The sequence below is a fragment of the Pteronotus mesoamericanus genome, unplaced genomic scaffold (genome assembly GCF_021234165.1).
Source record: "Pteronotus mesoamericanus isolate MK-2021 breed Mesoamerican mustached bat unplaced genomic scaffold, CSHL_Meso_final contig_105, whole genome shotgun sequence".
NCBI classification, from domain to species: domain Eukaryota; kingdom Metazoa; phylum Chordata; class Mammalia; order Chiroptera; family Mormoopidae; genus Pteronotus; species Pteronotus mesoamericanus.
In genome coordinates this window covers 4,572,134-4,688,657 of record NW_026555006.1, presented here as the reverse complement: position 1 = coordinate 4,688,657, position 116,524 = coordinate 4,572,134, and the positions used below count along the sequence as shown (strand labels likewise).

At 39.4% G+C, this 116,524-nt stretch overlaps 1 protein-coding gene, 2 non-coding genes and 2 pseudogenes across 3 annotated transcripts; 3 read left to right on the top strand and 2 right to left on the bottom strand.

The window, feature by feature from the left end:
- Positions 1 to 990: 990 nt before the first annotated feature.
- Positions 991 to 104,019, bottom strand: SCP2 (sterol carrier protein 2). The gene is made up of 16 exons (XM_054573219.1): positions 103,852 to 104,019; positions 100,001 to 100,058; positions 96,044 to 96,115; positions 90,128 to 90,259; positions 88,612 to 88,676; positions 80,969 to 81,095; positions 76,765 to 76,828; positions 58,870 to 58,956; positions 57,513 to 57,663; positions 56,219 to 56,366; positions 51,877 to 51,984; positions 38,158 to 38,311; positions 20,250 to 20,352; positions 14,505 to 14,634; positions 4,715 to 4,794; positions 991 to 1,794 (listed from the first exon to the last, which is right to left on the bottom strand). Exons 1-16 carry the CDS (start codon positions 103,906 to 103,908, stop codon positions 1,699 to 1,701), a joined length of 1,632 nt encoding a protein of 543 aa, XP_054429194.1. The 5' UTR covers positions 103,909 to 104,019; the 3' UTR covers positions 991 to 1,698.
- LOC129071452 (U6 spliceosomal RNA) lies at positions 34,683 to 34,789 on the top strand. Its single transcript, XR_008529243.1, has one exon. It is a non-coding gene; the product is annotated as a U6 spliceosomal RNA (small nuclear RNA).
- Positions 54,074 to 54,957, top strand: LOC129069224 (60S ribosomal protein L5-like; annotated as a pseudogene).
- LOC129069220 (kinesin-like protein KIF2C) lies at positions 63,678 to 66,972 on the top strand (annotated as a pseudogene).
- Positions 95,617 to 95,773, bottom strand: LOC129071544 (U1 spliceosomal RNA). Its single transcript, XR_008529271.1, has one exon. It is a non-coding gene; the product is annotated as a U1 spliceosomal RNA (small nuclear RNA).
- Positions 104,020 to 116,524: the final 12,505 nt, after the last annotated feature.

Sequence of the window (116,524 nt, the reverse complement as noted above, 5' to 3'; positions counted from 1 at the left end):
CAGTCCTGATTTGATTAGCACAGTCTCCAAAGCATCTAACCAAACAAAACCACCTGGCTTTTTGCTTCTGACGATTTTCAGGTAGAGTAACGTGTTTACAATAGGAAGGCAGGGCCTGGATAACTCCCGAACAGTTCTGGGCTCTGAAGAGTCTCACAGAATGAGCAGAACATTAGAAACCTTAGAGACCGTATACTTAACTCCCCTCTTTTAACAGTTGAGCAAATGGGCCAAGCAGGCAGTTACTCGTATTTTGCTCTATGTAATGTGCATCTAATGTGCATGCATGTTTTTTGGCCCAAACTTTCAGGAAAAACATGCCTGGGTTGCGGGCCAGGTCCCCGGTTGGTAATGTGTGAGAGCCAACTGATCAATGTTTCTCTCCCTCTCTTTCTCTCTCCCTAAAACTAAATAAAAATCTTTTTAAAAAAATAAAAAACATTTATACAGATAGATATAGAATTAGTACTACCCATGTATAAAGTGCATACTTATTTTTTCCTCAAATATTTGGGCAAAAAAGTGTGCATTATACACAGCAAAATACAGTACTCATTTGCCTATAAGAAAGACTCCCAGCTCCTAATCAAGTGCTCCTTCCACAACACATAGCCCCCTCCCACAACCAAGAACTGGTGATTATGTCAAAGTAACCGGTAGAGAATCCAATGGGTGACATCTGGATGACACAGGTTGTAAATCCCTCAATGTTTCTCTTTCTCTTAATCTCCTTCATTTAGACAACTCTAAATAAACAGAACAAACACAATAAAAACAAAGGTGATCTGGAAGAGCTATTTTAATTTTCTATTAAACATTCTTCCAAAAGCATTATTTTACCATATATTTTACTAAGTGGTAAGATATAACATTAGTTTTAGAAAAATTAGGAAGAAAGATAAACGTGGATAATTAAACTAAGTATATGAGAAGGAAAATTATAACTAAGGACTGAAAGCTTTATAAACTTAAATTAATATGAAATTATAATTTTAAAACTGTGCATCTCGAAGCAAATTTTATTGTTAAAACTATTTAACACTGATTTTTCAAGAACAAAACCCATTTAAAAATATTTTTTATTTTAAAAATAGGCCTGTGTTCAGCTATAAATTCCCCACCCCTCCAAGCTCTGATCATATTTCTTTTATTTAGATTTGGGAAGAAAATACCATTCTGATGGTGCAAAATGCAAAATTTAAAAAATTTTTTAAATCCCAGTACAGATTTTTGAAAACTATTAATGGAAAATAGATTAAGGTCATTAAGTGCACAAACTAATTACTGGCCAGCTTCTGGTATTTTGTTTCTCCCCTAATTCTCTCAAGAAAAACTTATAATGAATCTTCAGCAGAACAATCCTTAAATATACTTCATAAGCAAAATGAGAGCTTTTGTTTACATAGTTTTTGGATTTTGCTGTTCCTAATTTTATTCTGAAACTCAATTTTACTCCAGACCATAATTACCATATTAACTTTGTAATGCACAGTTGTATGCAATTCAGCAAAGCAGTAGTATACCACCAGGCTCTATTCACCCAAAGCTTAGGAAAAACAGAATTGGTCACACTCATTTAAAAACAAATCCCGTGCTATTGGCCAACACATGGTTTCAGTCTACGTTCTGACAATGAAATATATGGATATATATCTGTAAGTCTCATCTTGATTTTCAAAGGTAGGCACAGAAAGATCTTCACAGCTTAGCTTTGCCAGGCTGGAGCTGAAGATTTTGTAGCTTCATAGCCAGACCCATGTTGCCAGTGACTTTCAATTTGCCTTGAAAGAAGGCCTGTAAGAAGAAAGAAAATTTATTACTTGGTGTTTTCCATTTTGAGACTGCTGATATTTCTAGACTGTCCAGCCCTGAGATCACTTATTCATCAAGCCTCTTATACCTCTGTCAAAATATAAAATTCAGCTTTCTGGAACAGATTTAGAACCAGATTCTTCAAAAGGAAGGAACTGTAAAAGCTATGCTTTACACAGAGCAATCAAAAGGCACATCTTTCCCAAGCGTCTTCTCTTAGAAATTGAATCTGCCTCTACCTGCCTTCCCCAATGGTGGTACATTAAATATTAGGCCAAGAGGGTTCACGCTAGAATGCTTTTGTTTAAAAGAATTACATGTGGACCAGGAATATGAACTAAAATTTTCAGAAGTCTGTCGAGAAAAACAGCACATGCATAACACACTTAGAAACTCTTGGAATACAATATGGATGAAATATCACCAATTTTTTTTCTCTTTGGTCTTCACAATAAAGGGCTTCTCCCCACAGAGGGAGGCCAGGCGGTCTGCTGAAACTGAGGTGCTCGTGTTAATCTTTGGCTCAGTAAGAAGAATCAAACCAATCCGAAATGCAGAACCACAATTTGTTCCATTTAACAACTGCCTGGGATTAGATCACATGATGCTTGCTAAATTTATCATGTAACAAAATCCCAGGAAAACTGGAGAAATAGCAAAATTGGGAACATGGCCAGATTTCTCTGCTATGATCTGTCTTTTAACTGAATTCTAAAATAAGGGCTAGGTGAAAAAGTTTCTGGTAGTCTTAGCTTTTTAACAAGTACATTAAGAAGTCAACAGGTAAGCTCAGTTAGTTAATTGTCCCTGATATGCCATGGTTGCGGATTCAAACCCCAGTTAAGGCACATACAATAATCAACCAATGAATGCATAAAATAAATGGAACAAATCGATGTCTGTCTCTGTCTCTTTCAATCAATTTTTAAAAAATAAAAGAAGTTAGGACCTCTTTGCTTCATTGATGGGAATGCACAGAGCCCTGCTTTTTCTACACCTTCTAGTAAGGGTGACTAATTTTTTTTTTCCCCTCCTCTGTCTGGACAAACTAAATATTTCCTTCCTATATGGCACAGTGCCTTCTGTCTGATGACTTAAAGGTCAGGTGTCTCAGAATACAATATATTTAACATATGTCCCTTTAAAATATGGACCAGTGGTACTTAGAAGAGAAATTCACCATCTTCCCTTTTTTAAATTAAAAGAGAAAAATGACTTTTTATTTACTAATTATTATAGAGAACACACAAATCTTCACTCTTTAGGGAAGAGCCATTTTAATCTGGCCCCTAGGTGTTCTTCATATGTGCTTGGTGATGGAGAGCACATTGCTTTGTTTCAACTGTAGCCAAACACTGAAATTATAATTTCCACTGCATTTAATGGTTTCCAGTCAAATCCTCTACTGAGCATAAGGGAAGGCACAGAAAGGAAGGCCATTGGCACATTAATAGAAAGGTCTGTCACTTTTATCTTTAATTTCTTTGTGTGCTAACAGGTGCCCAAGAAAAACAAGCTGATACTTCACTCCCCAAAATGGGTGGTAAACAGATAAATGGAGAGAACTGAGGGTGGCTGATGTGTGAAGTCTGATCACGTTGCCAAGGAAGTGCATGGAGTGAGTGCACAGCGGAATGAGGAACAGTGGGTGGGAAGAAGGATGACAGCCAGCTCCTATAGTGGTGGCCTCTGTTCTGTCCAGATTTTTGGAATGAGCTCAGTGGGTGGAAATATCAGTGCCAATGGTGTGTATTCAGCTGAAACGTCAGAGATGCATGGCTCTTGCCTGTCAGCTTATTAACTGAAATATTCTCAGTTGCTTAAAAAAATCATTTTTAAAAGGAATACAAGTGGGAGTCAGATTTAGTTGTTATATCCAATCTCTAGCCTTACCAGGGGACAGCAAGAATAAGACCTAAAACAAATCAGGCTGAGGCAAAAAGTAAAAGTAAAAATAAAAAAATAAGGTTACAATGGAAGGAAGCACCTTAGTTTCCTTGTTATTATCTATGGCTGATGGAAAGCTCAGTATACTGTCGTCTGTTCGCCACTATGCAACTAGAGAGTACAAGAAGACCCTTGACAATCTGGGCAATTCAGACAAATATAATCCTGCAACTATAAAAATTTAAAAAAGGTCAGGCATCATGCTATGCTCTGGAGACAAGAAGACAAGAATGACGTGGTTTGTTCCTTTAAGATAACCACAATCTAATTTGGAAGATAAGCACATTAGGACACATATCAATCATGTGACAAGTGCTGACCTAGCAGCCCAGGAGGTGGAACAGGACACAGACGGGCTATAGCTCCCCAACAGCTTGGAAGAAGGCCTTTGAAGACGCCATCCGAGCTTAATTTGAGAGACAAGGAGTTTACAGGGCAAGACAGCTCAGGCAACAGCATGGGCAAAGACACAAAATGTAAAAGGTCGCATCTTCGTTCACACCTCTCCCTTCTTCCACCTGGATTGTTCCTACTCCCCCTCTGTGCACCGCTCACTTCTGAGCCCCTAGAACTCAGCTTCAGTGTCCCCTCCTCTATGAGCCTTTCTCTCAAGGCCCAGAAAGTCATGGCTGTGCCTTCCCCCACCCTCCCAGACCACACACAAGGTGTGGTCTGCACTGACAGATATTGGCTGCACTTACTCTTGCAGATCTGTCTTGTACCAAATCGGGGGTGCCCTGAGCATGGGTACTATGTCTTATTCATCTGGGCATTTCCAGCACACGGGACAGTGTCTGGCACATAGCTTGCTCCACAAATGTTTGTCATTTGACAGACGAACACTGACTTTTGTATGTTTGACCACTTTGCACCTTGTGAGGCTGAGGCAGGAGATAAAGTGGAATGGGCCAGAAGATCCCACCTACTGGAAGGATGTAAAGGCCATTATACTTACCGTCTGAGGATTCATTTTACCAGTCATTAAAGCCATTAAGTCTGAGTCAGCCATCGTGATTGTACAGTCAGCTTTCTTATCTAAAATGAGATGTACAGGAGAAGGAAAGAGAAAAGGGGAGTATTCAGTTTTCTGTATACATTTTAGTCAATAGCCACTGACTGCAACAGAATCATATCCAGTACCCAAGCTGTGTGGGGAGGTGGGCACTCAATGGCAGCCAGGAAAGTGTGGCATAAATTACAAGCAACCTCAGCATTTAACAAGAGAGAAATTAAATGATGGTAGTGTAAACAATCATTTATTCAACAGAAATTTTAAAAGCATCTACACCTGCTAAGTATTTTTTAAAGATTTTATTTATTTTTAGAGAGAGGGGAAGGGAGGGAGACTTTTCATAGTGTAACCTTTTGTATCTTTTAATTTTTTAATCACGAAAATGTATTACCTATTCTAAAAACAAATAGAAATTTAAAAAATAATCATTTAAAGCCACTTATTTATTTTACAAGTAAAACCATGTTTTACAAGAAAGAATGACTTTATCAATATTCCTAACTTTAAAGCTTTGTAGTCTTTTATTCTTTTTCTAAAAATTTTGTTTGTTTGTTTATAGAGAGGGGAAGGGAGGGAGAGAAGGCGAGAAACATTGATATAAGAGAGAAACATCTATCAGCTGCTTCTCAGCACAGCCCCATCTGGGGACCTAGCCCATGACCCAGGCATGTTCCCTGACCCTGATCAGGAACTGAACCAGTGACCTTTCAGTTTGCGGAACAGCGCCCAACCCACTTAGCCACACCAGTCAGGGCTAAGTTTTGGGGTTTTTTATCCTCACCCAAGGACATTTTCATTTGCTTCCCCCCGCCCCCACTGCCCCGAGACAGAGAAGCAGGGAGAGAAGAAGGGGGAGAGAAAAACATCAGTCAGTTATCTCCATATACACCCAGACCCTGGATCCACACTGGGACCAGGAATCCTACACATCCCAACCATGGGTCACACGCGCCAGCACCCAGACCGGCAATGAACCCGCCACCTTTCGGTCACTGGACAACACTCCAACCAACTGAGCCACACTGGCCAGGGCAGGGATAAGGTGTTTTTTTGTTGTTGTTTTTATTCTGAGGACTTTTAATGGATAGTCTACTGACATTCTCAAGAATACTAAAAGCAGAAAGTGGTTTTCTGCTAATATCATTGAAAGTTTCATCTCTTAGGTTTTTCCTAGTTTCCTATGAACTGGTAAACATCTAAGAGTCTTTATTTGTAATAAATATTTTAAACATCTCAAGTTAAATTCAGTATTTCATATTATACTCTGCCCTATACTCTTGATATCCCTTTCTCTGTTCTACTTTTAATTGTTTAAATAAAAAAGTGTGTTTATATGTGTGTGTGTGTGTGTGTGTGTGTATTATATGGCTGATGGATATGTGTGTGTGTGTATTATATACACACATTATATAAGTGCTATATAATGTGTGTATACACACGCACATTAGTATATAAATGCTATATTCGTTTAATGGGATACAATACAGCCATTATATGATATGTATATACATTTATTGGCCTGAAAAAATGTTAATGGTATACTGTTCATGATACTGTTATATAACCCAGTTACAAAACAAATTGTAAGCATGATCCCATTTTTGCATAAAAACAGATATTCAATTACATATGCTTATATGAAAAACATCTGTAAACTTAGACATCAATATGTTAGTAACAGTTATTGTGGGTACTGACTCTAAGGTGACCCCCATGATCCCCGCCTCCTGGTGTTCATGCCTTTGCATAAATAACCCTTTACCCTTGAGTGTGGGCATGAGCTGTGACTTGCTTCTAGACAACAAATGTAGCAAAAGCAATGGGCTATCTTCCCTGCGGTTCTGTAATGTTATATAAGACTGTCTTGCTAGCAGACTCACTCTTACTCTCCTTCTGGCCTTGGAGAAGCTAGTTGTGCTGTGAACTGCGTATGGAGAGAGCCACACAGCAGGTTACCTACCTTTAGGAGCTGAGGGCAGACTCTGGCCTGCAGCTAGTAAAAAACTATAGCTGTCATTCACACAGCTGCAAGAAAATGATTTCTACCAGCAACATGCATAAGCTTAGACATGGGCCCTTCCCCAGTCAAGTCTTCAGATGACAACACAGCCCTGGCCAGCACCTTCACTGCAGCCTGTGAGACCTTATGCAGAGGACCCAGCTAAGCTGTCCTCAGCAAACTTAACCATGGAAACTGTCAGGTGGTAAATATGTGTGTTGTTTCAAGCCACTAAGTTTGTGGTAATTTGATATGCAGTAATAGAAAATGAACACAGTCATCTACATCAGATTTAACAAACTTCAGTAAAGAATCAGACACTAAATAGCTTATAGGCTTAGATCTCTGTTGTAACTGCTCAACTCTGTGCCCGTATCTCAAAAGCAGCCACAGATAAAACAAATGAACATGTCTGTGCTGCAATAAAACTACAGGGTAAGCCCTGGCTGGTGTGGCTCAGTGGATAGAGTGCTGGCCTGTGAATCAAAGGGTCTCCAGTTCGATTCCCAGTCAGGGCACATGCCAGAGTTATAGGCCAGGTCCCTGGTAGGGGGCGCCCGAGATGCAACCACACATTGATGTTTCTCTCCCTCTCTTTCTCCCTCCCTTCCCCTCTTTAAAAATAAATAAAATAAATCTTTAAAAAGATACTATAGTGTGGGGCAAAAGTACATATGGGAAATGAATAAGAAGAAGAATAGACTCTCTGTTTCGCCTACTTACAATTGTAAACCTACTTTTGCCCCACGTATTTTCAAAATAGGTAGCATACCCAAAGGGATATTTAAAATTCATATATCTAACAAAGAACTTGTATCCAGATATATTTTAAAAACCCCTACTACTCAACTAGAAAAGGTTAGATAATCCAATAAAAAAATGCGCAAATAAACATAAACAGGCACTGTACAAAAGAGGATCTCCAAATGGCAAAAAAAAGCACATGAAAGTGTTCAACTTTATTAGTTATCAGGAAAATGCAAGTTAAAAGCATGGATGAGATACTACTACATAACAGCTAGAATGAAGGGCTTAAAAAAAAGACAGTATCCAGTGCTGGAGGGGATGAGGAACAACTGACAAATCAGTGCTGGAGGGCCTGTAAAATGGTACAGCCACTTTAGAAAACAAGCTGGAAATTTCTTATAAAGCTAACCATACACACGCCAAATGACCTAGCAGTCCCACTTTTAGATTATTTACTCAAAAGAAATGAAAACATGTCCACACAAAAATCTGTATATGACTGCTGTTAGTGGCTTTATTCAAATTGCCAAAAGCTGGAAGAAAACCCAAATGTGCACTAACTGGTAAATGGATAAACTACTTGGCCACAAAAAGGAACAAACTACTGATGATACATGAATAAATCTCAGTGAAAAAAAAGCAGGCTCAAAAAGCTGCATACCATCTGATTCCATTTGTAAGACGTTCTGGGAAAAGTAAAACTACAGGGACAGGAGTTAGACTGGCGGTAGCCAGGGCCTGCGTGCGGGAGGAAAGGGTTGACTACGAAGAGACATGAAGACACCTTCTGGGGTGATGGAAATATTTTATATCTTGTTTGTTGGTGGTAGTTACAAAACTATGCATTTGTCTAAATTCAAAGAATTTTACTATATCTAAAAGGGTAAATTTTATTATGTGTATATTATACCTCAATAAACCTCACTAAAAAGAAAACTGACAGTACCATGTACTGTCAAAAATGTAGAGCAAATGAAACCCTCATATAATGTGGAAGTGAATGTAAAACAGTATATTCACATTAAAAAAAACACTATTTCGCTATATTATACCTTATGATTTAGTATTTCCACTCCTGGTTATATGTCAAATGGAATGAGTATATATGTCCACTAAAAGACACATATGAGAATGCTCATAACAGCTTTATTCATAAGGCCCCAAAATACAGAGATACATCAACTATGGAATGAATCAAATTCTGGTGCATTCACATAGTAAAAATGAACTACCACTACATGCAACAATATTAACAAATCTTACAATGCTGAGCAAAAAGAAGGCAGACCTAAAAGAGTAAATATTGCATGGTTCCTTTATATGAATTTCCAAAATAAATAAAGTCAATCTGTGGTGGTATAATTTGGAATAGTGGCTCCTTTTGGAGTGGGCAGTGAAAGACAGAGGTATGAGGTGTGAGGGAGGTTTCTGGAGTGCTGGCAACATTCTGCATCTTGATCTGGGAGATACGTTCATTTGTTAACATTTATCAAGTTGTATACTGAGATCTATGCCCTTTGTTATGGGCTCGACTTCATATACAAAATTTTACACAAAACAAAAAAACAGGTATTGGGTTGGATTTGGCCCACAGGACATAGTTTTACAACCCCTGAAGTAAAATGGTCGGATTACAGGAGAGTAATTTTTCATTTTCTTTTTTCTTATTTTTTTTTTACACTGAGTATATATTACTTATATAATACAAAGTTTTTAAAATGTTAATTTTAATACCATCAAGGTATAACTTTAAAAAAAGGCTGTACTACAAAGACTCTACTATCTCATTGCTAAATCAGTCATGTCTACCTTGGACAAATGAGAGGTTTCAAGTGCAAAAGGAAAAATTCTCCAAGAAACCAAACTCATCAGCAGTGTTTTAGGCGATCAATATAACAATAGTACTCTAGCAGCTGGCTGGCTCCTCCTCAAATTAAAGTTGGCCTCTTCCAGACACCAAGTCACTTTATATCTCACTATTGCTTTATTTTCTTCATTGCACTTATCTCAAACTACCTTAAGTTCCTGTATATGTGTTTTCTGTCTGCATTTGTCCACTAGAATGAAAACTTTGTAAAAACAGAGCTCTTGTCAGTTTGTTCATTGCTATATCCCCAGGCCCTTGAAGAAAGCTTGATACGAAAGGCAATCGATAAATTCTTATTGATAAAATTATTTATAATTCAAAAGATTATCAAATTATGGCCCAATAAGTAACCAGCTAATCTATGTCTTAATAAAAGAGAAAGGGGCTGCTACATTCTCAACGTTTGTCTCCCCCTCCAAAACTCGTATTTCCGAACCCTAATGTCTGATGCTATTAGTAGGTAAGGCCTTCAGGGGGTCATGAGGGTGGAGCCCTACGGAAGAGATTAGTGCCTTATGAAAGACTCCAAAGACACCACTGGCCCCTTTGCGGGCCCCTGTGAGCCCGCAGCAAGAGGGCACTAGCTAGAAATCAGGCAGAGGGCCCTCACCAAGACGTGACTTTGATCTTGATCTTGTACTTCCGGCCTTCAAAACTGTAAGAAATAAATTTCTCTTGTTTCTAAGCCACCCAGTCTGCAGTACCTTTGTTATAGTAGCCCAAATGGATGAAGACAGGAGTAAAATGTTATAGTATGCCCATATTATTAAATAACTACAAGACTGAAAATTTAAAAAAAATTTATTATACATCTTACAACTCAGAGATAGCCCCTAAAGAGAATGGGATTCAATGGCCACTCAATCTTTGTCCCTAACAAAATTTTCTCTTATTACAGGAAAAAATGTATGAAGCCTTAAAAATAAAAATTTACAAATCTAGAAAATCCAGTTCTCTTGTAGATACATATAACATCAAAGAACAGGGAGGAAAAGCAAGCTAGCAAATTGAGACAGTCGGACTTAGTTTATAGTTGGACGTGACCCTAACATTACAAGAAAGGACTCAGTCATTGAAAGGTGGCTTTAGGAAGTGAAGTCTGCTGTGTGTGCTGCTATTGTTGCTGATGTAATATCAGCATTTATTGAGCACTCGCTATGCCAACCACTTCACGTAAATAACTTGTTTGTTATAACTCTGTGAGGGTCAGAGAATTCCTACAGCTAAAGGCCACACTCCCAACTCTTAGGCTTTATGGCTTCCCTGAATAAGAAGGATACAGACCCATTCAACAGCTCAGCTCAGTTTTAATTGGGCCTTCACAATTCATCAGCATCTGATGAATCCCAGATGCATTCTCAGATCCCCCCATCCGCTTGAGGAGTCTTAGACAAGTCTAACGTGTTCAAGCAAAATAAATGTTTAATATATGGGTTGGGAAGAAAACAATGACTTATGAAGCACTTACTATGCTAAGGTGCTTTATGTACTTTATCTCATTTAATCCCCACAACAGCTCCATGAATAGAAATTGTTTTTACCATTTTCTGGACAAGACAACTGGACTCAGGGAAGATACACACCTAGTAAATGATAGAGCCAAGACCCAAACCCAGGTTTGGGTGTCTCCAAAGGCTATGCTCTTTCTACTGTACCTTGGGGATCAGAGACGCTGGGGTTTTCTGTATCACGTTCCCCACAAAAGAGCAGGATTGAAAACTCAAGTGAGTGGGGTGAGAGGATAAAATAAAAGAATAAAAGAATAATGTGTCATGTCAGATTAATTAAAGTTGGTTTCCTGGAGATATGCTATGTGAGTTGTCTCAAAGGAGAGGAGAGGGGCAGACTTCATGGAGAAGGTACTAAAAGGCACCTAGGCAGGAAAAAAAAGATGGAAAATGCACAAATTTTCAAGTATAATCATTACCCTACTCTTAGAATATAAGCAAATGAAATACATTTAAGTAAATCTTACTTCATTAAAAGTAAGTAAATCTCTCAACACTACGTACATGCCAAAAGAACCAGCAATTCTCTAAGATGCCAGTTCAAACTAGGACAGGTTATTGATGCTTTAACTTAGCTGATCTCTAACAAATGGCCATTTGTTGGCTGATGTAAAAGGAGCTGGCAATTTCCAGTGATGGCTTTTACTGGGTAAGCCTGTATTTCAGCACCACTCCTGGCTGCCAACACGTGTCAGTTTCAGCAGAAATTACCTTGCCCCAGGGTAAAATCTGTTCAGGTCTGGGACGGGGCACCTAATGAGGGGAGAGCTCAGTGCCAGGATCCATATGCAGGGAATAAAAGCTTTCCATAAGCATATTATCTTTCATGACAAACAAACACCCATAACAAAACAGAAAAAAATTCTTAAATCATCTTAACATCTGCCTGTGCATATCAGAATATAATCCTGAAGTATCTACAACCCTTCAATAATTAAAAAAAATTGGCATTATATCCCAAAAGTTCTTTTTATTTCTAAAAGCTAGAATCTAGATGAAGCAGCTCATACAAGTCAAACATATAGTTCTTCTGTCCATTCATTTTGAGAAAGAAAAAAAAGACTACATATAATTCAGGAGCTTTTCACAACAGTGCCATCCCGTCTACACCAGATGGAGGCCCTTACTACTGCTCAGCTTTTTCTTCATTAATCTCCAGTTGATTCCTTATTTAGCAGTGCTTATAACACTGCTACTAACATTTCCTCCTATCTCCAAGCTCTCCTCTATTCCAGATGCTCTGCCAGCCTCTTCTTTACTTCAGAATGCCCCTGAATATTTATCTACCCTCTCAGAGAAAAAAGCCTCCATCCCTCCTTGCTAACTAAGGCTAATCTTCCTTCTACCTGTGCTCCTGATGTCAACCTCTCCTCCAGGAGCACCTTCCAAAATGTATCAACAATGAACTCTACCATCTTCAATAAACCTCCTTCTCCAACACAGCTTCCAGGTCGCATCAACTTCTCCCAGATATCCTTGGCAATGACCCTGTAACAACATCCTTTTTTCTCACTGCCATCATTTCTGCTCATTCTGATGGTGTCAACATCCATCCTCCTAACTGCTCTCTCTGCCTCTGATTTCTCCCTTCCCGATTCATCTAGTCTATTGCAGTAGCTTCATCCTCTACAACACAGTTCTGACTTTTACTTCTCTATTTTAAAAAAGCTTTAATGGCTTGATTATACAACAAATCACTTTCAAAGTCCAAAGCATGGTATTTTACACCTTCCAAAAGGCTGGTTCTCATCCATCATATTTCTTAGTTGCACCAGGCTCTCTCCAATAGGAGAAACATAACATACAAAAGAGATACCACTTATTGAATGCTTATTAAGCATCACTCACTCATTCTGCTGTCCATTTTTAAATGACTTATTTTACTGAACATCTAACATTTGTCAGTAATTATTCTAATAGTTAGATTCATCTAACTATTCTAGGCACTTGCGACTGCAGCAGTGAACCTATCAGGGAAGAAGCTCTACCTTCATGCAGCTTACATTTCAAGTGAGTGGAGGGATGAGTGATAAGCAAATAAGTAAAAAATTATACAGTAAATCAAATGGTGATAAATACCGTAAAGAAAAATAAGGAATGATAATGGAGGTGTGATTTTAAAAGTATGGTTAGAAAAAAGCTTCCTGAGGTGACATTTGGACAAAGATCCAAAGGAAATGAGGGAACAAGCCATGAGGGTATCTGAGAGAAGACAATTCCAGGCAGAGGGAACAAAGTAGAGATCTCCTAATCTGGGAACCCCCCGTGTTCAAGCAGATGCAAGGAGGTGGTGTCACTGGAGCAAAATGAGGGAGAGTGTGGTAAGACAGAGAAAACTGGGGCCAGATCATGTGGTTCTAGCAACTCTGGCTTTTACTCTGAACAAGCGGAAAGCCACTGGGTCACACTGTGACCTTGAGCTGTAAAACGATCACTCTGGCTAATGTGTGGTGAAGAAATCTGTAGGGACAAATCTGTAGGCAACAAAATGATGGAAGCTTAGACCAAGGTGGCAGTAGTCAGGGAAGACACAGTTGGCTGATGGATTAGGCTGTGGAGTGTGAGAAAAAGAGGAGCCAATGATGATGTCAAAGTTTTTAGACTGAGGAACTGGTAGGTTAGATCAACAATTGACCAAGATGGGGAAGACAGTGGAGGGGTACATAAAGGGGAGTGGGAGGAAGGTCAGGAGTTCATTTTTATACATGCTCGTTTTGGGGTGCGGATTAAATATCCAGCTAAAGTTGTCAATTAAGCAGCTGGATATACACCTTGGAGTTCAGTGGCTGGGTCCACACTGATGATATCTGGGAATCCTCAGTGTAGATAAGGTTTTATAACCATGAGACTAAATGAGATCCCCAGTAGACAGAACTGAGCCTTGGAGCACTCCAATGTTTAGAAATTTGGAGATGAGGAGAAAACAGGAAGAGAAGCCAAGAAGGAAGCAGCCAGGAGGTAAGTGGAAAGTGTGAAAAAATATCATGAGGTCTGGGAATTTAGCAACATGATGGTCACTGGTGACCTTGACAAGAATCCCTGGGGGATAGTGATGAAAACAAAAGCTCACGAGAGTGAGTTCAAGAAAGACTGGGATGAAAGAGATGGAGAGCGATAGAATAAATGGTTAACATTAAATGGGGAAAAAAAGAAAGACTGGGATGAGAGGAAGCAGAGATAGTCAGTAGAGACAGGTCTTTCAAGCCATATAACTGTACACTGGACCATGTACTTTACAGATTAATTACGAGCCAATTCTCTTAAACCTCCCACTATACTTGTGAAATAGGTAGCACTTATTATTCTCATGTACCGATCACAAAAACTTGAGGCTCAGGGAAGTTAAAGAACTTATTCAAGGTCAAAACCTGTGAGTGGCAAGGCCAGGACCCTAAGCCAAGTTTGTCTAACTCCAAAGCCTCAAACCAGTAACTCTGTGATAGTGTCTCCCAATCTTTGGGAGGAGGCAGCTGCGATCTACTCCTATTTCCAAGGATTCACTAGTTTAATAGGGTCTTAAAGCCAGCCCTTTTGGGGAACACCAAAGCAGACTCCCATTTTCCTCCGTGAACTCGTCAGTGTCCCTATAAATGGGGCCATTCCTGCACTGACCTGAGTTAGGAAGCACTGATCCTCTGCCATTCTTCACATCCACCACCCAGGTGGCTTCTTTACCCCCAGGGCCATCCTTCACCTTGAAGGCAAAAATACCGCCGATTTTCTTCACAAACTGTTCCCCTTCCTGGAAAGAAGAACAACACTGGGAATTATATTAAGCTCAGTTCTCTGGCCTCATCCCAAATCAAATTAAACGTTTCAATAGATACTTGACATGAGCAGCTGGGCCAGGAGGGGCAGGCCCCAAGCTCCCTTCCGATCTTTTACCCAGAAAAGTCGGAAAGGCAACCAGGCAACAACTCCCTCATCTGCCAAGTCTTTTGTTAAAAACGGCTTTCTGGATATAACTGGTAGAAGGAAAAGGAGGATGGGGGGAGGTTGGCATGACAGCATTTTCTCCTGAAATGGCCTTCATTTACCTCAAGAATTTCTGAAAGGTTCACTCTGGTGTCTCTGAATGTATGAACTCCCACTCCCTTTTTTTTTTGCAGGTAAATTCCTTTACATACATTTTTGGTTTCCCACAATTGAAGATGAGTGGTTCTGAGGTCAAAGTCTTTTTGGTGGGGAGGGGGGCGGTTAACCCATGTTCTGGATTAGTATAAAGAATTATGCAAGTAATGTACTATTTACAACTACAACTTACTTTTGGATCTTGAAGAATGAAGCTGGAAAAATAACCTCAGGTACATATCTCTGTAGATTGGGTTCTATGCCCCTCTCTCTCCCCTTCATTCCTACTCTGCTTCATCTTCCCTGTCTGCAATGTTTACTGACTGAAACAATGATTGGCAGTAGACACTGTTCTGGGCACCAAGAATACGGAAGGAGGAGTTGGAGGGATACGCGATAATACACTATGACAATTATGACAGCATATTGGGATAAAGGGAGACACAGGGGGCTACAGAGGACAGCGCTAACCGCCCCACACATCTTTTTTAAAAAAAAAGAAACAAAAACAAAAGTCATTTTATTGTAATTCTTTTTCTTTAGAGAGAAAACACATTTTACTGTGGAAAAATTAGAAAATATCAATAAGCAAAAAAAAAAAAAGGAAAGAAAATATAAATAATTCATAATTTCATCACCTAAGAGAAAATATTTTAGTATATGGGGTCTTATTGTATATACTGTTTTATAATCCACTTTTCTGTTTAATATTTATCCTCATTACTGTGTCATTAAATACTCTTCTATGCAATTCAAATGACCACATATAGTCTTTAATTGTAGAATTGTACTATATTTAACCAATACTGTTGCTCGATATTTACATTAGTTCTAACTTCTGGCTCATAATTATAGCAATGCTGTGAATAACATTTGTATATCTAAATATTTTTACATAGCCTCACTGACTTAAGATTAAATTCCTAGAATTAAATTTTGCTAATGAAGAACACTAAATCTGGAATGAGCATAGGTTTAAATTCTCCACAGCCTCACCACTTTGATCTACCTTTTTTTATTTTAGTCACCTAGTGGGTGTGTCAATCTTTTTCTTATATACCTGAGCCTATCTAGAATCAACCAGCGGTCTTAGGACTTCAAAGAAGCTATTCTAAAAATATTCAGTCTAGGCCTATTTATTTCAAAAGTCATGCAGGAATTTCTTACATATGGGTGTCCTAATATCAACTACCAATATTTCCTAGTTATATCAAGAAACCAAAATGACTGTCAGATTTTTTAAGTCAAAGGGAAATTCTCTTATTTTGACTTCTCTTAAAAGATCTCACTCAAATTATTTTAAGTTAACTTGAGGAAAAATTATTAACAACAATAACAATCTTTGGAGGCCTATAAAGTTTAAGTGCTTTTATATACATTTTTTATTTAATCTCCACAAAACCCTGTAAGTAGTTGGACAGGTATTAATATTAGCATTGAGCTGAAAAAACAGTTGAGGCTCATAAAGGTTAAGAACCCTTCAGACTATTCTCTATCCTGCGGCCAAGTAATCTGTCTAACATAACCCACCTAACACTTTCAGGTTTGGATTTTTTAAATGGCTCCCCACAAAATATAGGATGAAGTCTGCCTTTTTATATCATTGAAGATTCTTTGTGATCTGAAGGATAGTTACTGTTATCTTCAGATACTTTTTAATCTTTCTCAGGCTTTATGTTCTAACCACACTAACCATTCTGAATTCCAGGAATACACGTGTCTCCATGCCCTGTTGCGGGGCACACACTTCCTCCTGTTCTTGATTCGTGCCCCCATCTCACCAAGTCTCAGCTCACATGAAACTCTCTGGGAAGGCTTTTCTGTCTCTACTGCATACTTCAAAAGCCCTTTGTACATGCACCCGGGTTTCTTGTTAAAGTAGTTATTTTTTTTCTGGGAAATTTTTTCCATGTCTCTCTTTCCACTAAACTCTATGTTCCCTCAGGGGCCGGGACATATGACTAGTAAGTAGTACAACCAGAACTCAATCCTAGTTTGGTTTAACTCCAAATTCCATGTTCTTTCCATTTGACCATACCATACTGCAAGGCAGACTACATCAATAGTTCCAAACTTTACATTATGAAAGCAGTTTGTCATCATAAGTGAATTTTTAAAAAGTTCAAAGTCTTCTCCATATTCCTTAAAATATTTTATCCCTCAAGGTTCTGGGGAGACAATCTGGAAGAGTGGGTTAACAATGCTCGTATATTGGGCCACCCAAGAGCCAGGCTTTCTTTGGGGCTAGTGGCTCCTGAATGACTATTTCCAGGTACCTCCATGTCATCTGTTTGCACCATGCCTCAGGAAAACAGCTATGACAGACATCCACAAGTCAAAGCAGGAAGACACCAGCAAACATTTAGAAATTCTACCTACATACTTGGAGAGAAATTCCTCCCGCCTCCTTAAGATAGGGGTAGGTTAATTTTGCACTTGCTGTTAATTTTGAGAACCATCTAATCATCTTACAAAATCACATCCTTTGGTCAATAAAGCATTTTTAATTGAAGAAGGAGGGAGAGAGTTAAAGGGGGAAAGCAAATTCACATTTATTGTGAAACTAGAGTTCATTAATACTAAGTGATTTCTAAGTGTCTCCTTCCCTGAAGAAAAGTACTTCTTTCTGAGTAGGTAAAAGGTCAAGGAGTAGGTCCTGTGTAAACATAATCAGAACAAAAAAATTAACAGAATTCAAAGAAGGGCAATAGGATATTGCTAACAAAGACAAAAGTGGAAATAAAATATCTTGCCAGGCTTCCTTTGCTAAGGCAGAAAATGCATGAATTGACAAAAGATTCCAAGACTTTCTTTCACTTTCTAGTCCTGCAAACATTTAGGAAACTGACAATCGTGGGAAGGAGGAAAAAAAACAAGGGGACAAGGTACATGCAAGTGAGGTTATGGAAGGAGGAAAAACGAATTAAAATGGGAGCAGGAGGCATCATTTGCAAAGCTAAAAGAAGACTGTGAAATAAAAACAGCACCGCTTTGTTAATCCCAATAATGAGGTATTCAATGGCTGACATCTAGCCATACCAGATGCTCTCCTAACTAATTATTTTATTTGATTTTTTAACAGAATAAAGTTGAAAAAATGGAGCAACTTGGCAGAAGCAACTACACTATTGGTTACTCTGTAGGCAAATATTGCTGGCATGAAAGGAAGTTTTTTAAATGAGATAGTTTTTCCTACTAGATTGGCAAAGATGTTTCTTTTAACCAGCCAACATAGCACTGAAAAAGGTCTGAAGAAAAAAAACAGTCACTTTCATGAATTATTATTAAATTTGTAAAGCAGTGTTCTCTTTTTTGTGGATAATTTGGCAATATGTATCAAAATGCAAAACACACATACCCAACTATCCCACAATTTCCCCCTTTAATTATTTATGATTAGGTAATCATGGCATTAAGTGTTTAAAGATGAGTGCAAAAGGAAATTTATTAAACCACTGCTTTACTTAAGAAATTTAAACACAACCTGAGGTTCATCAGAGGAGGCTAGTTAGATTATGGTACACACATTCAAACCAGTACAATGAGGTCATTAAGACTGATGGTAAGGATTTATATTTAAGGGCACAGAATATACTGTCAAAAGGAAAAAGTAGGTTATAAAATAAAAAGTATAGCACGCAGTCTCACGTAAGTGTATTCCCACACGATGGTGGCGGGACAGGTCTGCAGCAGGTGGACCATCACCCACCTGCCCAGCACTGTCAGCCCTGGTCCTCTCTACCTCAGAGAGGCTGTTGATCCCTATGAAAATCCTAGAAATGCAGGGTCCTTTGTCAAGACACATCGGTCACCTTAGCTATCTCCTCCCCGCCAAATACATTCAATGCAATCACCTTAGATGTTATGAAGTCTTTTGTGCTACAATAAGGGAGTTACAAGATACGCAAAATGTTTGCCATCCACACTGCGGCTCTAACACAGTGAAATGCACAGCTCAAGTGTTCTGAGCCCTTTTCTTTATTTCAGCCCACTTTGGTCAGCTTAGTAGATATGCGACTGGGATTGTGTGACTCTGGCTGTGACTGCCTTGTAAGTCTCAAAATTGAAATCAATAATAAAATCCCAAGGTGCTTTTAGGTTTTAAAACAATGAAATAAATATCTCATTTTGCCTGAAAATAACTCTTCTTGGAGAAAGAGTTACTGTTAGATTGCCGAGTAGGATCTATCAAGAACTAATTATTGTACATAAAAACATCTGTACATACAGTAATATTTTAAAAACTCAACATGTATTGTACGATCCTAGTTATATAAAACTGTACGTTCATACACACAAAGAGATGTCTGAAAGAATTCCAACAATTGTTAACATGTTAGTGAACGCTAACATTTCAGGAAATTTTTTTAAAAATTTTTTGTAAGAGTTTGAGTCATATTGATGACATATGACAGGGAGTAAGATCTCAAATGTTCCCATTTCAGGAGATTTAAAATTTTTCTGTCTTATATGTTTCTGTATCGTGGAACTACTTTAAAATTAGCATCTTAAAACAAACTTTTTTTATCCTCACCCAAGGACACTTTTTCATTGCTTTTAGAGAAAGAGGAAAGGAGACAGAGAAATACCAATGCCAGAGAGAAACATCGATTAGTTGCCTACCACAAGAACCCAGACTGGGGATTGAACCCGCAACCCAGGTATGTGCCCTGACTGGGAACTGAACCCACAACTTTTTGGGGACTGGATGATGTTCCAACCAACTGAGTCACACCACCAGGGCAAAATATAGCATCATTTTCACAATAAGAAAAAATAAATTAAAAACTACTTTGAAATAAATCAAGCACAAAAGATTTCTTTTTAAAAAGAGTTTTGATATTAGGTAGCTTTAAAGGTTCACTTTAAATAGTCATTTGAACAGTTCCATGTAAGATCTTTTTAATTCAGAATAAAATTGCACCAAAATAAATGACAACCCCTTTACATATAAACTCTGTCCATAATTATTATCTCCCTGACAAAGAGAAGATGGAGAAAAGAGTGGTAAGTGTTAGCCTTTCCTCTGAAGTTAAGGTTTTAACAGCAATTTACCATAGTTCTTTATATAACTCAAATCTGGAGATTTATACATCTCTGAAATGCACTCTTACCAGATTTACAAGGAAACCATAATAGACACTCAGATATCTAAAATACACTCAATACTTGATAACATGATATAAATTTTCAACTTGTACCACTTCATGGCAACATCTGAAATCTAGATGCGCTTTCTCTAGCCTCCAGGTCCTCTTGGTAGTATTTTATATAAATATTACTTACCTCTTCAAGTTTCTTCTCAATCTCTTTAAAGATAAGATTTGCTTTAAATCCTTCAACTGCAGAGTTGGTCGGAACAGCCTCAATCTGACGAGTTCTAAATGAACTGGGGAAAAGACTCAGTTTCAATCATGGAATCAGTATAGGTACTAGGTTGACATTTACACAGTAGTAATTTTCAAAAACCCTAAAAACAGAGATGTTATGACTCTTATCTAAATAAAATTGTTACTAAATCCATAAAACAAGTTTTATTTCCCTTTTTTTTCCCAACAAATATGAGTGCTCCTTAGGTGCTAGGCACCATCCTTGAAAATATGGTTAATTCAAAGAACCTACCCTCATGAAGCTCATATACTAGTGGGGGAGAGGGTCAATGAACAAGCAAAAAAATAAAGAATATCGCTATGAAGAAAATAAGGCAGGTTAATGGGATATAGAGAAAGTTTATTTATTTGTGTTGGGTGTTCTATTTTAGATAGCCTGGTCAGATAGGCCAATCTGAGGAGGTGATACTTAAATTATGTCCATGAGCCATCCATGTAAAGATTTAGGTGGGGAAGCTAGTTTTATAAAGAACTTGAGGTAGAAAATAGCTTGCCAGTTAAAGGAACTATAAGACGACCAGTATGGCTAGAGCAAAGCAGAGCAGAAGGATCTAAGGTCAGAGAAACATGCAGACAAGATAACAACGGGCTTTACAGGTCATGATTAGGAGTCTGGGTTTTATTTTAAGCATAATGAGTACAAACTGGAAAGTAGCACAATCCAATTTATAGATTTTAAAAAACAAACCTGACTGCCAGTCGGAAAATGGACTGTTAGGAGGCAAATGGGGAGGCAGGGAGACTGGTTAAGAGGCTACTGCCCCAGTCCAGGCGAAAGATGATGGTGATAAGGAGAAGGTTATAAGGAAGAGGCTGGACTTGAGATTCATGATCTACAGCTGATACACATATGAAAAGTAACCACAGGATGATCTGACCAAATTCCGAAATGGGCAAGTCACGGTGGGTAGTCCTGCCCCAGGCATGTAACTTTTTATCAATAGTAAAAGGTTTATCTTTGCCTTAAGCAAACTCTGTCCATTGTTTCTGTATAACTAGGTTAATCACCACCCTCAAGAAAGCAAATAATCTTGCCTTGCTTTCTCCCACCCTCATGTAATCTTCCTTACACTCCCTCCTCAGTTTCAGAGCATAAACAAAACTGCAAAACTGCATTCTCTGGAGCATTTGAGGTCTTGCTCCCTGGCATATATCATCAGTGTTGGCTCAAGTAACTTTTTAAAAAAGATTTTATTTACTTTTTAGAGAGAGGGGAGGTGAGGGAGAAAGAAATGGAGGGAGATGTCAATGTGCAGCAGAAACATCGACCAGCTGCCTCTCACACACCTTCAAATGGGGACCTGGCCTGCAACCCAGGCACATGCCCTAACCAGGAATCGAACTGGCAACCCTTCATTTCACAGGCCAGCGCTCAATCCACTAAGCCACACCAGCCAGGGCATCAGATAAACTTTAATAAAAATTCTCTACAGGTTTGGACATTTCTTGTTGACAGATTAATAACCACCTGCCTATTGATTGTTTGATATTTAGGGAACCACTATACATACCTCATGGGGTGGAAGGAACAGTCTTTATAGTCACAAAGGCTTGGGTTGGAATACTAAGGGCTTTCTGCACTCACTAGCTATATGATTATGAGCCAGATACTTCTCTGTGTATCTCTGGTGAGGAGGCAGGGAAGAAGGTGGACAATGCCAATGACTTTCCAGAATTAAATGGAATCCAGTGTGTAAAGCACCAAGCAGATATCCTGGCTCATGGTAAAAAAATGATAGACAGGACTCTTACGGGCTCCAGAGCCTCAAGTGTTTCATACAGACTGTTAGATACAGAGAGAAACTTGAGGGGTCTGTGAAAGATGAGGGCACCTTAGGGTGTTACATAATTCCTCTGACAAACTGCAAGCACGCTGGTGGTGGCTGGGATCGAGACAGGAACAACACTAGAAGGATACAGGAGTCCAGAATGCAGCAGCTACTCAGTAAGCATTTCTTTCTCTTTCTCTCCCTTCCTTTTCCTCCCTCCCTCCCTCCCTCCCTCCCTCCCTCCCTCCTTCCTTCCTTCCTCCCTCCCTCCATCCCTCACCATTTCCCTTTTCTTTCTTTCCTCTCTCTCTATCTATCCCCCTTCTCCTTCTGCATTTTTTCTCTCTCCCCACCTACCTCACCCATTTCACTTTGCCCTTCCTTTTCCTTCTATCATTTCATAAAATATTTAATGAGTGCTTGCTATATGCCAAACACTGTTGTAGGTACTATAAGAGTAAACAAGTCAGACCCAATCCCTCTTTTCACTGTTTACATTTTTTTGGTGGAGAAGAAAACAAAGTAAACAGACAAAATAATTGCAAGTATTAGGAAGCAAACAAAAAGAGGAAGAACCTACTTTCGGTAGGGCAGTCAAGGAATGAAATCTTTGAGCAAAGGAATGTAAGCTAAGACCCAATTAAAAAAACAAAAAGAGCTGGCCTTTCAAAGAGGAAACTGCCAGGTCCCTGAGAAAAGAGTGTGGTATGTTGCAAGAAAGTAAAACATAACCAGTGTCACTAGAGCACAGTAACTCAGTATGGGGGGCGGGGGGCGGGGGTAAGTGGGTAGCGGGGAAGGCCAGTGACATGAAATGAAATGGGAGAACCAGGCATGGACCAGATCATGCACACCAAGGTAGGAAATCTGGGAAGACCCTGAAATGATTAAACAGGGAAGTGAAATAGATTGATTTGTGAATATCCTTACAACAGTATGCAGAATGAACTGGGGAAGAGGGAGCAAGAACAGAGGTGGGGAGAGAGGAGGCTGCTAGAGTAGTCCAACTAAGAAATGATGGTGGCCTGGACTACAGTGGAGGCAGTCAGCCAGCGGAGATGGAGAAAAGGAAGTGGGTTCAAAATAAATTTTGGAGATAGACTCCATAGAATCCAGATAGAACGAAGGAGATTTAAGTGGGCAGGGAAAGGGCAAGGATGATTCAAGAACAGTAGTGTCATTTACTGATAAAAAGAATGCAAGTGGGAGTAGAGGGGATCAAGTTCCATTTTAGGCACATTAAGTATGAGAAGTTTCTGAGATAAGCAGGCAGTTGGGAGTCTGAAGCTCAAAGGAGAGGTCCCCACTGGAGATAAAATGCAGATAATTATCTGCATAACAGGAAGGTATTTAAATCCATGGGAACTGATAAGCTCACCTTGCGAGAACAATAGAGAGAGAGAGAGCCCAAGACAACACGCCAGGGAACTCCATTATTTAGAGGTCTGGGAGAGAAGGGGAAGCAGCAGCCAGTGAGTGAATCAAGAGGAAGCCAGGAGAGCACAGTGTTACAAACTGAAGGGCAGAAAGAATCTGGAGGGAGGAGTGGGCTGTGTGAAGTACCTGCTGGATTTGGCAACATGGAGAGGGCAGGTGACTTTGACAAAAGCAATTTTAAGGGAGCGGGGGAAGGTAGAAGTCAGAGTATAGTGAAATTATATAAGGGAACAATGCAATGGAGTGGTCTTTGGAGAGGAGTGCAGTATCAAGAAAAGTTTGTTTTTAAGACTGACATATTGAGCATGTTTGCCTGATGACGGTAATGAACCAGGGGAAAGGAGATACAAGGAGAGAAGTCTTAAGGTGACAGGTGATGAGATCTAGTGGCCTGCGATAGGGAGAGGAGACTTAAGGAAAGAAGGATCAGATGTGTGTGGTACTAGATGGCGTTATAGGTCTTGGGAAAGAAGATGGAGTTTAGGTCTAATGGCTTCCAATTTTTCAACGAAGTAATCAGCTGAGAATGAGGAGGAAAGGGTGGGTACGGGGAGGCTAAGAAGTTGAAAGTGTGCCTACCAGAGAAACCATATTAATATCATGGACGTCAGGCATGGAACCTAAGCTCCTGCCACGCTGAAATATGTGCAGGTCTCAGGGCATGGGAGTCCGCTCGGGGCTCGCATGCCTGTGCCAGTGCTGCTCCCTCTGTACTTCTGTCTCAGCAAACTCCATTTTACCCTTCAAGAGCCAGTCTAAAAAATTCCTTTTCTGTGAAACACTACAAATGTCAGCTTAAAAGCAGATACCACATCTTTTTTTTTTTTTAAATTCTTTATATCCCCAGTTCTCAGCACGACAGGTGTATTCAATAAACAGTGAATAAATGGAACAGAAATTATGATGAATTCTCCTAATTTTTTCTTAAATTATGCTAAATCCTAATTTTTTCTGTTCCATGTAGAGCAGAATTACCTAGGGTCCCCTTTTCCCCTGTCAAAAGTCTGAATGAGCGACCTAAAATCAAGTCCTCCACAGGCCAATTTCATTTTATCAATTCAACTCTTCAGCTTTTCATCATCACTGTGCCCTTCCCCAAGCCTGCCATTTCCTAACTGTACATGATAAATTATTAACTGATACTAGGAAATGTCTTGATTCTTTGTGGGGCGGAATCCAGACAAGTTCCCACAGGTCACAGATCTCTCTTCATCTTGCTTGTTTTGAAAAGCTCATCAAACTAATGATCAACCAACTTTTCATCCAGATTAGGAAAAAAGTTAATATATACTTTACAATTTATTTGATATGTGCCCTGTTCTAGGGAAACTGAATATAACAACTTCAGCAAACTTAGAAAAGAGATTACTCACATTACGCAAGGATGTTCGTCATGATTTCATTATTTACAAAGTTCTTGTCACAGCTAAATTCTGACCCTATTTTAACTTGGTTTATACACAAATCTCCTGAAATAGATATCTTATAGATACATAAAATATTTGAAGGGGTTTTGACAATTAATTTTTTCGTGTATGAATTCTCTCTTTGCTACCTGGAAATGTTCATTCTAAGGCCTAGAACATGGGCACTGCTTCAACAACATGAAAGATCAGCAGCAGGGTAGTCAACAAAACAGGAACTTTCAGCTTATATGAGGTTAGAATCTTGATGGCTAGCACTTAAAACTCTCTTTAGATAAGTTGTTTTAACTCTGATCATGAATCTCCTCATATGTAAACAGGGCAGAACACGTACCATTTGTGGCTTTTATGAGAATTAAATAAAGGAATACATCTGAAGCACCTACCACGGTCCTGGCACTCACTAGGCCATCAAAAAGTGGTTGTTATAAGAACCATTACAAGTGAATAATAAAAAGACAAATAACCCAATTTTAAAGTGACCAAAAGATCTGGATAGGTATTTCTCCAAAGAAAATACAAATGTCAAGTAAGCGCATAAAAAACATGCTCAAAATCAGTAGCCATTAGGAGAATGCAAATTAGAACCACAAGGAGATAACACTTTGTACCCACTTAGAAACAAAAATAAAAAAGGCAGATAATAACAAGTGTTAGTGAGGATGTGGAGAAATTAGAATCCTCATAATAAAATATTAGCCCCGGCTGGTGAGGCTCGGTGGATTGAGTGCCGGCCTGCAAACCAAGGCGTCACTCGTTTGATTCCCAGTCAGGGCACTTGTCAGGGTTGCAGGCCAGGTCCCTAATGGGGGACATGCAAGAGGCAACCACACACTGATGTTTCTCTCCCTCTCTTTCTCCCTCCCTACCCCTCTCTCTAAACATAAATAAATAAATCTTTTTTTAAAAATAAAATATTATTCAGCTTTGCCCTGGCGAGAAAGCTCAGTTGGTTAGTATCGTCTCCACACGCCAAGGTTGCAGGTCTGATCCCGGGTGAGGTGACATATAAGAATCAACCAATGAATGCATGGATAGGTAGAACAACAAATCTGTGCTCCTCTTTCTTTTTCTCTCTTTCCCCCTTCCTCTCTCTAAAATCAATAAATAAAAATTAAAATAAAATTATTCAGCTTAAAAGAATGAAGTACAAGCATATCACATTTCACTGAATTTTGCTTTATTGAACTTCACAGTTAACTGTAATTTTTTTTTAAACAAACTGAAGGTTTTTTGGAAACCCTGTGTCAAGCAAGTCTACCAGCACCATTTTCCCAACAGCATTTGTTCACTTTGTGTTTCTTCTATGTCACATTTTAGTAATTCTTAAAATATTTCAAACTTTTTCATTACTATTATATTCATTATGGTGATCTGTTATCAGTGATCTTTGACATTACTATTGTAACTGTTTTGGGGCACCATAAACTGCATCTGTGTAAGAGAGTGAACTTAATTGATAAATGTTGTGTGTGTTCTGACTACCCCACTGACCAGCCATTCCCCTGTCTCTCTCCCTCTACAGGGGCCTCCCTATTTCCTGAGACACAACAATATTGAAATTAGGCCAATTAATAGCCCTACAATGGCCTCTAAGTGTTCAAGTGAAAGGAAGAGACGCACATCTCTCACTTTAAATCAAAAGCTAGAAATGATTAAGCTTCGTGAAGAAAGCACATTAAAAGCCAAGATGGGCTAAATGACAGGCCTCTTGCGCCATACAGCCAAGTTGTGAATGCAAAAGGAGAAGTTCTTGAAGGAAATTAAAAGTGCTACTCCAGTGAACACAAATGATAAGAAAGCGCAATAACCTTATTGCTGATACTGAGAAAGATTTAATGGTCTGGATAGAATACCAAACCAGCTATACTATTCCCTTAAGCCAAAGTCTAATCCAGAGCAAGGCCCCAACTCTTCAATTCTATGAATGCTGAGAGAGGTGAGGAAGCTGCAGAAGAAAAATCGGAAGTTAACAGAAGTTGATTCATAAGGTTTAAGGCAAGAAGGCATGTCCATAACATAATTGTGCAAGGTGACGCAGCAAGTGCTAATACAGAAGCTACAGCAAGTTATCCAGAATGTCAAGATAATTAGTGAAGGTTGCTGCACGAAATAACAGATTATCAATGTAGACAAAACAGCCTTCTATTGGAAGAAAATGCCATTTAGGGCTTTCATAGCTAGAGAAGAAGTCAATGCGCGGCTTCAAAGGACAGGCTGACTCTCCTGTTATGGGCTAATGCAGCTGGTGACTTTCAGTTCAAGCCAAAGCTCATTTACTATTTTGAAAATCCTAGGGCCCTTAAGAATTATGCTACATCTACTCTGCCTGTACTCTATAGAGGGAACAACAAAGTCTGGATGACAGCACTTCTCTTTAGAACATGGTTTACTGAATGTTTTAAGCCCACTGTTGAGACATACTGCTCAGGAAAAAAAATTCTTTCAGAATATTCTGTTCATTAACAATACACCTGGTCACCCAAGAGCTCTGATGGAGATGTATAATAAGATTAATGTTTTTACCCCTTCTAACGCAACATCCATCCTGTAGCCCATGGATAAAGATGCAATTTTGACTTTCAAGCCTTATTATTTAAAAAAGACAAGATCTGTCCAGAAAAAGTCTAGCCATCGTTAATATAACAAGAACAGTTTGTGCAACATTGATGTAACCTGGCAGCCAAGGAGAGTGGATTGGGATGCACATGCGTGAACAAAGATGACTTCATTGTACTAGTCAGTGAGGGTGGTCGACGCCACTGAGTGAGCATGTATACTGTGCAGCCATCAAATTCAAAATGACTAAGCAAGTAGAGCAACAAATCCACATCAAGTTTTGCTTTAACTTTGAACATTCCTCTGCATTAACTATTCAGAGGATTCAGAAGGCTTGCCGGGACAATGCATGAGTGCAGTGCAAATGAATGCATGGCACAAATGCCTCAAAGATGGTCAAGAATCTGTTGAAACTGATTCACATTCTGGAAGGCCTGCAATAAGAAGAAGACCTGAGAATGCTGGACGTGTATGGGCTACAATCAACAAAGATTGGTGATTGACAGTATGAGAACTAGAAGCTGATCTGGGGATTCCAAAACCTACTGTGTCCAAGAGCAGAAGGAACATCGTGCTACAGTTGCTAATGACTTCATTCAAACTGTGATTCCAATAAAGGATTTTGCAGAGTTTTAAACCGTGGAGGAGATGCTGGGAGAACTGTGTGAGGTCCCAAGGTGCCTACTTCGAAGGGGACTGAGGTGTCATTTTCCTATGTACAATGTTTCTTGTATCTTGTATCTTCTTCAATAAACGTCTCTTTTTCTTAGTACATGGCTGGACACTTTCTGGACAGACCTCATCTTCTGCAAGGTTATGGCTGGCATGATTCCTTTAACGGATCTGGGCAAAGGAAATTGAAAACCCTCTGGGAAGGATTCACTATTTTAGATGCCATTAAGGACATTTGTGATTCATGGAAACAGGTCAAAATATCTACATTAACAGATTAACAGGAGTTGAGAAGTTCATTCAAACCCTCATGGATGACTTTGAGGAGTTCAAGAGTTCAGTGGAGGAAGTAACTGCAGATGTGATGGAAATGGCAAAGGACCTAGAATTAGAAGTAGAAGCTGAAACTTGTGACAGAAGTACTACAATTTCATGATAAAATTTTAATAGAGGAGTTGCTTCTTAGGAATAAGCAAAGAAAGTGGTTCCTTGATATGGAATCTATTCCTGGTGAAGATGCTGTGAAGACTGTTGAAACGACAAGAAAGGATTTAGAGTATTTCATATACTTAGTTGATAAAGCAATGGCAGGGTTTGCAGAGCTGACTCCAATTTTGAAAGAAATTCTACTGCGGGTAAAATACTATCAAACAGCATCTCATGCTACTGAGAAATCATTTGTGAGAGGAAGGTCAATCTATGTGGCAAACTTCATTGTTGTCTTATTTTGAGAAACTGCCACAGTGACCAATCTTCAGCAGCCACCAAGCTGCTGAGTCAGCAGCCATCAACACTGAGGCCATGCCTTACTCCAGCAAAAAGATCACAACTGACTGAGGGCTCATTTGATAGCATTTTTTAGCAGAAAAGTATTTTTTAATTAATATATGTATATTTTTAGGCATAATGCTACTTACACTTAATAGACTACAGAATAGAGTATTTTTAATTAAGGTATGTACATTTTTTTTTTAGGCATAATGCTATTGCACACTTATACTACAGTATAGTGTAAACATAACTTTTATATGCACTGGGAAACCAAAAAATTCTGTGCTTTATTGTGATATTCACTTTATTGTGGAGCTCTAGAACTAACCCCACAATACCTCTGAGGTATGCCTATACTACATTCAATACTTAACATAGATGAACTTTGAATACATTATGCATTAAGCAGTCACAAAAGACCACATATCATATGATTTCATTTATATGAAATGTCCAGAATAGGCAAATCCATAGAGACAGAACTTAGATTAGCTGTTGCCAGAGCCTGCAAGGACGGGGGCTGGGGAGTGACTGCTAGTGGGTACATGGGGTTCTTTCTGGGGTGATGAAAACATTCTAAAATTGATTGTGGTGATTATTGTACAACTCTGTGATATACTAAAAACCACTGAATGTATACTTAGAATGGATGAATTGTGTGGCATATGAACTATGTCTCAATAAAGATGTTTAAAGGTTTTTTTAAGTGGTTATTATGAATGCTTAGGAAGAATATAGAATCCTACATTTTAATCACATCTCCATCTCTAAATCTCACATTTTACCAGTAATCAGTTTGTTCTAATTAGAGATGATTGTGCAATGCACATAAGGTCTACGGAGTAAGGTTCATATGCAATCAGCAACTCCCCTTGACCTCAGAGGAGGCACATGCTCCCATAACAAACAGAAATCCTGCCCTAGGTGGTATTTATAATTTAATAATAAAACAATTTTCAACCATTTGACCAGTGACAAAAGCTAGAGAAACAGAAAGGAAAAAAAGGAAAATGCACAGGGAGATCATCAGAAATCAACACTTAACTGAGCAACTACAATGGGTGGCAGGTTGTTCTTTCTTTTTTTTAATTAATTTTAGAGAAAAAGAGGAAGAGGGATAGAGAAACATCAACCTGCTGTTCCACTCATTTAGGCATTCACTGGTTGATTCTTGTATGTGCCCTGACCTGGGATTGAACTCGCAACCTCAGGGTTCAATATTGGTAACTAACTGAGCTACCCAGCCAGGGCCTAGCAGGTGTTTTTTTATGTGTTTTATAATCCCTGAAGTAAGTATTTTCACTCTTTTCTAACTGAGGAAAAGGGTAAGTTAACATGCCCAAAGCAGGTAGTATGAAGGAAAGTTGGCAGGATGCTCTTTGCACCAATCACCACTGCCTTTCTGATAATTTCAGTCTATAAAGTTTTAAAAGCTACTACAGACAGGTGACATTTAAGTAGTTTAATAATTTCTTCATTCTAACTGTTAACTAACTGGTGGCTACATTACTATGGAAACATATAAATCACGTAAGATTTTTACATGTGGTCCTTAAATATCTCTTTAAAATGAAATTAAATTGTGTGTGTGTGAGAGTGTGTGTGTGTGTGTGTGTGTGTGTGTGTGTCCCCACTGTGTCCTCTGAGAAAGCCTACAAGTAATAAAAACAAGCACTCAGCTAGCAGCTACATTGTCATTTTGAAACACCATTCCCCACTAAAAGGAATCTGGGATCCTTGCAAAAATGGCTAATCCTGGGGCTGGGGCACAGAAAGTACAGGATGAGCTAGAAAGAAACTACCAAAAGGAATCATGAGACAATATGAGTCAGCTAGAAGGAAATCCCACTGGCCAAAGCAGAGGCATTTCAAGTATCAAAAGAAATTATAATAAATTATAATCCACTGAATGAAATAAGAATTCATGAGTTATACTGATATATTTATCAATACATAGATAAATATAGACAGAAATAAATGTTAAAATGGTAGAGAAGAGAAACTCTTCCTTACAGCAAAATGCTACTTAATAAATATATGGAACGATGACATGAGGAAAAAAAATCATCAATGGATGCTAAAATGAATGGGTAAGGGGTAGAAGGTTGAAGAGGAATAGGGTATTTATATATCTCAAGCATCTCAACACAAATTACTTAGAAACTAAAAAAAAAGTAACTTTTCAGAGGAAAACATGGTAGACACCACCTTAACCAAGTGATCAAAGTTAAAATCACCAATATGAGACACCCAGTATCATATGTAGAGGCAAATCATGTGCCTTTACATACGATATGCTAAGAAAGACACAACTTCAGTGGTATTCCTGCAAAAAATGCATAACTTCAATCTAATTATGAGGAAATAGCAAATAAATGCAAATCGAGGGGCACTGTATTCTTAAAGAATGTACTTATTTTTTAAAAAGTCAAGATCAAGAAATATAAAGAAAGGCTGAGAGATTGTTTCAATTAAAGGAATCTAGAGAGGCAAGACAGATAAATACATTCAGAATCCTGGAATGGATTCTGAACACAGAGGATAAAAAGGAAGATTATGGTACCTTTTATGAAGATATTATTGGGACAGCAGTCGAACTGTGAATATGTTCTTTGGATTAGGTAATATTGTATAAATGTTAAATTTCCTAATTTTTTTTTAACTATACTGTGGTTAAGTATTAGAATGTCCTTGTTTTTAGAAATGTGCACTGAAGTATTTACAGATGAGGAGCATGTGTCCAATTTTCTATCAAATATTTCAAAAAAATATGCATATGTCTATACATATATGTAGAGAAAAAGTGATAGAACAAAGGGGGCAAAATATAAACAACTGGTGAATCTGACTACAAGGTATATGGGAGTTCCTTGTATTCTAATTTTTCCTATATGAAGTTATGATAAAAAAAAAAAGGGGTTCTAGTTAAAATAGAAATTTAGAAAATTAAGAAGCCAATCACCTACAATCTAACAATTCCAACAAGTTTCTTATATTCATTTTTTTCATATTACTCTTCTAAGTCCTTATTTATGAACACACATACATTTATACTCATGACATGGACACAAATTTTCTTTCTAATTTTAACTTCTTATATCCCTTAGGCTTTTTATCTGTTGAGTTAAACTTCCAAGCTAATTAGTAAATTTTCCATTAAAAAAATAAAAACAGAGCAATCCATATATGCCTCACCTGAGGAATGAACAAACCGTGGTACATCCATATAATGGAATGCCACTCAACTATAAAAAGAAACAATTTAATGATACACACAATAACATGGATGAATCTTAAGTGTAATATGTTAAGTAAAAGAAAGGCCTTTTGATTCTATTCACGTGGTATTCTGGAAAGGGGAAACTATTTGAGCAGAAAACAGATCAGTTGTTGCCAGAGACTGGAATGTAGGGAGAAAGGTTGGCTACTAAGGTTAATAAGGAATTTTGATGGGAGATGAAATTATTTTGTATCTTGATTATGGTGGTAGTGATATGACTGTATATTTGTCAAAATTTGCAGAGCTTTGTACTAAAAAGGATGACTCCTACTGTATGTAAATTACACCTTAATTTAGAAATGGACACCCTGGCCGGTGTGGCTCAGTGGATTGAGTGCCGGCCTGCAAACCAAGGGGTCGCCAGTTTAATACCCAGTCAGGACACATGCCTGGGTTGCAGGCCAGGTCCCCAGTAGGGGGCACTTGAGAGGTAACCACACATTGATGTTTCTCTCCCTCTTTCTCCCTCCCTTCCTCTCTCTAAAAATAAATAAAATCTTTTAAAATGGAAAAAACAAAACAAAACAAAGCTGGATTTTTAAAAATAAGTTTCACTTAACAGATTACAGAATGCAAGTCTAGCATCTGTATCATAGAAGCTCCCCACTTACATAAAAAAAAATAGGATGTTATAATACAAACTCAATATGCATATTCAAAATTGGTGTAAATTAAAGACTTTAATTGTAAATCAAGTGCAGTTGATCATCGTTCTTAACCATGACCTCTCCACTTCACTTTCACGGGTACTGTCACAGCACTAAGCATGTTTTATCCACAGCGCTACAACTGCCTTCTAAGGCTCTCTGGCCTCTACTGTCTCTAACATTCAACTCAAAATAATGTCAGACTGATCTACATAAAGCACAATATAATCACATGAGCTCTTGCTAAAACTTGTATTCTGAAGGATAAGCTCCAAACTCCTGGGCATAGCATTTGAATCGTTTTAAAATCATCATCCAATCTGTGGTTACGTACATATCTCTGACCCTTTAGCCAACCATACACAAAAGAGTCTACTCTCTACCCACACAGCACAGCCACTCACTAAACCTTTTACTTTCATATCTCTCTACCTGTTTTCAAATCTCAGTACAGGCCTGAAATGCCCTTCCTTTATCCTTCTGCTGGGCCATACGAGTCATCCTGGTTCAAATTTACATTCTTCAACATAACTTCTTCCTCTGGGCTTCTACAGCATTTTGGGGAAAAGTACGAGTATGTCTGCCTTCCCCACATACTCAGAGGACCTTACTTGGGGGTCCCTAAGCATGTAGCAGTTGCTCCATCAAAATTAGCTAAATGAGAAACTAAGAAAATCAGATCATGTACAATGGATACCTTAACATTATTTTACATTAACATTATTAACAAGGTGGGGGCTGACCTTGGACTGCACCACCCAGGAAACCCCAGGGTGAGCACACCCAATGCACAGCTACAGGCTACTTTGGAGCAACACCCTGCCCCTGCACAGCTGATCCTCCACGGAGAGCAGAGGTTGATGGTCAATGGTCACAGCCAGCCCTTGCAGCTGACTGGGCTGGGTAAGTCCCTCCCACTGATCTGCCAACAGCAACCAAGGCTCAACTACAAGAGGAGGGTGTACTCAGCCCACATGAAAGGCATGCCTTGAACGCCCAGCTTGGATGATAGGGGAGGCTATGCAACTGGACCCTACAGGACACCTGCTACGTTAGGCCACACTACCAAGACAGGGAGTCAAAGCAGCTCTACCTAATACATAGAAACAAACACAGGGAGGCTGCCAAAATAAGGAGAAAAAGAAGTGGCTCAAATGAAAGAACAGATTAAAACTCCAGAAAAAGAGCTAAATGAAATGAAGATAAGCAGTCTGTTGAATGCAAAGTTCAAAACACTGTTTATAAGAATGCTTAAAGAGCCCTGGCTGGTGTGGCTCAGTGGATTGACTGCTGGCCTGTGAACCAAAGTCCCAGTCAGGGCACATGCCTGGGCTGCACGCCAAGTCCCTGGTAGAAGGAGTGCAAGAGGCAACCACACACTGATGTTTTTCTCCTCTTTCTCCCTCCTTTCTATCTCTAAAAATAAATAAATAGAATCCTTAAAAATAAAAATAAAAAAAGAATGCTCAGGAACTTAGTGAGGACCTCAGCAGCATAAAAAAAAATCCAGTCAGAAACAAAGGATCACTAATTGGAATAAAGAACAACTTACAGGGAAATAACAGTTGAGTAGATGAAGCCAAGAATCAAATCAATAATTGGGAACATAAGGAAGCAAAAAAACCAATCAGAAGAAGAAGAAAAGAATCCAAAAAAACGAGGGTAGTATAAGCAGCCTCTGGGACCACATCAAGAGGTCCAATACTCGTATCATAGGGATGCCAGAAGAGGAAAAGCAAGAAATTGGAAATCTATTTGAAAAAATAATGAGTGCTCGCTTCGGCAGCACATATACTAAAATTGGAACGATACAGAGAAGATTAGCATGGCCCCTGCGCAAGGATGACATGCAAATTCGTGAAGCGTTCAATATTAAAAAAAAAAAAGAAAAAGAAAAAATAATGAAAGAAAACTTCCTTAATTAGGTGAAGGAAATAGACATGCAAGTCTAGGAGGCGCAGAGTCCCAATCAAGTTGGATCCAAAGAGGACCACACCAAGACACATCACAATTAAAATGCCAAGGATTAAAGATAAAGAGAATCTTACAAGTAGCAAGAGAAAAGCACACAGTTAGCTACAAAAGAGTTCCCATAAGATTGTCAACTGATTTTGCAAAAGAAACCCTAAAGGCAAGAAGGGGCTGACAAGAAGTATTCAAAGTCATGACAGGCAAGGACCATCAACCTAGATTACTCTATCCAGCAAAGCTATCATTTAGAATTGAAAGGCAGATAAAGTGCTTCCCAGACAAGGTAAAGCTGAAGGAATTCATCATCACCAAGCCATTATTACAGGAAATGTTAAAGGGGTTTATTTAAGAAAAAAGATCAAAACCATGAACATTAAAAGGGCAACAAATTCACAACTATCGACAACTGAATCTAAAAAATAAAAACAGAAACAGACTAAGCAAACAACCAGAACAGGAACACAATCATAGGTATGGGGATCATTTGGAGGGTTATCAGCTGGGAGGAGAAAGGAGAGAAAGGGGGAAATGGTGCAGGGATGAAGACGCATAAATGGTGGGGAAAAAATAGATAGGGGGATGTAAAGAATAGTGTAGGAAAAGTAGAAGCCAAAGAACTTATACACACGACCCATGGCCATGAACTAAGGGAGGAGGGGGGTTGTTGAAGGGGAAGGGGAGTGGAAGGCAGAGGGGGGCCAAAAAAATTAGGACAACTGTAAAAGCATAATCAATAAAATATACAAAAAAATTACAATAAAAAATCAGTGATTACCTTAGGAAAAAAATTTTTTTTAACTATTAATATCTTTAAATATTTCAAACTAATTTTTGTCATTAATATATTGTCTGGAATTTTTGTACTTTTGTCTTCCCAGAAATATCAACCGTGGTTGCTGTGAATGATTCTACATCAAGTAGTTTCCTGAAAATAAAAGAACTACAAGAATTCCATGTTTAAAATATAATTTATTGCCCAAAATTCATAACCTTCTCTTTTAAGCAAATTTGATAGCTGCCTTAATATTCTGACTCTGGTAGCTCTTTATAGTTTGGCTTTCACTGAGGGTTTTCAACTCCAAATATGAACTGGATGGAATTCCAAAGGGCAGTGCAGAACAAATGAATCAGATTTAGAAGGAAACTTAAAATTCAACCTCTTAACATCTTATTTGATTTAATTCAAAAAACATTTAGCCACGATGAGATCCTCAGAAGGGTGGGGAGAAGTCAGTGACAGTCTTAGGCCTCAAGGATCTCATATAACAAAGGAGATTAAAAACAAATTAAATATACTGCAACTGAACGAAAACTGGATAGCAACCAAAGAGGTGCAGCGTGCTGAGGATATTTAAAGGGAGACAGTACCTGTAATGGGCCTTAATAGAATTTTCACAACAGAAATGGTATTCCAGGCAGAGAAAGAAGAGTGCAATAACAGAGAGAATACACTGAAGAACTTGCAAAACATCAGAATAATAAAGTGTGTTGCATGTCCTTATGGAATCAAAGTGTGGATAAATAATTACCAAGAATTTCAGGAAAATAAAAAGGAGCCAATTAGTGTTGAAAGCTATAGTAGGATTAACGAGAATTAAGTATGAAAAATAAAGACAAGGACATGTCACAGTTTCATAATCAGATCATTGGTAGCCTTACCTAACCTCAGTGATGAGATCAGAAACTAGTGTAAGATATTTCAGCATGGAAAAACAAAGGTGGCGCAATATAAAAGGCTCATCATGAAAAAAAATAATTATGGCAAGGAGAAAAACAGACTTTTTTAGAATACAAAAGACCTCAACATGTTTGCTCAGAGGGGAAAGGAATCAATGGAAAGACAAAAATGGAAAGATTCAAAAGGGAGAGGGTATAGTTTTTGCAACAAAGTTACAGAAAGCTGTTGGAAAGAAAAGCATGCAAAGAGGAAAGCTGGGTCTTGGAAAGGAAAAGGGACTTTTTCCTCTAGGAAGGAGGAGTACTTCTCAGAGAGAAGAGCAAATTAGGAGGGAATCCTGAAAGGGTTGGGGGGGGCGAAAGTGCTTAGAGGAGCACAGGAATTTAACAAGGACAGGAAGAAAATCAGCAAGAGACAAAAAAAATTCCAGCAGCCGTGAGACTTCCATTAAGAAATAAACTTGGCAGAGGTCCAAACAACATCAGAGGACTGGGAAGCTATGAGGAGAAAGCAAATTGCGGGAAAGGAAACCAAAAAGTGACTCACCTAAATTAAAATCACTCAGGTTGGCAGGGCTGAGACAAGTCCCCAGCCAACTCTGGCTTCCTCGTTCAGCACTCTCTTTTGACTATTCTGCTTCCTTTTTTAACGAAATTGATTGGGGGAGGGGGGACTCAAATATTGGAAAAATTTTAGTTTCGGGTAATAGCTTAAAAGCTTAGTAATCAATGTATATAAAAAGCTATTGTTTCAGGAATTAAGGGTATGACCCACCTTGGCTCCAGGAGACTATAAGCAGTTCCACCTTTGTGCCTCAGGAGGACTGCATGCAATCAAGATGGTATCTGGGCTATTGTACTCCACAGGTGACACTGCCCAGGACACCAATAAAGACCACCGCCAAGGCACACATAGAAACCATCACCCAGCCCTGGCTGGTGCGGCTCAGTGTATTGAGCACAGGCCTGAGAACCAAAGGGTTTCTGGTTCATATCCCAGTCAGAACATATGCCTGGGTTGCCGGCCAGGTCCCTGGTGAGGGGTGCACAAAAGGCAACCACACATTGATGTTTCTCTCCCCCTCTTTCTCCCTCCCTTCTCCTCTCTAAATATAAATAAATATCATCTTCTTAAAAAACAAAAGACCAGCGCCCAGGGCACAGATGAAAGGATGCTGCAGCTTTTATCTGAATAACTTTTCCCCTGGATTCCAAACCCCTAACCCACACTATTCTTCTCCTTATAAAATGGAATTTAAAATGGTCTGTTAGTGTACAAACCTGCCGTCTTGTCAGATCACCGACCATCGGAATAAAGCACCCAAAGATTTAATCCCTGTCTCTGCTTATTGGGTCTGGTAGGTAACAGGCAGCACTACCACCGGCTTTTCCGGTTTCAAAATTTTCCTAAGCCTGGTTAAGTTTAAAGATAATGGCCAGTTTTAAAGTTTTCAAGCTGTGCTATTAAAGCAGTGTAATGAGATACTCATTTTTTGAGTTCTAAGACAATAAAACTAGGACTTTTTACATGTAAAACGTCATCGGCTGTGAAAAGTCAGAGAATTCATTGTCACACAAATCCCAGAAGGATACTCACCTGGCAGCTTCGGGAAAACCCATCTTGTAGATTGTGACAACTACAGCTCCTCCAAGGCCTAAATTATGCTGCAGAGCAACCTTTGCACCAGGAACTTGTCTTTTTCCAGCTTCCCCTCTCAGCTGCCAGCAGAGTTCCACGCACTGAGCCAGACCTAACAAATCGAACACAGAGCAGTCAGAGCCTGTTGCTTTAGAAAAGCTGCACCAACAGCTAGCTTGCTTAAACCAGGTAAGGGCTGGCTAATGTTCAGCTGTGACTTTTAATTAAAGCATTTAATTAAGCTGAGACGACCTTTGCTTAAATAACTTCTCTTAAAAACACTAATAGTTTTGCACCTAGTTTTCTTTAGTAATCTCTGTATTTAGACAATATGCAGGCCTAAGAAATTCTCTGCACTCTTTAAATTTATCCAACCTGTTTTCTGGCCAGTTTAAAAGAGAAAGCACTGAGTATAAAGTTCCCTGACCCAGGCAAAACAGCATAAAAATAATTTAACTAATTTTACCATTTTTATGTATCAAAAGGAAAAAAATCTAGGATTTGGGAGTTAATGTTACCTAAAAAATTTAGCTGGTATGGGGAATTTTCCTACTATTTTCCCCAAATAGTTCACAACAAAAATGAATTGTTTTCCAAACCTATACGTAGCTATAGGCGATTTTGTACCCTGGATAATAAAACCAAAGATTTTTAGAACTGAGAAGAACTTAATCATATAAGTACTGAGAAATTGGAAGATTAAGTAATTCGTGAACAGGTACAAAGCAGGCTAATTCCAGAGTTGAGATTAGAAGCCAAGTCTCCTTATTTCCATTTGTTTATCATTCTACCAGACCAGCTATTGGAGGATAGCTGCGATAAGAATGTTCTGTCCTGATAGACTGGTTTCCTCCTCCTGGAGGCGGAGCTTCACTGGTCTACTTACAATGCCTGTTCTTCCACCCACACCTCCATGGCAATGTCTGACTCCTGAATATCTGTGACCACGTCCTATACAAGCCCCATCTTCCTCAAGAAATTTAAATGCCACTTCTCATTTCCAAACAGTGTCTATATATTTACAGAATATATATCTTAAACACTGTTTAAAAATAGGGAACTCCACACTCTGTAATAATTTTTTCAATTGTGAACATTTTGAATATTAATTAGGAAGATCAAAGTGAATGATTTTACTAATATAACCAAACTTTGGGTCAATCAGTTTACTAGAAATCTGCCAAATAAAAAGCTTAAAGAGTTAATAAATATATAAGACAAAAAAACGTATTCAAACTGGTCTTGTGACTCACCAGTGGGTAAATACTGCCAGCTTTCTTCACGAAAGAATATATATACATCGTTCACAAATATTTGAGAAATATTCAACCTCACCTCGATCAAATCAAACAGAACGATACCAATCAAATTGGTAAGGATGTTTAAAAATGAGACTAATCATTCTGGGGAGCCTATGGCAACACAGCCACTTCCAGAAAATGTGAGTGAAAGTTCCAATCAGTACAACCTTTTTGGAAAGCAATGTACAAAATTACTAAGAGCCTTTAAAATGTCTTGAAAACCATTATATGGATATAATCAAGTGTAGGGGTTCAGAGCAGGCCTCCCCAAAATATGCTACTCTGATATGTGAATTATTTTAAGCTGAAAGCAATCAAAACCCTATAGGCTCATGAAAAACTTTAACCTCTCCCTTAAAGAATTTAAATTAGGGGCCTTTCCCATAAAAAGAGTTATCATCAGACATAATTTTTTTTAGCTATCTATCTTTCAGGGCAAACTACTGTACTAATTACTGAACAATCTGCTCTTCTTATTGGCCTGCAATGACCTTCCTCCCCTCTGAAGCACCAAGGCACCTTATCCCATTCCTTATCTCAGAATATCACATATACCTTATTTTCCCTTTCTGGCTCTGAACCTCTCATTTATGTGGGGGCTGTGACTCTCTCATGTATATAGGGGGTTCCCATGCATATGTATGTAATTAAGTTTGGTCATTTTCTCTTGTTAATCTGTCTCATGTAGATTTAATTATTACACCAGCCAAAAGAACCTTGAGGGTAGAAGGGAGTTTCTTCCTCCCCAACACAATCATAGGCAAAGTTTAACAAAACTATCTGTTTATTACATTGTTATAACAGTAAAAAAATAGATAATCTGGAAGTGAAGTAATTGGGAAATGGTTATATAAATTAAGAGCTATATGACAAATTACTATGTTCCTATTTAAAATGATATTTATTTAGGAAAATTTTTTTAACAATTTAGGAAAATGCTTATGATATCTTAGTAAAAAATGCAATGAACCAATTAGATAGCCATCTATCCATCCATCCAACAAATACTTATTAAATGTCTATTTTGTACCAGACACTGCACAAGGCTCAGAACCTCCAGAAATAAACAAGACTGACATGGTCTTTTCCCTTATGAAACTGATAGTCTTGAAATATAAAAATGCAGGCTTTTACAATACGGTCTGATAATGCTACCACAGGCATTAGCACAGGTGCTACAAGTACACAGAGGAAGAATGTCTCACATAGCTTGGTAGGTCAGGGAATGAGTACAACATGATTGGACATCTAAACTGAGATCCTATGAATAAAAAGGAGCTAGCTAGGCAAAAAGAAAGAATGCTTCGTGAAGAGCTATGAGCATGTGCAAAGAAGGAAAATGGCCTGCTTAAGGAATAGAAATTTAAGTGAGACTAAAGAGTGCTCAAGACAGCCAACATGAAGAATGCGAGACAGGGGACTGGGAGGGAGGGAGGAAGGGAGGGCGGGGGAGGGAGAGAGATGGGGGAGGGAGAGAGATGGGAGAGGAAGGGGGGGGAAGCAGAGATGGGGAGAGGAGGAGGGAGAAGAGAGACAGGGATGAGGGAGAGGGGAGGGTGGCAGGCAAAGAAGGGGAGAGGGAGGGAAGGAAGGAGGGAGAGAATATGCATAAGTACTAGAAACATTTACAGATTTTGCAGTGATTTCAATTGCACCATACAACTGACATTGTAGAAGATGTGGAACCCTGAGATAAATCTCTACTTATGATTTGCCTAACTCATATATAGCAAAGAAAAAAAAAAAAGAAGGGATGGAGAAAATGAACATCTATATTATCAACTAATTTCCCTGTAATTTATTTGCTTTTGACAAAACATGAGTGTCTGAGAGAAAATACACCAGTTATTTGAGCTTTCTGGTTGTCTACCTTCAGAATAAACTGGTGATTCTTATATTTCTACACTTGATCTTGGCCAAAAGGCCAAGAAGCAATTGTGTATGTCTAAAACCTAGACATACACAATCTAGATCTATGAGGGGTGAAAGTCAAAGTTGGCCTCAGAAATCCACTTGCCAAGAAGTCATGTTATAAAAGCATAAATTATTTGAGCATATTTTTAAAAAAATTTCCCCCCTTAGATAACTTCTGGCACTAAACCATAATATTCCCTCTGCTTGGAAAAAAATAAACTATCAAACATGGATGTGTTTAAAAATTGTGGATGGGCATAGGAATAGGCATCCTGTCAAAGTAGTATATTCAAACAGTAATGCCTGTCTTACAGTCTCTTATAAAGGGGAATAAAAATTTTAATCTGATTATTCATTTTACTACCATATTGCTGCAAAAAACAAAAACAAAACAAAACAAAAAGAAACCCAAGATAGGCAATCTTGCCCTGGCTGTTGTGGCTCAGTGGATTGAGCACCAGCCTGCAAACCAGGGGGTCGCTGGTTCGATTCCCGGTGTAGGGCACATGCCTGGGTGGCAGGCCGGAGCTCCAGCAGGGTGCACACAAGAGGCAACCACACACTGATGTTTCTCTCCCTTTCTTTCTTACTCCCTTCCCCTCTAAAAATAAATAAATAAACTCTTTAAAAAGAAATTAGTCTAGGATTCAGCTACATAGATATATCATTTAGTTTTTACTGAAAATAAACAATTCAAACATGTATCAAGCACTCCACTAAGTACTGAAGATACAAAGAATTCACAGTGTAATATAGAGGGTTAATAAAGTAATAAGTACTATGAAAAACCACAGAATGGAAACAGTACAACATCTATTACATGAAGTCTTTTCTTCCTCCTGCCTCCTTGAACCCATCACTCTTCCTATACTATCAAGACAGCAAAATATAAAGAAGTAAAAATCCAGCTTTAGTTTTAAATTAGATATTAAAAGGCCTTAGCATACACTATATTAAAAAGCATGGTATTCTATTATTGAAGGCTGGCTTTATGAAAAAGGAAAGGTTTGTTGAGTTTCAGAAGACAAAAAGCTTTAATGGACTCAGCATACAATGAATAATGTGTATTTTATACAACAGCAGCTTTTTCCTCTGAAAGTTATAAAATTATCAACCTAGAATGTTACCAAATGTAAAATACCATGCAAAAACAAAAGTAATATAAATACATTTTAGACATAAAAGCTGAAAGAATTTGTCACCATACAACAATATCCACACTGAAAGAAATGCTAAAAGAAGTTCTTCAGGAAGAAGAAAAATGATAGCAGACACAAATACAGATTTACACAAAGGAATGGAGAGCCCTAGAAGGGGTAAGTAACTATGTCAGTAAATACATCAACTTTTTTTCTTATTGTTTCTCTCTCTTTCTCTCTTTCTCCCCCGCTACCCCTTCTTCTCTCCCCTCTTCCTCTCTCTCCCCCTTCCTCTCTCTAAAATTAGTAAATTTTTAAAAAATCAAAAAGATTAACCATACCAACTGCTGATAAGGATGTGGAGGAACTAGAACTGTCATACACTGCCGATGGGAATGTGAAATGATATGACTAGTTTGGAAATCAGTTTGACAGCTTCTTAAAAGTTACACATACATCTAGCATATGATCCAGTCATTCTACTCCTGGGTGTATGCTCAAGAGAAAACATAATATATGTTTGTACGAAGGTTTGTGCATGAATGTTCACAGTAGCTTTATTTGTAATAGCCAAAAGGTGGAAACAACCCAAATATCCATCAACAATAAATCATGGTATAGCCATACAATGGAATACTACACAGCAATAAAAGAGAATGAACTACTGATACATGCAATAACATGGATGAATCTTATGCAAACAAACAAAAAAAAGTACATATTTTAAAGATACAATTTATATAAAACTCTAGAAAATGCAAATTAATCTATAGTGACAAAAAAGCAGATCAGTGGCTGCTTCAAGATGAGTGGTAGGAGGGATTACCAAAAAGTAATATATGAGGAAACTTTTGAGGTCAATGAATATGCGCACTATCTTGACTATGGCGACAGTTTCCCAGGTGTATAGACATGTCAAAAGTTTTACATTGTACAATTCAAATATTGGCAATATGCTAATTTTACCTTGGTAAAGCTGTTAAAGTAATAAAATAAAATATGAAATATATAGGCACAATCATCCTCTCTCTTCCTTCTATTTGACAAGAGCAATAAAAGCCAGAACCTGCTCCTAGCTAGCTGGCAATAGATATTAAGAGTAAAAACTCTCTCTTGGGCTCCATTAATCCTGGCACTGGGGAATGTTGATTAGAACCTAACGAGAAAACTTACTTCCCCTTACATCACAGTGGTAAAAATGCAAATTCTGGGCAATAGGAATGATGATAAGTGGCCTGTAGGATACAATGATAGGTGAAATAGATGCTTTGGTAAAAAGCTATCAGGCCTTTCAGACTTACTGACTCTTCTGAATAAGTACTGGATTTAGGTCTTGCCACAACCCTTTGGCCTAAGAGGTTGTTGTTGTTGTTGTTGTTGTTTAGGTGACCTCTTGTAGAGCAGAAGAGCCAAGCCATCATTTGAGTATGCTAGATCCCTTGGCTAAAAGTTCATTTACTCACATTTCATTTTCACCCAAATCCTTAAAACCTAAGTTTATAATTACCTTTAAAAATATTAAAACATGTAAGCAAAAATCACATGAGAGAATAATAAATGTACCATTAAAAATTATGTGAACTCACAGGAGAAAGAATCACATCTCAATGGGGAATCAGAATATCTTAGAATTAGAAAAGATCAAGAGTTCATCAAATCCAAGACTCCAACAGATGGGCAAATCCCCTTACAACATTCCCATTACGTTCTTACTTGTATTTCCCACGCACAGCCTCTGTGAAAGGCATGCTCTCAGAAAGCAACCTATTCCACGTTTGAGAAGCCATGTCAGAATGTTCTTCCCAGTATCAGCCCAAAATTTTTCTTCCCATGATTTCTTCCCAATGATCCTAATTCTTCTCACACTAAACAAGTTTATTCTTTCCACCCCTAGAACTTTTCAGATGTTGAAGGAGCATTAAGTTACTCAACCATCCCCTTCACATATGCAGTCTTATACGGGGCATTGTTCAGGGTACAGAGACAAATGATATTTAAATCCTGCCTTCCCAAGCTCTTAGTCAAATCAGGAGAGATTTTTTTAAAGCCATAATTAATTATAATATGTATTACAAACATAAATGTCAAAGAGAAATACTGAGAAAGTACAGTAAGACTTCAGAAAAGGGAAAGATTAATTCAATCTATGGAAGAGATCAAGAAATCAGGAAAAGCTTCGTAAGTGTTACCTAACACTTGAGATGGACCTTGAAAATGGGCATTTCCACTGGGCAAAGGGCACTGAAGTAGAGTCTAGTGGTTAAGAATTTGGACTCTAAAATTACACTGCCTGGACTTGAGCCCTAGCTTTGCCACTTCCTAGCTTCGTGACTTTGGGTGATTTACTCTGTGCCTCTATTTTCCCCTTTTATAAACTATAAAAATAGATATAAGAATTAAATGCATTTATCCATGAAAAATACTGAAAGTAGTATTTAGCACTTATCATTTTGTAAGTGTTTCTGTTGTTATTATTGAGAAAACAGCAAAGACAGAGTTTGTAGAGGTGAGAAGGAACTAAACCTGTCTTGGTAAAAGCAAATAGTCCAGTTCATTTTAAACATGCTTCTTCCTCTTTCTGCATTTCCATCCCCGAAACCTAACTAGGTATAAATGTTAGCACAGAACCTGGCATGTGGTGGGTATTTAATAAATCTTCACCCTTGCTATTCCCTTTTCCCTTTTTCTTCCCTTCATAGTTCTGGTTAGCACTTTGCCTAAGGCAGTTATATTCTGCCTTGCATTATAATTATTTGTGTTATTACATTATCTGCCTCTTGTATGATTTCTGAGGGCAATGCTTATCTTGTATATCACAGCTCTGGTTCCCAAATCTGGCTGTACACAAGAAGTTCTTAGCAGAACATTAAAAATACATAAGCTGTTAGGATCCACCAGACCTAGAAATCAGAATTTCCAAGGGTATTTTCAAGGGCAGGAATGTATATATTTAAAAGCTACAGGAAATTCTTAATCAGCCCATCAGTAAACTCCATATTTGAGAGCCAGTTACCTACAGCACCTAATGATAAAGTAGGCACGCAATACCTTAATGGACTAAACAATAGAAGATTAGGACCTAAAACTAGGTTGAAGCCCTCCTGGAAAGTACTAAATGTCAGGCTGAATTAGTACACTACAACTTCGGACTTCAAAGCAACAATCCCTTATGAGGAGTTTATCTCAAAGGCACTTTCATGATGCCTTTGCAGTAGACATTAATATGCATTTTTAAAAATCAAAGGTAGGTAAAAACACAGTAAAGTCAAATTTTACATATTCATTTTAAACAAGTGTTCAGTGTTACATAATACGTGTGAAAACTTGGCAATAAAATATGATTATATTATTTGGGTACTAATTTGTTTTTTGTCATATGACCATTGCAAAGTAAAGCAAAAAACAAAAACAAACTCAGGCTTAATGTGATCTTCCTAATTGAAAAATCCAAAAGGACTTCATATTTTTAAACTGACAGTGAACCAAAGAATATTCAATTCAAATGCTTAAATCTATTTTCCCTTATGGGTATTGCTATAGCAGCTAGAAGCTTTTTTCCATGCAGATCTGAACGAGTTAAAATCAGAAACTAGTATCATAGAGCCTTCATTTTAAAGCTAATTCTCCAATACTGAGTTCCCACCAAAGTAGCAATGTACTACAGTTAAACTAATACCATTTATAGGAGATAACTTTATACCCTCACCACCCCATCTTAATTCGGCATGTTTTGGAAGCACTCACTTGATTTTCTTAAGATCCTATTGCTGTTTGTTATCCAAGTAACCAAGTGAAAGTATTTAAACTACTCAGAGCTGTCATTCCGAAATATTTTCCAGGAGTCTGAATTATTTCTTGGGCTACAGCTAATGGCCATGTGTCAAATTTATTTGAAATATATCCAAATCACAATATGTAATAAGTAAACATTTACTCTTTAATAATTCCTCATCCTTATTCAGACTACCAATCAAATCATCAAGACTTATAAGTTCTTCCCCTAAAATGCTATGCTACCACTAAACACTATCCCTCAAAGACTGATAATAAGAGGAAACTTTGACCAACAGTATAAACTCAAATAAATATTGCAAAGGGTTTTCAAAAGATATGTGAAGATGGTAGGAGTCTCTCTTTAAGTATTTAAAAAGTGGATAACTGCTATTTTCCTGGGGTGTTTTAGGTTAGCTTTTTAGTGCCCGAGAGGGGAAAAAAATGGATAAGCAGCCAAGATTGGCAAAATTATTTACATTTGATAAAAATAAAATCCAATGTTGCCCTGCCCAGTGTGGCTACATTTGTTGGGCATCGTTCTGTAAAACAAAAGGTCACCAGTTCAATTCCCAGTCAGGGCACAAGCCTGGGTTGCAGGTTCAGTCCCCAGTCAGGGTGCGTATGAAAAGCAACCAATTGATGTCTCCCTCTCACATCAATGATTCTCTACCTCTCTTTCTCCCTCCCTTCCCCTCTCTTTCTCTAAAAATAAATAAATTTAATTAAATCTAATATTGACAAGATTGCAGAAAAAGCAGCAGTCTCCTGTTGCTGGGAATAGACACTGGTAGGCCCTCTTTTGAAGAAAATTTGGCAAGAGCTACCAATTTTTAAATATATACTCACCTTTGACATAGAGTTCACTGGAATTTACTTGCAAAAACACGCAGTGACACAAAAATGCTTGCTGCAGCATTCTTTGGATAACAAACTTCACAGAATTTATATGTCTACCAATAAATGAATAACTAGGTAAATTTCTTACAATGAGAATACTACACAGGCATTAAAAAAATAAAGAATATCTATAAGTGATAATATAAGATTTTAAAGATGTAAGTTAAAAAAAGCTACAATGTGATAAATACACACATATACACACATAAATACAGAAAGATTGTATAAACACACAAACATATGTATTTGTATAAGCATAACATTTTGGAAAAATACAAAAGAAATATTAAAGGGGGTTGACTCTGAGGAATACAACTAAGAGTAAGGAAAAAGAGAAAGACTTGTTAAATGCTAAAATTTGCCATCCAGCTATAATATTAAAAAGCGTATGGCCCTGGCTGGTGTGGCTCAGTGGATTGAGTGCCAGCCTGCAAACCACAGGGTCACTGGTTTGATTCCCAGTCAGGGCACATGTCTGGGTTGCAGGCCAGGTCCCCAGTAGGGGGCGCGTGAGAGGTAACCACGCATTGATGTTTCTCTTCCCCTTCCTCCCTTCCCCTCTCTCTAAAAATAAATAAATAAAATCTTTAAAAATCTTTTAAAAAAAGTGTATGATAACACCTTAGAGAAATATTTGGCAGATTATTATAACGTTAAACATACATCTGCCCTATGACCCAGCAATTCCACTCCAAGTGATTAACCAAGGAGAAATGAAAAAGGTATGTCCACAAATAGACTTGTACAAAAATGTTCACAGCAGCATTATGATAGCCCCAAACAAGAAAAAACTCAAATGTCCATCAACAGGAGAGAATGGATAAACAAACTGGTGAATTTAAACAATGGAATATTACTTAGTAACAAAAAAAGAATAAACTACTGATACAAGAAAAATTAGATGAATCTTATAGACATTCTACTGAGTGAAAGAAGCCAGGCACAAAAGAGTGTATGTATATATGTGTGTGTGTATACACACACACATATATATATACACACTATTTGATCCCATTTGTATGAAATTCTAGGAGCAGCCAAACTGTCTTATGATGACAGACATAAAAAAGTCTTAGCCTGGATAGGGGGAGGAGGTTGGAGAGTGGAGGAGAGGTGTCTGAGGGAAGCCAAGGGATTTAGCGGAAATAGACACAACAGAACTTTTTGGAATGATGAAAATGTTCTATATCTTGTTTTAGCTGGTAATAACATGGATGTATACAATTGTCAAAACCAATCACCCATTTAAAGCTTACAATTAAATGGTTTTTAGTATCCTCACAGATAGGTGCAACCGTAACCACAATCAGTTTTAGACCATATTTATTACCTCAAAAAGAAATCCCACTCTTTCACTATCACTCTCTCCCCTCCCCTCCCTCCCTGTCCCAACTACTAACCCACTTCCTGTCTTTATATTTGCCTATTCTGGACATTTCATATAAATGGAATCATGTATGTGGTCTTTGCTGACTGCTTTATTTCACTTAGCAAAATATTTTCAAGGTTCACCTATGTTGTAGAATGGCTGAGTACTTTCATTTCTTTTATGGCCAAAGAATATTCCATCGTATGAATATACCACATTTTGTTTACCTATTCATCAGTAGATGACAGATATCTGGGATTTTTCAACTTTTTGGCTATCGTGAATGATGCTGCTAAAAACAATTGTGTTGTGGAGAGAACTGGGCACTTTATTATATGAAAATCATATAGCTCGATTTTAAGAAAGAATATGGATATGAAAAATACTGTTTCTACAAAACATGATTTCTGAGTATTTCAAGTGGGTGGCAGGAGAAAAATATGTCAGATTGGAAAGCCAATTATAATAAAAACCATATTCTTTCACAGGAGAAAAAAAGTTGTGTGTCAATAAAAACTTAACAAGTAACTGAAATGTCACATTCATCTCCTCACGAAACAGAAGTTTCCTGTATGAGAGTGAGGAAGCTGTCTGAAAGGAGAATGTAAATCACTGTCCTCAAATGCAAACTGTAACACTTCGGGCTTCAATGACCATACCATGGAAATATTTATTATCATCCTCACTTCTTTACATCCCATTAGCAACAAAAACAACCACCTAATTCTTATGATGGCTAAAAGAAACAGTTTAGTCTATTTACCAAAAGTAGAAAAAATAGTTAAAAAAATAATGTCTGGGTAGTATTAGGCACAATATTTACATAGAGATATTGATGCTTTGTGGCTGCCATACCAGAAGGAAAATTATGTTCTCTACAAATTAAAGAATGTTCTTTTCCTGGAAGGGTTATAAATTACTCTCCATACTCTGATACAAACAAGGGATTAATTACTAGCAGCAAACATTATGGAATCCATTTGTAGAAATAAATGGTAGGAAGAGTACTAGTAATTACTCTGTTCTTACTCTGTTTCGGTAACTCTGCTACACACTTTACATACACATATTTCCTAATTTAATCCACACAACAACCCTACAAAGTAGATTTTATTCCCATTTCACAAATAAAAAAATGAGGATCAACAAAGCTACATATAATGAAAAAGGTAAAAAGGCTAAGATCAAACGTAAGACTTCGTTCACAAAGAACACATACCTGCAGTTGAGGTACACTCCCTTACATATGCCTTTCCATTCACAGCCACTATTCCTAAAAGCTTATCTACATGATTGTTGCTACTTTCTCATTTCTAATTCTGCCCAAATTTCCATGTGCTTCCATGCAAAACATTTCCCTAAAATTGCTCCAAGACTGCCAGTGACCTGATAATAGCCAAAGCCAAAGGCCACCTCTCACTCTTTACTGAGTTAACTTTTCTGGCCTGGCCTCTTACTTTTGAAACACTTGGATAACTGACCATTTCTTCTCATTATTCTTAAATGTCCCTTCTTCTCTACCTACACCTTTAACTGTTATATCCTCTAGGGTTTTATTCTTGATGTTTGTGCTAGGTTTGCCAACACAGTATGCCACATAGTATTTCCTCTAATTGGGTAGATCATTTAATAGCCTCAATGAATGAAATTCATTCATTGTCCAGGAACGGACTCTTGCTTACAGCATTTACTGGGTTTACGTGGACTCTATCACCCTAAAGCCGTTGGGCTGACAGAATAATGTAAAGGCCTTTTGCAGACTCTGTAATGGTGCCAGCAACACTTTGCAGGGCTAGGGTAATGGTCTCCAAAACAGGAACATACTCTGAATCAATGATGCTGTTTCACCACAGTCAGGATACACAAGTCTCCTGGGAATCAAAGGATGGGAAAGGGAGTGGCTCCTCTCACTATTATCCCTACTGAACTGCTAGCAAAATTTTTACCTGCCATTCCTGAAACATGTATTACAGTAACAGCACAAAGGATAAGAGCGGGTAAATGGAACTACTCTTGTAAAATTCCCTTGTGTGGAGTAGTATAACATTATTTGAAGGTAGACTGTAATAAAGATCATGCTGTAAATCCTAGAGAAACCACTAAAGAATAAGAAAAAGAGCCCTGCCTGAGTGGCTCAGTTGGTTGGAATATGGTTCCGTACACCAAAATGTTGCAGGTTCGATCCCCAGTCAGAGCACATACCTAGGTTGCAGGTTCGATCTTCAGTTGGGGTGCATACAAGAGACAACCAACTGATGTTTCTCTCTCTCTCTTCCCTCCCACTCCCTTCCTCTCTCTAAAAACCAATAAATATGTCCTCAGGTGAAGACTTAAAAATAAATAAATAATCCAAAAGAAGAAAGAAAAGAAAATACTAAAAATTACCCAATTAATAAAAAGATAGCATGAAAAAGATAAAGGAACCAAAGGACAAGACAGAAAACAAATAGCAAGGTGGCACCTTATATTGCAGCTACCTGTGTGTACGTATCTTACTATCTTTCTCTCTTACTCCCCATCTATGTACATTTTCTCTACTAAATTATCAGCTTACTAAATTTGAGTGATAAACAGAAATAAACCAAAATTAACTGCTATAATGAATACAGTATTAATTCTAACGCCTTTATTTTAGAATCTGTGAGAATTTATAAAATTGTACTTAATTCATACATAAGACAATATGGAAAAATATAAAACTCACCTATCCATAAGTCCCAGAATTTTAGTGCTATATTAGTTTAGAAATTTCTTTGTATAATTTCTTCATTTTATAATTAAGGAAACTAAGAATCAAAGTGAGTAACTGAACAATGAAACTAATCACATGGCCAGTCAGCAGTACACTCATAATAAAATTTTTATTTTATAACTTCTAATTAAGTTGTCTCAAAAAAAAATTTCCTTGAAACACTAACCACATATACAGCTATATATAATTAATATGTTCATTTTAAATGATTCATATCTAGCAGGTCTAGCCAGGTCTCTACTTGGAAACATCCTGTTAGTTAAATTGTACACCTATTTGAAAATAGTCAAACTTTAAAAAATATAAATTGTTGAATTTAGAATATCAACTAATTCAAATACTCATCAATTAATCAAGATCACTGAAGTATACAGTACATAAAGGAAAATAAAACACACTGTGTCTAAACAATCGTTTAAAGCACTGGCTACCAAATTCAAAGAACACAATCTTTCATTCAAATCAATGATTAATCATTCACATTATGCCAAATGATAATAAAAAATGTGTGAACTCTCTGTGCAGTATTACCTGTAGCTCCAAGCGGGTGTCCCTTTGAAATCAATCCACCACTAGGATTTATGACCCACTTTCCTCCATACGTATTATCTCCTCTATCAACCAGTTTTCCACCTTCCCCTATAGAAGAAAAAATATATTTACAAACGTTAAAAATAACATTGGAACAAATGATGTGTTTTTAAAGATTTGATATAGCCAAGAATGTTTTACAGCAGACATTTCTTAACAGCTCAAACTAGCATCAAACTGATATAAGTACATCTAAAAGTTAGGTAATAAATGTTGAGTAATAAAGGCTGGTATTTTCAGAACATTTCCTATATGACACAATGCACCTATTAATTCCTAAGAGCTCTCTGGTTTCCAAAACTGCTACAAACATAATAGAGATTCAGAGAAACAAAAGAAAAGAACTGGAATGAATATAATACTATAACTAAATTATATCAGCTTTCAAAAATCGTGATTTTGCCAAAATGTATTAATTTCCCTACATTTTCAACTGTATTCATACACTATATAAATGTTCTTAATAAACAGGGAAGAGGGAGGGATAGACAGGAAAAAAAGGACACTTTATGAAATGAAGGAAAATGGCTGAAAATACTGTTAAGCTATAAATGTAAGCTCAAAAGAAAAAATTACATCACATGCTTAGCCACTTCAATATTCCTATAAATTCCCATGACATTCTTTCAGGTGGTAAAGAAGTAAATAAAAATACATGGCACTGTATATAATATTCTTCCAAATGACATTTCTGATAAAGCAATGAGAGGTAAATCTCGAAATAATGATGATAATGGTTGTTGCCAGAGGCAGCTCATCGCTTTTAAGCACTCATTCTGTCTTGCCTTTTTCTAATTATTTTACATGTATTTACATAATTTAATTCTCAAACCTATAAGATATAATTAATATGTAACATTAGTTTCAGATGTACAACGTAATGATTGCAAAATAAGTCTAGTTAATATCCATTTCCAAATGTAGTTATGAAATTTACTTTTTAAGGTCTATACACTTAGCAACTTTAAAATATACTATACAGTATTATTAACTATAGTCACTATGTAATGTAGTTGTACATTACACTTCATGACTTATTTATTTTATAACTGGAAGTTCATACATATTTCATCCATTTTGTCCAACCCCCTACCCCTCCCCTCTGGCAACCATCAATGTGTTCTGTGCATATATGAGCTTGGAGTTTTGTTCCTTTTTCTTTTTTTTCAGATTCCATAAACTGAGATCTCATATAAGTGGGATCACATGGTATTTGTCTTTCTCTGATTTATTTCACCTAGAATAATGCCCTCAAGGTCCATCTGCAAATGGCAAGATTTTCATTCTTTTTTATGGCTGAATAATATTCCATTTTATTTTTTTTATATATAAAGGACATTTTCTTTATTCATCCATCTGTCAATAGACATTTAGATTGTTTCCATATTTTAGCTGTATAAATAGTGCTGTAATGAACATGGAGAAGCATATATCATTTTGTTAGTGTTTCCATTCTCTTCAGTGTATAGAACAGTACCTCTAACAAAAAGGGGAAGCTAAATAAATGGAAACATATACCATCTAATGGATTGGAAGATTCAACATTGCTAAGATGTCAATTGTCTCTAAATGCGTCTACTGATTCAATGAAATCCCAATGAAAATTCTAGTCAGGGGAGTTTTCACTGTATTTTTGTAGCAATTGACACTACTTCTAATAAATACACAAAGATGAAGATGTATATGGCCTAAAATAATCAAAGTGATTTTTCACAAGAACAAAGTTGGAGAACTTAACCCTATTTGATTTCAAGACTTGTTATACACTCTAGTACTACATAGTGTTAGTACAATGGCCAAGATAATTTTGTTTAGTGAAAAGATAAGAATGTAGATCGAAAAAGTCAAGAACTGGATCCTCATATATATATATGGACAATTGATTTTGCACAAAGGTGCCAATGTAATTCAATGGGAGGAGAAAAGTCTTTTCAGCAAATGGTGCTGGATATGTGTATGAAATAAAAAATGATTAATACCAACCTTTATGTTACACCATACACAAAAACTTACTCAAAATAGATTATATACTTGAATATAAATTCTAAATCTACATCCACCCACTCCCCCAACCCACTCCGACCACTGCCTGGAGCTGTGCTGGGCCTGCAGGTCTATGGCGAGCCACAGACGTGGGTGTCTCTTCTGCAGAATGGGATTTGTTAAAGTTGTCAAAAATAAGACCTACTTCAAGAGACAGCAACTGAAATTTTGAAGACAAGAAGAAGATAAAACCGATTACTGTGCCCAGAAACACTTGGTCACCAGGGATAAAAATAAGTACAACATACCCAAATACAGAATGAGAGTCTGCATAACTAACAGAGATGACACTTGTCAGATGCTTATGCCCATAAAGATATAGAAAGAGATATGATAGTCTGTATAGTTTATGCTCATGAATTCCCCAAGTATGGTGTGAAGGTTGGCCTGACAAAATATGCTGCAGCACATTGTAGCGGCCTGCTGCTGGCCCGCAGACTCCACAATAGGTTTAGCATGGACAAGATCTAGGAAAGCCAAATGGAGATGACTAGGGATGGGAATACAATGTGGAAAGCATCAATGGTCAACTGGGTGCCTTCACCTGCTACTTGGATACAGAGCTTGCCAGAAGTACTACACGAAATGAAGATTTGGGGGCATTAAGGGTACCAGTTCCCTGGTTATGATTCAGAAAGCAAGGAACTCAGTGCAGAAGTACATTGGAAACACACCGGGGGTTAAAACATTGTAGATTATGTGTGTTACCTAAGGGAAGAAGATAAAGATGCTTACAAGAAACAATTCTCCCAGTACATAGAGAATAATGTAACTCCGAACATGAAGGAGGATATGTAGAAGAAAGTTCATGCTGCTGCTACCTGAGATAATCCAGTGTATGAGAAGAATCCTATGAAAGAACTTAAAAAGAAGAGGTAGAACCATCACAAAATGTCTCTTACCCAGAAGAAATATCAGGTAGCTCAGAAGAAGGCAAGCTTCCTCAGAGCTCAGGAATGGGCTGCTAAGAGCCAATAAACCAGCCAATAATTTTCTATGACAATTTTTCAGATAAAGACAATAATAAACTTATTGGCCAAGCAGCTAAAAAATATAATCTAAATCTGTAGAATTAGAATAAAAATAGAAAAAATCTTTATGACCTTTAGATAGGCAGAAGTTTCTTAGAATGCAAAAAACATGAACCATTAAAAATACTGATACTTTATATTTCATCAAAATTTCAAAAATTTATTGTTCAAGTTATACCATTAATAAAACAAAAAGGCAAGCCACAGCCTGGGAAATAATGTTCACAACATACACATACCAAATGACTTGTATCCAGAATTCATATATTCTTATGACTCAATAAAGAAGGCAAATAACCCAGTAATCAAAGGGCAAAAGTTCTGAAACAGACACTTCGCAAAAGAAGATATACAAATGACCAACACGTGCATGCAAAGATGCTTACATCATTAGTTATCATAGATATGCAAATTAAAATGAAAATAAGACACACCACATACTCTTTAGAATGGCTAAAATTTTTTAAATTGACCCTATCACGTACTGGTAAGGATGTGAAGCAACTAAAACTCTCATACACTGCTGGTACAACCACTTTAGAGATGAAGAAAAAAGAAAAATTCCTCCAGATCCCATAAACTAGTTTTTCCATTTTCCTTTCTGAAAGTCTTTATTCAAACACAATTTGAAATAGTTGGAATTACAAATGTAATTTAATGACAGCATGGATGGACTTGGAGAACGTTATGCTAAGTGAAATAAACCAGTCAGGGAAAGACAAATACCATATGATTTCACTCATATGTGGAATCTAGTGAACAAACTGAACTAACAAGAAAAATGGTGACAGACTCATAGATGGAGAGCAAGATGACAGCTAGTGGGGAGTGGGAGGAAGGTTAAGGGGTAGAAGGATGGAGCAAAAAGGAAAAAGGACTCATGGACATGGACAACAGTGTCGTAATTACTGGAAGGGAGGCGGGTATAAGGGGACTAAATGGTAATGGAAAAAATACAATAAAGATTAAAATAGCCCTGGCTGGTATGGCTCAGTGGACTAGGTGCCAGCCTGAGAACTGAAAGGTCACTGGTTCAATTCCCCATCAGGGCACAAGCCTGGGTTGCAGGTCAGGTTCCCAGTTGGGGGCATGTGAAAGGCAACTGATCAATGTATCTTTTGCACATCAATGTTTCTCTCCCTCTTTCTCCCTCCCTTCTCCTCTCTCTAAAAATAAATAAATAAAATATTTTTTAAAAAAGATATTACCTTCTGGACAGAGTCCCAATGCTTCATAAGTAATGAGTTCATTAACAGAAAAGCAATCATGAAGTTCTATTATATTAATATCACTTGGTCTCAGGCCAGATTTCTCATAGCACTTTCTGGCAGCTTCTTTAGTCATATCAAAGCCAACCTAAAACCAAAATCACAAATAAATAAATTAAGGGCAGCAAAACTGGGACTTTTATATAAGGATTATAAGGGATTAATATGTCTAAACCTAACAGCTGAGAAATGACCACATGTATTGAAATATCTGTTGATTCTATATTATTCAAAAGTCCAAATAAAAGGATATCCAGGAGGAAAAATATACATATTAAATCTGATACCATAAAGGGCAGAATTTTAAGTAAGATACGTAAAAAGGACTTATAATTCTTCACGCCGTATCTTACGTTAAATTACAAAAACTTATCAATCCACAATGTATAGTTGTGGTAAATAGGAAGAAGAGGTTTATCAACAGATCATTATGACACACTGAGAAATAAAAGTGTAATTTTTATATGAAAATAAACAATCTTCTTTTAGAAGATCATATGGGATTCAAAACATTTTTCCAAAATCTATGCTTTTAACACCTCTTTGGTCTCGATAATAACATGCAAATTAAACTATGCTACAGAGAATAAAACTGTAGCATAGTGGAAAATGAACTGTAAACAAAAAACCTAAATATAAGTTGTACTTCTACCACACCCCAGTGCCCTAGCTTTGAGATATTGGGCAAGTTACCGGGACACTCAAATTCAGAGGATTGTTGTAAAAATCACTTACTAAACTGTAGTGCAGCGTATGTTTATATATGTGTGTGTATTTACATATGTCTATATTTTATACATGTATGTATGTATATATCTTCAAATATTCAACTAACACTAGGTCTGAATCTCTTTTCTTCCTCCATTTTGTACTTAATCTTCAATCAGAATTTTTTTAAGCATCATGAAAGTTCCCTAAAAACATTTTTGCGTATTTAGCCAATACAACATAAAAAAAAAAAAAATAGCAAGTCTAGTTAGTTCAAAGTTATCATATAATGATGTATGGCTCTATCACAGGAAGCATACGTTCTCATCAGTTATCTTCCCCTAACGGGTTCTTAAGAATGAATTATACTATTGGATTTTCTAGAGAACTTCTCGAGTATATTATATACGGAGCCAATAACAGCATCATGTCACCTTGAAATTTTTAAGTGAAATCTCTTGGTTTAATAAATAAACCAAGTTTATAAAGTTCTTGTTTAATAAATAAAACAGAACTTCAGACAAACCATTTTAATAATGCTGTTTTCTTCAAATGTGCTTGGAAAATCAGTCACCATCTCCTGAGCCAGAATTTCCACAGCTTTGGAATGAAGGTTATGCTTCCACACAAAATCTTCATCGGCCAAAACTGCTGCTGCAGCGCCATCTGAAGTAGGACTAAGGGGAGGTAAAAATAATTATTTACACCTGATCCACCTCAATCCTAAGATTTCAGACTAGAAGTTCTTTCTGGAATGAAAGGTCGAGTGTGCCTGATGGTCCCTTAGTCTTCTGTGTGATATCTACAGTTAAAATTTACACATGCTTCCCCACTGCGGACTGAACTTCTAACAAGAATTTAAAGGCTGCCAGTCACTACTTGGTCTCTAAGAATCTTTCCCAAGAAGTTATTATGGCAAAGAATCCTGGATTCGCTTCTATAGGTATATAAAGCATCTTTTGGTGACTTCTGAAAAGTACACAAGGTCATTCCTACCCCAATACAATAAAGATTCTACAATAGGCTTAACTAGCTCCAACTCCACTATGTCCCCAATAACTCAGTCTTGGAATCCTTTTGTAAACTGAAAAAGGATGGAACAGAAGATACCAAAAAGCCCATGGTTTGGTTAAGACTCTTGATATCTCCTCAAAATAGATCTTTTCCTTAGAGTAGGCTGTGAAGGAAGGTGGCAAACACTGAAGCCTTCTGCGAGTTCAGGTGGACTTCATAAATAGGCTGACCTTCATACTGCAACAGATAAAAGCTGACCCCACTTGTTCCCAGGCATCCAGCCAGTAGCTCCAGGTCACAGCCAGGTGAAAACCAGGCACAGGAAGGGCCTATGCAATACTAATGCAATATTCTAGGAGATAAATATTGTTAAGCAATTTTCAAGCTGCAACTATTATTATTAGAGCTATGATTTTTTTTTTGTTTTATGTTTACCCTTAGCCACTAAAATAGAGTAAAATTTCCTACAGTAGAAGTGTACAGCAGAGAATACAAAATGTTCAAGGTAAAAATCTTGGGACTCCACTGGCTTCCTAATTAACATTTCAATAAATAAATACACTTAAAACAAAGTAGGTAGAAGTCAAGAGAGAAGGAAATAAACTATATAATTTTCCAAGAGAAGAGAGCATCTATCTTTAGGCAGGAGAAGGAAGTAAGGGTACTCATTCCAGAGAGTGCTGAAAGAGAGAGAGAGAGAGAGAGAGAAAGAGAGAGAGAGAGAGAGAGAGAGAACGAATTACGTTGGTAGTTCTTTAGAAGCAGATACAGGTACAGTAAAGATACACCCAGGTATAAAGCCTAAGGTTTGCCCAAGGGGTAAAAAGGGGAGCAATTCCTTCTGTGAAATATTAAAATGTTTTTCTTACCAACATTGTAAGAGAGTCAGAAAATCAAAAACTTTTCGAGATGTCATCACTTCATCTAAACTGTATTCTTTTTGGAACTGGGAATACCTAAATGCAAAATAAGTAGGTACAGATTATTAGGTAGCAATTTTAATTTTTTGTTGAAGGTTTTCTGGTCCAGGAATTAAAGAGAGAATAATATATAAGTATTCTTTTCACAACCAAAAGACAAACTTTCATATTTTCAACCTTTAATAAATAAGTCATTTGAATTGAATTTTTAAAAGCCTTAACTTAAAATACTATACACTGCATAATAAAAAATTTGACTAATCTTTGTCCTGGGTTCTTGTCGTGGATCTTCTAAAACCCTGGAATTTCCTGAGTGATAAAAGTGTCTTTGTTATGCTAATAAGGTGACGCTTGGTGGGCCTCCTGTTGGCAGGTAGTGGCACAGGAGGTTGCTCACTATCAAGAGAAAGAACTTAACCAAGTGCTTGCAGGGTTGGGGCTTTTCAGCCAGTTTGACCCCAGGAAGAAGAGGGGAGCTGGAGATTGAGCTCAGTCATGTGGCCAGCTACTTAATTGAGCATGCCTGCATAATGAAGCACCCATAAAAACTATGGAGACTGAACTTGGTGGAGTTTCCCAGTTGCTGAGCACCTTGGCATGCTGGGATGGTGATATGCCCTGACTCCGTGGGGGAGAGGGTGCAGAAGCCCTTCTTTAGGAACCCTCCCAGACCTCACCCTATGTGCCTCTTTATCTGGCTGTTCCTGAGTTGTAACCTTTACCTAATAATAATACAGATGCTCCTCAGCTTACAATGGGGTTACACTCCAATAAACTCATTGTGAGTTGAAAATATTGAGGCAGGAGATAGTCAGGAAGGAGGAAACTCCAGAGGTACCCCAGGGCCAAGATAAAGAACACAAAGGATGAAAACCCTGTTCTAACACTGGCAGTTCCTGCTTTCTGGAAAAGCACTGAATCTTAGTGAATCAGAAATGCATGTGCGCAGAAGATGCTACCTGACTCCTGCTTCATTATAATATCATTTTACAATAAATTAGCGTTGTGGGACCTCCCTTCCCAGTGGCCAATCAAGGAAATCATGGGAGACCACATGTGCAGTAACTTTAAAGTAATATAACTACTTGTACATGCACAATAAAAGCCCGCGCTAAGAGTAAAAGCCCTCTAGCCCCTGAGGTCAGGCCCTGCTAGGCTCTACTCTGCTCTGCGTTGGCCTGCTCCCATGTTCCGTGTGGTTTAATAAATCTTCTTTCTCTCACTTTCTGCTATAAACTCTGTGTGTTCAGTTCAATTATCTGTCCACAATCACCAAGAACCTGGTTACCTGTGCCCATCTGTGACAATATCATACATCAAAAATGCATTTAACCTACTGAACAAAATAACTTAGCCTAGCCGTCTTCTACAGAAGGCATATCTCTTGTGTACCACAGTAAAGTCAAAAACGTCCTAAGTCAAACAATCATAATTTGGGGACCATCTGTACTATAATCATAAATGCAGCACTTTCCTGAGTTCTATGAGTCAGTCTAGTGAATTACTGAACCTGATAGGGTCATGGGAACCCCTGAATTTATAGCCAGTTGGTCAAAAGTACAGATGGTCCACAGACCCTACTCACAGCTGGTATCTGACCTGAGAAGGCGGTCTTGTAGAGGACTGAGTCCTTAATTCATGTTTGCATTACTCCAGGTGGTTAGTGCCACAACTGAACTACAGTGCACCCAGATGGTGTCAGACCAGCTGGAGGTTAAAACGGAATACCATTTCTTTTTCCTAAATAATTATAAAATGCTACTTCCTCAAAAGCAAAATGAAATGATTTGCAATTCAGCCAACTTTGTGGTGATGATATTATGCAACTACATTCAATGAAGGCTAATGGAATTCTTAAATAAATATACAAAACCTACAATAAACTATCTGCATTCTTTAAAACACATTTCCTTTCTGATTGTTGAATAAAAGAAATTTACTTCTCTCCCTTTTGGCTCCTCTGAGAAAATAATCTGATGGTTTCAGATACTGCTCTGGTGAAAACAGCAGCAACAGACACCATAAGGGAGTTTCTAAAAGTAAACTTCAACTGGTGTGGAAATTAACAAGCCACTCAAATGTTTAGAAATAAAGCCCTTTCCACTCACATCTACATATGTGTCTGCATCTTTGCCTCCGAGGTTAACTTCGACCACCACCACCTTTCAAAAAATACTTTCTTTGTGACAGATCCTGTGCTAGGCATTGGGGACATAGACACAGTCACTACTAAGTAACTCAGTCCGAATCCATGAAAAATAAATATAATATAATATGATAAATGCCACGACAGAAATGTTATACAGGGTGCCATGGGAGCTCACAGGATGTACATCAAACCCAGACACAAGAGGGAACTTCATCCCAAAGACTAGGCAAATAAGAGGAAGAGAGAATTCCTGACAAAAGGATCAGCACATGCAAAGCCTCTTGAGGTGAGACAGTTCACTGAAGTTAGGGCATGAAGTTTGGGAGGGAATGTGGAGGCAAGGTGAGAAGATAGGGAAGGAGAAATGAATGAGGATCAAATCATGAGAGGACAGTATGTGGTGTTTACATTTTATACTGAAACAATGAGGAACTATTAAAGGATATCAAGCTATGAAGTAACATGATCAGATGGGTATCTCAGCAAGAAAACTGCACTTTTGAAAATGGATAATAAAGAGGCATTACCAAAAAGCAAGAACACCAACTAAGAACTGGACATTAATTACAAAAAGTAATGATAAGAACCTAAAGTATAGAATTAGAAGGGAAAGATGGGAGAAGTGATAAAGTCAAAAGATAGTATGGAGGCAGGATTCTGTATATTCCCAAATCATCTGCAACTCACACGGACACTGAGGAACAAGGCAGAGTCATGGATGACTTCTAGTTTTCTATCTTGAATAGTTAGGTATTGCTATATGTTCTGCCATTCACCATAATGAAGAATGCTGAAAGGAAAACCAGGTTGAGGGGAAATGATATATTTTCTATGACCATGTTGACTCTGAGGCACCTGTGGGACATCAAAGTGATGACAAATAGTAAAGTTATAGACACAGGTTTGAAGACCCAAGTGACATAGGCTATCATTAATAATATACTACTTATCACAGATTCTCATTGCCTTTAATTATTCTTATAATTCATGAGCATGCACTTGAGAATAGTTTCATAATTCAACCTTCTTAGAAATACGTAACAGGTATCTCTGATGACTGGTCAGCAAACACAGAATTCTCTTTCTTTGTTAGCCAAACAAAGCCTAATACAAGAATTTAACACCTGAAATTTCTGAGTCAAACCTAGAAATTCCTCACTGTTTCAAAGAGTTTTAAATGATGATACTGACATCCAGAAATGACATTTGCCTACTCAACATAATTGGGAACTTATAAAATGTAATGGAAGATGACGCAAACAAGGAATTTATTATCTTATTCATTGTTGCATCACTAGCAGCTAAAGCAATGTCTTGCAGATGGTAGACTACTGCATATATAGTGCCGAGTGAATGATATTCCCTTAAAAGAATGCTGTAATGAGTGGATAAGCGAGTGCTTAGTTGGATACCAGGTTAAATTAGAGAAAGACCTGGAGGCTTTGATTCTCTGGAGAAAGTCAAGAACTGCTGTTTGGAGCCTCAAAATCAGGAGACTGCACTGCTGTCAATTCCTCAGTATGTTGGTACAGTTCCTTACTAGTTTCAGAAAATCCCGAGGATTTTTAATGGTTCTCCAAGTTCTATGGACAAGGAAATCAACTCTAGACCATCTTTGTTGACTTAAGACTGCTTATCCTAACTCTACTATTCATTAAGAGCAAAGCTTTACTGAGCATATATTATGCTCCAATACCTTGCTGAATACTAAAGATAAAAGATGAGAGAATCTCAATCTCCAGTCAAGATGGAGGCATAGGTAGGCACTCTTTGCCTTCATGTACAACCATGAGAAGGATCACAACCAATTTCAAAACAAAAAACACCAAGAACTGCCAGAAAATTGCACTGTACAGAAGTCCAAAAACCAAGGATTTAAAGAAGCTATATTCATCCAGATGGGTAGAAGGGGTGGAGACAGGGGGCCAGGGTAGAGAGGAGACACCATGTGATGGTGGTGAGCTGGTGGCAGCCAGTGAAATGGGTGGCCCCACATTTATGTGTGGTGGTAAAAAATCAAGGGGACAAAAAAAATCAGGGGAATGCCTTGTGAGCGAGCGATCTCAGTCTCAAGCCAGACCACACAACCCCAGTTCCAGCACCAGAAAATATAAAGCCTCATGACTTCTGGCTATAAACACCAGTGGGGGTTGGGGCTGCAGAAGAAACTGCCAGTTTCTCAGGAGAGCCCAGAACGCATGCAAACCCACACACTCTGTGAACCACAACCAGGGCAGCATCTGGAGGGTCACCAGTCCCATGGGGAAGTGGGTGAAGTGACTGGAAAAGGGGCAAGTCAGAAATCAGCCAGCAGCAGCACTGTCCCCTCTTCGAATCCTTCCCCACACATGGAGCCACAAAGAGGTGAAGCAGGCTGCCAGCACTGGTGAATACCCAAGGCTCTGCCCCAAACAAAACTTAACAGGTACACTAAGACAGGGAGTCAAAGCAGCTCTACCTACTACACAGACACAGAGAGGCTGCCAAATTGAGGAGACAAAGAAATATGGCCCAAATGAAGGACTAGAACAGAACCCCAGAAAAAGAACTAAGCAATGCAGAGATAGAAAACCTATCAGGTGCAGAGTTCAAAACACTGGGGATCAGAATGCTCAGAAATCTCATTGAGTATGGCAAAAGCGTAAGGGAAGAAATAAAGTCTACACTAAGTGAAATAAAGAAAAACCTATAGGAAACCAACGTTGAAGGGGAAGAAGCCAGGACTCAAATCAATAATTTGTAGAATTATGAAGAAATAAACATTCAGCCAGAACAGAATGAAGAAACAAGAATTCAAAAAAATGAGGACAGTTTAAGAAGACTCTGGGACATCTCCAAAAGGGCCTACATCTGACTCATAAGGATGCCAGAAGGAGAAGAGGAAGAGCAAGAAATTGAAAACTTATCTGAAAAAATAATGAAAGAAAATTTCTCCAATTTGGTGAAGGAAATAGATATACAAATCTAGAAAGCACAGAGAGTCCCAAACAAGCTGGACTAAAAGAGGACCACACCAAGACACATCATAATTAAAATGCCAAAGATTAAATATAAAGAACGAATCTTAAAAGCAGCAAGAGAAAGGCAGAGTTACCTACAAAGGAGTTCCCATAAGACTATCAGCTGATTTCTCAAAAGAAAGTTTGCAGGCAAGAAGAGACTGGCAAGAAACATGCAAAGTGATGAAAAGCAAGGACCTACAACCCAGATTACTCTATCCAGCAAAGCTATCATTTAGCATGGAAGGGCAGATAAAATGCTTCCCAGACAAGGTAAAGCTAAAGTTCATCATCATGAAGCCCTATTATATGAAATGTTAAAGGGTCTTATTTAAGAAAAAGAGGAAGATCAAAACTATGAACATTAAAATGACAACAAACTCACAGCTATCAACAACTGAATCTAAAAAATAAAAATAAAAACAAAACCAAACTAAGCAAACAACTAGAACAGGAACAGACTCATAGATATGGAGATCATTTGGAGGGTTATCAACTGGGAGGATGAAAGGGGAGAATGGGGGAAAAGGTACAGGAATTTAGAAGCATAATTGTGTAAGTACAAAATAGACAGGGGGATGTTAAGAACAGGATAGGAAATGAAGAAGCCGAAGAACTTATATGCACGACCCATGGACATGAACTAAGGAGAGGGGATCACTGGAGGGAAGGGAAACTGGGAGGTTTACACAGTGTCAAAACTTCGTAGGTTTAGTAGAGTTGTTGATTCTTGCCATTTGGTGTTTTTTTTCTGGCACTTCTCCGTACTGCTCAAAGGACTCGTCACTTCAGACCCGCTTGTTCCCTGTCTCAACACTACGATCCAATGCAGTAATGGCTTAACTCACAGTGCCAATGTAAGGATTGTGGACTTGGAGAAAGGCTGTGTTTCAGTGGAATGGACAGAAGGAGGTGCCACAAAGAGCAAAGAGACTTATTTTGATGATATGGCCACAATAAACCCAGAGCTCTTACAGCTTCTTCCCTTATACCCGAAGGAAAACCTGCCCCTGCAGGTGAATATAATGAGACAAAAACGCAGACCAGACAATTCCAAGATTCCCGCTCCAAAGGAAGGTCTCCGAAGCCATTCCACTCGCATGTCCACTCTCTGAGGTTCTCATCCCAACTCAAGAGAACGATATAGAGGTGGAGCTGCCTGCACCTGCAAATCCCTACAAGCACATTTCAGTTCCTATGGACCCCCAGCCTAGGGACACCTGCCCTGAAGTGGCTGAATTACTATTTTCGATGGTCAGCGAGGAAGTGGAAGAGCAAGTCCATTCCATCCAAGGCAGCTCTGCTACAAACCCTGTGAACTCAGTTCAGAGGAACTCATGTACTGTGAAGGAAATGGAAAAAATGAAGAACAAACGAGAAGAGGACCCAGAACTCTGACATGAGAATAAATTGAGTTCAGGGATATGACAACAGCTTTCAAACTGTGAATTTGCCCAGATGATTACAGAATTTCAGGCTAGTTTAGACCATCATCCACTTACTATGACTGAGACTATCAAAGAGCACAGGATATGAGTATGTGTTAGGAAACGCTCACTGAATACACAATTGGCCTAGAAATAAATAGATGTGATTTCTGTTCCTAGCAAGTGTCTGCTCTTCATACATGAGCCCAAGTTAAAAGTGGACTTAACAGTATCTGGAGAACCAGGCATTCTGCTTTTGCTTTGCATTTGATGAAACAGCTTCAAATGAAGTCGTCTGCAGGTCACAGCAAGGCCACTAGTACACACAGTTTTCCAAGGTGAAAAGCAACCTGTTTTGCGTATGGTCAGACAGGAAGTGGTAAGACACATACTATGAGCAGAAACCTCTCTGGGAAAGCCCAGAATGCTTCCAAAGGGATCTATACGATGACCTCCCATGACATCTTACTCCTGAAGAATCAGCTCCATTACTAGAACCTGGGCCTGGAAGTCTATGTGACATTCTTTGAGATTTATAATGGGAAGCTGTTTGACCTGCTCAACAAGAAGGCCAAGCTGCGTGTTCAGGAAGCGGCACGTGCACGGGCTGGGACTGCAGCAGCACCTGGTTAACTGTGCTAACGATGTCATCGTGATGATCAACGTAGGAAGTGCCTGCAGGACCTCTGGGCAGACATTTGCCAACTGCAGCTCTCCCTGCTCCCGTGCCTGCTTCCAGGTTCTTTTTTGAGCCAAAGGGAGAGTGCATGGCAAGTTCTCTTTGGTGGATCTGGCAGAGAACGAATGAGGTGTGGACACTTCCAGTTCTGACCAGCAGACCCACATGGAAGGCACAGAAATGAACAAAAGTCTCTGGCTCTGAAGGAGTGCATCAGGGCCCTAGGATAGAACAAGGCTCACACCCCATTCTGCAAGAGCAAGCTGACACAAGTGCTACGGGACTCCTTTATTGGGGAGAACTCAAGGACCTGTATGATTGCCATGATCTCACAAGGCATAAGCTGTGAATATACTTTAAACACACTAAGACAGGGTCAAGGAGCTGAGCCCCTACAGTAGGCCCAGTGGGGAGCAGCCAACTCAGATGGAAATACAAGAGACAGAAGCCAGCTCTAATGGATCCCTGACTGTAGACAATTTTTCCAAGGAAGAGGAACTGTCTTCCCAGATGTCAAGCTTTTATGAAGCCATGACCCAGATCAGGGAGCTGGAGGAGAGGGCCATAGAAGAGTTGAAGGAGATTATACAGCAAGGCCCAGGCTGGCTTCAAGTCTCTGAGATGACTGAATAGCCAGACTCGGACCTGGAGACCTTTGTGAACAAGGCAGAGTCTGCCCTGACCCAGAAAGCCAAGCACTTCTCAGCCCTGCAAGATATCATCAAGACCTTGCTCCTGGCCATGCAGCTGGAAGAGCAGGCCAGCAAACAAATAAGCAGCAAGAAATGGCCCCAGTGACGATGGCAAATAAAAATGTTTGGTTTCACACCAGCCTTTTCACCACCTAACCCCTCCCCAGTGAATTTTGGACTCACGTTCTGAGCTGGAACAGGTTTTAATAAATGCCAAGCATTGGGGCATCAGCGCCAGGGCAGATGGGGAGGGTATCAGAGTGACAGGGACACTCCTTTTCCTCAATTGTAGCCTTGAAGGGAGCAAGGATGGGAGAATGGGACTTTTAGCTATCCTGCATGGCTCTTCTCTCCCAGTGGGGTAGCCTTGTTTGCATAGAGTTTCCCCTTGGTCAGCATTCTGCCTGTGTGGACTGGCTGCAGGTAGAGGGCTGCTGGGGTTGTCCTGGCTCTGGGGACGGGGAAGAAGCCTTTAGTCCAGCTCTGTTTGCTGTAGCCTGCCACCCACACCCTTGGTCTGGCCACTAATGTCTTGTACTTTGTTTTTTGAGGTCCAAGAAGATCCCTGCTGTTTTCTGTTTTGTGTTTATCCGTTGTGTCTAACAATAAAGAAAGGGGAAAAATTTTAAAAAAAAAAAATGGGAATTCACTAAAACTCTCCCAATACCATTATATATTTCACAAACTACCCTTAGATCTAGAGCATAGAATTCGGTATTCAGTATTAATTAGGTATGCTCCAAATTAAAACATCAATACAAAATTAGAATAAGAACTAGCAGCAGCACGAAGTACTAGAAATATGTAGTAATAATCTACTTATGGTATAAAATGCTCCTTGTCATGGTCTTATGTTTATTAAATATGGCAAAATTTGTTTAATAATTCAGAAACAATTTACTAAGCAGCTGTTATGTTCCAAGCTCTGTGGTAAGCATTAAAGATAACGGATGACTCTTTTACTCAGATATTATAACCTAGGAGAAGGAAAAATATAAACATTATTTTGCCACTGATCCTGAGCAAATTACCTAATTTCTGTAAGCCTCGTTTTCTTTATCTATGAGAATAAAAATATCTATTTTATAGGGTCCTTGAGAGGATTAAATGAATATGTACATAAAAGCACCAAGCAGTGACACAGGGTTGGCATTTAATAAAGCTAGCTTTTCTTCTTTTATTGGCTGGTGGTATTGCCTAGTTATGTGACACTAATTCAATTGTCAGTGAACCAATTTTATTTGGCAACCATTAAGTACATGCTATGCACCAGACACTGTGCTAGGCTCTTGAGAATTCAAAGATTAATGATCTGTAACACACATGATGTAATTTTACTTCAGATTATTTTTTAGGATATAAATAACCATATTACTTAACCAGAGTAAAAGTTAATGACACTAGCATAATTAAAATGCATTATTAAAATAATGTAGTTAATTTCATATAAAATAATTTAAATGCTACTAATACGCATTTTACAAATATTTTAGTTGCTCAAAACAAACTAAGAAAAGTTTTAAGGAATGGCTTAAAATAGTGACTGGTTATTTCCAACTAAAATTATTACAATAAATTTTATTTACTAGAGGGGCAATGTATAACCAAGTACATCTTTTAATACCAACCACTAACATTCTTTCTTAAAAGAGTCATTAAGCTTAAGTGGTCTTCTAAATACAAACTGACCAAAAACTAAAATAAAAAGAAGTCAGCCCTGGCTGGTGTGGCTCAGTGGACTGAGTGCTGGCCTGCAAACTAAAAAGTCACTGGTTTGATTCCCAGTCAGGGCACATGTCTGGGTTGCAGGCCAGATCCCCAGTTGGGAGCGTGGGAGAGGTAACCAATATATCTCTCAAACACTGATGTTTCTCTTCCTCTGTTTTTTCCTTCCTTTCCCTCTCTCTAAAAGTAAATAAATAAAATCTTTTCAAAAATCAACCAAATGTATTAAGGTGTGGAAATGCTAAATAAACACACTTAAAAAAAAAAGAAGTCAAAAGGGTTCAAGTGTTTAATAAGAAAAAGAATACATAGGGAATACAGTCAATAATATTGTAATAACTATGTATGGTGCCAGGTAGGTACTTGAAATACTGGGAAATCACTTTTCCTCTCCTCCTGTAGAGAGGCTATGATTGTATAGCCTCTATGCTGAACACCTGAAACTAATACAAAATAATACTGAATGTAAACAGCAATTGAAAAATAACATTAAAAAGTAAAAAATTTTGCTTAATATCTTTGAGGTCTTGCATTAGCTATTTTTTTTTTTTAAGATCTTTATTTATTTTTAGAGAGACAGGAAGGAAGGGAGAAAGAGAGAGGGAGAAACATTGATGTGTGGTTGCCTCTCACACACCTCCAACAGGGGACCTGGCCCGCAACCCAGGCATGTGCTCTGATTGGGATCCAACCAGCAACCCTTGGTTTGCAGGCCAGCACGCAATCCATTGAAGCATACCGCCAGGGCAACTTTTTTAAAAAAATTATTGTTTATGCTGTTACAGTTGTTCCCGATTTTTCTCCCTTTTCCCACCTCCTCCCAACCCCACCCTTTCCCCTGTCCAAGTCAGTCCCCATATTGTCGCCTGTATCCATGGGTTGTGCATGTATGTTCTTTGGTTAATCCCTCCACCATCTCTCATCCCGTCTAACCCCACCCTACCTCCTTTCCAGCAGCTGTCAGTCTGTTTAATATATCTAAGCATCTGTTACTATTTTGTTGATTAGTTTATTGTGTTCATTAGATTCCACATATAAGTGAGATCATGTGGTATTTTTCTTTCACTAATTGGCTTAATTCACTTAGCATAGTTTTCCCCAGGTCCATTCCATGCTGTTGCAAAATGGAAGTTTCTTCTTTTTTCACTGCTGCGTAATATTTCATTGTGTAAATGTACCACAGCTTTTTAATCCACTCATTATATTAGCTTTTCTTTTTTTTTAATTAATTTATTTACTTTTTAAATACATTTGTCTCTGCCTTCCCCCCACCTCTTTCCCTTGCCCCCTCCCACGTCCCCTCCCTCAGCTCTTCCCCTTTCGTTTTGTCCATGAGTCCTTGCTATCTGTTCCTTGACTTTCCCCTTCCCTTCCCTTTCCCTGCATCCCCCTTCCCCCTTGTCTCTGTTGATTTCTTTTCCTTTCAGTGTTGCTGGTCATATTTTCCTTGCTTCTTTGCATTGTTGGTTAGGTTCCGCTTATAGGTGAGATCATATGGTATTTGTCTTTCGCCCCCTGGCTTATTTCGCTTAGCATGATGCTCTCCAGTTCCATCCATGCTGTCGCAAAGTTTAGTACTTCTTTTTTTCTTTCTGCTGCGTAGTATTCCATTGTGTATATGTACCATCATTTTTTGATCCAGTCATCTACTGATGGGCATTTAGGTTGCTTCCAACACTTGGCTATTGTAAATTGTGCTGCTATGAACATTGGAGTGCATAGGTTCTTTTGTATTGGCGTTTTGGTGTTCTCAGGGTATAGTCCCAGCAGGGGAATCGCTGGATCAAAAGGCAGTTCCATTTTCAGCTTTCTGAGGAAATTCCACACTGCTTTCCATAGTGGCTGCACCAGTCTGCATTCCCACCAACAGTGGACTAGAGTTCCCTTTTCTCCACAGCCTCGCCAGCACCTGTTGTTTGTGGATCTGTTTATGATGGCCATTCTGACCGGTGTGAGGTGATACCTCATGGTGGTTTTGATCTGCATTTCTCTGATGGCTAGTGATGCAGAGCATCCTTTCAAATGCTTCTGGGCCCTCTGTATCTCCTCCTTAGAAAAGCATCTGCCCAGGTCCTTTGCCCATTTTTTGATTGGATCGTTTGTCTTCTTGGAGTGGAGTCGAGTGAGTTCTTTGTATATCTTGGAGATCAAACCTCTATCTGATGTATCATTAGCAAATATATTTTCCCAAATGGTTGGCTCCCTTTTCATTTTGCTGATGTTTTTTTTAGCCGTGCAGAAGCTTCTTATTTTAATGAGGTCCCACTTGTTTATTCTTTCCTTTATGTCCCTTGCTTTAGGAGACATATCAGTGAAAAAATTGCTGCGTGGGATATCTGAGAGTTTCCTGCCAATGTTCTCCTCTAGGACTTTGATGGTGTTGCGACTTATATTTAAGTCTTTTATCCATCTTGAGTTTATTTTTGTGTATGGTGTCAGCTGATGATCCAATTTCAATTTTTTGCATGTAGCCATCCAGCTCTCCCAACACCATTTGTTGAAGAGGCTGTTATTGCCCCATTTTATGCTTCTGCCCCCTTTGTCGAATATTAGATGTCCATAGAGACCTGGGCTTATTTCTGGGCTTTCTATTCTGTTCCACTGGTCTATGGGTCTGTTCTTGTGCCAGTACCAGATTGTTTTGAGTATAGTGGCTTTGTAGTAGAGTTTGATGTCCGGTATTGTGATCCCTCCTACTTTGTGTTTCTTTCTCAAAATTCCTGCGGCTATTCGAGGTCGTTTATGGTTCCATATAAATTTTTGAAATGTCTGTTCTATTTCTGTGAAATACGTCATTGGTATCTCAATAGGGATTGCGTTGAATCTATAAATTGCTTTTGGTAGTATGGACATTTTAAGGATATTAATTCTTCCAATCCATGTGCACGGTATATGCTTCCATTTATTTGTGTCTTCCTTAATTTCTTTTTTCAATGTTGTATAGTTTCATGCATACAGGTCTTTTGTGTCTTTGGTTAAATTTATCCCTAGGTACTTTATCTTTTTTCGTGCTATATCGAATGGTATATTTTTCCTGATTTCTTCTTCTTCTATTGCATTGCTGGTGTACAAAAACGCCTTTGATTTCTGAATGTTGACTTTGTATCCTGCTGTTTTGCCAAATTCACTTATTAGGTTGAGGAGTTTTTTGGTAGAGTCTACAGGGTTCTCTATGTACACTATCATGTCATCTGCAAACAATGATAGTTTTACTTCCTCCTTTCCTATTTGGATGCCTTTTATCTCTTTCTCTTCTCTGACCGCTGTGGCTAGGACTTCCAATACGATGTTGAAAAGAAGCGGTGAGAGCGGACATCCTTGTCGTGTTCCCAATCTTAGTGGGAAAGCTTTCAGTTTTTGCCCGTTGAGTATGATATTGGCTGTAGGTTTTTCATATATGGCCTTTATTACGTTGAGGAATGCCCCATTTATTCCCATTTTGCTGAGTGTTTTGATCATAAATGGGTGCTGTACCTTGTCAAATGCTTTTTCTGCATCTATCGAGATGATCATGTGGTTTTTGTCTTTTCTTTGATTTATGTGGTGTATCACGTTTACTGATTTGAGTATATTGAACCATCCCTGCAGCCCTGGGATGAATCCCACTTGATCGTGATGGATAATCTTTTTAATGTATTGCTGGATGCGGTTTGCCAATATTTTGTTGAGGATTTTAGCATCTATGTTCATCAGCGAAATTGGCCTGTAGTTTTCTTTCTTTGTAGGGTCTTTATCTGGTTTTGGGATCAGGGTGATGCTGGCCTCATAGAAGGAGTCTGGCAGTCTTCCCTCCTCTTGGATTTTTTGGAATGGTCTGAGAAGGACAGGGGTTAGCTCTTCCTTAAATGTTTTGTAAAATTCTCCTGGGAAACCGTCTGGCCCTGGGCTTTTGTGTGCTGGGAGTTTCTTGATGACTGCTTCAATTTCCCCAACTGTTATCGGTCTGTTCAAGCTTTCTGTTTCTTCCTCCTTCAGTGTTGGAAGATTATACTTTTCTAAAAATTTGTCCATTTCATCAAGATTTTCAAATTTCTTGGCATATAATTGTTCATAATAGTTTCTGATAATCATTTGTATTTCTGTGGTATCAGTTGTTATTTCTCCTCTTTCATTTCTGATATTATTAATTTGGGTCCTCTCCCTTTTTTCTTGATGAGTCTGCTTAAAGGTTTGTCAACTTTATGAATCTTTTCAAAGAACCAGCTTCTGGATTGGTTGATCCTCTGAATTGTTCTTTTTGTCTCTATGTCATTCAGTTCTGCTCTAATCTTGACTATTTCCTTCCTTCTACTTGCTCTGGGATTTATTTGTTGTTGTTTCTCCAGTTCTTCAAGTTGTAGTGTTAGGTCTTTTATTTGAAATGTTTCTATCTTTTTAAGGTAAGCCTGTATTGCTATGAACTTCCCTCTCAGGACCGCCTTTGCTGTGTCCCATAGGTTTTGGACAGTTGTCTGTTCATTTTCATTTGTTTCCAGAAATTTTTTGATTTCTTCTCTTATCTCATTATTGACCCATTCATTGTTTAATAGTGTACTGTTCAGTCTCCATGAGTTTCCAAGTTTTTGAAGTTTCTCTTTGAGTTTGATTTCGAGTTTCAAGGCCTTGTGGTCTGAGAAAAAGTTTGGTATTATTTCAATTTTCCTGAATTTACTGAGGCTTGCTTTGTGTCCTATCATGTGGTCTATCTTTGAAAAACTGCCATGAGCATTTGAAAAGAATGTGTATTTTTCTTCTTTGGGATGTAAGATTCTATATATGTCAGTTAAGTCTCTTTGATTCAGTGTTTCATTCAGCGCCACGATATGTTTATTAATGTTTTGTTTGGAAGATCTGTCCATTTTTGACAGTGGGGTGTTGAAATCCCCTACTATCAGTGTGTTGCTATCTATATCTTTTTTGAAGTCATCCAACAATTTCCTTATAAACTTGGGGGCTCCTATATTGGGAGCATATAAGTTTACAATGTTGATGTCTTCTTGATAGATTCTTCCTTTAAGTATGATAAAGTGCCCCTCTGGGTCTCTCTTTATGGCCTTTGCTTTGAAATCTACTTTGTCTGATACAAGTATGGCAACGCCAGCCTTTTTCTCATGTCCATTTGCTTGGAATATTATTTTCCATCCCTTTACTTTCAATCTGTGTAGGTCTTTTGCTCTGAGGTGGGTCTCTTGTAGGCAGCATATGTGTGGGTCATGTTTTCTTATCCATTCAGCTACCCTGTGTCTTTTGATTGGGGCATTTAGTCCATTCACATTGAGAGATATTACTGATAGAAACTTACTCATCTTTTCTCTTTGTACTTGTGTTCCTCTCTGTCTCATTCTTTTCCTTCATCTGCTTAAACCAGTCCCCTTAGCATATCTTGGAGTGCTGGTTTGGTAGAGATGTATTCTTTTAGCTTTCTTTTGTCTGGGAAACTCCGTATTTCTCCTTCTATTTTAATGGAGAGCCTAGCTGGGTAGAGCAGCCTTGGCTGTAGGCCCTTGCTTTTCATGGCTTGGAATATTTGTTGCCATTCCCTTCTGGCTTGTAGTGTTTCTGTTGAGAAGTCAGCTCCTAGGCGTATCGGGGCCCCCTTGTATGTTACTTTCTCCTTCTCCCTTGCTGCCTTGAGGATTCTCTCTTTGTCTTTGACATTTGCCATTTTAATGATGATGTGTCTTGGAGTGGACCTCCTTGGGTCCTTCTTGAGTGGGGTCCTCTGTGCCTCCTGGATCCATGAGAGCCTTTCTCTCCTCAAATTAGGGAAATTTTCCATCATTACTTTTTCGAGGAGGTTCTCTATTCCTTGCTCCTCTTCTTCTCCTTCTGGTATCCCTATTATACGGATATTATTGCGTTTCAGGTTGCCCTGCATTTCCCTAAATGCTTCTTCATTCTTTTTGAGCCGTTTTTCCATTTCTTGTTCTTTCTGGGAGCTTTTTTCTACCTTGTCCTCCATCTCACTGATTCGATCCTCAGCTTCATCCAGCCTGCTTTGGATTCCTTCTACTGTGTTCTTCAATTCAGAAATGGTATTCTTCATATCCTCTTGTGTCTTCTTGATAGTTTCTATGTCCTTTTCCAGGCTGATATAGTTTGCTGTAAGATCCTGATAGTTTCTCTGCAGTTTCTCATAGTTATCTTTGAGCTGGCTGAGCTCATTGAGCTTCTTTAGAACCATTGTTTTAAATTCCATATCTGATAGTTCCCTTGCCTCTATTTCATTTAGCTCTCTGTGTGGGGAGTCCCCTTTTCCACTCATTTGGGGGGAACGTCTTTTTCTTCCCATTTTTGTGAGAGTCTGTTAAGTATTTTTGTCCTTTACTTTTCTTTCTGGGCTTGCCTCTGATGATGTCAGTTGTTGACCCTATAGGGCCTTGGGTTGTTTGTTTGAGCCTTTCAGGAGTCTAATGCCTGTGTCTGACTCCTGCTTGGAGCAGCTCTGTGACCCCTTCGATCAGGGCTGGGCTATTTTTGGGGATCTCTCTGCGCTCTCAGGAGAGCTCCTTGAGCGCGTTCCCAGTGCGGCAGGGTCCCCCACCTGCCTGGGCTCGCATCTGTTTGCCCCAGACCAGGGGGCTTATTCGCGACCTCCCGTGCTCATCTGGCCTCCCTGGCACGCGAGCTTCGTGGCACTGGTCAGTTTAGGGTCTTCTATTGTGTGTTTTCCCCGCTTTTGGCTCTTTGGGTGCGTTGCTTGCCCTCGCCAAATGGGGACTACGGAAATGGGAGGAAATCAGCTCTAGGACTCTCCGGTTAATCCTGTTTCTGGTCTCTCCTCCAGGGACTCTGGGCAGCTCTACTTATTTTGTGGGCAGCTCTACTTATTTTGTGGGCTGCTCCGCAATCGCGGCGGGTAGGTCAATTTATGCCTGCCCTTGCCCCTCTGTGCAATCCCTCGCAGGCCGTATGGGTGCCAGTCTGTGTGAGGCCTTGCCGGCAGGTGCAAGCGTTCGCCAGCCCGCGTGGGTCACACACACACTCGCCAACCCTCGCCAGTCACTGGGCGCAAGTGTGCGCGCCTGCTCTGGGTGTTTTGGGGGTGTCTATGTTTGCTTTTCGGCTTTTGGCTCTTTGGGGGTGTGGCCTCTTCCCGTGCAATGGAGACTTCGGCAAGGAGAAGGAGTCAGGACTCCCCGGTTCCTCCTCCCGTTCTTTCCCCAATGCCTCCGTTTCTAGTCTCCCCTCAGGGGCCTCTGGGCAGTTCTGTGACCCCTTCAGCCGAGGATCCAACCCCTGTGCGGACTGCGTTTCAATCGCAGGCAGTCTGGTTGATGCGCGCCCCGCTTCTGCCTCTTTGGGGTCGCGCCTTTCCAGCCCACAATGGAGACTACCGAACGTGGAGGGAGTCGGGACTCCCCGGTTCCTCCTCCCGTTCTTTCCCCAATGCCTCCGTCTCCAGTCTCTCCTCAAGGCTCTCCCAGCCAGTCTGCACTCAGCCCAGTAGCTCACAGGCGTACAAGCTGTGTGCGGAGCGCACAAAAGGCAGGTTAATTGATTCCCTTATGCCTGAGCGAGATGGTAGCTGCAGAGTGGGAAGTGCGTTATCACCCGGGCTCCACCGGCCGCAGTGTCAGTTCTCTTCACAAAGTTTTCCTCACCAGTCTTTTCCCAGGCACCAGCCCACCCTGCTGCCGCCTCTACCCAGCGATCAAGGAGGGTGGCTGCCACTGCCACTTTTGCGTTTGCCCTTTAGATGTCTTTTTGCATCCCCAGCCACCTGTCTCTGGCAGAGAGCGCCCCTAAGCTTTTTGGGGTTGCGTTTTGTCTGTATTTTCTCGGCTTTAGCTGCTGTAGTTTAGGGGTTCCTGTTTATGATTCAGACCCCGTTCTTCTCGGGGGACGCTAACTGGCCGTTTCAATGTCCCTCTGGTGCCAGTGCCCGTGCGCACCCAGCCCACCCTCTCGAGCCTCCACCGCAATTCTCACCCGTTGGGATGTGTGAGAGTCGAATCCACTGTCCGCGGCACCAAGGCTCCTCTCCCACTATCGCTCCACTGCTTTCCAGGTGATTACTCCATTATTTAGTTGCAATTCCAGTTTGGTTTTGGGAGGAGGTCAGCATGACTCCCTTTCACTCCTCCGCCATTTTTTTCTATCTCCCCTATATTAGCTTTTCAAGTATTCAAGATGCATCATATAAAGCAGGATAGCCCACACCTTCACTATTTCATAGATCTGAAATACTTACGGGTTATTAATCGAATGTTTATGATTTTTCCATCCAATTTTTGCGAAGTGTTCAACTTTTGTTCCTGTAGAGAAAGGAAATATCTATTCATGAGTTAATGTTTTTTGGCTGCTTGTTAACAAATATTGCAATGGTACTCAGTGTTCTACTACATATTTCCACATTTTCCCTTGCACAGATATCAGTACTGAAGATGTCAACATTGATCCTTCAACAAATATTTGTTAATTATTAAACCTGGGTATATTTACTGAATTGAATCAACTAATAGGCATACAGGGTGGGGCAAAAGTAGGTTTACAGTTGTTTGTATGGAAAACAATACAATAGTTAATAAATAATAATACAAGAATAAATTCTATGTTTTGTGTACTCAAAATTGTAAACCTACTTTTGCCCCATCCTGTATAATATGAAAATAGTTCAAACTGGCCAATTCTACCTAATAGAACTAGGATCCAACTTCAAAAACTAGGAAATATAGACTGGGACCACAGTGATTCTAAGGCAAGAAAAAAACTGCCAGCAATTCTTGAAGAAGTCTGCCAAAACATCCTCATGCCCCTTGAGTAAGGGAATAAGGTAGACTGCATCCACAGTGGTGATCTCGTATCAGTAAGAGTGGTGATCAGAAGGCAGCCAATATGGGTTCACAAACAAGCCACACCATGTTAATATTTTTTATTAGACCGATTGGAAGATAAAATGAAATATGGTATCTGGATACCAGCAAGAAAATGAAATTTTCAGGACATCTTTTGGGACAAGGTAAGGAAATACTGTAGTGCGGATTTTGGTTTTTTCTTTTATTTTTTCAGGGGTTTTTTTGGTATTGCTGAAAATACAAGGGGTCTTCCGTAAAGCTGAGATAATACTGGATTAATCAAAATTTAACAGATGTCTTCACAGCAAGACACTCAGAGACTCTACTATTGCATATGTATTATGACTGTCCAATAGGGAGTTAAAGTACAATATGAAGCATTTCCCAACTTAACTGACTCACATTATAGAGCATCTTATAAGCTTAATGTCCCATGGAACACACACAATAGGTTGTTGTTGACTAATGCATTAACCTAGAAAAAAATATCTAGCGCTAACTAACCTTTAAGCTGATACAATAAGTGGATAAATGAGTGTCTGGTTAGATACCATGTTAAAGAAGAGAAAGACTTAGAAGCTTTGATTCTTTGGGGAAAACCAAGAGCTTCTCTGGTTAACATTTCTATCAAAAACTGGATTAGAAAACAAAGGCACTCTCACCAAACCTGAAGGTGGGAGGGGCTGCTATAATGTTGGATCCAAATAGTCTTCAACAAAGTTAATCAATGCAATGAATCAGAATATAATTAATTAAACACCCAATTTTATTCATGGATGCCACTCCCCAAAAAAAATCTGGAAAAAGTAGCAACAGCTATGAGAAAGGCTCAGAGGTTCTGCTTGATCACAAGCTCAACAGTTTAACAGTGTGATGTAACAACCAAAAAAACTTACATGCAATCACAGCACAGTAAATCAGACTGTTGACAATGGGTTATAAAATAAGTCTATTAAGAAATATTTAACGAGAACTTCCAGCCAAGATGGAGGCAAAGGTAGATACACCTTTGTCTCCTCTCACAACCAAAAGAAGGATAACAACAAATTTAAAAACAAAAAATAACCAGACTGCCAGAAAATCGAACTGTATGGAAGTCCGACAACCAAGGAGCTAAACAAGAAACATTCACCCAGACTGGTAGGAGGGGAGGAGACAAGCAGCCTGCGGGGAGAGGACACGCAGCAAGGTAAAGGCAAGATAAATGTGGCAGTCCCACATTTGCATGCGCATAAACTGGGAGAAACAGCTGGGGGGCAAGACAGACCATGCAATCCATGGTTCCAGTATGAGAAAAGAAAAAAGGGGAGGTTAAAAATAGTATAGGAAATGGAGAAGCCAAAAAACTTACATGTATGACCCATGGACATGAACTAAAGGGGGGAGGGGGAACAGTGGTGGGATAGGGGGTGCAGGGTGGAGCGGAATAAAGCGGAGGAAAAAAATGGGACAACTGTAATAGCATAATCAATTAAATATGTATTTTTTTAAAAATTGAAAAAGAAATCTTTAAAGAGAAATTAAGCACAGGCTGACTTCAGATATTTGAAGGGCTATACGGTGAAAGAGACTTGTTCTGTGAGTCTCAGAAGAGAAAAACAAGACTATGGATGGAAACCATAGGGAAAGAGATTTTAATTCTATTAGAATATTTACAAGTAATTCATTCATGGATTGGTAGGAAAGCGGGCAGCTAAATTATTCAGGGTGTGGCAAGAGTAGGTTTGCAGTTTCCTATCAGAAAAGTGAAGTATATTTCCCTGTCCCTTGATTCCAACTTTGCCATGTGACTTGCTTTAGTCAACAACTTAAGTCTCAAAAGGACTTGCATGTGCAAATTACTCTCCTGTGCTTCTGCTTTCAACATGAAAAGTTTATGTCAGGGCTGGCATTCTGGTCCCCAGGAGTAGGATGAGAGACAGATGACTCAGTCTAAGAAGACTAGAACAGAGCCTCCAACCAGCCTACAGTCATATGATTAAGCCAGGCAAGAAGAGCTGAGCTCAGCTTAGTTCAGCTGGTTCCCAGTCTATCTACAAACTTATAAACTATAATTATAAATGCTTAAAATCATTCTGTTTTGGAATGGTTTATTACACAGCAATAGTTGTATTCCAATGTCTGGAATATAATGAGAGCTCAATAATGTTGGGTTTTATTTAAAAAAGATTTTATTTATTTACTTTTAGAGAGAGGGGAAGGGAGGGAGAGAAACACTGATAGGTTGGCACTCACATGCTCCCGATGTGGGGCCCAGCCCAAAACCCAAGACATGTGCTCCAACCAGGAATTGAACCAGTGACCTTCCAGCCTGCAGGCTGGTGCCCAATCCACTAAGCCACACCAGCCAGGGCAATGTTTTAAATACATTATTTAATTGAAAAAGAAATGGCCCTGGCTGGTGTGGCTCAGTGGATTGAGCACCAGCCTGCAAGCCAGCAGGTCGCTGTGTAGATTCCCAGTCGGGGCACATGCCTGGTTTGTAGCCCAGGTCCCCAGTTGGGGGCGTGAGAGAAGAAACAGAATGTTTCTCTCACTCAGCGATATTTCTCTCCCTCTCTTTCTCCCTCCCTTCTCCTTGCTCTAAAAAATAATAAAATTTTTTTAAAAAAGTAAAAGCTTTAAAAAGAAAAAGAAATGGACAATAGCCAAAGATCTAAGAAAAACCAGAAGAATGTGGTGTCAGAGAGGCCAAGAGAAGAGAATGTTTCAAAAAAAAAAAGTGATCAAAAGGGATTAATGCTGCTGTGGTCTATTAAATTAGGTCTGAAAAGTATTTAGTGCATATGGCAACATGGTGATCAGTGGTAGCCTTGAGAAAGTAAAGGCAGATTGGAATAGACTGAGTTAAAAATGGTAAAAAATAGGTACAAGAAAGAAAATTTCCATAGCCCAAGACTGGCAGTGCTCCATTATACGATCACACCATTATGCCTTTAAGATTTTTTTGCTTTCTGATTATGTGATTTTGGCTCTCAAACTTGGGATATTTCTCCTATAAAGAGCAGGAAAGCTAAGCTTTCAAGCATGAAAATTTTCTTTCTCATCTCACAGTACACAACAAGGCACTGGTTCAGAGTCATACAGTGAAAAATAAAAATCCTGTCTGCACTATCCCCTGCTTTAACAGGCTAAGGCCAATCATTGATATTTATAAAATATATATCAACCATGAAATGTAAATCTCATAAAACACTATAGAATGACAGGTGATGATGTACTGACTACTCGGAATAAAATTTGACTACGTAAACCTATTACCAAGACCAAGCTTTAAGGCTCATTATAATATTCAGGGCTAATGAACCTCAATTTACAGTCCATAATTAAAGGATACAAGATTTATGTTATTTTTCCTATTTCAATTTCTGGCTCTAGAGCATTCTAGGCACTTCCAATATGATGTCATACATATAAATACATTCTCTACAACTAAATCTACACAAGTTCTTCAAATTAATGCAAAAACCATTTTATATCTTATATATCCTGGCATCCTCCACTGTTCCTTAATAAATATGTGCTGCTTCTTATCATATTTATATAACATGTATATAATATGTATTAACCAATAAGCCTTAAAGTTTTTTTTTAACATACCATATTTTTCCATGTGCTCTTTTCCAGCACACCCAAATATCTGAGGAGTAACTGATTGGGGAGACAATCCATACTTATTTATCAGGACTTCAATATGTTTATCCATTGGAGAAGTCCTGTTTGGAGACTAAGAGAGGAAAAAACTAAATTTAGTAAGCATTTGACATGACAGTGTCTTTCCAATACTACAGTGTTACTAAGAAATTTGCCCATTCTAAACACAGTGTAAACCAAAACTGGACAATGTGAACAATATCAGTCAGGAAATGCTTTGCACAAAAACGTGGCAAGGAAAACAATCAAATAAACAAAAGGTACAATTCTTTCAAGAAACTTTTATAAAATAAAAAAAAGAGATAAAGAAAAGAATATTTTATTTTAAAAAATCCCATATGGACCAAAAACTACTCAAGGTGAATAAAACAGATAAAGTCTTTGCTCATCTGACATTTACATTTGAGGAGAGGGGAAGACTGGAAGGTTAAAAGGACAAAAGTAAATATAAATATAAATAATAATCCTACAAATAATAAATCCAAGACTCATTGAGAGAGGTAGGGGCTCAAATAAAATCAAAAATGAAAAAAAAGTTACAACTGATACAACAGAAATACAAAAGATCATAAGAGATTACTATGAACAATTTTATGCCAACAAATTGGACAATCTATAAAAATGGATAATTTCCTAGAAACATACAATCTTCCAAGACTGAACTATGAAGAAATTGTAAATTTGAATAGACAAATTACTAGTAAGGAGACTGAATCGGGAATTTAAAAAAAAACCAAAAAACTCTCAGGAAACGAAAGTTCAGAACCAGATGACTTCACGGGTAAATTCTACCAAATGTTCAAAGAAGACTAAAAACATATCCTTCTCAAACTCTTCCAAAAAACTAAAGAAGAGAGAATACTTCCAAAGTCATTTTACAACTCCAGCATTACCCTTATAACAAAACAAAAGGAAACTACAGGCTGATATCCTTGATGCAAAAATCCTCAAAAAATATTAGCAAATGGAATTCAACAATACATAAAGGTTCGTATATCATGTTCAAGTGCAATTCATCCTAAGGATGCAAGAATGATTCAACATCTGCAAATCAATCACTGTGATATACAACATTAATAAAATAAAGAATAAAATCATATTATCATCTCAACAGATGCAGAAAAAAAATTTGACAAAAATTTGGCATCCATTTATGATAAAAACTCTCAACAAAGTAGATATAGAGGGGACATACCTTGATATAATAAATGCCATGTATAAGAAATCCACAGCTAATATCATACTCAACAGTGAAAAGCTAAAGGCTTTCCTCTAAAAGCAAGAACAAGAAGACCCACTCCATCACGTTTTTTAAACATAGTATTGGAAGTCCTCACCACAGCAATCAAACAAGAGATAAAAATTATCCAAATTAGAAAGAAATAAAACTGTCACTATTTGCAAATGGCATAATACTATCCATAAAAAAACCTAAAGACTACACACACACACACACACACACACACACACACACACACACAGTTTGAACTAATAAATGAATTCAGTAAAGTTGCAGGATAAAAAAATATCATACAGAAAACTGGTATTGATATATACAAATAATGAACTATCAGATAAATTAAGAAAACAATCTCATTTATAATTGTGTCAAAAATAATAAAATACATAGGAATAAATTTAACCAGGGAAGTAAAAGACCTGTACACTGAAAACTATCAGGCATTGCTGAAAGAAATTGGAGACACAAATAAATGGGAAGACATTCCACATTCATGGATTGAAAGAATTAAGATGATTAAAATGTTCATACCACCTAAAGCAATGTACAGATTCAATGTAATCCCATTCAAAATTCCAATAACATATTTCAGAGAACTAGAACAAGTATTATTCTAACATTTGTATGAAATCACAAAAGACTCTAAGTAGCCAAAACAACCTTGATAAAGAACAAATTTAGAGGTATCACTTTTCCTATCAAACTATACTACAAAGCTATAATAATAAAAACAGTATAGCGGCATAAAAACAGACACACAGATCAATGGAACAGAATAAGGAACTCAGAAATAAAGCTGCACATATGTGGATAATTTACAACAAAGGAGCCAAGAACATAAAATGGGAAAGAACAACCTTCACTAAATGGAGATGGGAAAGCTGGACGGCCACATGCAAAAGAATAATATTAGATCACTGTCTTACACCACAAAAGTTAACTCAAAATGGATTAATCACTTGAACATAAGACCTGAAACCATAAAACTTCTAGAAGAAATTACAGGTGATAAAGTCCTTCACATAAGTTGTAATGATATTTCTTTGGACATGACTGCAAATGCAAGGGAAACAAGAGCAAACATTAAAAAAAAGAAAAGAGACAGAAAAAATGAAAAAGAGAAAAAAAGAAACAAAAACAAAAATAAACAAATGGGACTACATCAAATGCTTCTGCAAAGGGAAGGTAACCATCAACAAAATGAGGACTTCCAACCAAGATGAAGGTATAGGTAGATACACTTTGCCTCCTCACACAACCAAAAGAAGGACAACAACAAATTTAAAAACAAAAAATAATCAGAACTGCCAGAAAATCAAACAGTGTAGATGTCTGACAACAAAGGAGCTAAAGAAGAAACATTCACTCAGACCAGTAGGAGGGGTGGAGATGGGCAGCCAGAGCAGAAAGGACACATAGCAAGGCAGCAGCTGGAGGGCAAGGCAGCAGCTGGAGGGCCAGGTAGGCGAGATGGCAGCTGGTGGCCCAGGCAGTCCCACATCTGTGTGCACATAAACTGGAAGGAACAGCTGGGGACCAAGACATACCACGCAATCCACAGTTCCAGTGTGGAAAAAGAAATCCTCAAAACCTCTGGATATAAAAATCTGTGGGGATTACAGCAGCGGGAGAAACTCCCGGCCTCACAGGAGAGTTCACTGGAGAGACCCACAGGGTCCTAGAACATTCACAAACCCACCCACCCAGGAATCAGCACCAGAAGGGCCCAATTTGCTTGTGGGCACCAAAAGAAGTGACTGAAAACAAGCTAAGAGCCAAGCAAGCAGCATTGTTTCCTCTCTGACCCCTCCCCAACAAACGGCACCACTACACAGCGACCTGGGTTGCCCCGCCCTGGCGAATACCTAAGGCTCTGCCCCTCCAAATGCAACAGGCGCCCTGAGACAAAGGAATATGGCCCAAATGAAAGAAGAGATCAAAGCTCCAAAAATTGAACTAAGCGATGAACAGACAGCCAACCTATCAGATGCAGTTCAAAACACTGGTAATCAGGATGCTCACTGAATTGATTGAGTGTGGTGGCAAAAAGGAGGAAGAAATGAAGGCTACGCAAAGTGAAATAAAGAAAAATATACAGGGAACCATCAGTAAAGGAATGGAAACCGGAACTCACATCAATGATTGGGAGCTGGAGGAAGAGATAAACATTCAACCTGAACAGAATGAAGAAACAAGAATTCAAAAAAAATGAGGAGAGGCTTGTGAACCTCTGGAACAACTTTAAATGTTCCAACACCCAAATCACAGGGGTGCCAGAAGGAGAAAAGGAAGACCAAGAAACTGAAAACTTATTTGAAAAAATAATGAAGGAGAACTTCCCCAATCTGGCCAAGGAAATAGACTTCCAGGAGATCCAGGAAGCTCAGACAGTCTCAAAGAAGTTGGACCCAAGGAAGCACACACCAAGGCACATCATAATTATATTACTCAAGATTAAAGATAAGGAGAGAATCTTAAAAGCAGCAAGAGAAAAGGAGACGGTTCCCTACAAAGGGCTTCCCATAAGACTACTAGCTGATTTCCCAAAAGAAACCTTGCAGGTGAGAAGGGGCTGGAAAGAAGTATTCAAAGTCATGAAAGGCAAGGACCTTCATCCAAGATTACTGTATCCAGCAAATCTATCAGTTAGAATGGAAGGGCAGATAAAGTGCTTCCCAGATAAGGTCAAGTTAAAGGACTTCATCATCACCAAGTCCTTATTATATGAAATGTTAAAAGGACTTATCTAAGAAAAAGATGATGATCAGAAACTATGAGTAGTAAAATGAAAACAAACTCACAACTATCAACAACTGAACCTAAAATCAAAACTAAAAACAAAAACAAACTAAGCAAAGAACTAGAACAGGAATAGAAACATAGAAATGGAGATCAAAGGGAAGGGGGAGGTGGGAGAATGGGGGAAATGGTACAGGGAATAAGCAGCATAAATAGTAGGTACAAAATAGGCAAGGGGAGGTTAAGAATAGTATAGGAGATGGAGAAGCCAATGAACTTATATGAACGACCCATGGACATGAACTAAGGGGGAGGACTGCTGGGGGGAGGGGCAATCCAGTGGGGGAGGAGAATAAAGGGGAGAAAAAATATGGGACAAGTGTAACAGCATAATCAAATAAATATCTATTTAAAAAATGAAAAAGCAACCTACTAGATGAGAGAAGATATTTACAAAACATACATCAATAAGGGATTATCCAAAATATATAAAGAGCTCACACAGCTCAACAGCATGAAAACAAACAACCGAATTTAGCAATTGGCAGAGGATCTGAATAGAAAGTTTTCCAAAGACATACAGATGACCCAATAGGCACATGAAAAGATGTTCGCTAATTATCAAAAAAACGTAAATCGAAACCACATAAGATATTACCTCACACCTAGAATGGCCACTACCAAAAAGATAAGAAATAATAAACACTGGACAGAATGTAGAGAAAAGGAAATCCTTGAATACGGTCGTTGGGAATGTAAACTGAGGCTGCCACTATAAAAAAAAACTGCATGGCAAGAACACAAAAAAAGAAAACTACAAACCAGTATTTCTGATGAATACAGATGCAAAACTCCTAAAAAAAATACTAGCAAATCAAATACATTAAAGAATAATATATCACATATCAATTAAAAGTGAAGAAATGATAAAAGATATTTGATGCAAACAGAAACCAAAAGGAAGCTGAAGGAACTATACTTACATCAGACAAAATAGACTTTAAAACAAAGACTGTAATAAGAGACAAAGAAGGTCACTATATAATGATAAAGGGGTCACTCTAAGAAGAGGATATAACAAACACATATTTGTAAATATTTATGCATCCAATACAGACAAGAGAGAACTATACAGCAATACAATAACAGAGAACTTTAGTACCCCATTTTCATCAATGGATAGGTCATTCAGACAAAAAAAAAAAAAAAATCAATAAAGAAACACTGGCCTTAAACACCACATTAGATCAGACATGCTTAACTGACATATACAGAACATTCCATCCAAAAGCAACAGATTATACATTCTTCTGAACTGCACAGGAAACATTCTCCAGGATAGATCATATATTAGGTCACAAAACAAGTATTAATAAATTTAAGAAGACTGAAATCATATCAAGCAACTTTCCCAACCACAACAGTAGGAAGCTAGAGATCAATTACAAGAAGAAAACTGGAAAATTCACAAATACTGTATGTGGAGATTAATATGCTACACAACAACCAATGGGTCAAAGAAGAAATCAAATGAGAAATAAAAAAATATCTTGAGACAAATGATGCAGCAAAAGCAGTTCTAAGAGAAAAGTTCACAGGAATAAAAGCCTACATTAAGAAATAAGAATGATCTCAAATAAGCAACCCAACTTTACCAGGCATGTTCGACCTTTAGGTGTCTCTGGGCCACACTGGAAGAAGAAAAGTTGTCTTGAGACACAAGTTAAATAGATTGCAACACATAATCACAAAAAAATCTCAGAATGTTTTAAGTAAATTTATGATTTTGTGTTGGACCACATTCATAGCCATCCTGGGCTGCATGCAGCCTGTGGGCCACACGTTGGACATCCCTGCATACCTTTAAGAACTAGAAAAAGAAGCCCAAAGTTAGTAGAAGGAAGGAATTAACAAAGATCAAACCGGAAATAAATAAAATAGAGAATAAAAGACATTAGAAAAGATCAATTTTAAAAAATCAATGAAGAGCTATTTTTCTGAAAATATAAACAAAATGTATATACTCTTCTCTCTCACCACTTCTTCATTAATTCCAATTAACCATTTACTATACCTTAGCACATTATTCTCAACATATCTTTACTTCCTGCCAATTCTCCATCTTTTTCCTCTCTACAGTATATTCTCAATAATTACTTCTAATCTAGTCCAGTTTCACTAATTCTTTTTTTAGTCATGTATAATATCTGCTATCAAACCTACCTTTTGATTTTTATAATTATTTCATTTTTCTTTTCTATAAATTCTTTTTTTTTTCAGGCCTGGAGTGTCTCTTTTTGCAGTTTCCTACACCCTTAATACATTTCCAAGCTAGTCTTTTATTTCTTTAAACACAGTAACCATGCTTAAATGTGCGTCCAGTAAATCCAGTTTTTGAAGTCTTCACAGACCACTTTTCACTGTGCCTCCTTCTCCTGGTTCTAAATTATGGTGCCTTGTTTTCTTAATGCTTGATTTTCCTTGACTGCATGTCCTTGAAAACTTAATTGAAAAGTCCTTAAAACCTAGAATGAAGATGCTTTCCTCCAAAAGAAAATTTACATTTGCTTCTGTTAAGTGTCTAGGTTACTACTATTCTGGAATCACTTTTGATTCGATTACATGGTTTGAGGTTTCTTCGATCACCCAGGTAACAAAAATTTTTGTAGTAATCCTTCATAAAGGATAGCCTATGGTTATCCTTTTAATTCTCAGTAAAAAGTTCTTCTGAGGATTTTTCCCCTTTCTCCTTTTCCTCCCATTGTTCTACTCAGTGCCAAGCATTTTTCAAGGTAATCTCATGAAAGTGGGGATAAGAAGTAGAGAAGGGGAGCAGTTTTAATTGGGTTCATCCTCACCCAAAGAGTTTACCTCTACAGAGCTCTAATTTAATGTCGACAGTGGATATTAAAATTCTGACATTGGGAGGACCTGAGCTTTGACTACTTTCCCCTTTATTCTAAAAGCCATTGAGATTGAGGCTCACAGCTTCCTGATCAGCAAAGACCTTCAAGGCAAAAGCACCTTCAAATGCTGATCTTTATTATCTGGCATTCACCTGCGATTCCTCCCTCTTATTAGGTCTTTGATGCTTTAGGATATTTTGTTTATATTCTATCCAAACATTCTGTGACTACTGTCAGTAGAACTAGTTCAAAAAATTTGGCAGAGATAAATGTATTTGAAAAATAAATTAAAATAAAATTTTAAAAAAAAATTTGGCTTGCTATTATCACAAACAGAAGTCCCACATGTTACTAGTTATCTTCAATTTGTTGAATGAAATTAATTTTTGAATGAATGAATAAATGACTTTTAAATTAGATAAATCAACCTCAAATTTAATAATCTGAGCTTTCTAAACATCAGTTTCATCATTCACAAAATAAAGAAGTCAAACTAAATTATCTCTCTCTTTACTGTTCTAAAATACCAGAATCTATGCATTCATATATAATGTCACCTTTCAGCTTTTGGGTTATATCAACTTATTTAATAACTATGCCAAAGTATGTTTTATATTGCTTATTAATAGGCACTATTGATGGTAGTCCAATGGGCAGTTTTCTCACAGTGTCATAACTCCAAAATAACAATAAATGGGACTCACTGTTGCTTCAATGGCTCCCTTTTCCATCTTCTCAAACCCAAGAGCCAAGACACAGTCTGCCACACCTTGAAAGAAGATGTAATTGTTTTGAAAATTTTAATTTCCAGACACCCCCCAAAAATATATTAAATATTTCAATTTAAATATGTTGATTTATATAAAATGAAAAAACATTATAATCATATAAAAATTTTAATAAGTGAAAAATAAGAGAAAATTCTTATATGCAACCAGATAAGGGGAAAAAGTCAAGAAACTCTTTCTTTGAATCTCAATGTTAATAAAACTTTTGATTAATGTGGAAATATGTTTCAGTCAAGAATAAATAATTTTGAATTTTAAAACATTAAATAAATTTATTTTTTAAAGAATCCTGATCAAAATCTCAAGAGAATAATTTTTGGAGAGCGGGCATATCTAAAAAATGATGTTAAAGTTCAACTGAAAAGCAAAACAAGACAGAATTGACAATACCTGTCTTTAAAAAAAAGAAAGAAAAATAAAAAGGTACAGCACAAAGGGACACTAACATTATCAAACAGTATGACATTAAAAAGCTCCAAAAATTAAAACACTGAGTAGTGGACCAATAATCCACAATCAATAGAACAGAATAAAAGGCCTAATAAAAGACCCTAGAATATTTGGAAATATAAAGATGATATATACCCAAGAGAACAAAAATCACAAAAAAAAGTTTACAAATATTTATAGTAGTATTATTCACAATAGTCAAAAAATTAAGACAACCAAATATTGATCAACTGATAAATGAGTAAACAAAATATTGTACATCCTATACAATGGAATCTTTTCTTTTTTAAAGATTTTTATATTTATTCATTTTCAGAGAGAGGGGAAGGAGAGAGAGGGAGATAAACATCAGTGTGGTTGCCTCTCATGCGCCCTCTACTGGGGACCTAGCTCACAATCCAGGCATGTGCCCTGACTGGAAATCGAACCAGCAACCCTCTAATTCTCAGGCTGGCACTCAATCCACTTAACGACACCAGCCAGAGCCATACAACGGAATTTTATTTGGCCATTAAAAGAAATGAAGTACTGGTAAACATACCACAGCATGGATAAACTATGAAAACATAATGGTAAGTGAAAGCCACAAAAGTCCATATACTATATGATTCCATTTATATAATGTTCAGAATAGGTAAATCCACAGAGACAGAAAGTAGATAAGTGGTTGCAAAGAGCCGAGGGGAGGAGGAAAGGGGGAATGGCTGCTAATGGGTACAAGGTTTCTTTTTGATGTAACGAAAAAGTTCTAAAGTTTGGTAGTGGTGATGGTTGCATAAACCTGTGAACATATTTAAAAATACTGAATTGTGTACTTTAACAGAGTAAATTTTATGATCTAAATCACACCTCCCTAAAACTATTTTTTTTAAAGAAATATATTATAAAGCCATCCCTCTGACAATTGCATGGAAAAATAATGGAAGGCGGGGCAATAACCCCACATCTATTTAAGTACACTAGACTAATGAGCACTACTCACCACCCTGAATCAGCTGCCGGGCCACAAACAGAGCAGTAGAACCAGTAGAACAGTTGTTGTTAACATTGATTATAGGAATTCCAGTCAGTCCCAAACTGTGATAGATCGCCCTCTGCCCACTGGTAGAGTCACCTGTAGAGAAAACAAAATTAAAATTTATTATATGCAGCATGGCAAATACGGAACTGCAACACAATATAGTACCACATTATGATTTTTCAGTATTATGCATTTGCCTAGCATACAACATGAACAGAAAAACAAACACACTATTAACATCTTACTCAGAAAGTTTTAGCATTAAGCATCATTTACTCTGCAAATATAAAAAATTCTCAAAACACAGGCCCCGCCTGCGTAGGTCAGTTGGCTAGAGCACTGTCCTGATACACCAAGGTTGTGGGTTCAATCCCCAGTTGGGGCACATACAAGAAGCAACCAATGAATGTATAAGTAAGTTGAACAACAAATCGATATTTCTGTCTCCCTCTGCGCCCCTCCTTCCTTCTCTAAAATCAATAAAAAAATTGTTTTTAATTCTGAAAACACAGAATGTATGTGTACTTTCTTTACACAATACAGAGATTGGGAAGTAAAGAAATGACCAAGTAATAGCAAACAATTCAATATGACTCTAGGGTTACATGATTAAGGGAGCAATTTAAAACTATTAAAACAATCTTTAAAACTACACCAACTGATAAAGAAAAAGCTGTAATTTTCTCTTCATATAAAAGTTCCACAACTTCAAAAAGTTTAGAAGCTCCTGAGTGCCACGGAAGTCCAGAAAAATAGTGATCCAAGGTAAATACATCGGACGTCCTTTCCCAAGGAGCACGGCCCCGAAGCAGACAAGCTGGAGCAATGTGATGGGAACATCTGAAGGTCCAGGCTCTCCAGCAGTCCTCAGGGAAATCAGCAACGTACAGGACCTCCTTTTCAGTAAATACACTGCATCTAACTGAACTAATAAATTTCCGTTTAAGAATTTTCTTGATATCTTGAAATCTCAAGGAAATAAAAGATATGCACAAAGATTCATCTACAGTGTTGCCTTTTACAATATCTAGAAATTAGAAATAATTTTAAATGTCCAAGAACAGGTTATCATTACTAATACTAAGCAAACTGTAGTAAATCCCCCAGACTAGAATATCATGCAATCATTAAAAATGCTGAAAAGAGATTGGAACGTCCTAAATGACCATTAAAAGGGGGTAGATTAAATAAATTATGATATATCTATTCTATGAAACACTCTGCCACCATAAATAAAGACCAAGGATGCTCTTTATGATATAATTTGGAATAGTTACCAAGAACTACTAAACAAAAAAAAAAAGCTACAAAATGGTGTATGCATTATGCTACCATCAGTGTAACAAAAGAAAGGGGAAAAGGGAATTTACACAGTCATGCATACTTGTTTGAATATACATAAATTAGTCTAAGGCCATACCACCCTGAACGCGCCCGATCTCGTCTGAATATACATAAATTACCTCTAGAAAGACACACTAGAAATTAGTGAAATTGGTGGTCTAAGGGAAGGGAACCATGAGACAGGGAGACAGTAATAAGAGTGAGACTTTTCACTATATAACCATCCACCTTTTCTATTTTGGTACCATGTAAATATTTAATCTGTTCCAGAAAAAAAAAAACGTAATTGCAAAATGTTAATAATGGTATAAAAGAAGACTTAATGACATGGGAAATACTGAATATAATAAAATGAAAAAAGCAAGTCATCAAAAATTATATATACTAGGACCTTATTTGAAGAGAAAATTGTATGTGCATGTGTATTCACAAACATTCATACTCATTGAAGGATAAATACCAAAATTATTGGTAATAATTTCTAGAAAACGGGATGACAGGTGGCTTTATTGTATTAATTTTATTGAAGTGACATCAGTTAATAAAATTATATAGGTTTCAAGTGTACAGTTCTATAATACATTATCTATATATTGCATTGTGTGTTCATCACCCAAAATCAAATTGATACATAAATATTGTATCCTGCAACCTGACTGTATTCGTTCATTGTTTCTAATAGTTTTTTTAGTGGAGTGTTTAGTTTTCTATATAACCATGCCATCTGCAAAAAGTGACAATTTTACTTCTTCATTCCCAATTTGAATGCCTTTTATTTTTTTCTCTTGCCTGATTACTCCAGCTAGGACTTCCAGTTTGATGTTGAGTAACAGTGGAAGAGTGGGCATCCTTATCTGTTTCCTGTATTGTCCCCTTTATCATTATAAAATACCCATCTTTGCCTCATTACCTTTTTATCTTGAATTCTATTTGTCAGATATAAGAATGACTACACCTGCTCTTCTCTGGATGCTCTTTGTTTTGGAATATCATTTCCCCCCCTACCACTTTGAATCTATGTCATTGTAGCATTTGGTTGGGTTTTGGTTTTTTATCCCGTTCACTACCCTGTGCCTTTTTATTTACATTTAGGGTGATTAGTGACTTCTGAGGATTTCCTACAGCCGTTTTATCTTTTGTTTTCTGATAGCTCTGTGTCTCCCTTGTTTCTTTTCCCTTGTGTTTCAAGCTGTTCTTTAGTTTGGTGATATTATATGATATTTTCCCCACGGTTTTACCTTTTTTATGTTGTCTTAGTTCCAGATTTTTTTGTGTGAATACCACTAGGTTTTCCAAAAGAAAGTTTCAGACATACAGTAGTCCTTTTGCTTCTGAATACATCTTATCTCCATTCCCCTTTTCAAATTCAGACCTTTACCCTCTCCCCTTTTATGTTTTTTTGTCACAAGTTATGCTTTTTTATGTTATGAGTTCATTTCCAAATTGCAGTAGCTATTGTCTTCTGTTTTTTAAATGTTTTTACCTCCTTTAAGTTTTACGTTATATTTAAGTGTATAATATCCTATTTTGAATAAGGGCTGCAATTTCCTGCTTCTGCCTGTCCATTAGTCATCTTACTCACAGTTATATATCTTTTTTAAAACAAGATTGTATTTATTTACTTTTAGAGAGAAGGGAAGGGAAAGAAAGAAACATCGATGTGCAAGAGAAACATCAATAGGTTGCCTTTCGCACGTCCTCAACTGGGGACCCAGCCTGCAACCCAGGCATGTTCCTTGTCTGGGAATAGAACCAGCAACTTTTTGGTTCGCAGGCCAGCACTCAATTCACTGAGCCACACCAGCCAAGGCTCATAGTTATATATCTTTTTGCCTTTTTCAGTTAGAATAACTCCCTTCAGTATTTCCTGTAATGCAGGTCTTGTGGTAAATTCCCTCAGCTTCTGTATGTCTAGAAAAGTCTTTGTTTCCCCTTCATATCTAAAATCTAAAGGATAACTTTGCTGGATATATTATTCTCGGCTGGTAATTTCTCTCTTTCAGTAGTTTGAACATTTGATTCCACTCTCTCCTAGCGTGTAGGTTTTCTGCTGAAAAACTGATTATAATATAATGACATTTCCTTTAAAAGGTTACCCCAGCTGCCTTGAGAATTCTTTCTTTGTCATTAATTTTTGACAGTTTTAATACAATATGCCTTGGAGAAAGCCTTCTCTGGATTGAGATAATTAGGTGTTCTGTTTGCTTTTTGGATTCAAGGATCCAGCTCTTGTCATAGGTTTGCATTCTCATCAACTGTTTGAACAGGCTCTTTGCCATTCTCCCTCACTTCTCCTTCTGGTAAACCCATTATTCCTATTATCGCTCTTTCTGATGAAGTCTGATAGTTCTCATAGAGTTCTTTCATTTATTTTTACTCCTAAGTCTCTATCTTAAATATTACTAATTCTTTCCTCCATCTGGTCAGCTCTATTTCTAAGCTCACTAGTTCATTCTTCATCTTTCTTACTGAGTTCTTCAGCTCCAGAATTTCTATTGGTTATTTTTTAAAGTGTCAATCTCTTTGGTAAAGTACTCCATTTATTCACTGATTTTATTTGAGTTCATTAAACTGCCTATATGAGTTTTCTTGTATCTTTTTGAGTTTTTTTTTAAGAACTGCAATCTTGAATTCCCTGTTATTTAAATCATATATTTCCATGTTCTTGAGTTTATTTTCTGGAGATTTTTCATTTTCTTTCTCGGCTGCCTTGTTACCTTGGTTATTCATGGTTTTTGATGGGTTACTTCTCTGCCCAGGCATTTATGGCAATGAAATCTGCTCTTTTATTTTTAAGAGGAACAATTTTCTATTTAGGTCGATGAGAGGTCTTTCTTTGTTTTCTAGTAGGTGGTGTGGAAGCAGAAGTTTTTATTTTCTCTGACACAGCTCTGGCTCCTGGAATATCTGCAGGCCTGGTGGAAAAATGCCCTGTATTCCCTGGGGAGGTGGGCCTCTTCTCTGTGACCAGGTCTCCTCTGCAACCAGGTCACCTCAGTCTCAAACCACCGTGTTGGGGGAATGTGCAGGATGATGGGGTTCTGAGCCCACGAAATCCCAGTGCTGCCCCCTGTAACCAGATGCTGCTGGGCAGTGTCCCAGGGTACCCATCCTCCGCTCCCCACCCCCCCGCACCCCCAGTTCAGCTGTAATGAGCAGGCGGTGGGGTGGGCTGGCAGAGGCTAGCTGTGCCTCTGTGGCTTTGTTCTCTTCCCAGCAATGGCAACGGCCAGCTCTCAGCTGCCACACCTCTGTATGTCCACCACACCTACTCTTCACTGGGACTAGCCACAGCATGAGCGCACTGTTCAGGCAGGAACTCATCTGCCTTTCCTCCAGTTCTCAGGGTTGTAAATAATGTGCTCTGCAACCCAAGACTCACTGCCACAGCTTCTACTGGCGCCCACTGCTACCTCTGGAAGGGTGAGGAAAGGTGACCAGACTTCAAGGTTTTGTTTTCTGTCTGGCAATGATTTCTGCTAGGTCATGGGTGCCACACCTCTGTGTTCTGTCTCTGCTCCAGTCACCAGGTTCAGCCACAGCATGTGCTGACCACTCAGGCAGGAATGTTGATTCTATCTCTCTCTTCTTCAGGACTGCAGAGTACACACTGCAACCTGATTCTTCTCTTTTCCCAAGACTCACAGTGAGTTCCAGACTGCATCTCTTGCACCCATCTCTGCTCTTCTTCTTTCCCTCCTCCCTGCTCGCTCCAAGTGGGCCACATTCTAAATTTCAAGGCGTGGCTCTCTCAGATGTGTTTGTGTGTTCAATTATGGCTATTCAACTTGTAACTTCAAGAGAAGAGACCAGGAGGACCTCTCACACTGCCATGCCTCTGACGTTACTTCAACAGTTGACTTCTTTGTGCATTTGTCTCCCTTTTTTTTTTTACAATAAAATTAGTACATATCATTTTTTAATCAGAAAAAGCTTAATGAAAAAATTTTATTAAATACAAAAATGTCAATAAATACAAATTTAAGACAACAAGAATTACCTTTTTTCCTTTCTTTTTTTTCTTTTTTTCTAGGGGAGAGAGCAAACACAGTCCCCCCCCCTTCTCAACAGTAATTGCCTTTCTTTTTTTCTTTTTCTTTTTTTCAGGGGAGAACACAGTCTCCCACTTCCACAAATTATGCAGCTGAGTTTCCCACACTTGGGGAAATCACAGGGGTCAGCACATCCAGAGAGCAATGGATAAGCTTCGCCCTAGGAAAGCCACCTTTGTGATCATGCTATCTGCCCTGCCAGGTTAAGTATCAACAGTAATTATCTTTATATGGTACAACTATGGGTAACGTTTTCTTCATTAAAGATAAAAAATATTTTTAAATTTATCTCCTCTATTGACTATAAGAACTGCAAAAATATGTTAAACTAGGCCAACACACAAGAGAAAGGTAGGAGTGATGGGTTAAACTCTGAATTCTGAGTTTTGAAAGTTAAAATTCACAAATAACCCCATATTGTTTATGTGGCTGCTGCTAGATTTAGGTGAATAATTTTTAGAATATGTAGTTTAATACATACCATAAACGTAGCCAATACATGCCTGTTTCACTGCTGAATAGGGAATCTGTGCGTCAGCTAAAGCCTTCTGACCTATAAAAACAAAAGGGTTTTATGAAATAGTGCTTTAAGTATTTGCTTTAGGTGTTACAGTTTTCCCAGAGTAGTAAATTTAGTTTTCCCAGAGTAGTAAACCTAGTTTTCCCAGAGTAGTAAATCTACTTCTATGTAGCCTAGGTTCAAGTGAACACTAAATCATCTCAGATCTCTCCTTGCAGAAGCAATCATTTCTTCCTGTAAGCTACTGCCTCACCTTTTCATATTTTCTTTATGATACTTAACATTTTCTATTATAACTGTATATCTAAGTATAAATATATTAAATCCCAAGAGTCTTAAAGATCCTTAATGGGAAGGTCCTTGCCTTAATCATCTCTGTGGCTCCACCGCACATCTAGTGAGCAAAATTGGATAGAATGTCAATACTAGGTATGGAGAGGGATGGAAGCACTTGCGTGGTCATCTTACAAAGTCAGGATCAAGAGATGATGTTCTGTATGGAATAATAAATGGAGCTTTAAGGATGCTATTTAAAGTTACAAAAATGACCGATGGGGGAACTGAAAAAATATATAAAAGTAAACTGGGAAGAAGAGAGTGGAGGTTGGAGAGAAGGTGTGAGCTAAATCCTTATCTATCACAGTGAGAAGCAAACATAGATCTAAAATCGGTAAACCAAAGACTGGAATAAGCATGGTAGAATAAACATTTAGAGATATGGAAATAACCACTACAAGAACTAAAGCCAAACAGTTAAAGAAATTGCCCCCTGAGGAACAGGCCTGGGAATTCTAAGCTATTTTGTGGTGGTGGTGTTTTTTTTTAAACCATATGAATGTATTACTTCAAATTATTTTTACTGATTTTGGAGAGAGAACAGCAGAGATAAATATCGATTTTGGTGTTCCACTTACTTATGCATTCATTGGTTGATTCTTGTACAATGTCTGTACTCTGACCAGGGATCAAACCTGCAACCTTGGCATATCAAGATGACACTCTAACCAGCCAGGGCCTACTTTGAAATTTTTTAACTAAGAAGACATATAATTAATTATGTGATTAGTCAGACCAGTTATCTCTTCCTGCTTAGTATATGAGCAAAAATATTTCATGTGTTAGTTATAATAATGCTGGCAAGATTATATTAAGAAGGGCATTCTCATGTACTGCTAGTGAGACTAATAATGTAGACAGTCTGAAAAATAATTTGGCAAGAGCCTTAAAATGGTCATATATTCACTGTTCCAATGAGTCTACTTCCAGGCTGTCCTCAAAAGTAACTAGAGATGAGATGAAATATTTATTTAGTGAGATGTTCACTATAATTCTTCTAAAATATCAAAAAGTTGCAAACCTAAATGTCCAAAAAAAAAAAATCGTAGCATAACTATATCATGAAATACAAAAAAATTAAATTTTTTCAAATAATTTTAAGCAATAGAATTCTCATGCAAAATAAATTTTAAAATTCAGGATACAAAATTACATAGCATATTATCCCATACAGCCATATGAAAAAATACTATTGTAAAACAGAATACACTAAGATATTAATAATGATAGGCATGGGTCACAAAATTTCGTTTTCATTAAAATATAATTGTGTCCCAATAAAACATATGCATTGTTCTTATAATCAGTGGGACTGAGTCCCAAAAAGGTATAAGGTTTAGCCTGTGCTTTGTGCCTCCTCTAAATGCCAACAGCATGTTGTACTTAGCATGGGCTACTTACCACCTGTGTAAACTTGCCTTATTTTTCCTATCAAATGGGAAAAGGCTTGAGATCTGTATCCCACCCTACCCTGAATCCTTCCTGGTCCCCAAGATGCACTCACTAATATTTGTTGAACATTTCTTCCTAATATAAGGTTTTCTATGTATACTTTCAGATTCAAGTAACTGTTAAATTAAAATGTTTTAAATGGATGAAAAGACAAAGAAAGCACAGAAGTTAAGTATCTGAAAGAGTTACACAATGTTGCTATTCCACTCAAATGAGTGTATTTAGGTGCAAAGGAATCCTAACCTGTCTCTGAGGAAAAGGAGGATGAGGAATGCGCAAAGAGCAGAATTCTCTAAATACTGGAAGTTGACAGAATACACCTCCACTGGTTGTGCTCTTCTTCATTCTATGCATTTGGGAAATTATAGGAAAGAAAAATGGTAGCAGACCCCCCTCCTAAAACCAGTGTGGAGAATTAGAGGGTAAGATTTCTGGATCTACTAGTCCATGAAACCCATCCCCAGCCTCATCACCAGTCCATAAATAAGTCCAGAAAGAGTAGAGTGTAAAATCATTTATCGAATCTTAGGAGTTTTTTCCCCAAGCTGTGCTTGAATATACATTAACTAATACACTAAACGTGACTGAAGTAGTCTGAAGGTACATGTATCTTACCTAAGACTATGTCAGATATGTGAGTGGAATCATCCTTCTGTACTTCTCATTTCCCTAAATACTTAGAATGAAGGGGTATTTTTAAAAGCAAAGCTAAGTTTTAAAAGCTTATTCTACATTAAAGTTCCTTTATTAAGCGAAGTTTATTTTCTGGATTACACTAACAAAAGCAGAGAATTTTAAGCAGTAAGCAAAGTCGATCAGGCTAAATTTCTTGTTAACAATTGATCCCCACAGTTAGTTTCAAACTTCAAAACTTCACCTCAACATTACCATTTTATAATCAAAATATTATATTCACATATTACTAAGGTAACCAAAAAATTATTAATTAAATAAAAGAAGTGGAGCAAAAACATATGGAAAGAACTGTCTAAAGCATTTCCCACTTCAGAGAAAGGCAGAAGCTATTTGGAGATATCAGTCAAGAGAATGTTGAACAACATAAAAGATAAACATTAAATGAATGGTGTCCACCCAGAAGATCAACATCAATCAAATCTCATGAACCTTCCTTTTGGGGAGCAGAGATACTCTGATTTCATGTACACTAATAACTAAATACTGAATTAAATAATAGAGTTGAAACAAAATCCAAACATACAGGCACTAGGTACTAGGTACTAATGGAGACATGGGGGAATATTTAAGGAATAACCACAGTAACTCTTTTTGGGTTGCTTGGCAACAAGCTAGCAGGAATAGAATGGGTCCAGGAGATTTCCCAGGGAGAAGGACTAGACCTAACAACTTCATGGGGCCAAGGAGCTTCCAAGGTCTCCTCGTACTGGGAAGCTGGTATTTTCCAGCACTCCTAAACACCTGACACCTGAGTCTAAAATCTTTCTTTCCACCATGCAGAGAAGATATTGTGCTTGTCCTCCTTTTTCTTACGAGAGAACAACGAAATTCGGATCCATAGTTAAGCCTGCAGCCTGGCCCAAGCCTGTGTCTCCGAAGACTGCCTACAGAGCATGGACCACATACCTGTGGACCTTCTCTCTTTGAGTTCCTAATCACTATTACTCACCCAAGCCCTCTGCTTAACACTCACTAGAATAAACATTAACAAACTTCATCACCTCATTTAGTCAAACACTAGCCTAGCGATAGAAAAAGAATTCTCTACATTGGCTCAGTTAAGTGAAGAGAGGAAAACTGCCATACAGGTATTTAATCCATTTTGAATGTGATTATCCCTTTTCTAGGAAAGGAAGACACTAATTTTGTCACATCTGCTAGAATCAAGTTATCCCTTTTAATGAACCTACTTTTCTCTCCCACATGGCCCTCTGCTATCCCAACAAACAGCTGGGGAGCACATACAACCACTGGCCACTATCTGCTCTGGCTATCTAGCTAAGAATGCCTTTCTCCTTTCTAGTGAGCCACTAGGCAATTGCTTGTATAGGTTTTTTTTTTTTTTTTTTTTTTTTTGGTCAGGAGGCTGCTCCACAATCAAGACAGATCACACAATAAATTATAATGTTCAAAGATCTAAATGTTCTATATTACCTGCCTCTTTTGCCAAGTCAGGGTAGTCTCTTGAATTCCCAAGGTCAGGCTTCATGAACTAGAGGTATAGAAGGAGATAATAAATAGAAATAAGTTTAATTATATATCCTCACAACAGAGCATCACAGAAATTCATTCATTTAAATAAAAACATATTGAACACCTGGTATGTTCCTGGATTCTGATAATGGATATATGTTATCATTCATTTGTCCAAACACCACCAACAAGAGTGAACTCTGATGTATAAAAACTGTGGATTTTGAGTGATAATGATGTGTGAATGTAGTTTGGTTGTAACAAAGGTACAGAGTAGTTCTGGTGCAGATTAGTGATAGCAGATGAGGTTCTGCATGTGTGGGGGTCAGGGAGCATATGGAAACCATTTTTTACTCAATTTTCATGTGAACATAAAACTGCCTTGAAAAATAAAGCCCTATTTTTAAAAGAGAGAAGGAGAATGGGATGAGAACACTTACTTGCTTTTCAGCTCATTCTAGATACAATGTGGAGAAATAAATAAAGCGAGCAAGACTAGAGGCAGTGAGACCAAATGGCATGATTCTGAATAGTCCAAGTGAGAGTTCACTAACATAGCAGCACAGAGGATGAAAAGGAGATAGCCTTAAGAAATACAGAATAAAATCTACCAAACTTGGTGACTGAATAGATAAAGTGGAGTGGTTTCCTGGTCAGTGTTTGTGATAAGGAGAAATGACTTTCAAAAATTTCTGACTGCAAACCACAGTAAGATACATATTATAACACAACCCAGCAAACACAAGGGATTGGTTCTGAAAACCCCTCACAGATAGCAAAATCCATGGATGTTTAAGTCCCTTACATAAAATAGTGTTGTATTTGCATATAACCTATGCATATCCTCTTGTATACTTTAAATCATCTGTAGATTACTTATAATACCTAACACAACATAAATACTAGGAAAATAGTTGTTCTGCTGTCTTGTTTAGGGAATAATGACAAAAAAAAAATCTGTACGGGTTTAAGTACAGACACACCCTTCATAACCATCACAGACCTAACTACACAGTATACATCAACTACAATGTAACATCTTAGGGAGAATATTTTTGACCTGCAGAACCTGCAGATGTGGAGAACCAACTGTATATTCATATATAATTAAAGCAAAAATTTCATGAAATACTTATCCTTGTTATACTGGTACAATATTTTTCTACTTTTAACTTTTTTAATGCTAGGGGCAAACTTCTAAACTGATTTCATGACCTCCACTTTGTAACACTGTGTAGATACTTAAATGTCACACTTCACTGCAGTGCCAAAATGCATCTGTTAAACTGAACCAAACCAAAATATTTAACATTTATTCCTGTCTCTGACCCATCCCAATCCTTCATAATTTCCTAATTCAGCATCCGAAAGTTGCCTATTCTCCTTCTACTTATTCTCCAGTTCACTAGTCACAATCAGAGCATTTACAGAGAGTACTTACCATGAAAAGTACTCTGCTAGGCTCTAACAAGTATTATCCATCAAAGATTAAATTATCAGCCATTTAGTAAAATAACACCACATTCCCATTTCTAACTGAAATCAAGGTAATTTTTTTAAAAATTAGGCAGCAGAAGTCAGATTCAAAATTTGGAGAGGGATATGACGCAAAAGAAAGTTCTCCACTGCTGACCTGGAGGGTCCATGGGACAAGGACATGACACCATCCTCTAGGAGCTAAGGGTGACCCCAGACCAACTGCAAGCAAGAAAATGGAAACTTCATCCTCCAGTAAAAAAAAACAAAACAGTCATTTGCAAAGAAATCAATTTTGCCAGTAAAAGGAACAAGCTTGGAAAAGAAGCCCAAGCTCCAGATGAGAATGCAGCTGAGCAAAACCTTGACTGCAGGCTGGGGAAACCCTGAGCAGAGAACCTAGTCACATCACACCCCATATAGCTAATCCATAAAACCGCAAGATATAAATGGATGGTGTTTTAAGCTACTAAAGTTGCAGTAATTTGTTATAGATCAACATAAAACTAATGTGTTTATTGACTAAAAAAAAGTAGGCAAATTTAACACATGCATACCTCCTTCAAAATTACAAGCATGTTTAGGTGGAAACTACCAAATGTCAATTAACAGAAAACTGGATAAATTGTGGTACATTGACGAGATGGACATTATATCAATGAGAATGAACAACTTATTAACTACACGTAAAATTATGGATGAGTCTCACAAACATAATGTTGAACAAAAAAAAAAACAGAACTAATCTAGGGAATGGAAGGTCAGAAGTCAGGATAACGGCAAGCGTTTGCTGGCAAGGAGTCAGTGACTGGATGAGGGCAGAAGGGGAATTTCTGGGGTGCTGGTAATGTTCTGTTTTCTTTTGTTTTTATTTTTTTTAAGCAAAGAAATGCCAAAAGTATCATAAGGCTTATAATAAAAACAGCAATCTTGTCTCATTACTCCCCACCCACTGGTCTTACTCGCTCCGAAAAATACCCACTTTCAATTCTTTAAGCTATTTCTTTTTTCTTTTTTTTAAGGAGGAAAGAGAGGGAGAGACATCAGTATGTGGTTGCCTCTCGCACACCCCGTTAGTGGGGACCTGGCCTACAACCCAGGCATAGGTCCTGACCTGGAATCAAACCGGCAACACTTTGCAGGCCGGCACTCAGTCCACTAAGCTGCACCAGCCAGGGCTCTTTTAGCTACTTCTTCCTCTATAAAATGCCATGTTTCTAAATATCCTTATACTATTACTTCTTTACCAATTTAAGAAATTATATAATGATATCCAGTAAGGAACCCAACCAGTCAAGACCTGCAATAGTTTAAACTTTTATCTAGCAAATTTCTCCCTCTTCATCAAACCCTACCCAAAGTTCCAAAAATATCAAACCCAAAGGCAAGTACATTGGCCTAATAAAAACAACAATAAAGCTGCTTTCCATGTTCCCAATTTCTTTCCTCAGGAGTGTAACTAACACCTCCCACACCTCCACCTCCCAACTTGAGAAAATAGAAATAGACCCACTTCCCAAAGGGTTAGAAAGTTCTTTCTGGGTGCTTTCCTATATATAACCAATATAATCAAACATTCAACAGCCAATAAAGGAATAAAGGAACTGACTGCATTGATGCCAAAATGTAGGCGGTTTTATTGCTACCTTTATTAGAAGTCCCTTCTCTCATGAAACAATAGAATAATCTCCAAATATGTTTTATAATGTATTAGTTGATACACACACACGCTTTGATTGAATTGTGATCTTAGCCCAGTGGTAAGATAATGAAAATGTTAAGGGTATTTTCTCAGAAAAAGAACTCTCCCTAGGAGCTCTCTTTCACAACGCATATCCATTTAGTATTGTTCAACTAACATTCATTGAAACTTTTCAGGAACCACTACTTTCAGCGTATAGCCATGAATTAAACACGGTACTCCCCTTGGAGGAGCTTACGTGCTAAAGAAGAATATAGTCATATACACAGAATTTCAGTAAAACAGAGTAAGATAGAGTAAGTACAGGGGCTCTTAAGGTCAGGAGATTCAAAGGCTTCTTCTTGTAGAAGATCTGAACAGATCTCTGAAAAATGTCATTAAGTTAACCAAATGAAGACAAATGGTTCAAGCAGTGAGAACAACAGAAGCAAAGTTAACAGAGGCATAAAACAGAGTGCACAGTGAAACGAAAAGCAGTTTGGCATTACGAGAACATAAGGGTGGTGAATGTGTCAAGAAAGAAGACTGTAGGACCCTCCTGGCCCCCTAGTACCCAGCAGGGTCCCTTAAGGAACAGAAATGAAGTTGAAAGATCCAGAAAAATGGTCGCCTTGGGGCGACCGCTGCTGTTTACCTTGGTCATCCCAACCCCCACCACGAACACCCGGCGCTTGTGGGAGATAGGAATCATGGCTCCGACTGTGCTGGTTGGGTCAACGCGGTGCAGCGGACACTGGCGCGGTCAGGACTGCAGCAGAGACACGGTCACCCAAGCTCACTCAGAGCTGAAGGCGCTGTGGGTGGAAGCTTCCGGGGATGGGGCGGGGAACCGGGGTGAATGCGGCTGCGCGGATGTCCAGACGAGAACGCGCGCTGACTGTTGCGTAGCTCTTTTCTGCTTTGTTTGTTGTTTGTTTTGTTGTGTTTGTTTAGTAGAGAGAGACAGAGGGAATGTGTTAAAGTTGGAGAGAGTGACACAAGGTTTGGCGTAAGATAGAAAAAGCAAAAGAAGAGAGCCTAGATGGGGCTGCTTTGGCTCTCTACAAATGCTGAAAGAAATGCGCCTAGGAGGGGCTGCCGTGCCTGGAAAGTGGCAGAGAAAAGGGGGCCTTGGAGAAAGATTCCCCAGAAGAGCTGCCACTGCCTTTGCTCCCCCTGGTTGCAGGTCTCCATGGGTTACTCCGGGGTAATTAGAGTTTAGGAGACACATGCCTGAGAGGAAAGAGAGCGCTGTTAGGTAGCTCTTTGTAGACAGATAATGCTTAATTTTATCTCATCTTTCAAATATCTTTTCATTTCATTTGGCATTGTCTACATTCATGGACTTTACTTCCTCACCTCACATATACACCTCAACTCATCTCAATTTTATGCACAATAACTGGATTGCAAAAATATCTGTGAATGTGAATCCCTTGTGTGGAGGAAAATGGGGCCACATACTGAAACTGACAAGATCAGGGGAGGCCTCCATGGCGGGCCTTACTAACTCAAGAGACAGCAACCACATGAGATAGTCTGAATATAAAAATTTCTAACTAAAAGTGGGTCCTGCTCTGGCTGTTGTGGCTCAGTGGATTGAGCACTAGCCTGTCAACCAAAAAGGTCACCAGTTTGATTCCCCATCAGAGCACATGCCTGTGTTGCAGTTCAGGTCTCCAGTTCAGGGAGTGAGAGAGACAACTGAGCAATGTATCTCTCATACATGTATCTCTCACACATTGATGTTTCTCTCCATTGCTCCCTCTCTTCCCATCTTTCTAAAATAAATAAATAAAATCTTTAAATAAATAAGTAAATAAATAAAAGTGGGTCCTAGTGGGTAGTCATGTCCTAGGCCAGTATCTTTCTTGACAAAAGTCAATCTTTACCTTAACAGTGCCAGCCTATTGTCTTCTTTTTAAATTTATAATAATATACCTTTGGAATGTCAGAGTAATCTCCTTTTCTCCAGACCCCTCAGGGCACAAACTCCCACCAGTGCATGAGACTAGGGCCTAAACCCCTCATTGTTTTTTTCTTGCCCAAATACCATCTCTGTGTGCTGTAAATGTTAGTTGTTAACTATTTTGTACCCACTGCAATGTTAGAAATATCCAAGCCTGTAAAGAATTTATATGCGTTTATTTGAGCCAAACAGACAATAATTGCTGAGAAGAAAAATCTCAACAGATAGAGAAAATGCTTCAGAGAATGGCAGTTTTACTGCTTACGTGTATACATCAGAATCAAAGGTGAAGACATGAAATCTATTAGTGGTAGATTTAGGGGGATGGTAGAAAACAAAGTGAGGAAGTCTTTGAGATTGGATAAAAAGTGAAACGGAAAGACACATACTTCTTTTACAGTGGTGGGTACAGGATAGCTGACAACATTTACAGCACACAGAGATGGTATTTGCTCAGCAAGATAACAGTGAGGAGTTCTGGGATCTCAGGCTCTGGTGGAAGTCTGTGCCCTGAGGTTGTCTGGAGAAAGGGAGATTACTCTGACAATCCGAAGGTATATTATTGTAGATTAAAAAAAAAAAAAGAAAAAGACAATAGACAGTCTGGCTCATGAAAAGTAAAGATGGACCTTTGTCAAGGAAAATACTGGCCTAGGACATGACTACCCGCCATGATTCGCTTTTAGTTAGGAATTTTTATCTTCAGACCATCCAACGTGGTTATTTTCTGTCTTTTGAGTTTGTAATGCCTGCCGTGGAAGCCTCCCTGAGCTTGTCAATTTTAGTATGTGGCCCCATTTTCCACCCACACCACCAGTGTAGAAGTTTCTCCATTTTACTTTTTGTCCAATATCAGAGATTTTCTCACTTTACTTTCTCCGGCCTCCCTAATCTACCACTAATGGATTTCATCGTATCTTTGTTACGGAAAGCCAGACTCAAGACACGATTCAGGGAACGGAGTAAGCCTTTATTCACACGCGCGGGCTCAGAGGAGGCAGTCTCCAAATTCTGAGCCCCGAATCGGGGTTAGATAGGGGTTTATAAGCCCTAGCATTCCGGCGGGAAACGGATGGGCTTCCCAGGTGGGGGGAAGGGATTAGCATTCAGTTGGGAGATTGATGAGATTGATGTGCTACCCAGGCAGGGGAAGGGATGTGAAAACGGGCTACAGGAACAGATAAGCAATGATTAACAGTTAACCTGGGAGGGGTCTCTGGCTAGGCTGCTCCTCCCAAGTCTTCTTGCCCTTATCATCTTTATGTCTTCTCCTTTGATTCTGATGTATAACAAGCAGTAAAACTGCCATTCTCTAGAGCATTTTCTCAATCCATTGAGATTTTGCTTCCCAGCAACTGTCGTTGATAAGGGCAAGATGACTTAAGAGGAGCAGCCTAGCCAGAGACCCCTCCCAGGTTAACTGTTAATCATTGCTTATCTGTTCCTGTAGCCCGTTTTCACATCCCTTCCCCCGCCTGGGTAGCACATCAATCTCATCAATCTCCCACCTGAATGCTAATCCCTTCCCCCACCTGGGAAGCCCATCCGTTTCCCGCCGGAATGCTAGGGCTTATAAACCCCTATCTAACCCCGATTCGGGGCTCAGAATTTGGAGACTGCCTCCTCTGAGCCCGCGCGTGTGAATAAAGGCTTACTCCGTTCCCTGAATCGTGTCTTGAGTCTGGCTTTCCGTAACATTTGGTTCCCTGACCGGGAAACGACTCACACGAGCAGGCCGTTTGGCTGGGGTCGGCCGGGCGAGCCCGGACTCCAGAGGGAAGCACGTGCCCCGGTGATTTCGGGTCCCGAGGGGCTGGGCTCCCCTTGGCCCCGACCTCGGGCCGTTCCATAACCCGGGCACTCGGGGAGCGGACCCAAGCCTACCTGAAGGCGCCAGATTGGTAAGTGCCCCGGGGGACCAGACCTGAATCAGACCCACCTATAAGTGGTGGAAGAAGAGGCTGATCACCTCTCAGGCCGACCGGCCTCTGGCACGGTTTCCCTGTCGGGAGGGAAAGTGTTCACCTCTGTGTGATTGAGTGAGTGACTGATTGTGTGGCTCCACAGGCCGCGGTGTTTCCCCGAGCCTAGGAGTCTGAGTGAGCCCTAACCTGCGGGTCCTCGGTCTGTCATACGGCATAACGGCTGGGAAGCTAACCCGGACTCTACTCGGGCAGCCTTAGCTAAGACAGACCCAAGTCCCTCGCGAGAGGAGAGGCCAGGCGGGCGAAAGTGAAAGTATCCCTGCTGCCCCCGTTTGTCTGCGCCGTTTCGGGAGGGATCATGGGGGGCAGAGTCTACTGTCTTAGATTGCATGTTAAGGAATTTCGACCGGTTCCGGGGCCAGCAGCCCGATATGGATCCGGGGCAATTAGAAATTTTCTGTTCCGCTGAGTGGCCCAGGTTCGGGGTAGGCTGGCCTCCTGAAGGAACCCTTGACCTAGACATAATTAGGGCTGTCCATCTCATAGTCACAGGAAGTCCAGGACACCCAAACCAATTCCTCTACATAGAAAAGTGGCAGGAGCTAGCGCAAGAGATGCCCGACTGGCTCCGGAAAGGTGCGGGGGTCAAACCTCGTCACCTAGGCGCTACGGGAGGGCGAGCCAGGGGAGCCCGGAACTGTTGCTCCCGATCAAAGGAAAGGGATGTAACCCGCATCCTAGTTGCCAAACCAGTGGCGAGACCCCCCTATCTATCAAGGCCCGCCAGAGGAAGACCCCCCGGTGCAGCCTCCCCCTTACCCAGCTAGGAACTTGGGAGGTCAGGCAGAGGCGCCTGAAACACCGCCCCCTTCAGTCTCGCCCCCGCAGCCCGAGGCAACAGCACCCCCAGAAATCCTATCGCCTCCCGCTTAAGACACCACCAGTCCCTCCAGATGCCACTGCGGGAGACCCAGGGCCCGCCACGAACGGGGCCTGATGGGACCTTATACCCGGGACCGGTCGTGTTTTACTATCAGCCCTTTACCACGACTGACCTCTTGAACTGGAAACACCACACACCCTCATATTCGGAGAAGCCCCAGGCACTCGTAGACCTAATGGAGTCCATTATGCAAACTCACCGGCCAACGTGGTACGATTGCCGCCAATTGCTCCTAACCCTTTTTAATACGGAAGAGAGGCGCAGAGTCTTCCAGGAGGCCCAGAGATATCTAGAAGCTAACGCTCCAGTGGGCACAATAGACCCAGCCCAGTACGCTCGGGTGGCAGCCCCAGAGACCCAACCCGACTGGGATCACAACACCGAACAGGGAAGAGCAGCCCTGGACCGGTACAGGGAAGCCATCCTCCAGGGGGTCAGAGCTGGGGCCAGAAAACCGACCAATATGTCAAAGGTGGCCAGTGTTGTCCAACGGCCAGATGAATGTCCCGGGGACTTCTTAGAAAGGCTCCTAGAGGCCTACCGGATATACACCCCCTTCAACCCAGAAAGCCCAGATACACGGCTAATGGTAAACACTGCTTTTGTCTCCCAATCGGCCCCTGACATCCGCAAAAAGCTCCAGAAGCTAGAGGGCTTTGCAGGCATGAACATCAGTCAGCTGGTTGAGGTAGCAAATAAAGTCTACAATAACCGGGAGGAGGCCGCTGAGAAGGCAGCCCAGAAAAGATTAGAGAAAAAGGCCGCACTGCTAGCAGCCGCCCTCAGTCAGCCGGCAGCAAAAGGCAAAGGGGGACCGAAAGACCAGAAAGGGCACGCCAAGGTAGAGAGAGACCAATGTGCCTATTGTAAGGAAAGAGGACATTGGAAAAGAGAATGCCCGCACCGGAAAAAGAAGGCTGGTCTGGCGCCCTCTGAGCGGCGCCCACCATCCTTAGCCTGGCGGGCCTAGACTCAGAATGAGGAAGACCGGGCTCCCTGAATCTAGGCCCCCATGAGCCCATGGTCGAAGCGATTGTTGGGGGCCAGACTCTCTCTTTCTTGGTAGATACCGGGGCAGAGCACTCGGTCGTCACCACCCCTGTAGCTCCCCCATCCGGACGAGAAGTCACCATCGTAGGGGCCACTGGTCAGCCAAGTAGCCCAAAACGCTTCTGCCAGGCCCGAATTGTTGATCTGGGAGGCCACCGGATTAGACATGAGTTCTTATACCTACCTGAATGCCCTGTCCCACTGTTAGGGCGAGACCTCTTATCAAAGCTGGGAGCTCGAATCACCTTCCAGCAGTCAGGGGAGGGCTCGCTGCAAGTGGACAGCCCTAGGCTCATGGTCCTCATTTTGCCACGAGAGGAAGAATACCAGTTGTATTCTGGGGAACCTGGTGACCATGGCCCCAGACCTGAGGCTAGAGACAACCTGCTGCAGGAATTCCCCACGGTCTGGGCCGAGGACAATCCCCCTGGACTAGCCAGAAACCAGGTCCCAGTAATAATTGAACTCAAACCGGGGGCTAAACCGTGCCGCCAGCGACAGTACTCTATCTCAAGGAAGGCCCACCTAGGAATATCGGAGGTCATCCGAAAGCACCTCCAAGAGGGTATATTGGTCCCCTGTCAATCAACGTGGAATACCCCGCTCCTGCCAATCAAGAAACCTGACGGAACAGGGTACCGTCCAGTGCAGGACCTCCGGGTGGTAAACGAAGCTGTCGTCACACTGCACCCGGTAGTCCCGAACCCATACACCCTACTGAGCCAACTCCCGCCAACCGCCACCTGGTACACATGCCTAGACTTAAAGGACGCCTTCTTCTGCATCCCGGTAGCTCCAGCCAGCCAACCTATCTTTGCCTTTGAATGGGAAGACCCGCATACCGCGGTAAAGATACAGTTGACATGGACCCGGTTGCCACAGGGATTTAAGAACTCCCCCACGTTATTTGGCGAAGCCCTAGCCCGGGACCTGCAATCTTTCTCAGACGAGGGAAAGGATTTAACTCTACCCCAATATGTTGATGACCTCCTCTTAGCTGCCCCTGACCAGAGCCGATGCCTAGAGGGGACAAGAGCTCTCCTAAAACTGCTAACCCAACAAGGGTACCGAGTCTCACGGAAAAAGGCACAAATCTCCCAACAAGAAGTCAAATATTTAGGGTTCCTAATTTCCCAAGGCAAAAGATCCCTAAATCCAGACCGGAAAATGGTCATTACCCGCTTCCCGGCCCCGAGCGGACGAAGACAATTACATGAGTTCCTGGGTGCAGCCGGCTTTTGCAGAATTTGGATCCCGGGGTTCACAGCCAGAGCAAGGCCACTCTACCAGGCCCTGCGTGGGCCAGACACCTTACCCCTGGCATGGGGAAAAGAACAGGAACAGGCCTTTGCTCAAATAAAGGACCTCCTTAGTAAAGCCCCAGCTCTGGGCCTACCAGACCCCAGCCGGCCCTTCTATCTACACGTGCATGAAAAGGATAAGGTTGCTCTGGGGGTCTTAACTCAACCAGCCGGACCTTGGGAGCGCCCAGTGGCTTACCTGTCTAAGCAACTGGATAACGTTGCGGCCGGGTGGCCCCCTTGCTTGAGGGCAGTTGCAGCCGCGGTATCCCTGCTACAAGAAGCGGACAAATTAACTTTGGGGCAGGAGACCACTCTATTCGTTCCCCATAGCATCCATAGCCTCCTGGCAGGACAGGGACACCGATGGCTGTCCAACCCCAGACTGACACAATATCAGGGCATACTCCAAGAGAATCCTCGGGTCCAGGTAAAGACTGTAAAAAGATTAAACCCTGCAACCTTCCTGCCGACCGAACTAGGGGACCCAGACCACTGCTGCCTAGAGGTTACTGAGGAGGTCTATGCCAGCCGACTGGACCTGCGGGACCAGCCTCTGCCCAATGCTGACGTGACCTATTTCACAGACGGCAGCAGTTATATGAGAGAAGGGGTCCGAGTGGCAGGGTACACAGTAACCACGCTTGACCAGGTGGTAGAAGCTAAAGCCTTGCCCTCTGGATGGTCAGCCCAGAGAGCGGAACTCTGGGCCTTAATAAGAGCACTGGAGTTGGCCCGGGACCGGAAAGTCAGTATCTACACTGACTCCAAGTACGCCTACGCCACCCTGCACTTCCACGGGGCCATCTACCGAGAACGCGGGCTGCTGACAGCAGAAGGAAAGGAAATTAAAAACAAGACAGAAATCCTGCGTCTCCTCGAAGCAGTGTGGGCCCCAGCTGCGGTGTCCGTCATCCACTGCAAATACCATTCCAAACATGACACCATACCGGCCCACGGGAACCAGAAGGCGGACTCGACAGCAAAGGCTGCCGCAGTATGTGGTGAGATGGCAGAAGTACAGCCCTCCCTTCTCGGACCCCTGCTGGGGAACCCCATTAACCGTCGGGACTATGAGCCAGCGGAAATGAAATGGGCCCAACAGGCCGGAGGACAAGAAACCCCCGAGGGAACTTGGAGGTTACCTGATGGGCGCGTATATGTGCCCCAGAGCCAGGCCAGCAATTTAGTCAGAAACTGCCACCATCTGACCCACCTGGGTAAGACCTCCCTGGAAAACTTGCTCAAAAGGTATTTCTACTTCCCCAACCTGTCAACCCTGTGCTCAACAGCCTTGGCTCAATGTGTTACCTGCGCAAGGAACAATGCAGCCCCGCATCAAGGAGCCCCACCGGGAGTCCAACACAAGGGGTCCCAGCCCTTCGAGGACCTCCAGATTGACTTTACAGAAGTCAAGACCAGCCGAGGATTTAAGTATCTCCTGGTCCTGATCTGCACCTTTTCGGGTTGGGTAGAAGCCTTCCCCACCAAAACTGAGAAAGCTCGGGAAGTAACCCGAATCCTACTCAGGGAAATTATACCCAGATATGGGCTCCCACTCACCATTGGTAGTGACAATGGCCCGGCATTCATCGCCCAGGTGGTTCAGGAGGTCGCCCGGCTCCTGCACATCGACTGGAAGTTACACACGGCCTATCGGCCCCAAAGCTCCGGTAAAGTGGAACGAATGAACCGAACTCTCAAGGAAACCCTAGCTAAGTTCCATCAAGAAACCGGCCTGCCATGGACAGACCTGTTACCACTAGCCCTGCTACGGGTTAGGAATGCCCCGAACCCCTCGGGGTATACTCCCTATGAGTTAGTTTTTGGAAGACCCCCACCTATAACTAGAATAGGAAGTCCCAATGACCTTCGACAGAAGGGGGAGTTACAGCAGACCCAGTACTTACAACAGTTGGGTAAGACCCTAGACAGGATCTACGGGGCCCAATTGGGCCAGGAACCCAAACCCCGAGGGAGGCCAGCACACCCCTTCCGTCCAGGCCAGTATGTATGGGTAAAGGATTGGAAAAAGGAACCACTCCAACCCATTTGGACGGGCCCACATCTAGTACTATTAACCACCCCTACTGCCCTTAAAGTTACAGGAATAACCCCCTGGATCCACTACACTCGAGCCAAGGCAGCAGCAGATCCAGACGAGCCAGGACTTCGGAGCCACCGAACCTCCACCTCGAAGGGAGCCCCCACAGTCCGGCTGAAGAGAACTGAAGGACAGTGGGCCGTCTACCCGAGGAACCAGAGACCTGATCCTACCCCAGAGTAGTGACCAACCATCTTAGTCGGCAACCAAGGCATGATCCCTGCAGAATAGGCGAGCCCTAGATCTCCTCACAGCAGAAAAAGGGGGGACTTGCCTATTCCTAGGCTGGAATCTTAACCCAGAAGGTTAAGGAGCTGAAAGATGGTGCGAAGCGCTACCGAGAGTCAGGGCAAGGGACATGGAGCTTAGATACCCAAATCTGGCTCCGCTGGCTGGCTCCATTCCTAGGCCCCCTGATATTACTCCTCTTAGGAATAAGTCTAGGACCCTGGCTGCTGCGCACCCTCATTAATAACCTAGAGACCGCGGTCACCAGACGAGCCGCTGCTCGAGTGCTGCTCCTCCAGCATCACCGATACCAAAGACTCCCGACCCAACCCCAACAGAGTGACCACCGTGGCTTGTGTGATGATGCTGAGACTCAGGCCAATCTCGTCTAGCATCAAAGGGGGGAATGATAAGGGCAAGATGACTTAAGAGGAGCAGCCTAGCCAGAGACCCCTCCCAGGTTAACTGTTAATCATTGCTTATCTGTTCCTGTAGCCCGTTTTCACATCCCTTCCCCCGCCTGGGTAGCACATCAATCTCATCAATCTCCCACCTGAATGCTAATCCCTTCCCCCACCTGGGAAGCCCATCCGTTTCCCGCCGGAATGCTAGGGCTTATAAACCCCTATCTAACCCCGATTCGGGGCTCAGAATTTGGAGACTGCCTCCTCTGAGCCTGGGCGTGTGAATAAAGGCTTACTCCATTCCCTGAATCGTGTCTTGAGTCTGGCTTTCCGTAACATCGTCACTTTGGCTCAAATACACTTATAAAAATTCTCTACTGATTTAGACTTTTTTTAAAGATTTTATGTATTTATTTTTAAAGAGGGGAAGAGAGGGAGGAAGAGAGGAAGAGAAACATCACTGTGTGGTTGCATTTCGCGTGCCTCCTGCTGGGGACCCGGCCTGCAACCCAGGCATGTGCCCTGTATTGGGAATCAAATCGGTAACCCTTTAGTTTGCAGGCCTGCACTCAGTCCACTGAGCCACACCAGCTAGGGCAGGTTTGGACACTTCTTATGTTGACACTAACTTCTGCCCCCAGAGTTCACGCAAACTGCTCTTGAAGAAGTCATCAGTGGCCTTTACTTCCTTCTGGGCAAATCAACAGAGTGTTCTGAACTCTCCCCAGCTGCACTTTCCACTTGTTGAAGACCACTAAGCCATTAACAATCATGGCCTCCAACCAGTGGCTAAACTAAAATAAAACTTTCTCTTTTTTTTTAAGATTTTATTTATTTATTTTTTAGAGAGAGTGGAAGGGAGAAAGAAAGAGAAGTAGAGAAACATCAATGTGTGGGGGAACATTGATGGGTTGCCTATCAGGCTGCAACCCAGGCATGTGCCCCAGTTGGAAATTAAACTGATGACCTTTCACTTTGGGGAACAACACCAAACCAAATGAGCCACACTGGTCAGGGCGTCCATTTTTAATTTTTAAAGGAACCTCCATACTGTTTTCCATAGTGTTTACACCAATTTACAATCCCACCAACAGGGCACAAGGGTTCCCTTTTCACCACATCCTTGCCAACGCTTGTCCTTTGTTGTCTTTTTGATAATAGCCATTCTGAGAATATGAGTTAATATCTCAACATGGTTTTGATTTGTATTTCCCTGACGACTAAAGATGTTGAGCATCTTTTCATGTGTGTTGGCCATCTGTATGTTTTCTTTGGATAAACGTCTATGCAGGTCTTCTGCCCATTTTTTAATTGGATATTTTTTGGGTTTTTTAAATTTCTTTATTTTTATTTTATTGATTATGGTATTGCAGTTGTCGCATTTTTTTCTCCCCTTTATCTCCCTCTGCCCTGCACACCCTGCCCTCCAGCATTCCCCACAACTTAGTTCATGTCCATGGGTCGTACATATGAGTTCTTTGGCTTCTCCATTTCCTAAACTGTCACAGCTGGGCACAAGTAACCAGGTTCTTGGTAACCGAATCCACAGATTTTATAGCAGAAAGCGAGAGCAAGCATATTTATTAAGCCACGCAGGCCAACTCCAAGCAGAACAGAGCAGAACTGAGCAGAGCTGAGCAGAGCCTAACAGCCCTGACCTCAGGGGCTCGAGGGCTTTTATTCTTTTAGGGCGTGTCTCTCCTGGCTAGTTTTAGCAGACTTTTATTGCACATGTACAAGTAGTTATATTACTTTAAAGTTACTGCTCATGTGGTCTCCCATGATTTCCTTGATTGGCTACTGGGAAGGGGGTCCCACAAAGCTAATTTATTATAATGCTATTATAATGAAGCAGGGGTCAGGTAGCATCTTCTGCGAAGGTGCATTGCTGATTCACTAGGATTCAGTGCTTTTCCAGAAAGCAGGAACTACTAGTCTTAAAACAGGGTCTCCTCCCTTTGTCCATGTTCTTTATCTTAGCCCTGGGGCAACTCTGGAGTTTCCCCCTTCCTGACTACCTCAATACTATTATTAGCCTCCCCCTGTCTATTTTGTGCCTACCAATTATGCTTCTTATTCCCTGTACCTTTTCCCCCATTCTCGCTCCTACCCTTCCCCCCGTCATAACCCTCCATGTGACCTCCATTTCTGTGATTCTGTTCCTGTTCTAGTTGTTCACTTAGTTTGTTTTTGTTTTCATTTTATTTTTTTAGGTTTAGCTGTTGATCACTTTGAGTTTGTTGTCATTTTACTGTTCATAGTTTTGACCTTCTTTTTTTTTTGCAGATAAGTCCCTTTAGCATTTCATATAATAAGGGCTTGGTGATGATGAACTCCTTTAACTTGACCTTATCTGGGAAGCACTTTATCTGCCCTTCCATTCTAAATGATAGCTTTGCTGGATACAGTAATCTTGGATGTAGGTCCTTGCCTATCATGACTTTGAATACTTCTTTTCAGCCCCTTCTTGCCTGCAGGGTTTCTTTTGAGAAATCAGCTGGTAGTCTTATGGGAACTCCTTTGTAGGGAACCGTCTCCTTTCCTCTTGCTGCTTTTAAGATTCTCTCCTTATCTTTAATCTTGGGTAATGTAATTATGATGTGCCTTGGTGTGTGCTTCCTTGGGTCCAACTTCTTTGGGACTGTCTGAGCTTCCTGGTTCTCCTAGAAGTCTAGTCCCTTCACCAGATTGGAGAAGTTTTCCTTCATTATTTTTTCAAATAAGTTTCAATTTATTGGTCTTCCTCTTCTCCTTTTGGCACCCCTGTGATTCGGATGTTGGAACATTTAAAGTTGTCTCAGAGGTTCGTAAGCCTCTCCTCATTTTTTTGAATTCTCATTTCTTCATTCTGGTCTGGTTGAATGTTTATTTCTTCCTTATGCTCCAAATCATTGATGTGAGTCCCAGTTTCCTTCCCTTTACTGTTGGTTCCCTTTATATTTTTCTTTACTTCAATTTGTATGGCCTTCACTTCTTCCTCTATTTTGCGACCATACTCAACCAATTCAGTGAGCATCCTGATTACCAGTGTTTTGAACTGTGCATCTGATAGGTTGGCTGTCTCCTCATCGCTTAGTTCTTTTTCAGGAGTTTTGGTATGTTCTTTCCTTTGAGCCATATTTTTTTGTCTTGGTACACCTGTTACATTGTAAGGAGACTTAGGTCTTAGACAGGGTGGGGGACAACCCACGTCACTATGTTGTGGAGCTATCTGTGGGGGAGAGTTTAGAGAGGGAAGAATGACATTTGCTTGGCTCCCAGCTTTCAATGACTTCCCTCACTTCCCACAAGTGGATTGTGCCCTTTCAGGTGCTGATTCCTGAATGGGTGGGCTTGTGTACGTTCTAGGATCCTATGGGCCCCTCCAACAGACTCTCCTGTGAGACTGGGAGTTTCTCCCGCCA

Coding starts and splice junctions, on each gene's coding strand:
- SCP2 (XM_054573219.1), bottom strand. CDS start 103,908: ATGATTCCTATCTCCCACAAGCGCCGGGTGTTCGTGGTGGGGGTTGGG. Junction 100,059..103,851: donor TGGGGGTTGGGATGACCAAG/GTAAACAGCAGC, acceptor CTATACCTCTAG/TTCATGAAGCCTGACCTTGG. Junction 96,116..100,000: donor TGACTTGGCAAAAGAGGCAG/GTAATATAGAAC, acceptor TTGTTTTTATAG/GTCAGAAGGCTTTAGCTGAC.